We start from the raw sequence: 130,950 nt of genomic DNA on the forward strand, positions 1-130,950 counted from the left end.
ATGCTCTGCACACAGTAAGCACTAAATAAATATGATTGAATGAATGAATGTACTAAGCGCTTGGGAAACAAACACATTCCCTGCCCACAACAAGCTCACAGTCTAGAGGGGGAGATAGACACTAATATAAACAAACAAACAAACAAATAAATAAATACATACATACATACATACATGAATTACAAGTATATAGAGATATATGCATATGTGCCCTGGGGAAGGGAGAGAGGATGAATGAAGGAAGAGGAGACAGACATGAATATAAATAAATAGATAAATAAATAAATTACAGGTATATAGAGCTATATACATATGTGCCATGGGGAAGGGAGAGAGGATGAATGAAGGAGCAAGTATGAGAGGAGAGGAGGGCCCAGTCAGGGACTGCTTCCTGGAGATGAGCTTTAATAAGGCTTTGAAGTGGAGCTCTTATCTGTCTGATATGAGGAGGGAGGGCGTTCCAGGCCAGAGGAAGGATGTGGGCCAGGGGTCGTTGGTGAGATAGAGGAGATCAAGGTACATTGAGAGGTTAGCACAAGGGGAACAAAGTGTTCAGGCTGGGTTGTAGTAGGAGAGCAGCAAGGTGAGATAAGAGGGGACAAGGTGATTAGGTGCTTTAAGGCCAATGGTGAGGAGTTTTTGCTTGATGCGAAAGCGGATGGGCAACCACTGAAGTTTCTTGAGGAGTGGGGAAATATGATCTGAACGTTTTTAAAGGAAAATGATTTGGGCAGCAGAATGGAGAATGGACTGGAGTGGAAAGAGACAGGAGGCAGGGAGGTCAGCAAGGAGGCTGATACAATCATTAAGGCGGGATAAGATAAATGCTTGCATTAATGTGGTAGCAGTTCGGATGGAGAGGAAGGGGCAGATTTTGGTGATGTTGTGAAAGTAGAACTGACAGGATTTAGTGATGACTTGAATAGGTGGGTGGAATGAAAGAGAGGAGTCAAGGATAATGCTGAGGTTACGAGTTTGTGAGACAGAAAGGATGGTGATGTCATCAACAGTGATGGAAACCTGAGCAGGAGGATAGGGTTTGGGTGGGAATATAAGAAGTTCACTTTTAACCGTATTAAATATGAGGTGACAGGAGGACATCTAAGTAGAGATGTCTTGAAGGCAGGAGGAAATGGGAGACTGCAGAGAGGAGAGAGATCAGGGCTGGAGATGTAGATTTGGGGGTCTTCAGCACAGAGGTGATAGCCTAGGTAGTGGGAGGATGATGTAGACATTTTTTGCTGGATAATCACAGAGAGCAGAAATACGGTCTTTTACTGTAAATTAAATTTCCTAATTTTGTCAGAACTTCCTTTAATAAAAGAAAGAAAATATGAAATCCCAGAGATGAGAAGGTGACCTTCTGAAATGTGCCACGTTTCACAACACATCTATAAAGTGACATTTTCTGGAGGGCAGACTAAGACAGGAGCAGAACTTCGAGTCGGGGGCAGGACTTCAGCGAGGGTGGGGCCAGTGTTGCGAGATTAAGGGGAGAAAAGTGTAGGAGAGGGAGGTGAAGGGAGAAAAACCACATGAAGCAGATAATTTTGCAGACAAGACTAGGGAGAATTAAGCAGAGAGACAAATAATCAGTTAATCATATTTACTGAGCAGATATTGGGTGCAGAGAACTGTAGTAAGTACTTGGGAGAGTGTAATTTAACAGAGTTTGTGGACACATTCCCTAACCAAAAGAGTTTATAGTCTAAAGGGGGAGACAGACATTAAAAAAATAAATCAAATACAGATTTTTACATAAGTGCTTTGGGGCCGAGGGAGGGGTGAATAAAGGGGGCAAATCCAAGGGAATGTCCATAAACAGGTTGAAGTGGCAGACTCACACGCACAGATACTGTGAGAGGCCTTACCAGAAATATCTTCTGCTTGGGACAGAAGAGTGAGATGGCAAAATTGGTATTTCCCTTCTCTGCTTCCCTTCAGTTTCCAGAAACCTTGCCCGCTCTTTACTCCAGGAGGCACAGTTTTCGCTGCCCTTGGAGTCTGTTCCCTGTGTGTTTTTGGCAAAAGAAATGGTCTGAATATAATCAATTAATGAATTATTTGTATTTATTGAGCACTTACTGCGTGCAGAGCAGTGTACTAAGCATTCGGAAGAGTATAATACAGAAGAGTTGGTGGACTTGATCCCTGCCCTCAAGGAGTTTACAGTCTAGTGGTGAGAAATTCTAACAGCAGTAGTAACAGTAGTAATCCACTAGTAACCCAGCAGCAGCAGTTCTCGGAAGGCCAGGGCTTCTACCAGAGGCAGGGAAACCACAGTGGCAAGGGATAGTCTCTCTGCCTTGTTCCCTCTCTCCTCTATTTCAGCTGTCTGCCATAAGGGCTGTGGCAACCTCAAAAGGGGAAGCCACAGACATGAAGTAATCTCCTCCACTTCTTCCTCTATCATTATCACACCACTTAAGCTGACCTTGACTTCTGGGGTCATTCCTGCTGGCAACCATGGAGTGCTCATGAATGTCACAGGGGAAAGTACTTTTTTTTTAAATGGCATTTGTTAAATGCTTACTACGTTGCAGGCACTGTTCTAAGCTCTGGGGTAGATACAAGATGATTAGGTTAGACATAGTCCCTGTCCCACATAGGGCCCACAGTCTTAAACTCCATCTTACAGATGAAGTAACTGAGGCCCAGAGATGTTAAATGGCTTGCTCAAGGTCACTCAGAACACAAGTGGCAGAGTGGAATTAGAATTCAGGGCTTCTGATTCCTGGGCCCATGTTCTTGTCACCAGGCCACACTGCTTCCTTCCTAACTTGGGAAATCGAAGTCAGCCGCAGGGAATATTTAAAAATAAATTAATGTCTGATACTCCTATTAGAGTGGAAGTACTTGGAGGGCAGGGCATTTGCTGCTTCCTTTTGCAATACTTTTACAAAAGGAATATAGTATGTTAAACCCAATGCACACTCAGGACCCACCACCACCATTACTATTATTATTATTACTACATCTACTATTACATTAATACTACTACTACCATTAAAGATCATGGTTGCAGGAAAGGCTGCTCTGTGGCTGCACTTTCCCTTGCTGCTGTCGTCACCACTCACAACAACATGCTGCTCGTTGCAACAGCCACAGGACTTGTGCCTCAGCTTCACCCATTACCACCATTATCACTCCACCATAGAGGAGGCTCTTAACGGGTCCGCAAGACCCTAATCCAAGCAGCAGGAGACCAGCCCACATTTCTTGTGTTCCTTCACAGTTGGGACATTTACATGCCTCGTGTCAAGCCAGGAAAAGTCTGTGTGGGTCCCACCTCCTTTTGGTCCACTAATGCGGATTCATTACCTGATCTCCCACCCCTTTAAACTACCAGCCCCATCTGGGACAGGGACCGTATCTGACTTGATTAGCTTGTACCTACCCCAGTGTTTAGTACAGTGCGTGGCACAAAGGAATCCTTTAACAGATACCACAATTATTATTATTATTATTTTAAACCATGATTGTGTGGTTCCATTGTGAATCACGTGAAATCGTTTCACACTGAGAGTGTGTGTGTGTGTGTGTGTGTGTGTGACTGTCACATAAACAATCGGTCATTTTCCATGTTTGCATCAACTATTCAGCCAAAGCCCTGATCAGGTCTGACAATCAGGACCTCATTTCCAATAACTCGATTTTAACATGTCACGCAGCACTCAGGAATTTAAAATAGAAACGGGTGATTCAAAGTGGCTGAATCTCTACCAGCTGTTGTTTCCTGTTGGAAGTAAACAGTGTTTAGATGAAGGCGCCCGGATCCTGTGGCTTGTGATCCTCTCGTGACTCCAGAATGCCACTTTCCCTACACTTTGTGCACCTCCCCCAGACTCAACTATGAAACTAGGAGAGGTTGTTGCTCAATTCTACTTTCTGAAACCGAAGGCACTGGATGCTTTTTCTGAATCCTCTTCCTGCACCAGAAAAACTGATTTCACACTAAGAAGTCCAGAGTTGGATTAGTTGCCTCATCCCAGGGGAATTTATGTAATTCCCTAACACATATAATCACTACTAGTGACACCTCTGGCATAACCACGTGTCCCCAGCCCAGCAGAGACCAGGGCATTCCCCAGCTGCTCCATAAGAGCTGGCTTATATCTATTTTATGAGTGTCCAGAGATGTAATTAGACAGTTCTAGAGTCAGGTGCAGCTAAGGTGACCTGATTTTCTCAAGCTGAAGGTGAGACAGGCGATCATGTCCTCTGGAAAAAGCAACATCCAAATACAACCAACACCATGTCGTGAGAATTAATGATTAATAAGTACATGATGTAATAATAACGATAGAAGCATCACCTAATAATTAAATGAACTCTTGTACGAAAGATACGATCCCCTAAGTGTCAGGCAGGATGAAATCAGGACAAGCATCAGTGAACGCTCTCTCTCCCGGATATAAACTCCCTCTCTCCATCATTCCTCACTTGATTAGGAATCATTCCTCACTTGATGAGAAGCAGCGTTGCTCAGTGGAAAGAGCACGGGCTTGGGAGTCAGAGGTCATGAGTTCGAATCCCGGCTCTGCCACTTGTCAGCTATGTGACTGTGGGCAAGTCACTTAACTTCTCTGTGCCTCAGTTACCTCATCTGTAAAATGGGGATTAACTGTGAGCCTCACGTGGGACATCCTGATTACCCTGTATCTACCCCAGCGCTTAGAACAGTGCTCGGCACATAGTAAGCGCTTAACAAATACCAACATTATTATTATTATTAGGCTCCATGAGGCAGAGTTATAAAAATAATTTATTATAAACAAATGCAAAAAACAGTTTGCAAGTAGAAGACAAAACTCTACTGTGAATCTATGTTGTAAATGTCTTCTTTGTAAACAAATGCCCAGAACAATCAAGTACAGTAGAGCATGCCTTGAACAGTATTCCAAGGATCAAGAAATACAGTGTTTAAATCTTGCTCAAAAGGGAGTCAATACCTTAATAAGTTTCTTCTTTTGGAGAATTTCTTGGAATCCAGACCATGCTTGGTGCTGGAGGATATTTTCATGGGAATCTCATTTTGTGCCACTCTACAGGTCATATGTGATGTCATTTTCTTTATCACACTAGGAATGGAGTTGAAGGAATTGTGAATTTTGAGACTACTGTACTTTAAAGGCATTCTTTATTTGATTCTATTTATCTTGAATCTATTTATCATGAATATGTTGTCTTGTGTTTGTCAGTCTGTCTCCCCCGATTAGACTGTAAACTCGTCACTGGGCAGGGATTGTCTCTATCTGTTGCCAAATTGTACATTCCTAGCACTTAGTACAGTGCTCTGCACATAGTAAGCGCTCAATAAATACTACTGAATGAATTCCTTTGCTAAGACCAATCAATCCATCCACTGTATTTATTGAGCGCATACTGTGTGCAGAGCACTATACTAAGCACTTGGAAGAGTACAACATAATAGAGTTGGTAGACACATTCCTGCCTGCAACAAGAATACAGTCTAGAGGACTGTAAATTTAAGATTTATTAAAGACTTACTACTCTTAAGTGTAAATATGTGGAGCTATTCCTTTTTTAATACCCATAATCTCTTCACTGAAGAAAAAAACCTCATTCAATTGAACTGCTAGTACCAAAAAGGCAGAATAAAAACTGAACTCTTTTGGACATTTGGATATAGTTGATATGTTCTTCGAGATGGTAGAAGATCTTTACCCAGCACCAGTCTCCAGAGAGTTTATTGTCATTCCACTCAGAAACTTCGATTTCTTAGAAGACTGTGAGCTTCTTGAGGGCCAGGGACCCTGTCCAATTCCTACTTCTGCATTCTTTCTCATTACTGTAGTACAGAAATGCAGCATAGGGAAGCAGTGTGGACTAGTAGAAAGAATACCAGCCTGGGAGTCAGAGGACCTAGGTTTTAATAATACCAGCTTCGCCACTTGCCTACTGTGTGACTTTGGGCAAGTCACAACTTCTCGGGGCCTCAGTTTCCTCCACTGTAAAATAAGGGTTCAATATCTGCTCTCTCTCCTACTTAGATTATGGGCCCCATGTGGGAGAGGGATTGTGTCTGACATGATTAACTTGTATCTACCCCAGCACTCAGAACAACACTTGACCCATAGGAAGAGTGTAACAAATAGCATAATGATACAGTGGGAAACATACAGTAAACACTTAATAAATACTATTATTATTACTACATTTTCTCCTCACTAATGTATGTAACAAACATCCCATAGGACACTACTTCAATTTGTTTTGGAGAAATATTTTCAAGCTACAAAAATCTATCATTTCCTTAATCTCTGGGCCCACTAGAGTTGATTAGAATGATGTCCACTTAAAAACCTCCAGTTTTTCAAAGTGTCTACTTCATCACTCAGAACTAGGTCATAAAAGACTTTCACAGTGCTCATTGTTATGTTCTCATCAACTAATCTAGTCTCTTAGATAATTGATTTTCTGTTAGATATACTACCTTTTAACTCTTTGAGCACTCCAAAAACTCTTCAAGGGAAATGTTTTGTCTCAATTTTTAAAAATGATTTGTTGAATGGTAATCACTTAATAATAAAGATAATAATAACAATAATGATAGTAGTAGTAATAGAGATATTTATTAGGTTATTTAAAAGCACCAAACTTTTAAATACTCTGCAAAGCACTGTGCTAAACACTAGGATAAATAGAAGATAATCATGGTTGGACACAGTCCCTGTCCCACATGGGGCTCACAGGACTTTCATCCCTATTTTACAGATGAGGAAACTGAGTCACCGAGAAGTTATGTGACTTACTTAACATCACACAGCAGGCACGTGGCAAAGGAACCCAGGTTCTCTGACTCCCAGGCCCACGCTCTTTCCACTAGGCTATTCTGTTTCTCACTTGTAGCGGGCCAAGCTAAAACCACCTCTGGATCTTCACAAATTATCCTTTTTGCCACTGGACAGATGCCCATTGACAAAAGCAAGACCAGGAGACAGTCTTACGATCCTCTCAACAGCCTGCATTTGTGGGAAACATTGAATTGTCCTAGAGCTTTCTTGAATTCAGGATCAACAAATTCAGACAGCTCACTTCCTCTCCTTGAACAGGATAGCAAAACATGAGTGAATTCTCTCTAGAGAACTGTCCTTATCAGTGCGCACGGAGCCTCAGTAGGGGCAGGAAGTAGGCAGCCCCTTTAACATCCATCAGATATCTGACCAAGGACAAATTTAATTCTTGGAAGTAATAATAATAATTTTGATAATAATAGCATTTGTTAAGCACTTGCTATGTTCCATAATCAAAGTATTACTAAGAACCTACCATGAGATGCCTGCTATCTTTCTGCTCATGCAGTCACAGAAGAAAGGTTAGTGCTTGGTGCTTTGGGTCACTTTTTGCCTGAAGTCAGTCAAATATTTCATAATTATGTCTGAAGTTTCATCTGTACCATCTGAAAATTGACCATTTTTGCCTGAACACCATCATAAAGATGAAAATTATGCACCACAGCTGGAAACAGTCATTCATAATCAAGGTTGAATATGTAGTAACAATAATAATAATAATAATAATTGTTAATTAATTGTATTCATTGACTGCTTTCTGTGTACAGAACACTGTACTAAGCACTTGGAAGAGTATAGTATTACAGAGGTGGGAGATATGTTCCCTGCCCACAAGGAGCTTACCGCCTAGAGTGCTTAGCACAGTACCTGGGCTCTTTCCACTACGCTTCTGGGCTGCTGAAGTGGGAGTTCCTCCATGGTGTGATAGACCCACACAGCTTTAGTAGGGGCAATATCCAAATCTTCAGGCCAAAGCACCTAACTTCTAAATAATCTACTACGGTTCTGCTAGGGCACACTCGGGACTCAGCAGATATGTGCTTTATCTTAACTGCACCATTATGTCATTAGTCTCTTCATGAACAACACCTCCCTCAGCTCTGCCCTTGTCACACCGAACATGGCTGTCACATGTCATTTTTTTAAATGGAAGAAAATGGATCCTGTAGCTAATGTGCTTTTTCTTTCCGATTCCCAATAGAGAACTAAAATGGGTAAGATTAATAACATTTATTTTCAGATTCCACCCTGCTTTCTTACTGTGGCCAACACCACCTCTCTTACTCCCCAAATTCCCTCTGCCCCATCTGGATCCCTTAACTTCCCAGTACCTCCAAATCACCTCTATCTATTCCAAACTCAACACAGTTCCCTCATTTACTGCTCAGCTCTGCTACTTCATCTTGCTGTTCAATCAATTAATGGTATTTTTTGAGCACTTACTGTGGGCAGAACACTGTACTAAGCACTTGGGAGCATGTGATACAGTATAAGTGTAGAGATGGGCCCGACCTCAAGGAGCTTACCATCTCTCCTCTCCCATTTCCTCTACTTTTTTTTCTTGGAAAACTGCAATGGGGCTCCAGGCGGGGACACAAAGAAATGATGCTGGTGTGAGTGAGGCCTGGGGGCCTGGCTGCTCCTGAGAGAAATGTCCTCAGGTTCTCAGAATTGGGAGGAGGGGACAAGGGACCCCATAGGGGATGAACACCAGCTAGAAAATTGGGGGTTGGAGTGGAAGAGCTGCTGGCTGTCCAATGTGGAGACCTGGATGAGGGAGGGAAGGAGTCTCATAGCTGTTAACTGCTCTCTTCCCCATCCCCACCTCCAACAGGACCCCAGATAATAAAAATGATGGCATTTGTTAAGCGCTTACTATGTGTAAAGCACTGTTCTAAGCGCTGGGGAGGAAACAAGGTGATCAGTTTGTCCCACGTGGGGCTCACAGTCTTAATGCCCATTTTAAAGATGAGGGAACTGAGGCACAGAGAATTTAAGTGACTTGCCCAAAGCCACACAGCTGACAAGCGGCGGAGTTGGGAAAAAAAAAAGCTCATGAGCAAAGCCAACAGGAAGTGAGAGCACAGAAAAGGGAGAGAGTGCAATGGGAAGAGCAATTTAGAATCCACCGACTTGGAACTCTATGAATGCTTCACCAGTCGCAGTTCATTGAGGACAAGCTTAATCCCTGATTCACTGAGGGCAAAAGTAAGTACAAGTTCCTAACGGCCCTTTGGCAAAAAATACTTCCCAAAACACTGTGTTTTGACCAGTTATTATCATTATTATTATAAGTTTTTCCTGAGCTCATTTTCCTTTTCAGTGATGTTATTTCAGATGGTCTCAGTTTTGCTTCTTGTGGTTGTTAAGAAAGCTGTTCTTCTGAGACCGAATGCTAAGGCGTTAACGCATTTGAAAGACTTCTTGTTCCTGGGCCAGCAAGCTGCAGAAAGGGCTTGTGTGTGAGGGTCAATCAGCTCCCTCTGCTGCCTCATTTTAAGTACCACCTCCTTGAGGATGATTTCCAATTCCACCTCCCTTGCCCTACCACCCTCTCCTTCTCTGCAATCGCGCATTTCCTCCTGCCTCCAGCACATGTCTACCTAGTTATGCTGCCTTCACTTCAAGCTCAACAATTAAGCAGTGTGGTATGGTGGAAGGACCACGGGTCTAATCCTGGCTCCGGCTTTATGACCTTGGGCAAATCACTCGCCTCCTCTGCATCTTGGCTATCTCATCTGTAAAAAGACTGTGAGCTCCATATGGGACATGGACTGTGTCTAACCTGATTAGCTTGTATCTATCCCAATTAGTACAGGGCCTGGTATATAGTTAGTACTTAATAAATACCATTTAAAAAAATTGACCAGCTTCTCCACCTCTCAAGCCCTTAACTTTGGTATTAGCCTTAACTCCTCCCTCTTTCAATCCACACAGTCTTTCATCAATTCTTGCTGGCTTTTCCTCCACAACATCTCTAGTATCTGTTGTTTCCTTTCCATCCAAATGGCCCCCACACTGGTTCAGGAACTTTTCCTAGTGACTACAACATCAGCCTCCTTGATTACCTTCCTGTTCCAGTCTCTACCCTCTCCATTCCATACTCAGCTGCATGGATCATTTTTCTAAATCGTTAGCCTACACATGTCTCCCCACTCTTCAAAAGCCTCCCGTGATTATCTTGCAATAAGCAGAAACTCCTGCCATTGACTATAAGGCCTTCCTTCAGTCAGTTCTCTCTATCTAAATTATCCATTCTTTTCTCCCACTACACCCCAGCTCCAACATTTCATTCCTTACAAGTCATCTTCAGTACTTCCTCCCCACCAAAACATGTAGGTATTTGTTTCCTCTCCCCTACCTTCTCCCTGTAGTTTATTTTAGGGTTTATCTCTCCTTTTAAATTGCAAAATCCTTGCGTGCAGGGATTTTGGCCACTAAGTCTGTTGGACCCTCCCAAGTGCTCAGTGCAATGCTCTGCACACAGTAGGTGTTCAATAAATACTGTTGATTTATTTCAGGTAGGAGACCAGTAACCATCTGAGCGTGCGCTAAACTATTTTAATGCAGCTTTGTAATAGAGTTTGTCCTAGGGGTAAAAGTAGTCCATTTGTGCTTTGGCAATCATTCGTTTCCGTCCTGCAGCTGCTCGGTCAGGAAGGGAGACTCTGATTTAAGTTTTAGAGGAATGGTGGAGAGGCTGTAGATCAGAGCCTCACTGCTCTCTTTCTTCTAGCACACAGCTCCCTCCTTGCCTGCAGGGAGAATGGAGGGGATAAGAGGAGATGAGAGAGAAAGGTAACGGCAGTGACCAGCAACCCCAGAACTGGTCCTGAGGGAAATGTACTTGGCTAGACCTCATTTTTTTGTGTTTTTATTTTTATTTTTTCTGGTATTTGTTCAGCGATTACTATATGTCATGGGCTGTTCTAAGTCCTGGGGTAGACAAATGTTAATCAGGTTGGATACCGTCCCTGTCCCACATGGGACTCACAGTGGGAAAGAGAACAGTAATTGAATCTCGATTTTGCAGTTGAGAAAACTGAGGCACGGAGAAGTTAAGTGACTTGTCCAAGGTCACACAGCAGGGAAGTGGCAGAGTTGGGATTAGAACCCAGGTCCTCTGGCTCCCAGGACTGTGCTTTATCCACTAAGCCACTCAGCCTCCCTTGTGTCCTACAGAATACTGGGTGAGAGGGGCAGATGTCATAGCAAGAGTGAAGGAACAGGTAAATCATGGCCCCTTGCTGACCTTCTCATCTTTCCATTTGCTCCCTCGCTCTCTCTCTCCACCCTCTCTCTTTTCTTCTTTTTCTCCCTTCCTACCTACCATCATATCTAGAGACACTCGTGGCCTCTTAGTCCTCATAATACTAGGACTTTTGGGGTCACCATCATTTAGCATGATGCTTGGGACAAAGTAAGCACTTAATTAATGGCTTTTTCACTTAGATTGCTGCAAATCAGAGGAAAATGACTGGTCAAAGTCTGTTACTGTCTTCCCACTTGCTGCAGCCTGAGTCAGATAGGGAACTGACCCAAAGATCCAGTGAGGGGAGAAGTTATGGGTCAGAGTTCTCCTTCCAGTTTGCTGAACAGCGATTCTGAGCCTCAGCCCCTGAGAGACCTACCCACAGGCCCACTGCCTGACATGGCTGCCACAGTAAACAATAGTAAAGGTATCTATTGAGTGCTTACTTACTAGGTGCCAAGCTCTGTACCTAATGCTAGGGTAGATTCAAAATTATTAGGTTGGTCACAGTTCCTATCCCACATGGGGCTCACAGTCTAAGTAGGAGGGAGAACAGGACTCGAATCCCCATTTTATAGATGAGAAAACTGAGGCACAGAGAAGTTCAGTGATTGCCCAGGGTCACAGCTCAGGCAAGAAAGTGGCGGAGCTGGGATTGGAATCCAGGTCCCTTGATTTCCAGGCCCGTGCTTTTCCCACCGGACCTTGATGCTTCTCTCAGGCCATGCTGATTCTGCTTTGCCACTTGTCAGTTGTGTGACTGTGGGCAAGTCACTTAACTTCTCTGTGCCTCAGTTACCTCATCTGTAAAATGGGATTATCTGTGAGCCTCAGGTGGGACATCCTAATTACCCTGTATTTACCCCAGCGCTTAGAACAGTGCTCTGCACATAGTAAGCGCTTAACAAATACCAACATTATTATTATTTTACTTCTGTTTCTCACCATCTCTAAGTGGGGATATTCTGTGGGAAAGGTCATTTTTAGGTGGATTTTTTTCTAGCCTGTAATAGAAAGATATTTTAAAATAAAGTACTCCTTTGATAGGTTTTTGAGTTAATTTTTCATGTAACTTTTTTTAATTAGCAGAATTTTTGAAATCTTCATTGGGATAATCTAGTAGAAATTCCCCAACTGATGATAGGGCATTTTTAATCAATTTTTCAGTGTGACTATCATTCGGTGGCTTACATGAAATTTCTCTTTCCTTTAAGGCTACTCTTAAAGTAGCCACTTCAGTTTTTACCTGCTGTTGTGGTCTTTGTTTTCTCCACCTTTGATTTCCTTAGAATATTTTTGAAAAGTGCTTGAGTGAGACAACAAAGTGGAGGCTACTGCCAATGTTTTCCTACTTTCCCTCTCCTTTCTCTGGCAGGAATTAATATCCCACCCTTCTTATTCCTGACAAATAACATAGGAAAAATATGCACTTTTTTCAAAGCTACACAAATAATAGTGCTTCGCAATTGCAGAGTGGCATTTCTGTTCTTTTCTGTGGAACTTGAGGAATGTTTGAAAAATAGATCAAATTCCTCAATTATATTTCGTGGAGTGGAGGTTTTCTTAGATCTTTTAATTTAGTAATAAGAAGCTTATTACCTCATTTATTAAAGTTCTATAAAGAAATAACAGCATTAAAGTTTTCCAAGAGTACTTTGTCAGTATTCATTATCTATTTTCTTCATCTCTTTTCATTTGATCTCACTTATACTCTGTCTTTAATTTTTGGTAAGCATTTGGACATTTGGTATGGCTCTCTACAGCTCCAAGAGCACTGAAACATGTTTAGTACTCCCTTCCTCTAAACATGGTTTAGGTTAAGGAAATTTCTGAGAGCAAACTTTTTTATTAAATCAAGTGCCTTTCTGCAAACACAAAACAGCATTTCTTTGACAGGGATTTTTCGTTTCAAATATAATAGTCACAGAAAATTGCCTAAAGAGAATTTTTAAAGATTGATTAAGAAAGTAATATCAGTCAATCAATCAATCTTATTTCTTGAGCACTTACTATGTGCAGAGCACTGTTTTAATCATTTGGGAGAGTATGATACGACAGAGTTGGTAGACATGTTCTCCGCCCACAACAAACTAAAAGTCTCTTTGAGAAGAATTTATTCACACTTCTTTTTTTCAGCTAACCTTATTATTTCCTCAGCAAGTCACGTGTGATTCCGCTGAAGTGAAATCTCACTCCAGCGCTCACCACAACGGCGTCCGCTCTCCCTATGCTAAATCTCTTACGGGTGGTTTTTGGGTTTTTTTTTGGAAGGAGCTTGAGTGAACAAACAGGGTGACGCCATCTCCTTGGATTTCTCTGAATTTTTTTAAATCTAACTAGAATTATTATGTTTTTTATCATATTTTACAGAAAATAATGTGGATTACTATTTTTCCCAGCTGTTACACAGATATTACTGTTTGGATGGTGTAATGGCTGTACACAAGGGATTGCCCTACTTACTAGTAAGGGATCTGCCATCAGTGATGTGGGTTTTTGACCCAGGAGGGGAGATGGAATTCTTCCTTGGTGGACAGTCTCAGCGGAAAACCAGAAAACAGCTGGCAAATGTGGGAAGTGCAGCTCGCAGTCTTTTTGGTCCTAAAATGCTTCTGCATGTGAAATTCAGGCTTGGCCTAATGGATAGAGAACAGGCTTGGGAGTCAGAGGACCTGGGTTTGTTCATTCCATCATATTTACTGAGTGCTTACTGTGTGCAGAGCACTGTACTAAGCGCTTGGAAAAATAGAATACAACAGTAAATGAACACATTCCCTGCCCACAACGAGCTTATGCTCTAGAGGGGTTCTAATCCCTGCGCTGCCACTTATCTCTTGTGTGACCTTGAGCAAGTTGCTTACTTCTCTGTGCCTCATTTCCCTCATCTGCAAAATGGGGATTAGGATTTTGAGCCCCATGTGGGACAGGGACTTTGTCCAACCTGATTAACTTGGTATCTACCCCAACACTTAGAACAGTACCTGGCACATAGTAAGTGCTTAACAAATACCATTTTTTTTTAAAACAGCATGCACATCACAGTGTGGCCCAGGCCCATCAGTTTATTCGCTTGCTGCTCCCCTCACCCCAGCAAAATTACATCCAACAGTGCTGAGAGAGTGTGTGTGGTGCTGTGAAATCTCACTCAGCCCAACACATTCTTTCGTGGAATTCCTCGGTCCGGAAATCTGCAGGTTGGGAGCGAGGTTTAGCCATCGATGATGGGAAGTTCCAGCCTTACTGGAAGAGCCTCCACCTCCGTGTCAAACAGAAATTCCTTACCAGCAGCTTTAAAGCACTCAATCACCTTGCCCCTTCCTGCCTAATCTCCCTGATTTCCTACTTCAATCCATCCACACGTTTCGTTCCTCTAATGCCAATCAACTCTCTGTACCTTGAACTCGTCTATCTCACTGCCAACTCTTCACCCACATCCTGCCTCTGGCCTGGAACGCCCTCCCTCTTCCATCATTCTCCCCACCTTCAAAGCCTCATTAAAAACACATGTCCTCCAAGAGTCCTTCCCCGACTAAGCCCTCATTTCCTTTTCTTCCACTCACTTCTGTATCGTCCTTACATTTGGATTTGCATCTTTATTCACCTCTTCCTCAGCCCCACAGCAGTTATGCAAAAATCCGTAATTTATTTATATTTATGTCTGTCTCCCGCTCTAGACTGCAGGCTTGTGGTGGTCAGAGAACGTGTCTACTAACTCTGTTATATTATACTCTCCCCAGCGCCTAGTACAGTGCTCTACACACAGTAAGCTCCCAATAAATATGATTGATTGCAAAATGTTTTCATTATGTGGAATGGGAAGCAACATGGCCTAGTGGAAAGAGCATGGGCCTGGGAATCAGGGGACCTGATTCTAATTCGCCTACTGGGTGACTTTGGGAAAATCATTTAACTTCTCTCTTCCTCAGTTTCCTCAATAATTACTTAGAATGGTGATCAAACGGTGGCTTAACGATCTTGAACTCGTTCACAATGGATTACTTTTCGTGTTGTACCAGTAGGTGGTAGCAGAGGAAATCCATTTTTATAATCTTACTCCTTTGCGAGTCTGGGACTGCGTATTTAGGAATCAGTGTCAGGAAGGCCTGCCTCAATTTGACTCTTTTTCGGGCTGCAAATGAAAGCCTAAGCCTCAACCTGGAGCAAGGCCACCTTCTAGTAAATTCGGCAACTTATGTTATCAACCTAGCCTTTCGCTTTGACCTGAGTCATGGTCGATACGTTTCTTGTACATCTTCCTTAGAAGGCGGCACGGTAATTCTTCTACCATGAAATGCAGATTCTCATTCTCCCTCATCTATCCCTATTTCTAGTCCTACCGCTGACGGGAAGGATGATAAATACAGTTGTCCATCATCCAGGTAGGAGCTGGCCTGAGCCCAAACCCTATTTCTTTTCTAGGAGGAGGTAATTGTGTCTGTGATTTCATCGATTGGTGTCCGTGATGTCGTTTATTGCATGCTGCCCAGACAGCTGTGAACCGCAGCATATAGGCGAACATCAAATAGGTGAGTAAAGAGAGAACCAACAAACTGAAGAGCAGCAACTCTAGGAAAGGAAATAGGATCTTTGCAATATGAGTGGGGGGAGGAAAGTAAGAGTATCCATGAGTATCCATCAAGTGTCATGATTTTAGGATGTCCCTCAGTAGGGTGTCTCTGTGAGTCATCATTTTCTTCTGTGTCTCGTCACGTAGCGCTTGAGGAGAAGAGGAACTGATCCAAGAAGGACCGGGGAGAGGATAGAGTATCTTTGGGCTATTGGTAATAATAACAATAATAATGATAATATTTGTGAGCATTTACTATTTATTAATTTAATCACATTTGAGTGCTTACTGTGTGCAGAGCACTCTACTAAGTGCTTGGAAATACAATTCAATATGTGTCAAGCAATCAGGTCAGGTACAGTTCCTGTCCCACATGGGGTTCACAGTCTAAGTAGGAAGGAGACTCCACATTTTACAAATGAAGAAACTGAGGCCCAGAAAAATTATGTCACTTACCCAAGGTCACATATGGGGCAAAAGGTGGAGTTGGGTTAAAAGCATAGGGCCTCCGAATCCCAGACATTTGCTCTTTCATTTGCTCCTCCGCAGATTTCATTCACTTTCCATTGCCATTCCAGCCATGAAAATAACACGTAAAAGAGAATGAAGTGGGGGATAGTTATGGGAGGCTACTGTCAACTGAACATGTGTGAATGGAAAGCAGAAGAGCCCCAAAATGGCCCAGTGGAAAGACCATGGGCCTGTGAGTCAGAAGACCTGAATTCTAATCCTGGCCCTGCCACTCGTTTACTGTGTGGCCTTGGTAAGTCATTTACCATCTCTGTGCCTCTATTTCCTCATGGCAAAATGGTCATTCACTCTCTGTTCTCGTGACCTCTTAGACTTGTTAGCCTCATGAGGGACAGAGACTGTCTCCAAACTGATTATCTACCCTAGTGTTTGGGACCTAGTAAGGCCTTAAATACCACAATTTTAATCATCAGCATATGGCGAGCAGTGCCAGCATTTGCAAAAGAAGGGCTTTAGGCGAGAGGGTGGTGGTCGGGGAGGGCTCAGGGAGCTCAAGAAAGTCAACAATTTCCATTCTACTGGATTTAAAATAGCTAAGAAATGAGGTTCAGAGTCTCCTTTCGATCATATAGGGACTCTGTTCATCCTCTTTGACCTGCCTGCCTTTGACACTGTGAACTACCTCCTTCTCCTTGGAAATACTATCTAACTTTGGCTTTTCTGACCCAGTTCTCTCCTGGTTTTCCTCCTGCTTCTCTGGCTGATCCTTCTCATTTTACTTTTCTGGCTCTTCCTCTCCCTTTCACTCTGGATCTGTGGGTTTGAGGGCCTTCCAAGCTTAGTTCTGAGTTTCCTTCTACTCTAAATCTACATTCATTCCCTTGGGGAGCTCATCTGCACAGAGACAATCAATTAATGCTATTTATTGAGTGCAGAGCAATGGTTTGGCAGAGTACAGTAGATTTGATTGACAGAATCCCTGCCCTCAAGGAACTTGCAATCTAGTTCCCACGGTTTCAACTTTCGCCTCTATGGATGACCACCAAATCTACCCCCTTTCCATTGTAAGGTTATTTTTGTCAAAAACCAAGATGCATTTTGCATTTGGAAGAAGTGTCTCTTTTTTGGGAAGCCTTTCTTGTCTTCTTATATCTGAAACCATCCCTTGTAACCTTAAGGGTATTTAAAGCAGAGTTGTTTTCTCAAACACCTGAAAAATTAACAAGTAGCTTGTATTTTTAACTTATAATCAGTGGCCATTTTTTTCTCAAATAAAATCTCAAACTGTTTTTAATTTTTCATTATTTTTAATTATTCAGCCTCCTCTAATTACAGTGGTGAATTTTCTTCAGTTGATATTTTGCATGGAAGTTTAAATGTCTCCAACCTAGATAATTATAAGCAAAGCAGCATGGCTTAGTGGATAGAGCATGGGCCTCGGAATCAGAAGGACCTGGGTTCTAATCTCACCTCCTCCAAGTGTCTGCTGTGTCCTTGGGAAAGTCACTTCACTTCTCTCTGCTTCAGTTACCTCATCTGTAAAATGCAGATTAAGATTGCGAGCCCTACGTGGAACAGGGCCTCTCTCGTAAAACCCAATTTGCGTATATCCACCCTAGCACTTAGTACAGTACCTGGCATATAGTAAGTGCTTTACAAATATTACTATTATTATTATTATTAGCTCAAGATTTTCCAGTCCCTTTAAATTAACCAGTCCAGTTTAAATTCCAGGCCAGTTAACACTTGAAACCAACTCCAGCTTCTCAGAATTTCTTGCACCTCTGTCTTTTACCACAGTAGATTATATTAAACAGGAGAAGAGAAAGCCCTTGGTAAGGTAATAGTCACTCAGATCAAATGAGTGGCGGTGGTGAGCACGTGTAAATTTGTCTTTCTTTTAGGCCCTTTGAACAGAAGACAGCTCAGCTGAGAAGATGTAGACCCAAACTCTCTCCTCCACTTACCCATTTCCTCCTCCCTCTGGGTCATCTTTATATGGATGTCACCAGCACCTCAAGCTCAACATGTGCAAAACTCAATCTCTCAATTTCTTCCAAAATCCCCTTCTCCACCTATCTTTTCCACCACAGTTGGCAACTCTCCTATCCTCCCCAACTTTCAAGCCCATATAACCTTGGCTTATCTTTCTCTTACAAATCCCATATTCGATCTGCCGTCAAATCCCATTAGTTCTTCCTCAGCGTTTCCTGAAAATGTCACTTCTACCCCATCTAAACTGCCCTCATTCTGGTCCAAACGCTTGTCGTACCCAGACTTGATTCCTGCAGCAGCCTCTTAATGACCCCCCTTCTTCCCTCTCCAGTCCAGACTTCACTCTGCCACCTCGACAATTTTTCTAAAACATTATTTTATGCACATCTCCCCACTCCTCAGAAGCCAATAGCAGCACATTCCTCGGCACCCAGCAGAAAAACCTGACCATAGGCACTCAATTAACTCCCTTCTTATCTATTACCTACTTATCTATTCTCTCATCCCACCACACCCCAGCTCATGTAATTTCTCCCTATAAAGTAACCTACTCCCTGTGTCTCGCTGGTATTCCTCCCTCTGTCAACCTTTGGGTAACGACCTCCCGCCTGTCTGGAATTTCTTCCGTTAGCTAGTGGCCAACCCCGCTGCCCCTAAAGTGCCCGGACACAGAGGGGTATTGTAAACATTCACATACTGCATTTCTCCCATATGAAAATAAGTCTTCTGGCAGTCATATTTAAAGCACTGTCCTAGATGATAGGCAGTCATCACTCTATAAGCTGGATTTTTTTAAATTGCTGGGTGGGAAAGGAGAATTCAGCCCAGCAACGCTGTCTCTAAGTTTATACCTTAATCTAGACTCATCACCTTAGGCTGGGTTGGGGAGGTGCTGGTGATGTAGCTCGGACTGGACTTAGTCACTTATGTTGTAGCAGAGCTTGTTCTGTCACGAGGAAGGCAGGGAACGGGACGTGTCATCAAGAAGGTTTCTCCGTTTTTCTCCAGGTCAGAATAGTGCAGAATTTCCACCCTGAGAACAGGACCTGCTTGTACCTCAACTTGCACCATCCTGCAATTCATTCTTCCCCAGTGAGGTGGCTAAGAACTCAGTAGGAGGTATCTGCCAGGAAAACGGCTAGTTCTAACTCCAGGACCTTACTGGGTGGACGGGGGCAATAGTAGAAAGAGGAACTTAGTTACAATTCATTCAGTCGTATTTACTGAGCATTTATTTTGTGCAGAGCATTGTACTAAATGCTTGGGAGAGCACAACAACAATAATAATAATGTTGGTATTTGTTAAGCGCTTACTATGTGCAGAGCACTGTTCTAAGCACTGGGGTAGATACAGGGTAATCAGGTTGTCCCACGTGAGGCTCACAGTTAACCCCCATTTTACAGACGAGGTCACTGAGGCACAGAGAAGTTAAGTGACTTGCCCACAGTCACACAGCTAAGAGGCAGAGCTGGGATTCGAGCCCATGACCTCTGACTCCCAAGCCCGGCCTCTTTCCACTGAGCCATGCTGCTTCTCTAACAGACACATTCTCTACCCACAGTGAGCTAATGTCTATTAAAACTTTACTATGTGTCAGACACTGTCCTAAATACTGGGGCAGACACGTGCTACCAGCCTCCCTGTCTCCTGTCTCTTCCCTCTCTAGGCCACACTTCACTCTGCTGCCTGGATCATTTTTCTACAAAAAGCATTCAGGCAACGTTTTCCCCACTCCTCAAGAACCTCCTGTGACTGGCCGTCCACTTTCATTCACATCAAACAGAAACTCCTTACCATCAGCTTTAAAACACTCAATCACCTTGCCCCCTCCGACCTTGCTATTCTACTGCAACCCAGCCCGTACATTTCTCTCCTCTAATGCCAACCTTCTTATGGTCCCTTGATCTCGTCTATCTCACCGACCAACCACTTGACCACATCCTGCCTCTGGCCTGGATCACCTTCCATAGCCGACAGATAGTTAAGACAAGCAGCATGGCTCAGTGGAAAGAGCCCGGGCTTGGGAGTCAGAGGTCATGGGTTCGAATACCAGATCTGCCACTTGTCAGCTGTGTGACTGTGGGCAAGTCACGTCACTTCTCTGTGCCTCAGTTACCTCATCTGTAAAATGGAGATTAACTGTGAGCCTCACATAGGACAACCTCATGACCCTGTATCTACCCCAGCACTTAGAACAGTGCTGTGCACATAGTAAGCACTTAACAAATAACAACAATACTAGGAGAAGCAATGTGGCTCAGTGGCAAGAGCCCGGGCTTGGGAGTCAGAGATCATGAGTTCGAATCCTGATCTGGCCACTTGCCAGCTTTGTGACCGTGGGCAAGTCACTTCACTTCTCTGGGCCTCAGTGACCTCATCTGGAAAATGGGGATGAAGACTGTGCACAACCTGATGACCCTGTGTCTACCCCAGCGCTTAGAACAGCACTCGGCACATAGTAAGTGCTTAACAAAGACCACCATTATGAATGGATCAGAGAGGCAAGGTTGAGGACCTTGAATCCAGAAGGACTAAGTTGAAGGCCCCGGGACTTGGTCACATTTCCAACTAAACCAGGCAGCACCACCCACCCAGACCCCTTTAGGGCTGAAGTGGAGACTCCCTGGAAAGCTCCTCTCTAGTCTCTAAGCTTGTTGTCATCGAGACTCCCTGGAAAGCTCCTCTCTAGTCTCTAAGCTTGTTGTCGTCTCCCAATTGTTCAGTCCAGCGCTCTGCAAACAATAAGCACTCAATATAGACTGGGAGCCCCATGTTGTATAGGGATGGTCTCTGCTGTCGAATCGTACTTTCCAAGCGCTTAGTCCAGTGCTCTGCACACAGGAAGTGCTCAATAAATACGACTGAATGCATATATAACAGAATGAATTCTCCACTGAATCACCAAGGACATCAGGGGGTTCCAATCCCGGCTCCGCCACCTGTCATTCATTCATTCAATCGTATTTATTGAGCGCTTACTATGTGCAGAGCACTGGACTAAGCTCTTGGAATGGACAGTTCGGCCACAGATAGAGACAATCCCTGCCCATTGATGGGCTCACAGTCTGTCAGCTGTGTGACTCTGGGCAACTCACTTCACTTTTCGGTGCCTCAGTTCCCTCATCTGGAAAATGGGGATTCAGACAGTTCAGGGTCAACCTGATTACCCTCTATCTGCCCCAGTGCTTAGAACAGTGCTTGGCACATAGTCGGCGCTTAACAAACACCAACATTATTATCATTATCAGTGCCTAGAGCTGCTATGGCTCTCTCCTCCCTAGACCAGAGGCACTATCCTAGAATTATCACATGAAGGAGGCTCCCATCATCTATTAAGGCTTTAAACAAGGAGACTCCTTTGTATCCTCACAATAATCAATGTGAACACACCTATTCCCCTGTAGTGTCTTGCTTCTGTGGTCTCTTAAATGAAATTCCGTTTACTCCTGAAGGATTAAATTTTAGGGCAATCTCAGAGCCAATATAGAAATTTAATAGAATAGAGTGGCAGGTGTGTATAGGTGCATGTATGCGCATATGTGTGTGTTTGCATGTATGTATATGTATGTGCTTGGAGGGAGATAGAAGAATAAAGTGATGCTGCAGGTGAGGAGGATAAATGGGATGAGGGACCTGCTTGAGAGTTTGGATGGTGGGACCCTAAAAATCTCAGATCGGCCCAGTATGACTCATAATAATAATAATAATACCAGTAAGTATTGCTATTATTATTATTATATTTGTCAAGCACTGTGCTAAGTGCTGGGTTAGGTACAAGTTAATTAGGCTAATTAGCCACATGGGGCTCACAGTATAAGAAGGAGGGAGAACAGGTGGTCTAAGGGAAAGAGACCAGGCTTGTGAGTCAGGAGACTTGAATTCTAATCCAATCCTGCTGTGTGACCTTAGGCAAGTCACTTTACTACTCTGTGGTTCAGTTTCCTCAGTTATAAAAATGGGGATAAAATACCTGTTCTTCTTCCCCAAGAGACTACAGCCTCAGGTGGAACAGGGGCTGTGTTTAATCTGCACATATTGCATCTACCCCAGTGCTTAGTGCAGTGTCTGGAACGTAACACGCACTTTATAAATACCACACTTTGGCCACGGAGAAACCACCATCATCGGGGAACGTTTGCGAAGCTCCACTGTGCGGGATTCTAGGTGTGGGTCGCTTCCCCGAGCCTCCTTCTTCCAAAATCTTCATCTCAATAAGTGCTCAATAAATTCATTTCATTCACTAGTATTTATTGAGCACTTCCTGTGTGCAGAGCACTTAGAGAAGCAGCGTGGCTTGGTGGAAAGAGCCCGGGCTCAGGAGTCAGAAGTCATGGGTTCTCATCCCGGCTCTGTGCGACCTTGAGCAAGTCACTTCACTTCTCTGTGCCTCAGTTTCCTCATCTGGAAAATGGGGAAGAAGACCGGGATCCCTACGTGGGACAACCTGATTATCTTGTATCCACCCCAGTGCAACACATAGTAAGGTAACACATAGTAAGCTTGGCACATAGTAAGCACTTAACAAATACCAAAATTATGATTATTATTAAGTGCTTGGAATGTACAGTAAGTAAATAGCATTGATTGGCTGACTGAGTGATGGATTGATTTTTCCTCTCCCTTTCTCCCTACTCATTTTGGCAACAGAATGGTGACAAATTTGGGCTGTATTAGCGTTTAGCTTCCAGCAGATGACAGTGGAGAATCAGGCCAGGACCAAATATAGGTCTGCCTTCACCAGATGGCGACAGAATACAGGCTTCCCTCATTGCCCACCAGCAAATAATGGGCGCCACCAACCTTTTGATCAGAGGCTCTCCCTCGGGCCCAGGGGCTCCGAAACGACAGTACATTATTCCTGCAAAGTCTTTCCATATGACCGTGGGCAGGATCTAATACATGGATTTCGGGGCGAGGCAGGAAGGGGGTCAGGACAGGCAGTTTATAGCCTGACAAAGGTCACTACATCTGTGAAGCAGAGAAGACGACGCCGTGCAAAGAGAAAGGGGTTTTCTCTTCTTCCATCCCCTCCTACAGAGTACGGTTACGACGATTTCAGTTTGAAGAATGCAGAACGCATCTGCAAGGACAGAAGGAGTGAGGAAGGCTTATGTCACTCAAAGGTGGGCCAATTAGACGATGTGTCCGCTCTGACAAAATTGGAGAATCGGGGCAAGGCAGTGAAATAAGAAACAATCTTGGCTACACCCGATGGTGCGGAAACCTACCCAAGGAGATAGGAGCAGTTTCCAGTTGAACTCTTTTTGGATTGGAAATTAGCTAAAATCCCTCCACCCACCAGGTCCAAACTGACCGGCCCCGCTAGTCCACTCGATTTTAGGTTCCTTGCAGGAGCAGGAATCGTGAACTTCTTTTGTACATTCCCCAAGAGACCAGAGTTCTGCATACTATATGCTCAGAAAATACTGTTGACACTAGCCCTGCTGGAATCCATGCCTCCCCTTGTCCCCATGCCAAAATCCAAGACCCCGACAAATAACCCTAACAAGAAGCAGCATGGCATACTGGTTAGAGCACAGGTCTGGGAGTTGAAAAGTCATGGGTTCTAATCCTGGCTCTGCTCCTTATCTGCTGTGTGATGTTGGGCAAGTTACTTCACTTTTCTGTGCCTCAATTACCTTACGTAAAATGGGGATTGAGACTGTGAGCCCCATATGGGACAGGGACTGTGTCCGACCTAATTTGCTTGAATCCGCCCCAGCTCTTAGAACAGTGCCTGCCACCTTGTAAATGCTTAACAAATTCCGTAATTAACCCTCCCCTGTTCCAGGTGCAGACCTGAACCCTTCTAGGCTCCACCCCTCCACATCCCAGAACCCCACCCTGCTCCCACCAGCTTGATCTGGGCGCCACCCCAAGCCACGATCTTCTCAGGGCTCCCTATGGCTGGGCTCCACTTCTGTTGTTTATGAACCCCTAAGGAGGAAAGCTCGATCTGATCCATCAACCACCCAAGGGGCCAAGAGTCAGATGTTACCAGAGCCAGAACTGCACCATCCAGGCCCTGTCCAACCTTACATAAGGCTGGGACGTGCTTAGTACAGTGCTCTGCACATAGTAAACACTCAATAAATACTATTGAATGAATGAATCTCTGAAAGCTTGTGAGATTCTGGGGCACCTGGGGTTGGCGGCCCCCAGGTTGGAAGGTGTCCATGGACCTGAGAATCTGGGTGGCCTGATAATAATAATAGTTATGATGGTATTTGTTAAGCACTTACTACGTGCAAAGTACTGTTCTAAGCGCTGGGGGGGATACAAGGTGATCAGGTTGTCCCACGTGTGGCTCACAGGCTTAATCCCCATTTTACAGATGAGGGAACTGAGGCACAGAGAAGTGAAGTGACTTGCCCACAGTTACACAGCTGACAAGCAGCAGAGCTGGGGTTAGAATCCATGACCTCTGACTCCCAAGCCCCGGCTCTTTCCACTGAGCTATGCTGCTTCTAATGGAAACAGCATAGGCCTGGAAGTTAGAGAATTTAGATTCTAATCTCGGCTCTGCCACATGCCTGCTGTGTGACCTGGAGCAAGTCACTTAACTTCCCTGTGCCTCAGTTTCCTCAACTGTAAAATGGAGATTCAGTACCTATCTCCCTCCCTCATAGACCGTGAGCCCAGTGTGGGGCAGGAAGGGTATCTGACTTGATTAACTTGTATCTATGCCAGCACTTAAAACTGTACTTAATGAATAGTAAGTGCTTAATGAATACCATTTAAAAAAAAGTGGAGAATTCACCTCTCTGGCAGTTAGAAATTCAGCCAGCACACAGCCGGGAGGGGAAAACAAAAAGACACAATATGGGGTGATGGGGTTGTGGGCCTGGGCTCCTTTTCGTCTTGGGGGTGGGACAATTCAAAGTCCCTCATATAAATTACCCTCGCCACGCCATGACCGAACAGCCAGGCGGGTGGAGGAGAGGAGGAAAAGAGGAGGAGGAGCACAGATCTTGTTCCCCTCGGGGCTGTCTCCTTCTCTCTGGAGGCCTAGTACCACTCCCAAGTCTAAGCATTAATTCAGAAGTTGTGTGCACGTGACCAGGCAGTGAGACTGAGGACTTCAGCTTCAGGATTTCACCAGTATTTAGCAGCAGGTAAACTCAAGGGTTAACATGCATTAACGAGGAAGGCACGGCTATTATGGACATTTGTTTTCAGTTCGATTCATAACAAAGACGGAGATACTTTAATATCCCGCATCCTTAGCTCTAAATGGTAAAGAGTCCCCCGCCCTGCCCCCCGCCCCCCGCCGCCCCCTACTTAAGGATCATTGTAACGAGAAGAATGTGATGCAAAGTTTTCCAGATGTTACTTGGCAAATGTGCCTCAGCATGTTTCCCAAAACCATCTGGTAGCAGCACAATTGGATTAGATCCAAATGCTTCATGCAGGTAAAAGGGCTATTAATAGAAAGGATGAACCATTCAGTTATTGTCAATTAAAATTTACAATATTATTAACCAGGCCTATGAAATGATCTCAGCTACAGAGATCTGTCCATTCTGCTCGCTGCCTGATGAAACTGTAAAAAATTACCAGTGCAATGCAAATCTCCAAGGACAACAACCGCCAACGCTCCTTGTGGGCAGGGAACATGTCAGTCCGTTAGTCAGTGGTATTTGTTGAGCCCTTACTGTGTACAGAACACTGTAATAAGCACTTGGGAGAGTACAATAAACAATAAACAGACACATTCCCTGCCCAACGAGCTTACATCTAGAAGGGGAGACAGACATTAATCCAAATAAGTGAATTACAGACATATACATATGTGGTGTGGGACTGGGTGGGGGGGGGGGATGAATAAAGGGAGCAAGTCAGGGCAATACAGAAGGGAGTAGGAGAAGAGGAAAAGAGGGTTTAGGCAGGAGAGCCTCTTGGAGGAGATGTGCCTTCAATAAGGCTTTGAAGATGAAAAGGATAATTGTCTGTTGACTATGAGGAGAAAGGGCATTCCAGGCCAGAGGCACGGATGAGATATGGGTGAGAGATCGGTGGCGAGATAGAGGAGACTGCGGTACAGTGAGAAAATTAGCATTAGAGGAGTGAAGTGTGCGGCCTGGGTTGTAGTAGGAAACTAGTGAGGTGAGGTAAAAGTGGGCAAGGTGACTGAGCGTTTTAAAGCCAATGGTGAGGAGTTTTTGTTTGATGTGGAGGTAACAAATCTGTTACATTGTACTCTCCCAAGTTCTTAGAAGGGTGCTCTGCACACGGTAAGTGCTCAATAAATACATTTGATTGACTGAAAAATCTCCTGAGCCCGAATCCAGGAGCAGACAGGATGACTGAGTCTCACCTTTCAGGTTCCTCCCCCTCGTTTGAAGGGTTTCATGAAGGGGAGCCCTTCCCCTCCATCTTAATATCACCCAGGCTGCAGGCTAGCTAGAAAAAGCCCTTTTATGTCAAGGACTGGCACCCAGAAATTACTGTAGGTCAGAAACAGTGGGGCCGCTTCTTCTTCCCAGGGCTCCCTTACCTCCTTTCCCCCTCTTCTCCTCTTCCCCCCACATCCTCAAGGTCCCCCAGATCCCCTCTCCACCACCTTTCCCCCACCACTCCACCCCCAGGGGGACCAGCCCATTGCTTAAAACTGAACCTGTCAGCACAGTCTCTTTTTTTTTTCAAATTTAGTCTCACCATTGCTGTCTTCCCGGCTTGCAGCCCACCGGTCCCCCAGGCCTCCCAGAACTTGAGAGAAGCATTTTCCACAGTATGGACATCAAGAAAAATTGACCATACTGGGAGTAATCACTGTATTGATCCCCCTGTTTTAATTTCCATGGCAAAATATCCCCATGGACCAGGTCCTTTTCCTGCCTGGAGGAAATATGGATCCATTTGAACAGTTTTATAATTGTCTTTTGCATATGAAGAAGACACTGCTGATGGTGTAATTTGTGTATGAGTGCAGGTGTGGCTGTAAAGACCCGTGAGGACCCCAGAGTCCTGGCCACACGGTGTACACATCAAGTCTGCCCCTCATTGTTTTTGCAACAAAGAAACCAATACCCTTGCCATATCAGTTCTGCAAGGCATCCTGCTTTCCTTACTATGAACTCCAGCTAGTATCATCCCTCTGTTAATTCCTGTAGACGGCAAGCTGGTCCTCTAGATTATAAGCGTATTTTAGGCAGGGAACGTGTCTGCCAACCTTTTTGTACTGCACTGTCCCAAGCAGTTAGTACAGTGCTCGGTGTAGAGTAAGCACCCAACAAATACCTTTGATTTGACTAATTGATTAATATGATGATGGAGACTTCTCTTGTAAATAATAATAATAGTAACTGTAGTATTTGTTAAGCACTTGCTATGTGCCAGACACTGTACTAAGCGCTATGGTGGATACAAGCAAATCTGGTTAGACACAGTCCCTGTCCCCATGGGGCTCACAGTCTCAATCCCCATTTCACAGATTAAATAACTGAGGCCCAGAGAAGCAAAGGGACTTGCCCCAGGTCACACAGCAAAGAAGTGGAGGAGCCAGGATTAGAACCCATGACCTTCTGAATCCCAGCCCCACTCCGCCGTAAGCCTCAGTTTAGGCACAGAGACTTTGGTCCCGAGGACCCGAGCAAAGGAATGGATCATGGAGCTAGTGGCTTGCACAGTGCCACTCACATGATTTTGTCCCTGTCAGTCATGCAACAAGCAAGTAGGTGGGCAAGGGTGGACACAAATATTTTACATCCAAAACCCACATATGGCCAAAGTGACCGCAGCATAGTGTTGCTAATCTGCCAGAGCACCGTAAACCAGCAGGCGGTTGCCAGGGTAACTGCCTCGGCAGTTGCTGCGGTCTCCATCACCCACATTAGCCAGCTGTTTTTTAGAATTCCTGCTCAGCCTGTCCACTCTGTGAGATGCCCTGAGTGGTTCTTTGGTCACAAACCTTCACCACTGATGGCTAAGCCCCAGCAGGGCTTCTCCCGGACTTGTGTTTAAGTCACCCACCAGAGTGAGGTGTGGGCCAGACTCAGTGGGGGTTGTCTGTACTAATACTCATGTGTCATTCATTGAGCCCGCCACGATTTTGGAAAACATTTAAAAAATACATTTGGAAGCAGGTCTGGCAAAAGCGGTTGTTAGGAATCAGAAGAGACAGCCATCTCCACTAAGGAGAAAGCAGACTCTTAGGCAGACAGGAAGCCAAGATTGGGAACCATTAAAGATCAACCGACCACACTGCAGGGCATGCCGAGTTTCCAGGCCTCGAAGCAAGTATGAAGGAGGCTGGATGATGAACAGAAGCAAGTTGACAGGGAAGAGGTGTCCTGATTTATGAACATCTGGGGATGCTTAGTCTGGAAGGAAATATGGTCCTACCGCATGGGGGCACTTTTATGGGCTCTGTTTACATGCTAAGGCTCAGATGATCTAAAAAAAAATACCGAGAGATAAAAAGGTCTTTTCTCACCTCCATTAAGACTTGGCCTGCCTCACAGTGGCCCTTGGGGTAGACTTGATTTAAAATGTGATGATATGACAGCAGACTGAGGGTCACCTAGGGCCATCCAGGAGCAAACAGGTGGCACCGTCATCGCCTCCAGGGGCTCCTCGGAAACAAGAAAGAACAGGAGTCACATGGCCCTCTTTTCAGTAGGGAAAATGGAGGAAGAAAGCAAAGAAGTGTCTGACTAGGGCAAGTCCTGCCCACGGTTTGCTTGACCAGAGAAGCAGACTTGCTAATTACCAGGAGTGCTAATTGACTTCCGCTTCTGGCCTAGTGTTTGGCTTCCTCCCACGCCCCTTTCTTTTTGTCCAGGGCACCAAAATAATAATCATAATGTTGGTATTTGTTAACTGCTTACTATGTGCAGAGCACTGTTCTAAGCTCTGGGGTAGATACAGGGGAATGAGGTTGTCCCATGTGAGGCTCACAGTCTTCATCCCCATTTTACAGATGAGGGAACTGAGGCCCAGAGAAGTGAAGTAACTTGCCCACAGTCACACAGCTGACAAGGGGCAGAGTCGGGATTTGAACCCTTGACCTCTGACTCCCAAGCCCGGGCTCTTTCCACTGAGCCATGCTGCTTATCAGCCCTGGTCCTGCCAGATCACGTGAACCAGAAACTGGACTTTTGAGGGGTCACACCAGGATAAGGTGATTTCATGATTCCATGGTCAGTACTGAAATTTGGGGGTCTGGTCCATGGCTGCTTTAGATTTTTGAGGATATAATCTCAGCTAATGGGAGATACAGGGAGGGTTTTGTGTCCATGTTGGGAGGAAAGGAATGTGATGACACAGAAGCAGGGAAAATTGGGGAGGAAGTGAAAAGTGTCTTGTCCATGAGGTCTGACTTGGGCACTCCCACAGCAACAGATCTGCAAACCAGAGCCTGTGGGCACCATTTCCAGATCCCGAGGTTCCTGGCTGGGAGCTGGTTGGAAACATATTGCCTGAAGGATCTTCATTACTTTATTAGGAGATCTGATCACAGACGGTATTTGTAAGCATGGGTGCCACTGATCCTTCTCCCCCCACCGGTTTTTGCCTTGAAAAAATGCATAAAACAGTATACACACACACACATACAAGATAAAATGCCTAAGCATTGGTTTCAAACCTCTAAAACAGCTGCTTCCCTCTTACCTAGCCACACTCTTCTCTCCTCACTCCTCCCAAGATCACCTCCTACCTGTACCTCACTCACAACTCTCCCTTTGTTCACCCATCATTTACTTCTCTGTGTCCTTCGGATCACCCTCCTTACCTCAGTCCCACCAAACCACTTCCCATTTCACCTATAGAACCTCCTTACAAACCACCTCCTCCAAAAGGTATTCCCTGATTAATCAACCCCCCTATCTTCCTGGTAATGGCATCCCATTAGTCACCTTAGCATCCTGGTATATATCTCTGGTTCATTCATGTTAGATCCTGTGGGTATATTTATTTGTTACTCAATTGCTCTTGTGCTTTTTGAGCATTCTTTTCCTCTTTGACCTATAGTATAGTGGGTACTTTGTGAGTACTTGTCTTTCCCCCAGGATCCATATGTTCATCAAAAGTAGAGACGGCATTTTTGATTTTTGTTAAAGTATTTAATAATGATGGCCTCTGTTAAGCGCTTACTATGTGCCGAGCACTCTTCTAAGCACTGGGGTAGATGCAAGCTAATCAGGTTGTCCCACTTGGGGCTCAAGGTCTTAATCCCCATTTTACAGATGAGGTAACTGAGGCACAGAGAAAGTCAAGTGACTTGCCCAAAGTCACAAAGCTGATCGGTGGTGGTCAGGATTAGAACCCATGACCTCTGACTCCCAAGCCCGTGCTCTTTCCACTATGTCACGCTGCTTCTCTATGCTTGTTACCGCCCCCCTACAATCCCCAACCCCTACCCCCCATCAAATTCAGTGCTCTCCATCCTTTCAGAGATCAGCAAATGCATTGTTGATGATAATGATATTGTAATTGAGATTACATGGTCCCATCCTCAGGTAGCGAGCCCTGCTGATATTGAGGGATGAGAACTCAAGCTGCTGATTAAGCTTCCCTCTTTGCTGCTGGGAGATAGGAATAAAGTCTATTTGGGTACATTTTAGGAGGACAAAATAAACCGTTTTAAAATATTTGCAAAATCTGACAAATATCCTGTAATCTGTTTATGCCACTAAAAGCCACAAAAACACAAAATTTCTGAAAACTCCAGGTCTGGTTATAAATGTTTAAAAACTAGAAGTAGTTGTTCTGCTAGTCTTCTAAGTTATCTTGTAATACCACTATATTTTAAGTTATATGTTATAAATTACTTATTTATATTAATTTCAGTGTCCCCCTCTAGACTATAAACTCACTGTGGACAGAGAACATGTGTGTTGGCTCAGTGTATTGTACTCTCCCAAGCACCTAGTACAGACCTCGGCACATAGTAAGCACTCAATAAATACCACTGATTGATTGATTGATTATTTTATCTGCTAACTTCAAGAAGCAGTATGGCCTAGTGGAATGAGTGCAGGTCTGGGAGTCAGAAGACCTGGGTTCTAATTCTTCCTCCTCTGGGTTACATTAGGTAAGTCCCTTAAATCCTCCAGGCCTCAGTTTCCTCATCAGTAAAATGGAGATTCAAAACCTGTTCTCCCACTCCCTTAGATGAGCCCCATATGAGATAGGGACTGTAGACAAACTGATTATCTTGTTTCTACCATAGTGTTTGGTACAAACGAAGTGCTTAACAGGTACCATAATTATTATTAAATCCAATCCAATTAACTGGAGATCTGTCTTGGTCCCTCAGCGTATCAATTATACCATGTTATGATAACTGTTTCTCTTTCACCAAAATCAAGAAACTCACAATAGCTCCTATAGCGACACTGACAGTTGGATACAAAGCGGAATTTAATCTGACTGTGTTAACTTTCTAAGGTTAAGAGAGTGCTCAAAGTGTCTGATTTATTGCCTTTGGAAACCATCACGTTGAGTTGTCTGACTTGGGTGTTTGTGATGTCTTGGCAACAGTGACTCCCCAGGCACCAGGACCTTGCCATCCTGGTTCATATTGCATGGCTTAGTAACATGAAATTCTAGACTTTCACACAAGTCAAATAGGAATCAAGCCAGGACAGTGCACATCCAGTTTGACATATGTAGCACTTTGTACTTGAAAGGAAAGGGGAAACATCCAGGTCTTTAAGATGATTTTCTTTTGCAGTGGGCTGACCAGAAAACCAGACCTCAGAGGGTTTGTATGATCTTAGCTGGGTCTTTAGCTTGGTGGTCAGGTGCAGTGCTCTAAGTAGGACAGGAAAATGAGTCCGTCTTGCCTCAAACATGTTTCAGGAACAATAGCCAGGAGTAGCTTACAAGTTAGTTAAATGTTGGTGGTAACTTCAACAGAGCCAAAGGACTGAGATGGAACATTCTCAGTTGGGGCTTGGAGAGAGAGAGAGAGAGGGATTGCCAGAAAACCTTGTCAGGTCCAAGAATCAGATACCAGGTATCATTTGAGAACAACCTGAGGGAACTTTCTGAAGAAGGAACTTCCCAAACAGTCCATGTTTCATCAGTCCCCAAGAACCTCCAGTGGTTGTCCGTCCACCTCCTCTACATCAAACAGAAACTCCTTACTATGATCTGTAACTAACTCAATCACCTTGACCCCTCTTACCTTACCTCGTTACTCTCCTATGACAACCCAGCCCCCAAACTTCATTCCTCTAATGCCAACCTACTCACTCTACCTCAATCTCATCTATCTCGCCACTGATCAATCAATCAATCAGTGGTACTTACTGAGCTCTCACTGTGTGCAGAGCACTGTCCTAAGCGCTCGGGAGAGTACACCACAGCATTATAACAGACACATTCCCCACCCTATAAATCCTCTCTTGCCCACCCTCCCAAAATCTTCCACTCTTTACATTTGAATTTCCCCCATTTGTAACCCAAAAGGGAAAACTGCAGGCTCTAATAAAGGGTCACTCTTGGTTCCTTCTGGAATGATGCTAAAGATACTGGGATTCTCCACCCTTTAAAGATAATATGAACAGTCTTTATCAGTATTTACGAACCTCAGAGATAAAGCTCACCTGTTAAGCCATTTGCTCACCATTCCCACCAGGTTTAGCTAGTTCTGCCTGGTTTTGTGGTGTCAAGCTTCATGTTTGCTAAGCTTTTTCTGTTTCTTAACTCCATTCTGTGCAACCCAACAACATAGGGTGATGCAATACAATGAAAATGGGGATAAATTCCAGAAAGATTTCATAAAGTTGAGCTGCTAAAAAATGATGGATGAGTTAATACATGGTGTTACACCCTGGAAAAAAAAAATAATCCAAATGACAATTGCATGATGAAGAGTTCAAAACTATCAGTCATGTCTCAACTGACTGTTCATTCCAGTTATTGGTCCAATGGATAGCAGCAGCCAAAAATAGTAACTCAATACTGGGAAAAGAAAACAAAACTAAAGACCTAATTACCAATCAATCAGTTGTTTTATTGAGCTCTCACTTTATGCAGAACACTGTACACTTTTGGAAGAGTACAATAGATCGGTAGACATCACCCTGTCTTCAAAGACTTGCAGTTTTGCAGGGAAAACAGACACTAAAATAAATTGCAGGTAGAGAGAAGCAATAAAGTATAAAGGTTAAAACACAAGTGCCAACAGGGGGAGGGAAAGGGGGAGTGCAAGCAACTGAGGGTGGAGGTGTCCCAGGAGTGGGGAGAAATAAGGTGGGGTGAGGAGAGATTTAATTAGGGAAAGCTTCCTGGAGGAGATGTGATTTCAGGAGGACTTTCAAGAAAGGGAGAACAGTAATCAACCAGATGAATAGGGAAAGGGAGTTCCATTAGGAAGGGAGGGAATGAGCAAGAGGACAAGACACAGTGAGTAGTTGGCTTCAGAGGAACAAAGCGAATGAGCTAAAGCCTTTGCACACCCAGAACAGGAATACTGTTGCAGTTTTGGCCACTGCATCTTAGGAAAAACATAACAGAACTGGAGATGGTCAAACAAAAGGATCAGGGAAATGGAATGCTTCTTTGAAGGATAGACTGAAAGAGTTTCATAGTCTTCAGTCTGGAGAGTTGTGGGATGACCGTAGACACGACTGAAGCAGTGTTGCCTAGTGGAAAGGGCACAGGTCTCGGAATCAGAGGACCTTGGTTTCTAATCCCGGCTCTGCCAGTTGCTTACTGTGTGGTCTTGGGCAAGTTACTTCACTTCTCTCTGCCTCAGTGTCCTCTATTGTAAAATAGGGGTTAAATACTTGGACTGTGAGCCCCATGGGACTGTATCCAACCTAATTAACTTCTAATTAACTTGTTTTAATTAACTTGTTCCCCAGCACTTACAACAGTGTTTGACACATACTAAATGCTTAACAAATACCATAAAAATAGTTTATGAAATCATGATGGGTGTGAACAGGGCGAGCACAGAATTGTTCATGAACTCGTACAACTCCAGAGTGAGGGCATCACCTAATTCTTGAGGTTCAAAACAATGTTCAAAGCCAAAAATAAAAAAAAGAAAAGGAAACACTTTTTTACACAGAGGGAGGAAAATGTGAAATTCGTTCCCTCACAACTTTGCGTGGGCTGAAAAGCCAGCAAGTTCAAGAGGGGTTTGATTAGATTCCTACATAAGGAATCCACAGTAAGTTACTAGAAGGAGAGTTAGAGATATAGTTAGGAAAAGTTAGAACTGTTCAAAGTCCCTCCCTAATTGTGAGGATCATCAACAGTATTTATTAAGCATTTACTGTGTGCAGAGCACTATTAAGCACTTGGGAGAGTACAATACAACAGAGATGGTAGATTCATTCATTCATTCATTCATTCAATAAATAGTATTTATTGGGTGCTTACTATGTGCAGAGCACTGTACTAAATGCTTGGAATGTACAAATTGGTAACAGATAGAGAGAGTCCCTGCCCTTTGAAGGACTTACAGTCTAATTCGGTGAGACGGACAGACAAAAACAACATTCCCTGACCACAGTAAACTCACATTCTAGAAGATGGTTGTGAATGAGAGAACTTCAACACAATGCTTCCTATTATCCTATTATCCCTGGAGGAACCAAACTCCTGGGTTGGATGAACTGCTGGTTTCACCCAATAAAGTCATCCCAGTTTCTGGTACTGGGACTTCTCCAATCCCCCACCCCCATGACCCAGACCCCTGATTTACTTCTCTTCTCATAATGAATCCCATCAGATCTATCCCCTCCCACTTTTACAGGTCAATTCCCTCTTCGGAAATCACCGAGGAATGGCGATCCGGCTTCTCAAACAAAAACCCTGCAGTGTGGGCGTTTCGTCATCCAAGAGCAGAGCCCCGAGATACAGGCTACTCCCGCAGAGGTCATAACTGTGGATCTCCTATCTCTTTCTCTGTTACACGGGGCACAGAAAGCTTCTCTGACTCTGTAGACTCTGCTTTATTTTTGCAGCTGTCAAGACATCTTGCCAATAAGGTTCCCAAGAAACAGGGTTATTTCCTGAGCTTGTGTTTATTGAAGAAGGAAAAGGATAATGAATGAAGAAGAGAAAAAGTATCTGAAAGGTAAAGCCTCTTTGCCCCTCTCAGGTTGGCACCTGGAGAGTTTCAAGTTCTCTACCAGTCTTGGCTACAGGAGGGAGAGTCAAGCAGAGGCCTACCCATACCATTCCTAGCTTGGACAGTGGCCAGCAAATGGAAAGCAATCTGCTACAAGTCACAACTCACCTGTGCTGGGCAGCAGTGACATGGGAGAGGGTCGAGGGTGGAGACTCAAGTTTACTGTGCAGAAGAAGGTAATGGTAAAGCACTTCCGTATTTTTACCAAGAAAACTCTGTGTATGCACGACCAGAACGATTGCAGATGGAGGTGGGGCGTTCGGAGAAAGATGTGTTCATGGAGTCCCTGTGGGTCAGATACGACTCGACAGCATAAGGCAAGACAAGACAAAGCCTTTTTGAGAGAGGTTGAAATCTTTCCCCAGCAGCCTGGCCCTCTGTGCATCTCCTGGTCCCAAGTCTATGTAGTCACAGCCGCCAGACAGATCTAAGGATTTGGCAGCCAGGGCTGTCTGCCTACGATGGGGAGGGGAGAGTGAGGAGACAAAGCCATGAAACTCTGAGATCTATAGGTCCCCGTGGATGAGGTGGGGAAAAGGCCACCTCTAACTGACCCCACTCTGAGCCCCATAACATACGCCTTCTGTTTTGCTTTTCTCGTAGTGTCAAACAAGATAATTTTAAATTGCATTTTCACACTTGTTTCCCAAGTCTCTGTGTACAGTGGCCTAACTCTTACTGAAGATTTTGTAGCACTTTTTTTCTGTCACCTGCATCAACCTGAAAACCAAAAGGCCCATCAGACCACCCTAAGGTTGGGAGAAAAATGGAAACTTTCTGAAATAAAAAAAATCTGTTAAAATATGCTGCCAGCTTTATCAGCTCCCCTAGCAGTCTATTCTACCCAGAGGATGATCTATACCAGCTTCTTCACTAGTTGTCTCAAGTTTAAGAACCATTTCTAGGGTTTTTAGCATTTGGGGAGGTATAGGGGCTGGCTGAAGGGATGGTGGACAGAACTTGCCTGGGCAGTGATGGGATGATTCTCTCCCCTGCCCTTCCAATCAGGAGTAGACAGCTCTCGAAGGCAATGTGCCCAGGGCATGCTGAGAGTGGACAGAGCTGGGCACTGTCTCAGCTGGCATATGCCCTGAATGCATTACATGAACAGCAGCCTAATGATTGGATGGAAGAAGTCTGAAGGAAGAGGGTCTGTCCTGTTCAGTAGCACTAAGGATGTAATTCATTCCAGCAACAGAAAAGAATCCAGGATGGGCAAAATAAGCATCTTGTCCTCTGTATTTCCAGGTGGGTATATGGAGCCAACATCGTGATGACACCCAGGGGACAGGTGACTAACTTCACTGGCCAAGATGGGAAAACCTCTGATGGAAAACAAAGTAGCTTCCCTCTTTCACATGCCGAGCTGGGCAAGCCAAGTCTTAAGTATCCCACATGGATGAGGGTTAGTTTTTTGATCCCTGGAGATAGATTCCAGTTAAGAGCAGTGGAGTTATTTCCACCACATTTCAGGACTGTGCACTGTTTTTCACATGTACAGACAGAGCAAGATGATAGCCACCTCTTCCAGGTATGTGAGGTTCAACGACCCAATTTGGGGCCGTTCTAATACAACGCCTCTAATTGATCTGAGTGGTTTTAAACCTCCAAACATCCCTGTGAGAGCCCTGGGGGTTACATGCATGCAAAACTTCATACAAGCCATAATTCCATATGGCTCACAATTATTTTCAAGTTACAACAAAGGCAAACATGGACTCACCCATCACAGCACAATGTTAAAGTAAATAGGGAAAGAGGAGTTTGGCCCCCTGCACAAAGTCCTTATTCAGTTTTCCGATCACACATGTTGAAATCTCCATTCTCTGAAAACACACACATTACAGGCATTATGAGGCCTCTCCCTCTGGAGATTTAAGCCAAAGTCCAAACAGCTGCCAAGATTCTTAGGAGAGTTCACCTCATTTCTTCCTACCAGATGGCCCTTCCTGCTAGGTCAGGCTGCCTCCGGACTCCCCAACTCCAGCCAAAAGTGAACCTCTTTTCCTGCCATTTTAACCTCTTCCCTACTAGTCTTATTCCCCATCATCACCTTTAATTTCACATCTAGAGCCTAACTGCAAATTGGAGAAGATCAGAGACAAAGGAGCCCCGCCTGAAGATGAAAAAAGGTAAGGAAAGGCAACACCAGATGTTGATAGTAGAATCTCTGTCATTCAGTTCTCCCCACTGCCTTTTACATCTCCAGCGGATGTTCTCTGCTCGTGTGGGCTGCTTTTCAGTCTCGTTTTCCTTCTGCCTGTCAATTATTTTGTTTCTGTATCCCCTGTTAGATTAAAAAGTCCTTGAGGGCTAGGCTTCCTTCTTCCAATTCTATTGTACTCTTCCAAGTGCTTGGTACAATTCTCTGCATTCAGTAAGGTCTCAATAAATAACACTGATTGATTACCTGGAGCTCTCAGAAGATGCTCTGCATCTTTTTACATTTCCAAAGCAAAAGTCCAGGAATAAGTCTCTCATTCCATAGCCAGAGGAGAACCTGTGGCCACCTAATAATAATGATGATGATGATGATGATGATGTTCAGAACTTAGAAAATGCTTCCCACAAGATATTTTCCAGGCTTTGAGAGAATTCCCGGTCATAAAGATCTATTTTTAATTCAGACATTTCCCCCTTGATAACACCCTGGGTTTCAGTGGGTGGGGAGTGAAGAGGAGAGAGAGAGAGAGACAGGGAAAGAGAGAGAGATTGCATAACCAGATTTCCCATTAAGCAAAGTTTGTCAACACTAATTAGTGGTTTAATGTCAAAGACAAAGTTGAAGGGGAAAAGTCAATCCATTTAAGAGGAATCATAATTTAGGATGAATTTTTAGGTGGAAATCAACCTTAGGAACTCAGAGTGGAAGGCTTTTCAGTTTGGTTGCTTTTAATAGTATTTGTTAAATGCTTACCATGTGCCAAGCACTGTAAAAGCTCTGGGGTAGGGACAAAGCTAATCGGGTTAGACACAATCCATTTCTCACATGGGGCTCAAAATCTTAATTCCCATTTTACGGTTGAGGTGACTGAGGCCCAAAGAAGTTAAGTGATTTGCCCAAGGTCACACAGCATACAAGCAGCAGAGCTGGGATTAGATTTCAGTTTGTCACAGCCTGGGATGATGTTTTATAAATAACAATCCCAGAAGCTATTCCTAGTCACTCACCATTTGTTTATTTGCCAAGATGTGGTTATGTAAAGTCTTTCTAAGCAAAAATGCCCATAAACTGCAGTGAAGCTTCAGTGTATGGTGTACCTTTTCACACAAACAAGAGCTAAGTGTCTATTCAAATGGGGTCCAGGTATTGTAGTTGCAAGGAGTGATCCAGGCAGAGGGACAAATAGGGAGCTAACAGATACAGAAATGAAAACTCTCAGGAGATAATGAGCATAATGAGACACAGTGGATTCAGAAATATCCAGTTATTTTCTAGAGGACCTTTCTGAATAATTGCTCCCTCATCTTATGAAGCTGACCACAAGTTTTAATAAGCTAGACTCAACAAGACATTGTCTTCAGTCTGAAGGTCAATATGGGCATTCTTTGAATGTTGTTGAAGCCAATAGGTTACAAGTTTAAAGGGAACTGGGCATACGATGCATGATGAATCAATCAAATAATTTAGTCCCAACAGTCAGTACATAATGGGCAACAATTTGAGCACATGCCTGATGGTGGAAGAATACTTCTTTCTTCTTTTACCATTGGTGGATTCTTTCAATTAAATCGTACTTATTGAACATTTACTGTATGCAGAGCATTATATTAAGCATTTGGGAGAGTACAATGCTCTGCATACAGTAAGCACTCAATAAATACGATTGAATGAATGTATATAACAGTAAGCAGACACATTCCCGAGGGTCACTCTAAATGGCAAGGGGTAAAATAATATTTATCATCACTGCCTTTTATGTCTCCAGAGGATATTCTCTGCTCAGGTGGGCTTCTTTTCAGTCTCATCTTCCTTCTGCCTATTATTTTGTTTCTGTGACCCCTGCTATATTATAAAGTCCTTGAGGGCTAGGCTTGTTTCTTCCAATTCTACTGTACTCTTCCAAGTGCATCGGGAAAAGAAGGGTTCGTCAGGGCAGGCCTCTTGGAGGAGGGATGATTTTAGGAGAGCTTTGAAGATGGGGAGACTTGTGATCTGTCTGATATGAACGGGGAGGGGATTCCCTTTCCCAACCCCTCTTTCTGGTCTGAAGCTTCCTCACCCTCCATAAAGACTAGACCACCACTCTTTCCATTTTCAAAGCCTCTCCTCCAAGAGGTCTTTCTGGATTAAGTCCTCTTTTCCCTGGCTCCCTCTCCTTTTCTCTGTCTCCTATGCAATTGGTTCTCTGTCACAGATCCAATTGCATAGATGACACTCCATATTCATACCACCTCAACCCCACAACACTTATGCACATATCTATAAATTATATATAACTTATTTATATTAATATTTGTCTCTCCCTCCAGTCTGTAAGCTCATGAACAGGGAATGTGTCTACCAACTCTGTTGTATTATACTCTCCCAAGCACTTATTACAGTGTCCTGAACAAAGTAAATGCTCACTAAATATCACTGATGATGATGATATGCCAAGCACTGTACTAACTTCTCTATCCCAGACTTCTCTATCACCGTGGATGGCACGACCATCCTTCCCGTCTCTCAGGCCCGCAATCTCGGTGTCATCCTTGACTCGTCCCTCTCGTTCACCCCACACATCCTATCCGTTACCAAGACCTGCCGGTTTCACCTCTACGATATCGCCAAGATCCGCCCTTTCCTCTCCACCCAAACGGCTACCTTACTGTTACGGGCTCTGGTTATATCCCGGCTAGACTACTGTGTCAGCCTTCTCTCTGACCTCCCTTCCTCCTCTCTCGCCCCGCTCCGGTCTATTCTTCACTCCGCTGCCCGGCTCATCTTCCTGCAGAAACGATCTGGTCATGTCACTCCCCTTCTTAAACAACTCCAGTGGTTGCCTATCGACCTCCGCTCCAAACAAAAACTCCTCACTCTAGGCTTCAAGGCTCTCCATCACCTTGCCCCTTCCTACCTCTCCTCCCTTCTCTCTTTCTACCGCCCACCCCACACGCTCCGCTCCTCTGCCGCCCACCTCCTCACCGTCCCTCGATCTCGCCTATCCCGCCGTCGACCCCCGGGTCACGTCCTCCCGCGGTCCTGGAACGCCCTCCCTCCTCACCTCCGCCAAACTGATTCTCTTTCCCTCTTCAAAACCCTACTTAAAAATCACCTCCTCCAAGAGGCGTTCCCAGACTGAGCTCCTCTTCCCCCTCTACTCCCTCTGCCATCCCCCTTTACCTCTCCGCAGCTAAAGCCTCATTTTCCCCTTTTCCCTCTGCTCCTCCACCTCTCCCTTCCCATCCCCACAGCACTGTACTCGTCCGCTCAACTGTATATATTTCGTTACCCTATTTATTTTGTTAATGAATTGTACATCGCCTCGATTCTATTTAGTTGCCATTGTTTTTACGAGATGTTCTTCCCCTTGACGCTGTTTATTGCCATTGTTCTTGTCTGTCCATCTCCCCCGATTAGACTGTAAGCCCGTCAAACGGCAGGGACTGTCTCTATCTGTTGCTGACTTGTTCATCCCAAGCGCTTAGTACAGTGCTCTGCACATAGTAAGCGCTCAATAAATACTATTGAATGAATAAATGCTGGGGTAGATACAGTATAATTAGATTACATACAGTCCCTGAATTAAGTAGGGCTAACTGTCTTAGGAGGAGGGAGAACAGATGAGAAAACTAATGCAAAGTTAAATGGTTTGCCCAAGGACACCCAGCAGGCAAGTGGGAGAGCCATGATTAGAAACGAGGTCTCCTGAGTTGCTCTTTCCAGTCGGCTACACCAGCTCTCACAAGTGTGCAAGAGAGTGTCAACAACATTCATATTCAGGGATTAAGTCTCATCCTCAGCAGTATTCCCTTCAATCTGAAGGATAACTCTGAAAGCTCTTCTAAGGGATTGCAAATTGTTTGCTTATCCCACCCCCTAACTGAAATTCCCTCAAGCCTCAGTTCTGGATCCCATCTCTTCTCCATCTACATTCATTGCCCTAGAGAATTCATTCACTCCAAGGCGTCAATTACCATTGCTATGCAGGTGATTCCCAAATCTACCTCTCCAACTCAGATCTCTCTCCTTTTCTGCCATCTCACATTTCCCCCTGCTTTGGGGACATCTCTACATATATGTCCCACCGACACCTTAAACTTAACATGTCCAGAACAGAACTTCTTATCTTCCCACCCAAATCCTGTCCTCCCTCAGACTTCCCCATCACTTTAGATAATACCACCATGCTATCAACATCTCTAGAATCTCTCCCTTCCTCTCCATACAAATTGGTAACATGCTGATCCGAGAAATTATCATCGTAATAATTATAATATTATGATATCATAATAATAAATTATTTGTTTATATTAATGTCTGTCTCCCCCTCTAGACTGTAAGCTCATTTTGGGCAGAGAACAAGTCTATCAACTCTACTGTTACTCTCCCAAACACTCATTATGATTCTCTTCATATTATAAGTGCTCAATAAATACCATTGATGATGATAATGATGACAATAATGACAGCGATAGCACCTTGACTACTGCATCAGCCTTCTTGCTGACCTCCCTGTCTCCAGGCAATATTCCACTTCAATGCTTGGATCATTTTTCTAAAAAAAGACACTTGCCCTCTATGTCTCCATGCTCCTCTAAAACTTTCAGTGGTTGTCTATCTACCTCTACATCAAACGGAAACTCCCTAACATAGGCTTTAAGGTATTCCAATCACCTCCTACCGTACCTCACTAATCTCCTCCCACAGCTCAGCCCACAAGCTTTGCTTTTCTCAAGCCAACCTACTCACTCTACCTCAATCTCATCTGTCTCGCTGCCACTCCCTTGCCCACGTCTTCCCACTGGCCTGGAATCCCTTCCCCCTTCATATCTGACAGATCACAACTCTCCCCATTTTCCAAGCTCTCCTAAAATCATCCCTCCTTGAAGAGGCCTTTCCTGACTAACCCCATCTTTTCCCGATGCTATTTGCCCTCCCCTCTTGGGTCTGTACTACTTAAGCACTTCGATAATCAATCGATCATCGGTATTTATTGAACACTTACTATGTGCAGAGCAATGTTCTAAGTGCTTGGGAGAGTACAATACAAGAGAATAAGTAGATACCCCACCCCCAGCCCCTAGAACCTATGTATGTTTATCAATCAATCATATTTATTGAGCACCTGCTGTGTGAAGAGCACTGTACTTAGCACTTGGAAGAGTACAACACAACAATATAACAGACACATTCCGTACCATACTCTGCTTTTTTCCCCTATCCGTAATTCATTTGAATGTCTGTCACCCGCTCTACAAGGAAGGTTCTTGTGGGGTGGGATCTTGTCTACCAACTCCATTACACTGTACTCTCCCCAGCTCGTAGTGCAGTGTTCTGCACCCAGTAAGCACTCAATATACCATAATTCATAGCCCGTGGAGGACAGGTTAAAAATCCAGCAGTAGCAGCAGCAGAAGCAATTACCATGGCACCTCCAGGCCTTGCTGACATCTTTTTTTAAGTTCTCTTGGAGTCTTGCCAGCTCCATCTGTTTCACACTTTCAGATTCTAGCATATCAGATTCAAGGGAAGCAGAGGAATCCAAACGATCACCTGCATGCAATGTTCACAGACTTGGCCAAGGCCCCTGACTTTGCCAGGATCTGACAGTCACCATCTAAATTGGGCTTTGGAGCATTTACCCAAATCTTTAGAACATTTCAAGGAGGAGAGTTAGGCTACGCCCGTGCAGATGTCAGCAAGTCCCCAGAAAACCCCGCCAGCCAACTCAATTCCCCATATTCACCCATATATGAAACTCTGTAGCAAAAACCTCCAAATGTGCAAGTGGTTACACTCTGTCATCATGATAAATGATCCTCATTATCATGTTAAAATATTTCTTTTGAGCGTTCATAGCACCCTCGTGTCAGACAAACCTGATGCCATTTCAAGAACATGTTGAGATTTGAAGCAAATCTTAGTTCTTCAGGAGAATGATGGAGATTTAAGAAGGTGAGGATAGACTGCTGAACAGAGTCCAGACTTTCTTTACAAATAGAGCTAAAAGCAAATCCTTTGATTTGGTCTGGTTTTATCAAGACCTCTCATAGAAGGAATGAAACTTGGCTAGTCTGACAACCCAAGAGTCTTGGCCAAAATGTCTTTGGCTTATGAATGTTGTTCATTCAGAGTTCTTTCTTTCATAAAAGTGGGCCAATGTTCTACATCAGTGTCCCTTTCCTTGAAGTTCTTGTCATGAGAATTGGTTCCAATCCTTCTTCGGACTTTGGGCCTTAGAGCCTGGAGGACAGTCCACTGTTGATCAATAATAATTGTGGTATTTATTAGGTGCTTACAGTAATAATAATAATTATGCTATTTGTTAAGTGTTTACTATGTTCCAGGCACTGTACTCAGCACTGGGGTAAATACTAGCAAATTGGGTTGGACACAGGTCCCTGTCTCATGTGGGACTCACAGTCTCAATCCCCATCTCAATCTTCATCCCTCAGGTAACTGAAGCCCAAAGAAGTTAAGTGACTTGCCCAAGGTCACACAGCAGACAAGTGGAGGAGCCAGAATTAGAGCCCAAGACCTACTGACTCCCAAGCCCATACTCTATCCACTATGCCTATGCATCAAGGATTGTACTAAGAAGAAGCAGTGTATCCTAGAGGAAAGAGCAAGGGCTTGGAGGTCAGAGGACCTGTGTTCTAATCCCATCTCTGCCACATGTCTGCTTAACTTGGTCAAGTCATTTAACTTCTCTGTGCCTCAGTTACCTCATCTGAAAAATGGGGATTAAGACTGTGAGCCCCACGTGAGATACGGACTGTGTCTGACCTGATTAGCTTATATCTACCCCAGCTATTAGTACAGTCCCTGACACGGAGTAAATGCTTAACAAATACCACTAAAAAAATAAATGCTAAGTGCTGGGGTGGGTACAAGATCATCCAATCGGACATAATCCCTGTCCAACACAGGGCTCCCACTCTGGTTTTGGTTAACTACACCACCTGAGCATTGTGCTAGTCTGGGAACGCTCCAAAGAAAGATAAATATAGTTTCCATCCTTTAGGAGCCAAAGTAAGGTGAGCCAGAGATTTATTGAAAATTTCCATTCAGCTTCATATGGGAATATTCCTGCCCTCCTACTTCAAAACTAACAAAGAATCAGGACACTTCAAACACTATCTTGCTCCTTGCTGAATTTTCCATTGTCCATTGTTAGGAACCCTCCCCTCCTCCTCTGTTCATTCCTTCACTTCTTTTTGTGTATCTTTGTGCAAATTGTGGAATTGTGCTAATCTGCCTGAGAAAACCCACAAAACATCAACAAATCCATTCTGCTTGGCATCTTAGAGCATTTCTGAACTCCAAGTACCTTTGTGGAGTAACTCGGCTGCTTTTTTTTTTTATTAAGAAAAGCTTAAGAGAAGCAGTGTGGCCTAGTGGAAAGAACCCAGGCCAGGGAGTCAGAGGACTCGGATTCTAATCCCGGTTCCACTACTGACCTGCAATGTGACCTTGGGCAAATCGACTTCTCTGTGCCTCGGTTCCCTTATCTGCAGGGTGGGGACTCAATACCTCTTCTCCCTCTTTCTTAGACTGAGCCCCATGTGGGACCTAATGATCTCGTATCTACCCAAGCACTTAATACAGCTTGACATTTAATAAGCACTTAACATATATCGCTGTTAGTGTTATTATTATTCCTATTAATAATAAAATAGTGTGTTTTTGAAAGCACTCAATCACCTTGCCCCTTCCTATTTTAACCTCACTGTTTTCCTTTCCCTACTACAACCTAGAATGTTCACTTGGCTCCTTTAATGCCAACTCACTGTCCCTTGATCTCATCTATCTCGCCACTGACCCCTTGCCCATATCCTGCCTCTGGCCTGGAACTCCCTCCCCCTTAATATCAACAGACTATCACTCTGCCCATCTTCAAAGCCTTATTAAAATCGCAACGTCTCCAAGAAGGCTTCCCCGACTAAGTCCTCATTTTCCCCTACTGGCTCTCCCTTCTGCTTCACTCTTGCACTTGGATTTGCACCCTTTATTCACCCCTCCTTACCCCCCCTCCCCTGCCCAGCACTTATGTATGTATCTGTAAATTATTTTAATGCCTGTCTCCCCCTTTAGAATGTAAGCTCCTTGTGGGCAGGGAAGGTGCCTACCAACTCTATTTGGACTCTCCCTATTGCTTAGTACTGTGCTTTGCACATGGTAAGTCCTCAATAGATAGACTGATTGATTATTAACTAAATAGGTATCTAAATAAAAGAAGTTACCAATAGACTCCTTGAGTCCTTGTTGGGGGGGATTGTGTCTACCAACTCCTTTGTATCATACTCTCCAAATTGCTTAGTACACAGTAAGTGCGCAATAAACACCATTGATGGACTGATTGGTCGTTTGCTGTCCTAAAAGAAAGGGCCAGCACTCTTTGTCTCTGAATACATTGTTCTAGGCAATGTGTCCAGGCCAACAGGTACCAGCATTTCCCTTGATTCCCAAAGGAAACTCCAGGAAATGGATAATCCTGTTTCTCCATAAATTTCTGATTTGTCCTCAGGGGAAATTCATCTGGTATCTGCATTTCCACAACCACCCCACCTCTAGTTTAAACATTTGAAGTCCTCTTCCTCCAATTCCCTATTTGCTATGAATTCAACATCAGACACAAACTGAGACTTCTAAATTTCTGTATTTTTTTTTCTATGCTCCATTTAGAACATTATCAGGCATGCATATATTTGATCCCTTCACACATCCTGTTTTCCAAGTTATTCTGCGCCTCTTAAGGAAGGAAGCTCATCTCATTGTTCCTTTACATGAGGCATGGTCCTGTTCTTTCCCCATTTACTTATTTTACTTTCCTATGTGTGTACACATGCATGTGCATGCACATCAGACTTTTTTTTTACTGGCATTTGTTTAGTGCTTAATGTGTGCCAAATAGTGTACTAAGTAGTGAGGTAGATAAAAGATAATCAGACTGGACACAGTCCCTGTCCAAAACGAGGGCTCCCAGCCTTAATCCCCATTTTACAAATGAGGTTACTGAGACACAGAGAAGGGAAGTGAATTGCCCAAGATCACACAGCAGACAGTGGCAGAGTTGGAATTAGTACACAGGTCCTCTGTGACTCCTAGGACCGTGCTCTATCCACTAGACCACACCGCTTCTCAGTCCAAGTTGGCATGGCATTCGACAGTAACAGCGTAGAGACACTGATGAATAGCTTGACAAGCAGCCAACCAGATATCAGATACCAACCCAGAGACACTCATTAACAAGCACACAGAGTCAGAGGAGAACACACACACACACACACAAACACACCCAACACACATGGAGTTACAGAAACAAAGATATAAACAAAATTGATGAAGAAATAGTTACACAGAGACATTCAGAGCCAAGACATGCAAAATAAAATCACAATAAAGTCCAGAAATTCAAATGCATGCAGAGAAACACAAGGCACTGACAGGCAACATAAACACTGTAGTTATATCTTTAAAGACCACATAATACCAACTTATCGATTAGATAAACATTTTGAGGGCAAGGACTGCTTTATTGCCATTAACCAAGTGAATGACTAAACTATCCCTAACAGAAGGAAATTCCACAACTTTCCAAGATATCCCATTCAGTTATTTTACATTCTATTTTTAGTCAATCAGTAGTATTTATTGAATGTATATCTTTGTATACTACATATTATAATCGATTCATTTATATTAGTGTCTGTTTCCCCCTTTAGACGGCATACTCGTCTTGAGCAGGGAGCGTGTCTACCAACTCTGTTTCTATTCTATTCTTGATTCTGTTTATTGATCTATTTATTTATTGATAATTTATTGACCTATTTGATAATCTAAATTGATCATTTATTGATCTATTTATTGATTCTATTTATTCTATTCTTGATTCTATTTATTGCTATTGTTTTTGTCTGTCTGTCTCCCCCGATTAGACTGTAAGCCCATCAAAGGGCAGGGACTGTCTCTATCTGTTACTGATTTGTACATTCCAAGCGCTTAGTACAGTGGTCTGCACATAATAAGCGCTCAATAAATATGATTGAATGAATGAATGAACTCTGTTGCACTGCAGTCTTCCAAGTGCTTAGGACAGTGCTCTGCCCACAGTAAGCACTCAGTAAATATCATTCAATGATTGATTGAATACCTATGCAAGATGCACTGTATTAAACGTTTGGAAGAATCCATTAGAGTTACTAGACACGATCCCTGCTCTCAAGGATCTTATAATCTAGTGAGGGGAGACAGATGCTAAAATAATTTACAAATAGGTGGAAGGAAAGTGGATTTATAGGTGATTGAGTGGTTAAGCAATAGGGTCTGGACAAAATTGCTATAGGAGGGTGTGAGTACACAGGCACTCTGTTGAGAGAGAAGTGATGAGGGGAGTTAAGGTAAGAAGTACAAGTGGGGCTTGATGGCCTGGGTTAAGTGCCCAAGGATCAGAGTTTTTTGGGGGGGAGAGAATTATTTTGAAGGGAGAGGGTGTGTGACTGAGATGGCAGGTTTGGATTCTGTGGTTGCGGACTGGCATTTCAGAGTTGGTGAGGTTAGAAGTGCTACAGTGACTAGTGATGAGCTCTTCCTCGTTCCTTGTCAAACCTGAATTTAAACCCATTCTTTCTTGTTCAGTTCCCAGGGAACACGGAGAACTTCTGCCTCAGAAAACATGGAAAGAGCTTGGGACTGGGAGTCAGGAGACCAAGGTTCTAGTCCCAGCTGTGTGAATTTGGACAAGTCACTTAGCCTCCCTGGGCTTCAGTTTCCCCATCTCTGGAAAGACTGTGTCCCTCATGTGTGGCAGGAACTGTGTCTGACCTGATAACCTTTAACTCAATGTTTAGTACGTTGTATGCCATTAATAAATGCCACAGTTATTCATTATTAAAGACTACTCACCCATCTGAAGATACAAAGTACCCTTAGCTTCCTCTTCTCTGGGGAAACAATACCAATTCCTTTAACCACACCTCATAGAAGCACTTTCTATTCCTTTAATGATTGCAGTTTTTCTTTAGAAAGGGATTTTCTTTTCTCCAGTTACTGCCTTGCAGCTTCTCTGCCCTTGTCAGCCCTCAGGTTGTCTAGTGCCTAGGGAAGTGTGGGGATATTCATTCCTTAGAGAAGCAGTGTGGCTCAGTGGAAAGAGCCCGGGCTTGGGAGTCAGAGGTCATGGGTTTGAATCCCGGCTCTGCCACTTATCAGCTGTGTGACTGTGGGTAAGTCACTTCACTTCTCTGTGCCTCAGTGACCTCATCTGTAAAATGGGGATTAAGACTGTGAGCCTCACGTGGGACAACCTGATTACCCTGTATCTCCCCCAGCGCTTAGAACAGTGTTCTGCACGTAGTAAGCGCTTAACAGATGCCAACATTATTATTATTATAGTCAAGTGTCAAGTGTCATTCATTATTGAGAGCACCGACAGGTTCACTTCAGTCCTAGAGAACATTGCTACTGCAGTGGGCTGAGCAGTTGAGTTTCCCAGTTGGTGAACTAAGAGGCAGTCAATCAATCAGTGGTATTTACTGAGCATTTACTTTGTGCAGAACACTGCACTAAGCACTTGGAAGAGTGAAATAGATAGACACGATCCCTACCCTCAAAGAACTTACAGTCTAGAGGACAATTAAAGCTATCACAGAAATATTCATAAAAAATGTGATGAAGGCATTTATACAAAAGTCCCAAAGAAAAAAAGGGGCAGCATGGCCTAGTAGTTAGAGTCCAATCCCAGCTCTGGCACTTGGCTGTTGTGTGTGACCTTGGGTAAGTCACTTAGCTGCCCTGTGCTTCAGTTTTCTCATCTGTGAAATGAGGATTAAATGACCTGTTCTGCCTCCCATTTAGACCATGAACCTTATGCGGGATAAGGACCGAGTCTGATCTACTTACATTGTATCTACTCCAGAGCTTAGTACGGTGTTTGGCACATAGTAGGCGCTTAATAAATACCACAATTATGATAATTATTATTATTGTTATCATTGCAGTTTCAGACTCGCTTCTGATGCAACAAGGGTTGGCCTCAGCCCTTTGGAAGTGGAAGGAGAGAGGGAGAAAATTAGGGAGGATAGACGTGCTAGCGGACAGGAAATTCTGGGTCTTGGATATCTAGGAGGATCATGATTCATTTTCTATAACTGGGAAAAGTTTCTAGACTTCCAGCTAATTTTGGGGGGTTTTTTAGATCCTCGCTGTTGTTCTGCAGTTCTTACTTTGCGGCAAGTGCCCCCAGTTCCTACAGCAATCCAGTTCTGCTCTGGATTATTTATTTAAAACGACCGTATTTATTTAAAACCTCTTAGAATATCGGATGCAGTTCTGTTGGCTTCATAATAATAATAATGTTGGTATTTGTTAAGCACTTACTATGTGCAGAGCACTGTTCTAAGCGCTGGGGTAGAAACAGGGTAATCAGGTTGTCCCACGTGAGGGTCACAGTCTTAATCCCCATTTTCCAGATGAGGTAACTGAGGCACAGAGAAGTAAAGTGACTTGTCCAAGCTGACAAGTGGCAGAGCCGGGATTCGAACCCATGACCTCTGACTCCCAAGCCCAGGCTCTTTCCACTGAGCCACGCTGCTTCATCTTAGAAAGAGACCAAAAGAGCAACTAAATTAATCATGGCCATGGAGAGTTCTGCACAGGGACAATCTGAAAAGATTAGGATTCTGGTTTAGAAAGACTGAGACTGGGAAAGAGACATGAACAAAACCTCCAAAATCACAGAGGGATGGATAGGGAAAATTGGGGTTGTAGCTCACCAAAACCCACTTCACCAGGATTAAGGCACATCTGTTGAAGCTTGAAGCGAGTAAGCTCAAGGCAAACAAAAGGAATCGTTTCTTCACACTGAGAGGGTGATGCATATGGCATTCATTACCTCAGGAAGTTGTGTAGGCAGGAACCATTAACAGATTCAAGAAGAGTTTGGATAAATTTATGGATGCTTTAAATTTAATTTTATAATTTATAAATTTATGGCTATCTGTAAATTTATACCCATGGCAATTACAGTGCTTGGCACGTAGTAAGCACTTAAAAAATACCATTATCATTATTATTATTATTACCCTCACCAAAAATTACCAGAAGTTTAACTCCCTTCTCACATCCCCTGTCTCCCAACCTTCCCCATCTTTTGCCCCTCATGACCTGGCTAACTATTTTATTGAAAAAAACTAAACTATCAGGCATGATCTCCCTAAAATCTCTCCTGCTCCTCTCCAGTCCTTCCTTCCTCCTGCCCCTTATTCAACTCTCCCATCTTTGCCAGCAGCATCTCAAGAGGAGATCTCCTGCCTTCTCAAAATCCACCCCCTTCACCTGCATATTCATCCTCATCCCTTCACACCTTAACAGAACACTTACCCTCTCTCTTCTTCCTTCCCTGACCACCATCTTCAACTGTTCACTCTCTAATGGCTTCTTCTTCACTGTCTTCAAACATATCTCTCCTATCCTAAAAAAAACCCTCCCTTGATCCCAAGCCTCCCCTCCAGTTATCGCCCCACCTCCCTCCTGCCATTCCTCTCCAAACTCCTTGATCGACTTGTCTACATCCATTGTCTCGAATTCCTCTCCTCCATTTCCCGCCTTGACCCCCTACAATCTGACTTCTGTCTCTTTCACTCCACAGAAACTCCCCTCTCAAAGGTCAAAAATAATCTCCTTGCTAATTCCAATGGTCTCTACTCCATCCTAATTCTCTTCGATCTCTCAGCTGCCTTTAACACTGTCAACCACCCTCTTCTCCTGAAACCTTATCCAACCTCAGCTTCGCTGACACTATCCTCTCCTGGTTCTCCTCCTATCTCTCTGGCTGCTCATTCTAAGTGCTTTTTGCGGGTTGCTCTTCTGCCTCCAACCACCTAACTGTGGGTGTTCCTCAAAATTCAGTTCTGGGTTTCCTTCTATTCTCCATCTACTCCCCCGGAGAACTCATTTGCTTCCAGGGCTTCAACTACCACCTCTATTTGAATGATTCCCAAATCGACTTCTCCAACCCTCTCCACCTCTGCAGTCTCACATTTCCTCCTGCTTTCGAGACATGTCTACTTGGATGTCCTTCTGTCACGTCAAACTTAACATGTCCAAAAAAGAACTCCTTATCTTCCCACCCAAACCCTATCCTCCCTGCTGACATTTACATCACTGTAGAGAGCACCACCAGCTTTCCTATCTCACAAGCCTATTAACGTTGGGGTCATCCTTGATTCCTCCCTTTCATTCAACCCACATATTCAATCTTTCTCTAAATTCTGTCAGTTCAATCTTTACAACATCACTAAAGTCTGTCCTTTCCTTCCCATCCAGTGGATACCACGTTATTCCAAACACTTATCCTATCCTGCTTTTGATTACTTGATCAGCCTCCTTGCTGACCTACTTGCCTCCTGTTTCTCCCCACTACAGTCCGTATTTCACTCTGCTGTCTGGATCATTTTTCTACAAAAACTTTCAGTCCATTCATTCAATAGTATTTATTGAGCGCTTACTATGTGCAGAGCACTGTACTAAGCGCTTGGAATGTACAAATCGGTAACAGAGACCGTCCCTGCCCTTTGACGGGCTTATCAATCCAAAAACTATTCAGTAATAAAAATTCCAGCTTACACCATGATTTTCAAAGGTATAAATTCTTCACTCTGCTAAAAGCTCAGAGTCCATGTTTCCCAACTCCTCAAGAACCTCCAGTGGTAACCCATCCACCTCTGTGTCCAATAGAAACTTCTTACCATCAGCATTAAATCACTCAATCACCTTGCCCCCTCCTACCTCACCTCACTACTCTCTTAATAATAATAATAATAATAATAATGTTGGTATTTGTTAAGCGCTTACTATGTGCAGAGCACTGTTCTAAGCGCTGGGGTAGACAGGGGAATCAGGTTGTCCCACGTGGGGCTCACAGTCTTCATCCTCATTTTACAGATGAGGGAACTGAGGCACAGAGAAATGAAGTGACTTGCCCACAGTCACACAGCTGAGAAGTGGCAGAGCTGGGATACGAACCCATGACCTCTGGCTCCAAAGCCCGTGTTCTTTCCACTGAGCCGCTCTTACTACAACCCTGCTCATACTCTTCTCTCCTCTAATGCCAAACCACTAACTGTACCTCCGTCTCATCTATCTTGCCACCAGCCTCTCTTCCATATCCTGTCTCTGGCCTGGAACATTCTCCCTTTTCATATCCTACAGAGAATTACTCTCCCCACCTTAAAGTCTTATTGAAGGGACAGTTCCTTCAAGTGGCCTTTTTGTCTAAGTCCTCTTTTCCCACGTCCTTCTTTGTTGCCCTGACTTGCTCCCTTTATTCACCACCCCTACCCCAGAGCTCAGAAAGTACCACTGATTGATTGATAAGGGTCTATTGACATATTAGAGGGAGAAATTAAGGCTTTTAGAAGATTCGTACATCATCCATTCATTCAATCATATTTATTGAGGACTTATTTTATGCATAGAACTGTACTAAGCGCTTGGGGGAGTATAAGATAATGATAAAAAGACACATTCCCTTCCCATAATGAGCTTACAGTCTACAGGGTAACTATGAGGGTCGGCACCATATTTCTCCAAGTGACCTTTGGTACTTCTACTAGGAGCAGAATATGGGCAGGGAATGGAATGTGCCTGCTAGTTCTGTTTTATTGTATTTTCCCAAGCCCTTAGTATACAGCTCTGCACATAGTAAGCACTCAGTAAATATCATTGATTGATTAATTGGGCTGAGAAATCATTCGTCTGACCAGCAATAGTATTTTCTGTATTTTTTTTTGGTGGCGTTGTTCTTATACTTCCTCCTCAGCTCCCTATCTCTGGTTCTCAGTTTCTTCTATCAGCTGATAAGACAGATTCAAATGGGGACTCTCAATTCCTCTTTCCAGGGAAGTAGGGTCAAATCTCATCCAATATTTCTCCTCTATTTTAAAGTCACCCAGGGACTCTTTGTACAGTAGATGATGAACTCGTTTGTTGACTCTCAAGTCCTCTATTCTATTACGCAGCACTTGGACTGTTCTCTAACTGCTCTTATTGGGACAGGTGTCCTGGGATGGAAGTCACAAGACATAGCCCAACTAAGGTAGTCATACTCCAGTTTTTCTATCTGCAAAGTAAATCAATTATTTTTATTTAGTACCTACTATGTACCGAGCCCTATACTACGTTCTTGGGAGAGTATGATATAATAAATTTGGTAGACAGGTTCTCTGTCCAGAGGAGCTTACAGTTTAGACAGTTGGTCTCCCTTATTCAAAGCCTTATTGAAGGGACATCTCCTCTCAGAGGCCTTCCCCGACTAAGACCTCTTCTCCTTTTCTTCCACTCCCTTCTATGTCACCCTGACTTGCTCCCTTTATTCATCCCCCCTCCCATTCATTCATTCATTCATTCATTCAATAAATCATATTTATTGATTTCTTATTGTGTGTAGACCACTGCACTAAGCGCTTGGGAGAGTACAATACAACAACAAACACACACATTCCCTGCCCACAATGACCTTACAGTCTAGAGCACTTATCTGTAATTTATTTATATTAATGTCTGACTCCCCCTGTAGACTGTAAGCTCACTGTTGGCAGGGAATGTGTCTGTTATATTGTTCTATTGTACTCTCCCAAGCCATCAGGACAGTGTACTGCACACAGTAAGCACTCAATAAATAACTGACTGACTAGAGGGATTTGAGAATAATAGTTGTTCCTAACCTCCCAGGATGAACAGCATATACATGAGGGTGCTAGTAGTTTTGAAGGAAAACTTCTAGAGAAATCCCAGGCATTGTTTTCACTGTAATGGTTCCAATTTTAACTGCAGAGCACACTCTTAGCATCTGTTAGAATTTCCCCAACTTTTCCACAAACATTTCTGTACCTTTGCCCATCTTATCCAACGTTTAGGGATAGAGACAAGATGGTCTCAGAGATGGTCTCAGAGGCCCTGGATCCCTGTTGGAATAGGCTGCACCCAGTAAAAGAGAGGAGAGGCCTTTTAGCACTCTGGGGAAGAAGGAGAGCAAATTAATAAGGCTGTATACTAGTACGGTCTTCGTCTAAACTGCACACCGGCACCGCCCAAACCTCTAGATGGTGCTGTGTAATCGCCAAGTTTTTTTTAAAAACCGGCGACTCCAATTATTTGCCTTGATCCCCAGCGTAGTCGAATTTCCTGCTCAGAACCCTTCTATTAGCTGGGTCCCCATGCCTTTCATTCTCTTATTTTCACATTTTCCCTTTCCATTTGCCCGCAACCGTTTTCTTTCCTGTCGTACATCCCTAAGTCTTTCTCCCATCCTCCCCACAAAAATGCTTCCAACCATTATCCTTTCACATCCAGTTCCTTCTTCTGTTCCCCAATTTTCCAGTCCCTATTCCTCCCCTTTCCAGAGGATCTTTCTCTGAAGGCTCCAGCGATCAAATCCAGGTGAATCATGTTCATGTAATTCTGTGTGGTGCACTATCCTTGTTTTTAATTCAACTTTTTATCCTTTTAACCTTAAGTATCTCTCTATCGCATCAATAAGAATACACCTTTCTGCCAGGAGCGTATATACTAACAGGTTTCCCCACAAAACCAAACTAAAAGGTAATGGAAAAAGACAGAGTGTACTAAATTCCTTTCAGACCTGTTATTGCCAAAGTCACATTTTTCTCCATATTAACGAAGTTACTTTAATAGCCTCAAGGGATTCAAGTCCTTGTTTCCCAGAGAATAAAAGGCAGGTGTCACATTCACCGCTTAGGAGAGTAAAGTGTGGAGAAATTTGAAGTAATACCTATGATAGCTGCTGGAGCATGGGATTTCATAATTCTGTTGGCATATTTTATTATTATTATTAATAATAACTATGGTACTTGCTAAGTACTTCGAAGTGCCAAGAAACTTATTATGTGCTGGGGGAGATATAAATTAATTAGGTTAGACAGTCCCTGTCTCACATGGTGCTCACAGTCTAACTATATTATCAGTTGCATTTATTGAGCTCTTTCTGATTGCAGATCACTATATTAAGTGCTTGGAAGGGTATTCATTCATTCAGTAGTATTTATTGAGCGCTTACTATGTGCAGAGCACTGCACTAAGTGCTTGGAATGTACAAATCGGCAACAGATAGAGAGAATCCCTGCCCATTGATGGGTTTACGGTCTAATCGGGGGAGACAGACAAAAACAATAGCAATAAATAGAATAAAGGGGATGTACATCTCATTAACAAAATAAATAGGGTAATAAAAATATATACAAATGAGTGGATGAGCAGAGTGCTGAGGGGAGGGGAAAGGGGGGAAAAGACGGCTTAGTTGAGGGGAGGTGAAGCGGGAGGTAGAGGGGCAGCAGAGGGAGCAGAGGGAAAAGGGGAAGCTCAGTCTGGGAAGGCCTCTTGGAGGAGGTGAGCTCTCAGAAGGGCTTTGAAAAGGGGAAGAGAATTAGTTTGGCGGAGGGGAGGAGGGAGGGCATTCCAGGACAGCAGGAGGACGTGGGCGAGCGGTCGACGGTGGGATAGGCGAGAACGGGGGATGGTGAGGAGGTGGGCGGCAGAGGAGCAGAGCGTGCGGGGTGGGCAGTAGAAAGAGAGAAGGGAGGAGAGGTAAGAAGGGGCAAGGTGATGGAGAGCCTCGAAGCCTAGAGTGAGAAGTTTTTGTTTTGTGCGGAGGTTGATAGGCAACCACTGGAGGTTTTTAAGAAGGGGAGTGACATGCCCTGTGAGTTTCTGCAGGATGATGAGCTGGGCAGCGGAATGAAGAATAGACTGGAGCGGGGAGAGACAGGAGGAAGGGAGATCAGAGAGAAGGCTGACACAATAATCCAGCCGGGATATTTTGAGAGCCTGTACCAGTAAGATAGCCGTTTGGGTGGAGAGGAAAGGGTGCATCTTGGCGATATTATAAAGGTGAGACCGGCAGGTCTTGGTGACGGATTGGATATGTGGGGTGAATGAGAGGGTATAAAATAACAGAGTTGGTAGACACATTCCCTGCCCACGAGGAGCTCACAGCCTAGAGAGGAAGACAGATAGTAATATAAATACATCAGTTACTAATATGTATGTAAATTCTGCATGGCTGAGGGAGCAAATCAAGATGAGGAAGAAGGGAGTGGGAAAAGAGGAAATGAGGGCTTAGATAGGGAAGGCTTCTTGGAAGAGATGCACCATCAGTAAGACTTTGAAGGTGGAGAGAGTAATTGACTGTTGGATATAAAGAGCCAAGGTGTTCCAGGCCAGAGGTGGGACGTGGATGGGAGGTCAGAGGTGAAAGATGGGATTGAAGCATCGTGAGTACACTGGGATTAGAGGAGTGAAGTGTGTGGGCTGGGTTGTAATAGGAGAGCAACAAGGTGAGGTAGGAGGGGGCAAGGTGATTGGATGCTTTAAAGCTGATCGTAAGGAGTTTCTGTCTCATGTAATGGATAGCAACTACTGGAAGTTCTTGAGGAGGGGGGAAACATGGAGTGAACATTTTTTGTAGAAAAATGATCTGGGCAGCAGAGTGAAGCATGGACTGGAATGGGAGAGACAGGGAGCAGAGATGTCAGCAAGGAGGCTGAAAGAGTAATCAAGAAAGGCTAGGATAAGGTTTGGATTAATACTGTAACAATTTAGATGGAGATAAAAGGGTGGATTTTAGCAACGGTGTGAAGGTTGAACGATAGGATTTAGTTATAGTCTGAATATGTGGGTTGAATGAGAGGGATGAGTCGGGGATAATGCCAAGGTTGTACTGGTGAGATAAGAAGGATGGTGGTGCTGTCTACAGTGACAAAAATCAAGGCGAGGCCAGGATTTGGGTGGGAAGATAAGGAGTTCTGTTTTAGACATGTTACATTGTAGTGTCAGCAGGACATCCAAATAAATGTGTCTTGAAGGCAGGAGGAAATGTGAGACTGTAGAGAGGGAGAGAGCAGGGCTAAGATGTTGACTTAGGAATCACCTGCCTAGAGGTGGTAATTAAAGCTTTCGGAGTGAATGAGTTCTCCAAGGGAGTGGATAAAGATGGAGACTAGAAGGGGATTCAGAACTGAGCCATGAGGGACATCCACAGTTACAGGGTGGGAGGCAGAGGAGGAGCCTGCAAAAGAGACTGAGAATGAGCAGCCAGGGGGATTGGAGGAGAACCAGGAGAGGACAGTGTCAGTAAAGCCTAGATTGGATAATGTTTCCAGGAGAAGGGGGTGGTAATAATAATAATAATAATGTTGGTATTTGTTAAGTGCTTACTATGTGCCGAGCACTGTTCTAAGCGCTGGGGTAGACACAAGGGAATCAGGTTGTCCCACGTGGGGCTCACAGTCTTAATCCCCATTTTACAGATGAGGTAACTGAGGCACCGAGAAGTGACTTGCCCAAAGTTACACAGCTGACAAGTGGCCGAGCCTGGATTCGAACCCATGACCTCTGACTCCAAAGCCCGTGCTCTTTCCACTGAGCCACGCTGCTAAGGCAGCTGACAGGTCAAGGAGGATTAGGATGGAGTAGAGGCCATTGGATTTGTCATGAAGGAGATCATTTGTGACCTTTAAGAGGGTGGTTTCTATGGAGTGAAGGGGAGGAAAGTCAGACTGGAGGAGATCAAGAAGAGAATTGGAAGAGAGGAATTTGAGACAGTGGGTGTGAACAACTCACTCAAGGCATTTGGAGAGGAATGGTAGGAGGGAGATGGGGAGATAACTGGAGGGAGCCATGTGACCAAGGGAGGACTTTGTTAAGATAGAAGAGACATGGATGTGTTTGAAAGCAGTGGGGAAGAAGCCACTGGAGAATAAACATGTGAAGGTAATAATAATAATAATGATGGTATTCGTTAAACGCTTACTATGTTCCAAGCACTGTTCTAAGCGCTGGTCAGGGAAGAATTTAACCCCCATTTTACAGATTAGAGAACCAAGACAATGAAAAGTTAAGTGAGTTGCCTAAGGTCTCACAGCGGACCTTAGATTAAATCCCAGGCCCTCTGATTCCCAGGTCAGTGCTCATTCTACTAGGTCATGCTGCTTCCACATTTTCACCAAAGCAGCAAAACAAGTTCATGGGCTAATACTTCTAACAAGGAGGCTGCTTGGTTTTTCCATTCCAGAAGTGTTCTGCTCTGGGTACTGACAGAGAAATCGAGAAATCAATGTTTAAAGGCTGGTTAAATTGGGGAAATTGCTAATTAGAAGCTAAAGAAGGGATCTGCATATTGTCATATGGCTAATCTGGTAACACATTTATAGAAAAATTAACCTTTGAATTACATTTTCTTAGCGGGGGAAAAAGGATGGCATTTGTAATATCCATTTTATGGCACAGAATTGAATTCTTCTGAACTCTCTCAGTGGGCCCCCTCATCTTGCGTGAGAAAAACATGAGGAACCTTAGTTACATCTGGTAACTTAATTTGTTGCTAAAGGTGGTAAGCAGAACTGGCCAGAGAAATGACCCTCTCTCGCCCCATCTGTAAAGAGTCTGGATTTTGTCAATAGATTTTACTTTACAAAGAGAAAAAGCATGAGGAGAAAGGATCCAAATGAGTTACTTCTCATCTATGGGACACAGATGGACCAAGTGCTCTAAGACAAACACTGTGATCAGTGGACATCTTGTCAGTAAAATTATTTTTGGTCAACATCAGGCAAGAAAAAATAGTTAAATTTCAATGTCAGCACTGCTGTGACCCCTTGCCAGCTTTTGGCTATCAGGAATTGAAGACTGAGGAAGACAAGAATTTATTGTCATGCAGAGGAAGTATTTATACATTTGGCAGTTCCAGGTTGACTTTATGAATACAACCAAGGAAGCCAAATGAATTAATACATTGAGAAAGATGAACTAAAATATTTGCTAGAAATACCAGAAGAACATTCACTCGTGTTTATGAAAATAGTATGTTTACCTGCATATGTGCTTTGCATACACACAGAGGATGAACAAAAATGCTCTTGGGGGAAGAAAGGAAACATGTTGACATTAGAATTTATATTTTAGAATACTATATTTATTTATAAATAATGCACTGATATATTAAATATATTTATGCATTATAATGTATATATTCTATATATACACTTACACACCTTTAACTAAAAAGTGATCAAACCACCTAATGCAGTGCACAAGCAGCATGGCTCAGTGGAAACAGCAAGGGCTCGGGAGTCAGAGGTCATGGGTTCTCTGCCACTTGTCAGCTGTGTGACTGTGGTCAGGTCACTTGGCTTCTCTGTGCCTCAGTTACCTCATCTGTAAAATGGGGATTAAGACAGTGAGCCTCACATGGGACAACCTGATTACCCTGTATTTACCCCAGTGCTTAGAACAGTGCTCTGCACATAGTAAGCACTTAACAAATACCAACATTATTATTGTCATTATTATTATCAAGCAATCAATTGTACTGATTGTCTATTGAGTATAAAAACACTATTCTAACCACTTGAGAGAGAAAATAGAATTAGTACACCTGGTTCCTGCCTTCCGGGACCACACTATCTGTCAATCAGACTTTTTTTGAGCACTTACACTGTCCTAAGCACCTGGGAGAGTACAATATAACAGAGTTAGCAGACACAATCCCTGCCCACAGTGATCTTACAGTCTATTGATCAATCAGCAGTATTTACTGAGTGTTTACTTTGTGTCGGACACTAACTGGGAAGACATACTAAAATAAATTTCATATAGGAGGGAGTAATAAAGAGTATAAAGTTATCTACAGAAAGAGGTACTTAAATGCTTAGGTAGAGCTGAAGTGCTGAAATGGCAGTTGGGGGGATATAAAGTGGGGAGATTAGAAACTGTCTGAGGAAGTCCTCCTGGAAGAGATGTGAGTGTTTAGAACAGTGCTCAGCACTTAGAACAATGCTCCAGCACGTAGAACAGTGCTTGGCACATAGTAAGTGCTTAAAAGATACCATCGTTATTATTTCAGAAGGGCTTTTTCATAGGAAGGTTTGACTGGCTGATTACTGGCTCTTGCTCCTGACTATTCCAAAACTTTGTCCTCGCTTTTGGCTCCCATCCTACTCCAATCCCACCAGGCACTTCACAGAACCAACCCAATACAGAAAATCCACAGTTATTTCAGCTGCCTCAAATCAACCTACCTCCTCTGTTGCCTGCACCACATTACAGAGAGGAATCTATTAGAGCACTAGATTCAAGATGTTGCATGTACTATTTCCCCTCAGTTCCACTTCTGATCCCTGGATTAATCTAAAGGCTTTAGAACCTGTGTAAAAAAAGTGCAAAGATATCCAAGCCTTACAGCCACAGGAGAAGCTTGAGATTTGCCTGTAGCTTCCACACCCACTTACGGGTAGTTTTTTTAATGCACAGATGCAAAAAATAACTTTAAATTTGGAATATTTAAACCAACAATCAATCAGTGATATTTACTGAGTGTTTGTTGTGTCAGAGTAATCAATTTGGCACTTGGGAACCATAAAGGAAGGAAAATCACAATCCCTGACCTTAAAGAGGTTCCAATATCAAGAGGAATACAAATAAATCGGAAATGTACTCTGGTTAGAAGTGAGAGAGATAGAAATAGAATGAGCAACAAAGAAAAAACCAGGAGTCCCGAAGAGACTAGAGTAGCAGGCCTTTTGGAGGAGCTGGGCCTTTTGAAGGGCCCTGGAGGAAAGGAGGATTTTAAAGGGGGTGTTTTAAAGTACTTGAGATGTATTCATCTGTCACATAATCTCCAATGGTTCTTGATTCTTTTTTATCCCCAGATCCCCTCCCTCCTTTCATTCCCCTATCCCTCCCCTCTCCCCTACCCAGCCCAGGTTCACACACTCAAGGAAATTTCCAAGTTATGAGTCATTATGGTGCCTTTCATGCTATTCATCTGCAGCCCCTTCTCACCTAGGAAGCCAAAAGTCACTCTGACCATTCTGAACGTGGTCCCCCACTGGCTCCCTACCCTGAAAACAATGACGATGGCACAAGATGAAGCTTCTGCTGAGGTCATTGCTGCGATTTGGCCCCAGTCAACTCTGCTGTTCACAAATGCAGTTTTGCTGCTGTGAGTCACTGAAAGCCACAAGCTTCTCACCACCGAACCTTCACTTAGGAAATCACTTCAGAGAGCTTTCCCTTTTGCTCCAGGGGAATCTTCCTACCTTGTTAAAACCATATCCTTCCTTATGTAATGCAGCATGGCTTTGGGCTCTAACAAACAGGAAATCAGGCAGGGCGTAAGATGAATAACTTGACTTCTGGTTTAATATCTAAATCTAAGAACTCATCTTCAAATGGCTCCAAAAAGGGGCAGGTCTGGTAATGTGGCTAAGAAGGAAATAAAGGCCCATTGACACTCCCTGAGTCTCTCACATTCCCTCCCCTTGTTCACTCTGCCTCTCTCCTTCACCTCTGGGAAGAGGCTAATCCAGGCACGGATGGAAAAAGAACCTTCTCCAGCCGGAACCTAGCTGATTTCTGAGGCGGAGGAAAGTCGCTTCCTGGAGCCAGTGGCCTCAGCAACTATTTCCACTTTACTAACCACACGGGAAGCTGCTGTTGTTGGGGCAGGGTGACAACAACTTCCCTACAAGAATTCCTAGCCCCACAAGCTGCTAACTCCACTCCCCATTCACCCCCACTCCCCATTCACCCTCAGCCCTGGCTGCACGGGAGGGCCTTCAGCCTGAGCGACACTGGAACAAAAGGCCCGAAACATTAGCTCATGGGCAGAGTCTCATAGTTATACTATAAGAGAGGCTAATATCCTAAATATCTCTCAAAAAAATAATGAAGATGAACTTGGGGAGCATGGGGGTCCCCACAAAGGAAAGGATCAGACATTTGAAGTGAGGGGTGGGAAGTAATGTTCAAATGCAGGGTCTGTTTGAGGCTGGTGTTCATGCTGTTTCACTCTCTTTTTTCACGGACTCATTGCCAGTGGAAACCAGGTCAGAATTCTAAACTCCGTACAAAGGAATGAGCAAACTGGGTGACTGTCTGCAGATACCACATGTGCTCACGGCTGACCACCTGCCCTGACTAGGTCATTCACCCCTAACTCAGGGTACCCCCCATGAAGAGACAAACTACTGACCCACATCAGCCAGGAAGTTGATAACAGCTCCCTGGCAGCCTTCCAGATTACACCCTGTGCTTACGGCTAGGCCACAAACCAGATCTCTCAATCTGTTTCTGGGCCTTCCCTCAAGCCAAAGGCAGGAGCAGGGTGAAGCTAGCTCCCCATGGTCCAAAGCCTCTGCTGGGCTAGAATAGAGAGCTGAATTTCCTCCAGAACTGACAAAAAAAATGCATTCTGTTGGGAGCGACAAATGTAGTCAGCAGACAGGAGAAGTTCTCCTTGCAATGGCCAACCTCAGGGTTCAATCAGGTTGAAATGTACCTCTTAATGGGATCCACATGGGATTTCAAGTAACTCAGCTGCCCTCCATAGATGTGAAATCATGGTTTGCAGATGTTGAAAATTGGATTTTCTTTCCCCACTGGTAGCCCACCTCTGAGACTTGATTAGTCCATCAAGACAAAAATCTCTGTTAGCTTGGGAAGCAGCATGGGCTAGTGGAATGAGCATTGGCCCTGGAGTTAGAGGATGAGGGTTCTATTCCCAGCTCTGTCACATGTCTGCTGTGTGACCTTGAGCAAGCTACTTAACTTTTCCATGCTTCAGTTACCACATCTGAAAAGTAGGGATGACCGAGAGCCCCTTATGAGACAAAGAAATGTGTCCATACCGATTATATTGTATCTACACTAGTGTTTTGTACAATTTTGGCAAGGTGCTTAATAAATGCCAGGAAAAAAAGACAAACTTTTCAGTTTTGGGGTGAGAGAGACTTTCCTTGGTTCACCATGGCTGCTGATTTTACATCTCCAAATGTAAAAATTCCAACATTCCTGTTCCACGTGGCCAGAATTGCTAACAATGAGCAAATCATTTCCCCAAGAAAGAGTTTCCGGAGCAGAGAGCCAGCATTCCTAGGTGATAGAAGGGCCAGGGGCTCTAGTTCAAAGATACCTCCCTTTGTGGAATCTTCCCACAACCCCCAAACTCACACCTCCAGACTGTAAGCCCATCGTGGGCAGGGAATGTATTTGTGGTTATAGTGTATTCTCCCAAGAGCATAGTACAGCATTCTGCTCACAGTAAGTGCTCAGTAAATACAACTGAATGAACACCTCCCCAAACATAGACTGCCCAGTGGCCAGTGACCTGCAGTTCTGGCTGATGTGTGATCCATGCCAGGCTTCCTTAAGGAGGAAGCAAACAATTCAACAATTCTCCAGGCTTTCCCAAAGCCCAGGAGTCAATCAGTCAGTAAATCAATCATATTTATTGAATGAAAACTGCATGCAGAGTACTGTATTAAGCACTTGGGAGAGTATAATAGACCAACAAAGACACATTCCCTGCCCACTCAGAGCTTACAATCTAAAGAGGGAGACAGACATTAATGTAAATAAATAAAATTACAGATAGGTATATAGGCAGGACAAACCTTTGGTGATGGTGGATTGATCGCTTTTGGAGAGCACATCTCGAAGGGAGAGATGTGGCTTTCATAATAGCAAAGAAGCTGGTTCTTGGACCTTTTCATTTTCACAAGCAGAATGAATTCCAGGCTGGGGTGCCCTTCCTCTTCATTACATACATACAAGAGAAGGACTGACCACTAGGTGATCCTGGTATGTGGGATGAAAGGATTAGTTTAAGACTCTGACCAACTGCACCCCAGCAGAGTGGAGTTAACAAGGTGGTGGAAACCAGCACAAGGCTCTCTGACAAAAGAAATCGACTGTCCATTTCTCCATTTCTCCATTTCTGAGGAATCCATAGAATTCTGTGGGAAGAAAATTCTTTTAAATCCTGGTTTGTCCTCAAAATCCCTCAGAGGTTGTCATGTATACTTTGCTTATCTTTGGTAAATAAATTATCGGAGCAGGAAAAGGAGCTCTGGTGGAGGAAAGTGGTCATCGTGTTTTGGATTAAGATCTGAAGTTGCTTTCAAGTGGAACAAACCACTAGCATGAGAAATGAGAAAACTCTTTTCAATGTTTCTAAACTGTTCTTATTTAACTCACGGGAACCATCCACTTGCCCTGCTGTTACACCATTTAGTTTACATGGTGTCGGTTTAAAGATCTACATCAATCAATCAGTGATACTTATTGAATGCTTTCTATGTGCAGAGCACTGTACTAAGCACTTGGGAGAGTACTTGATGAGTATGAACTGTAGCAGAAATCTCTGCTGCCTTGGAGAAGCAGTGTGGCTCAGTGGAAAGAGCCTGGTCTTGGGAGTCAGAGGTCACGGGTTCTAATGCCGGATCTGTCAGTTGTGTGACTTTGAGCAAGTCACTTAACTTCTCTGTGCCTCAGTTCCTGTAAAATGGAGATTAAGACTGTTAGTTGCGCTTAACAAATACCATCATCGTTATTATTATTGAAGGGCAAAATCTGCAGTTAGGCATTTTTCCAGGTGACTAACATTAATCAAATGAAAACACATTCAGTACTTCTGGACCTTTTTAATTTTAACTTTTCATAAGTTTTGGTTTGCCTTGTGTTGTACTTGGGTATTTTGGACAACTGGGAATTTTAGCCTGCCATTCATTGCTTTAACCCTTATTCACGGAAATCTTCACAATTAAAACACCCTCCCTCCAAGCAAACCCTGAGAAATGGAATTGGGATCAGCCAACTGGTTGAAGAAAAGTGAAGAGCCCATTAGTTCTTGGGTGTGTTTTTTTGGAAACTTGATACCAGGTATTCAGGTTGTATTTAGAAAATGTCAAGTCCCTTAGGAAGCAGATTTTGGCATTACATATGTCCCTGAGAAACAAGTCCCAGAAGCTCATCTTTGCTCCTGCAGATGTATACCAGACTCTAGTGACCACTCTGGGACACCCTGTTATTACTTCAGTAAGTTAGAATTTCATCCTCAGATGCATTTCATCAATGCATATTTCAACAGTAAAATCACAACAAATGATTCCAATAAGAAATATAAAAAGACCCGTTGAAAGGTGCCAAACTGGGCTTCATAATCACAAAGTCACAGTCTCCATCTTCAGGTGGTTGACTCCTACCCCATGGGCCCTGGAGTGGTAAAGATCAATGTTCACAGGAAAGATGAGGAATTTTGAAAACCAGCTTGAGGTCTTAGCAAGGGGAAGATGGTACAAACAAGTTCAGATCAGCTGGTGAAAAGATTTGGCTATAGAGATTTATGTTGCTGAGGTTTTCAATTTTGAAGACCTTCAGGGACATAATAACAAAGTACTTTGATTTAATTATGTACCACAGATTTTTTGACTTCTTTAGGGGACCAATTTCATTCCGACTAAACCCCAAAGCAAAGATAAACTAGCTATCATCTTGGTAAAGTGTTTTTGCTGCTGCCTTTTCTAAAATCTGGGTCTTGTAAGGATTGGCCATAGGTGATTTTTCAGGTTACTTTTTATACTGCTGCCTTGGTGACATTTGTGAAAAAAATGCCATCTAAAATCAGGATTTTTTTCATAAAAATTTATGATTTTAAAAGTCTCAGTTTGTGCCAACTATAACTGGTGTCAAATCCCATCTGAAATTATTTTTAGTTTAGTTTATCAGTTGATGGAAAACCATGTAGTGTTCTGTCATAAAATGTTTTATGAAAAATTCTTCCTAGTATGTAATTACTAGATTTTTGTGGAACTGACCAAAATTTTATATCTTTCTCAGCTCTATTTGCAATCAAGATCCTAAAATTCAGATTTAGGATTAGGAATTGTCTGCAATAGATGTAATGGATTTTCTTTCCAAGTGAAGGCAGATGTTTGCTTCCTGGCCACTAAATGGACAGTTAGTGACATGGAAATAATTTTACTTTCAAGAAGTGGATGATTTACCTCTCACTGGAAGAACTGAGTATGAGAAATATAACTCAAACACATGATTTATTTCACCATTGGATTTGACAGGTCCTTTGTATTCTGAAATCTTTGCAAATAGAAACCCTGAAGAAACTTAAACCTGGACAAAAAGCGGGCACTTAGGCCATTTTCCAGATTTTCAATTAATGACACATGTCATTAATTGAATGCATTGTGGCCAAGTGGCTAGAGTACAAGCCCGGGAGTCAGAAGGACCTGAGTTTTGATTCCAGTTCTGCCACTAGTGTGATCTTAGAAAAGTCACTTTACTTTTCTGTGCCTCAATTACTTCATCTGTAAAATGAAGATTAAGATTTTGAGCCCTATGAGGGATAATGGCGGCATCCATAATGATTATCTTGTATCTACACTAGCATCTAGTATATGCCTGGCACATAGTAAGCACTTAACAGATGCCATTAAAAAAAGTCTCAGGGATGAAATATTCCTAGGGTCATGAGGAAGTGCCCCACAAAGATATTTTGAGTACAATTTGAAATGGAGCCTGACAGCAACTTAGCAAGGGCAGTTTATGAGTGCACCAGAAGATCATCGATCCCCAGGCTCCACCCCTTCTGGATCCCTTCTGGACCATCTAGGGACTCAGTGCTTGAAAGAGCAGTCTGAGCCAGAAAGAGCATGGGCCTGAGAGTCCAAAGACCTAGGTTCGAATCCTAGCTCTGCCAGTTGCCAGCTGTGTGACCTTGGGCCTGTCACTTAATTTCTCTGTGCCCCAGGTTTCTCATCTGAAAAATGGGGATTCAATGTCTGTTCTTCCCCCTACTTAGATTGTGAACCTCACATGGGCCAAGGACTATAACTGATCTGATTAGCTTGTCTCTACCGCAAGCTTGACACAAGTAGCCAACAAAGTACAGTAGCCATCACCGGTTATTATCATTTTCATTATTATTATTATTATCATATGGATTAAGTGCTTACTATTTGTCAAGCCCTGTTCTAAAAGCTGGGGTAGATACAAGTTTTTCAGGTGGGACAAGACCCTGTCCCACATGGAACTCCCAGTCTAAGTATGACGGGAAACAAGCATGGAATCCCCATTTACAGTTGAGGAAACTGAGGCATAGAGAAGTTAAGTGACTTACCCAAAGTCACACAGCAACCAGTTGGCAGAGCTGGGATTAGAACCCAGGTCCTCTGAATTCCAGCCCTATGCTCTTTCCACTGGACCATGCTGCGGAGCATGCCACTTGTGTTGACCGTTCTTAGGTTGAGGGACTTTTTCTGCTGCTTGACAAATATTCAGTATAAGTTGGGAGTTAAAAATTGGAACAATCAAAAATCACCTTCCCAGAACCAGCAAACCCCAAATCCCATACCATGATTCCATGATGGATAAACCTGACTGAGTAAGACTTGACAGGGTCTTATTTGACTTACTTGAGGAACTTTAAACCTGTCCACTGTCAAAGGAGCATCTACAAAGATGAAAAGAGGAACCTTGGTGTTACACTTTTGTTGTAATTCATTAGGAGAGTTGTCCGAACCAGCAGGCTTCACTGAAAAATCTTTGAATTGATCATACAGTGGCTGCCATTACTGAAGGTGACTCTAGAAGCTTCCACATAAGAAGACATGCGCATGATTATGAAGTCCTTTTCAGATTCTGTAAAGTGCTTTAGATTTTTCCCTCTAGACTGTAAATTATTATAGGCAGGGGGTATGTTTACCAACTCTGTTGGATTCTCCTAAGTGCTTAGTACAGTGCTCTGGACACAGTAAGCACTCAATAAGTATGATTGATTGATTGATTGATTCACAATAAACTTGAAGAAGACCGTGATTATATACCTATGCACTGGAAAACTCTAAACACAACTAGGGTCCCTGTCAATGATGCGAAAACCACTGAACTCTGTTACTTTGACAATAGATTGTTCAGTGATGCAAGAATGAAGAAGTAGAAAATTGAATCAACCAGTAAGATCTTGGAGCTTTAGCAGAATGAATGTGACATGATTGGGCATCAAACTGAAGAAATTGAAGTTCCCATGAGCAAGTGTAATAATAAGCCCAGCTCCGCCACCTGTGTGCCATGTGACCTTGGGCAAGTCACTTCACGTCTCTGGGCCTCAGTTACCTCATCGGTAAAATGAGGATTGAGACTGTGAGCCCCACATGGGTCAGAGACTGCTTGTATCCACCCCAGCGCTTAGTACAGTGCCTGGCACATAGTACGTGCTTAACAAATACCGTAATTATCAATTATTATTAATAGTAATAATTATGGTATTTTTAAAGAGATTATTCTGTGTCAAGCACTGTACTCAACTCTGAGGTAGGTACAAGATAACTGTGGAGAGAGACCAGGCCTGGGAGCCAGAAGGACGTGGCCTCTAATCCCAGCTTTGCCAATGTCTGCTGTGAGACCGTGGGCAAATCGTTTAACTTCTCTGGTCTTCAGTTACCTCATTTGTAAAATGTGGATTAAGACTGTGTGAGCCCCATGTGGGACAGGGACTGTGTCCAACCTAATTACCTAGCATCTACCCCAGCGTTTAAAACAGTGATCGGTACATAGTAAGCACTTAACAAGTACCATAATAATAATAATAATTATTAGGTAGGACACAGTCTCTGTCCTACATGGGGCTCCCAGTCTTAGTAGGAAGGAGAATGGGAATTGAATCCTTATTTTACAGATGAGGAGACAGGTAGAGAGAAGTGAAGAGATTTGCCCAAGGTTTTACAGCAGGCAAGTGGCAGAGCCGGGATTAGAAATCAGGTTCTCTGACTCCCAGATCTATATTCTTTCTACTAAGCCATGTCAACCTTCCAGTGGCTAAGATATAAGTTCACAAACATCTAGGTTCTGGAACAAGTCAGTTCCACCAAAATGAAGGAAATGCTCCATGCATCACCGGATGGGACATGTGAGGAGAATGAACAGCAGAGGTTACCCAAATAGCTGAGTTTATCTGAATGGGGGAAGGAGGGAAGAGGCAGCTGAAAAAGAGATGACAGAGGTAACATTTTAAATATAATAATATAAATACAATGAAGCAAAATCTCCAATGATATGGCTTGGCTGAAGACAGCTGAGAGACAGCAGATAGAACAACTTGGAATGTTAGAAATGGGTTGGCTCTCTTAAAGCAGAGGTTTTGAGAATATTGTGACCCCATGAGGCAGAATCAAAAGTCATGCCAAGCATTGCAGGAACAGTGAAGGACACACTAGGTGGAAGGAATGGTCAATGTGGATTAGTCATTTTTAACTACATGCATATTCATGGTAAAAAAAGAAACACATTTCATCGACAGTAGCCTCACTTACCCAATAACCATATCCTAACAATATTTACTAAGTGCCTTCTTTGTTCAGAACACTGAACCAGGGGATTGAAAATACAAAAAAAAGCAAAACTTGCAATCCCTACCCTCAGGGAGTTTTTGGTTTGCATTGGCCATTCTATGTGCTTAGTACAGGGCCATTCAATCAGTCGATCATAGTTATTGAGAACTTTCTGCTTGCAGAAAGTATATAAGTGCTTGGGAGAGTACATTACAACAATTATTCATCCCCTGCCCACAATGAGCTTACAGTGTAGAGTGGGAGACAGGCATTAATATAAATAAATTACAAGTACGCACATAAATTCTGTGGGGCTGGGATGTGGGATGAATAATGGGAGCAAGTCAGGGCGACGCAGAAGAAAAATAGTAAATATTTAATAAATACCACATTTTTTATTATTATTATTATTATTATTTACATTTACAGTAAGCACTCAATAAATACGATTTAATGAATTTATTATAAACTTGCTTTCAGAGCTTGAGAATGTGTAAATGTCCAAACAATTTTCACCTCATGCTCACTAACAAAGACCTGGTCCTCATAATGAGGGTCATTACAAAAGGCACAGGCAAGAAAACTCAAAGTCTTTGGGGAGCTGGGAACTAAAAAACTAGCTGCCCCAAATTAGGATCAAAATTATTTTTGTAGGGTGATATAGAAGCTTCTCACTGTGGGACCTGAGGTGGAGGGTTCATCAGCAGGAGACAGTAGGACACCCCAGTGGTCATCAACTAGTTGTAGGGAGGACTAGGAGAGAGCAAGAGAGACAGGACAGAATTTCAGCAAGAGTGTTCACTTTCAAGGGTGTGGGGTGCTTGCTGCACAAGAACCTAACCCCACTGGCCTCCATCCAAGACTCCATCCATTCCTGTGCCATTTAAATACCCCCAAATTGCTTACATGGTACCGAGAGAGCAAAATGGCTCTGAATATGCCGAAATGGGTCCAACTTTTTGTGTTTTTGGAGAGCCATGCAAAGCTCTGTCCCCAGTTATCCCGATGACAAGATCCAATAATTCAAAGGGTCAGCTTCTTGCCAGATGACATTCAATCTATACTGTGACATTAACAAACTGAACTTGGCTTTTCTATGAGTAATTGGTGACTAAATATAGTCAAAGAAAGAAATACGCTTTTGGCTTCCCTACCCATTTTAAAAATTATGGCATACCATTTAACCTTTCCACTGCCCCAAAATGACAGTGGAAAAAGATATACCATGGTGACTATAGGACCAAATAAAGGATAAGGATAGATTGCTTAGCTGCAAAACGCATTAAGTGTCGGTTGATCTACTTCAGGAAAATATAAGAGATGCCTTTATGAGGTCACACCAGGGGTCAATATGGCCCAAATTTTCGTCTCCCACCACAGTAAGAGGCAATTTGGCAGAACTCTCTGATGGCCCCTTTTCTTCACATAAACCCTAATGTTTAGGAGATATTCACTCACATTTATTGATCATTTACTGTGAACATAGCACTGTACTATATGCTTGGGAGAGTATAATATAACTATAAACAGACATATTATCTGCCCACAAAAAGCTTACAGTCTAGAGGACATCATCTCACACTCCTGAATTCTTTCCCTCTGACATCCCTGACTTCATAATAATAACCGTGGCATTTTCTCAGCACTTACTGTGTGCCAAGCACTATACTAAACTCTGAGGTAGATACGGGATAATCGAGTCGGAAACAGTCCCTGTCCCACATGGAAGTCACAGTCTAAGGAGGGGGCAGAGCAGGTTTTGAATCTCCATTTCACAGATGAGGAAACTGAGGCACTGACTAGTTAAGAGATTTGCCCAAGGTCCCACAGCAGGCTAGTGGCAAAGACGGAAGTAAGAGGACGCCCAAGGCTCGTGCAATTTCCAGTAGGCCAAGCTGCTTCCCCATAGCAACTCATTTTGGACTGCTCCACCATGTATTTATCCAAACCCCTCTAACCTGTTGACATTTGCAGCCTGTCCAACTTACCTGTGCCTACCAGCCATTCATGGCTCTTTCTTGTTTGTTTTGGACCTTCCACTTTCCAGCTTCAGTAGGTGTCCCCTTGTCTTCTCACAAAATCATTTCTGATCGTCTTTCCCTTCTTTCAGTCAAGGAAAAACATTTTCTCGGGTCCTCCTCATTTGTCTAATCTAACTGAAAACAACTTTTGTTATCCTTTAGGATGCTCGTTGTTATATTGTCATATGGTACTCTCCCAAGCACTTAGTATAGTGTTCTGTGCTTAATAAGTGCTCAAAAATATGATTGATTGTCTATTTGTATCAATGTCTGTCTCACCCCCTTGTAGACTGTGTGCTTGTTGTGGGCAGGGATAGTCACTCTTTATTGTTGTCTTTACTTTTCCAAGCGCTTAGTTCAGTGATGTGCACACAGTAAGCCCTTAGTAAATATGACTGAATGAATGAATTGATTGATGAATTGTCTTTCCAACTTTAATTTTTCTCCTGTTGCCCCTACTCAAGCTATTTCCTTTATTCTCCTCTTTAGTAATCTGGCCTAATTTCTCATTCAGCAGTTTTCCCAGTTGCCCTTCAGGCCCCTGTAGAGATGTGGATTTAGGTGACTTGGCATTTTCTAACTTTATTGACCTTCTCCTGCACTGGTCTTTTCTGTGCCTAAAGATCTGCCTTTTGGAAGATCAGCTGGTTTTGGGGGATTCCTTGACCTCCTAGACTTCCTTTCCATTTGTTTCTTCTTAGTGGGGACATGAACCTACTAAAGGGTTGGTGTCCTAAAGTTTATTTTCTTATCTGCTTGCTAACCTCTCCCCTCTCTTCCCCTTGGATCCTGAATATCATCACTGTGTGCTCATTTCCATTCAAGTATCCCTCTTCCTTTAGCTCTTTGACTAAATCTGACATCTGATCGCATGAGGTGTCTTCTCTCCTCAATGAAGACATCGATAACTTGGATTTTTATCTTAAAATAGAACTGACCATTTGAAATGCTGCATTTTTGGATTTTTATTAAGATTCTGGAAAGAGTATTTCTTTGGGAGCCTTCATTCAAAGATCAATTAATTTTGCAATAAATCAATCAGTGGTATTTACTGAGTGTTTACTGTGTGCAGGCCACTGTACTAAGTACTTGGTAGAGTACAATATAATATAGTTTGAGAAGCAGCATGGCCTAGTGGAAGCAGCCTGGGCCTGGGAGTCAGAGGCCCTGGGTTCTAATCCCAGCTCTGCCATGTGTCTGCTGTGTGACCTTGGACAAGTCACTTAACTGCTCTGTGCCTCAGTTCCCTCATCTGTAAAATGGGATTCCCTACCTGTTCTCCCTCCTGCTTAGACTGTGAGTCCCATCTGGGACCTGATGATCTCATATCTACCCCAGCGCTTAGTACAGGCTTGACACATAATAAGTGCTTAACAAATATCACAATTATTCTTCTTATTATTAGAGTTGATAGACAAGTTCCCTGCCCCACAAGGAGCACACAGTCAAAAGAGACATGCTTACTCAGCTCCAAGAAGTGTGGTGCTCTTCTTCATGTCTCCCCACTAGCCCAAACAATCTGAAAAGAGGAAAATTATAAATATCTGAAGTAGAGGAATTCCTCCACCGCCTGACACCACATTTGAACAGCTGGATCAGGGACAAAATTCCTCATGCTCACCTATGATGTGGAGTATGGAGATTCATCTCTGTATGATCTCAAGTTAAATCGTACCTGTCATCAGTAATGGAAGATGGCAAGGATGAAGAGAAATCCAAAAGGTAACTCTTTTTATTCATTTTTTAAATCTTACTCTTCCGTAAGACCTTTAGTAGTACTGTGAGCAATAAGTAAAAGTGACTCATTTGTGATGCATCTTCCATATTTTCCTTGCTCATCTCATCATGATCATATCATTGCTATCATCATCATCATCATCATCAGTACTTATCAAGCATCTACTAAATGCAGAACTCTGTCTTAGGGACCTGGAATGGTACACTAGGAGTAAAAGGTATGGTTACTGTTCTTACAAAACTACTCATCTTACAAAACTACTCATCTATCTGTGGATAAAAACAGATTCAAGAGTAAACTTACCACAGGGACAAGAATAAAAGCAATAGGGTAAGATCTTGGGCCTAAAGAGAGGAATTGGGCTTCAAAGGTGCCATGCCCAGTCCTCAGATGATAGGGCTCTTTGCTCTCCCAAAGCCTCTGAAATCTGCTGTGCCAGAGGAAGGGGCCTGTATTCACCAGAAATTTTAGCAAATAATTAACTTTGTCGTGCCTATCTGGGCACTGGGGCTGTCCACAGACAAGCAAGTACAGAACCAAACATGTGGAAACAATGGTCTTTGTGGCTTTCTTTCCATGGGGCACACACGAGATTCCTCTGACTCTTAATACCAAAGGGAATTTTTCTGGCACTCATTGTCAGGCACATTGTGACTGAAAACTAAACACGTTTTACCTAAGTCCAAAATCTGGATAATTCTTTATAATATTCTTAGGAAAACAAATGATTCAGGTATAAGAGGGTTTCTACAAAACCCCACTGATTATTTTTGAGTAACTCTCCATCATTAATCTCAGCTTAGTAGGGGCTTAACCGGCAATGTCACAAAACGTTAAATGAAACTAGTCAAGGATCCAATTCCAGTGTCAATACTTGAACATCGACAGTCAGTGAGAAGAGCAATCATTTATAGGGAAACCTTTTTCTATCTTTCTCAGACGACACTAGTTATTTGGAGGCATAGAAAAAATCCCAAGAAATCAACCACTGTAAGCACTTGAAGGAATTTTTCTTGACAGATAGTGGGGTTCTAAAAAAGGACCACTTCTCATTGGATGAAGATGAATGGCATTTTCTGCATTTGTGAAAGTACAGATCAGCCTTTAAAAGGATCTTGCATGCATCTAACCCTCATCCAATTAGTCATGGTAGTTTAAATCTGATAGAAAAACAAGAATCCTTTGTGAATTTTTACATTATAACTCTTTCTATTAGACTTGAGTACAGCTCTACAAGCTTTGAAATACACAAACCCAATTAAAGTGTGTAAGCTGAGAAAATAGGCCTCTGAGATCAGCTCTTCTCATTTCATATTCTTTGCGTAAGTCATTTGACTTTTTACCTCCCTGCTGTGAAGGGTCTATCTCACTATCTCACAACCAGGCACTAAGGAATTAGATCTGAAAGTCAGGAAGGCTAGAGATCTTAGTTTGAGTTCACAAAGAACTGAAGGATTATTCAAACAGACTTATACACACAATTTGGTCCTAAGGCACTTAGGGCAGTGCTCTGCACACAATAAGCTTCTTTGAATAAATACCATTATTTGATTGATAGTCATCTCCTAGGGTTTAACTAGAATATTTTTCAGAGAGAAGCCTTTGCACATTTCCTATAATACTTCATTCGTATATTTTGAATATTTCATTTTCTGTCAGCCAAGCTATCAAAAGTGCACCCATATGAGGCAGAAACTACATTAACAAGCTGTCTCAATAGCAATCTGCTTAGCCAAAGATCACCATAAAATATTGAAAGTTTTACAAATGGGCACAGATAGAACCCCAGTTAAGCAGGTCCACAAGCCCAGCTGAGTACTGTGAGGAGAGGGGCAGGTCCTGAAGGAAGTTGAAGCATCAGTCGGGAGAATATTTAATCAGCCTGGTTAGGGCCTAGAGGGAAGGGGCTTGTAGAGCAGACCAGCCTAGCAGGTGGCAGGACCTTTCCTGAGCATTCATTCAGTAGCATTTATTGAGCGCTTACTATGTGCAGAGCACTGTACTAAGCGCTTGGAATGTACAAATTGGTAACAGATAGAGACAGTCCCTGCCCTCTGACGGGCTTACAGCATCCATGGACCTCTCAGGGCAGCTTGGCTGGTGCATTCATTCTGAGGGAATATGTGCATTCAGCGTTCTGTGTTCTCCTGCCCCCTTGCTGAATTTCATTCAGGCCCAGAAAGTTACAGACTGACGCAGCCCTTGGTTTTTATTTGTTTTTAATGTTTCGTTTCTTTCTTTTTAGGATCTGTGCCCTAGTTGTTCTGGGAAACTTGTGACCTCTCTGTGTTTTTAATTAGATGTCATTTTTTCCATGGCAACCTTTTTCGATGTCACAAATAGGGAATCTGTAAAATCACAGTTTCCCCATGAAGGATGGAAGGCTTGGAAAAAGGAAGTCCATCCCAATGGATACAAATGCCCAGCCCTAGGAAACCCAGCCACTTGTGGAGACGTAGTTGCCCGCATAACAGGGCAAGAGCAGGCTATTATGGGCAAATGACTAAAAATAGACCCTCAGTCGATTAGCTAGGAATGAGGAGTCTGGTGAAGGATGTTTCCTCACCCTACCTCTTGACCGTTCCATTGGCTGGAAATTTATTGTATGGCCCAGATGACCCATGCCTGCAAATATAGACAGGTAATAATTTGTGCGAACGATAAATTACAAATGACTTCTTCCCACTGCTTTCAAATATGCTCATACCTTCCTTATCCTAAAAAAAACTCTCCCTTGAATGCTCAGCTCCCTTCAGTTACTGCACCATCTTCCTCCTACCATTCCTCTCCGAACTCCTGCAGTGAATTCTCTACACCGATTGCCAACACTTCTGCTCCTCCAATTTTCTCCTTGACCCCCTCCAATTTGGCTACTTCCCCCATCACTGTTCAGAAACTGCCCTCTCAGAAGTCACCAATGTTGTTCTTCTTAACAAATTGAACAGCCAATGCTCCACCAGTCAATCAATAACATTTATTGAGCATTTACTGTGTGCAGAGCACTGTACTAAGCGCTTGGGAGATTACAATATAACAGAGTTGGTAGACACGTTCCCTGTCCACCATGAGTTTACAGTTTAGAGTTCATCCTAATCCTCCTTGATCTCTCAGTTGCCTTCAATATTGTGGACCACTCTCTTCTCTGGGGAACATTATCCAACCTTGGCTTTACTGACACTTCCCTTTCCTCATTCCCCTCCTATCTCTCTGGCAGGTTATTCTCAGTCTCTTCTGCATGCTTTTCCCCTGCCTCCCATTCCACTCAAGGCTCAGTTTTGGGTCCCTTTCTATTCTTCACCTATACCCACTCCCTTGGAGAACTCATTCACTTCCACTGCTTCAACTACCATCTCTATGAGGATGATTCCCAAATCTACATCTCCAGCTCTGATCTTTCTCCTTCTCAGTTGTCTTGCATTTCCTCCTGCCTTTAGGACATTCTACTTGGATATCCTGCCAACACCACAAATTTAACATGACTAATTGAGAATTCCTCATCTTTTGACCTCTTCTTATTTTCCCATCACTGTAGACAGCACCACCATCCTCCCTGTCTCACAGGCCCATAATCTTGACATTAGCCTCCACTCATCTTTCTCATTCAACCCACATCAATTCAATCTGTCACCAAAGCCTGTTGGTTTTATCTACACAATGCTGCCAAAATGTGCCCTTTCCTCTCCATCCAAACTGCTTTTACATTGCTCTAAGCATTTAATCTATCCTGTCTTTAATAATAATGTTGGTATTTGTTAAGCGCTTACTACATGCAGAGCACTGTTCTAAGCGCTGGGGTAGATACAGGGTCATCAGGTTGTCCCACATGAGGCTCACAGTCTTCATCCCCATTTTACAGATGAGGGAACTGAGGCACAGAGAAGTGAAGTGACTTGCCCACATTCACACAGCTGACAAGTGGCAGATCCGGGATTTGAAACCATGACCTATGAATACCAAGCCCGGGCTCTTTCCACTGAGCCACGCTGCTTTTCCAGCTGCTTTAATACTGCATCAGCCTCCTTACTGACCTCCTTGCCTCTTGTCTCTCCCCACTCCAGTCCATACTTCACTCTGCTGCCCAAATCATTTTTCAAAAAAATTTCATTCCATGTTTCCCCATGCCTCAAGAATCTCCAGTGACTGTCCATCGACATCTGCATCAAACAGAAATTCCTTACCATCAGCTTTAAAGCACTTCATCACCTTGCCCCTCCTATCACTCTCACACTCTCATCACTCCTCTGATGCCAATCTGCATCTAGATCTCATTTATTTTGCCACTGACCACCTGCCTACATCCTGCCTTTGGCCTGGAACTTCCTTCCCCTGCATGTCCCACAGACCTTCACTCTCCTCTCCTTCCAAAGCCCTACTAAAAAAAAATTGTATCTCCTTCAAAAGGCCATCTATGACTAATTCCTCATTTCTCCTACTCATTGTCCTTTCTGCATTACCCTTATACTTGGATTTATACTCTTCATTCACCCCACTGTCAGCCCCACATCACCTATGTGAATATCCATAGTGCATTATAATCTCTACCTCCTCTAGACTGTGTACTCCTTGTGGTCAGGGAACATTAGACTGTGAGCCCATTGTTGGGCAGAGATTGTCTCTATCTGTTGCTGAATTGTACATTCCAAGGGCTTAGTACAGTGCTCTGCACATAGTAAGTGCTCAATAAATATGAATGAATGAATGAATGTCTACCAACTCCATCGTATTTTACTCTCCCAAGTACCTAGTACAGTGCTCTCCGCACAGTAAGCTCTCAATTCATAAACTCTCAATTTGGGAAGCAGCGTGGCTCAGTGGTAAGAGCCCGGGCTTGGGAGACAGAGGTCATGGGTTCAAATCCCGGCTCTGCCACTTGTCGGCTGTGTGACCGTGGGCAAGTCACTTCACTTCTCTGTGCCTCAGTTCCCTCATCTGTAAAATGGGGATGAAGATTGTGAGCCCCACGTGGGACAATTTGATGACCCTGTATCTCCCCCAGCGCTTAGAACAGTGCTCTGCACATAGTAAGCACTTAACAAATACCAACATCATCATCGATTCATATGAGTGACTAATGAGAAATTGATCAAATCATCAATAACCAAATTCAAGAATGATTGAGCATTCATCACTATTTTTTGAGCTCTTGCTACATGCAGGGAGAGCTATGTGCAGCCCTTGGAAGAGTATAGTAGAATAGGGTTGGTAGACACTACCTCTGTCCCCAAGGAGCTTGCAGTCTAGATGGATGAATGAACTTAGGATCCTTGGAGAAGAAATAGTTACAGACTGCAACTGAAAAGCAGTGTGGTCTAGTGCATAGAACACAGGCCTGCGAGTCAGAAGGATATAATTTTTAATCCCAGCTCCGCCTCTTGTCATCTGTGTAACTTTGGGCAAGACACTTCACTTCCCTGTGCTTCATTTACCTCATCTGTAAAATGGGGAATAATGCCATGAGCCCCATTTGGGTCATGAACTGTGTCCAACAGCACTTAGGACAGTGCCTGGCACATAGAAAGCACTTAACAAATACCATCATCATCAATTGGAGGGGAGTTAAGTGGCCCATCTACTTTCTTTTTTTCCCTTTATGGTATTTGTTAAGCAATTACTCTATGCCAGACACTTTACTAAGTGCTGGGGTGGTTACAAGCTAATCAGGTTGAACACAATCTCATGTTCCACATGGGGCTCCCAATCAATCCCCATTTTACAGATGAGGTAACCAAAGCATAGAGGAGTTAAGTGATTTGCCCAAGGTCACACGGCAGACACGTGGTAGAACCAGGATTAGAACTCTCCCTCTGTAACTCTTTCATTGTTTACTATAAAACCTTTCAAGGAGGGACATCACTAAAATGGATCTATTTGTAGTTCCATCTACCCCTCCAATTTAGCTGAAAGAAGCATAAGCCTCTAAGCAGATTTCGATGTTGGTAGCCTCATTAGAGATAAAGGATTTGGATTGTAACAGGAAGAGGAAAAGTCTAGACCCAAAAGAGATTAAACTGGCAGAAAATAGAAATATTTTGACCTCCCAAAAAACGAACAAAAAACATCCTGTTGGAAAGGAGTATGTACAATCCAATTAGCGGGTAGTGGAAATGGGGAAGGAGTGACTGGAGTAAGAACATCAATGGGACCAACCTAGAATAATTGGATCTGCGATTTTATTTGCTCCATTTAGAGAATCCTGGAGCAAGGGAAGAGTCTGTAGAATGAATAGGGTGTTAGTTGTCCAACAATAAGAGAAAGCAACAGATCTTTCTTCCTGCTTAGCCTGAGTCAAAATACGTACGCTATAAAAAGGGGGAGAACAGGATACCTAAGAATGTTAGATGAGACATCGGCAGTCTCAAATCAAGGTTACAGAGGAAGATAGAGAAAACCAAATTTACTGCATTCTCCTCAGAGGTGAACCTGTTGGAACCCCTCTCTTCTGCCTTATAAACAGTCTGTGCAGAACTTTCCCCAGAGCTTAGCAGTGCTGAAAACTTTAGCTTCTTTTTAATTCAATAGAGTAGAATTTACAAAGTTCCCTCTCTTCTACCATTAGGATGACCAGCCTCCCTCACCACTTTAGACTGAAGAGAGGGTGGTCACAGGTGGCTCTAACAGACACTTGATGACCTTTGCTGACCCAGAAATAGCAGATATGTCACCTGCATTTTGCAGGTTATACAAGGTGATTAATGATTTCATGCAGAACCTTTAAAAGACATCCAAAGGACCTAGAGCCTTTGGCTTGGTGGACCCTGGCTTCCTCTCTAAAGCTGTGCATTCGCCTCCTGAGTCCCTTTACACAGAATCAAGAAGTCAATTATTCATTCAGTTCATCAAGAGCATTTACTGGGGTCCTAGTATGTGGAGAACATTGTTCTAAATCCACAGGAGAATATATAGAATTGGGAGCAGCATGATGTAGTGGATAGAGCATGGGCCTGGGAGTCAGAAGGTCATGGGTTCTAATCCCAGCTCTGCCACTTGTCTGCTGTGTGACCTTGGGCAAATCACTTAACTTCTCTGGGCCTCGGTTACCTCATCTGTAAAATGGGGATTGACAATGTGAACCCCACATGGGACAGGGACTGTGTCCAACTCAATTTGCCTGTATCCACCCCAGCGCTTAGTACAGCACCTGGCACATAGTAAGTGCTCAACAAATACCAATATAATTATTATTATCAGAATTAGTAGATGTGATCTCTGCCCCTCAAGGAGCTTACAATGTAGTGGGGGAGACAGAGAATAAAATCAATTAAAGGAGGATGTAATACAGGTTAAAGATATGGGCAAAAGTGCTATGGAGGGTTGAATGTTTAAGTGCCTAGGTGGTGTGGAGATGCTGAAATGGCAGCTGGGGATATAAGGTGGGCAATTAGATTTTGGCAAAAATGGCAAAAATCTCCCAAATATCATCTTATACTGCATATCAACATAACTTATGCCTGTATATCTTAGGTTGTGTTTGTTTAGTGTGATCGATAAGCCTGGCCAGAAAATTAACCAAGAGTTGTTGACCAGGTGGTTTGGTAACCACTACAGAACATTAAACCCATTCTCAACCCATTCTCCCTCTGTTCATTGATGAAATTCTCTAAGGCCAGTGTGGTCAAGAGATGAGACGAGAGGCTTTCAGACTTTGGCACAGTTCAGTGTGTGCTTGGCATAAGACAGAGCATTTTGAAAATTTCTGATAAATTACTTTCACCGTAGGGGCATTTTAATGATCAGCTTTACATTCTTTTAAAGCATCTCTGACAAAGCTAAATATCTCTTCCTAGTGTGCAAAAAATTTTTCTGTGGATGTATTTCCTGTGGAAACTGACAGGAGGAATAAATGTTTGTCCCACCTAGGATTGAGACCAGAGATTTTCAGCAAGTGGATCTAATTCCAAAGAGGTACTTCCCAGGCCACTGGGTGAAAATCAGTTTCCTCATCTGTAAAATAGGGATTAAAATCCCTGTCGTCCCTCCATCCTTAGACTGGGAGCCTCTTGTGGGACAGGGATTGTGTCTGATCTGATTATCTTATAATTTCCTCAAGGCTTAGCACAATGTTCTGCACATAGTAAGTGTTTATTAAACTCCATAACTAATAAATCAATTAATGGTATTTATTGAGTGCTTGAGCACTGTACTGAACACTTAAGAAAGTACAATACAACAGAGTTGGAAGACACATTTGCTGCACAGTGATCTTAGAGTCTAAAGGGCTAAAATGGCAGAATAAATGATTCTTGCAGTCCATGATATTCATACTTCCCACAGTTCAGACCCAAGTACCTGCTTGGAAGCCAGGTGAAAAAGAAAAAGACTGCTGAGAACATGAATTGCAGAGATTGGGATCTCAAAGAATGGAAGAGGTAATCTGCAGTTTCAGATCTCCTGAATAGTACCTGAACATTACCCCAGCACATTTCACAAGCAGAATCTCCAAGTAGATTCATTCTCCCTCACGCCCCTCTTCTGTTGCATCTCCCCTCCCCAGCCTAAGTTAATTGTGGTATTTGTTAAACCCTTACTATATGTCAAGCACTAAATAATAATAATAATAATAATGATAATAATGGTATTTGTTAAGGGCTTATTATGTGCCAAGCACTGTTCTAGGACAGTAAAAAGAGAGAGCACAATCCCTCCACCACTACGGATGTGATATTCCAAAGGCTTCCACGGAAGAAAGTACTGTAATCACTACCTTTTAATCATCCATGCGTAAAAATAACTTTCAGACTGTAAACAAAAGATTACCTGATACAAGCTAATCAGGTTGTACCATGAGGTGCTCCCAGTCTTAATTCCCATTTTACAAATGAGGTAACTGAGGCCCAGAGAAGTTAAGTGACTTGCCCAAGGTCACACAGCAGACAAGTCGCAGAGCCGGGATTAGACCCCACATCCTCTGACTTCCAAGCCCGTGCACTTTCCACTAAGCCTTGCTGCTTCTCTTAAACCATGCTGTTTCTCTAATTGCTGGGGACGATACACAATAATCAGGTCAGACATAGTTCCTGTCCCACACAGGGTTCACAGTCTAAGTAAAAGGGAGAACAGGTATTGAATCCCCAAGTGACAGATGAGGTAACTGAGACAGAGAAGCTAAGTGACTTGCCCAAGGTCACACAGCAGGCAAATAGCAGAGCCAGGATTAGAATCTAAGCCCTCTAATTCCCAGGCCCATGCTCATTCCACTAGGCCACGCTGCTCCTCAGTAATGTTGACTGGGGTCTTTTCTGTTCCGAGCAATCCCTCGGGACAGGGATTCCACAGCCTCCTCTGGCCACCATTCAGATTCCTCCCAGCTAAGGAAATCTCTCCAAATGTCCTATTTGACATTCCTCCATCTTTTTCCTCTATTTCATCATCATATTCATTCATTTTATCATATTTATTGAGCACTTACCGTGTGCAGAGCACTGTACTAAGCGCTTGGAATGTACAATTTGGCTACAGATAATGACAATCCCTGCCCACAACGGGTTCACCAAGCAATCACACAGCAAATTGCCCTGTAAGGGTGCTATGGAGTTTACAGGCTTTAGTTTAGAGAGTGCCTCATCACAAGGCATTTACCATCTTGGGTGCCCTCAGTGGAGTTTCAGGATAGCTATTGGCTTTCTCTTTCATAGTAGCCCTTCAGAAATCATTGCTTGGAAATCTCTCCAAGGAATAATAATCCCAGGTGCCTTCATCTTTCTTTCAGTCCAATTTTCCAAAACTATTTTTGCTATTCTCCTCAAGATCCCTTCTAAATTCTCCCCTCTTTGCTTAAGTTACAGAGTCCTATTTTGGACACAGTGTTGTCAGAAGGACCTGTACAGTGCTGTATAAAAGTACCTTGCAAGTTCTAGGTATTATTTTCCTGTTGGTATAGCCCAGTAAGAAGCAGCGTGACTTAGTGGAAAGAGCACGGGCTTGGCAGTCAGAGGTCGTGGGTTCTAATCCTGCCTCCACCACTTGTCAGCTGTTTGACTTTGGGCAAGTCATTTAACTACTCTGTGCCTCAGTTGCCTCATCTGTAAAATGGGGATTAAGACTGTGAGCCCCACCTGGGCCAACCTGATCACCTTGGCACATCGTAAACGTTTAGCAAATACCATCATTATCAGTGCTCAGAACAGTGCTTGGCATAGTAAGTGCTTAACAAATATTATTATTATTATTATTAAGCCTGTTTTTTCACAGCAGCATTTCATTGTTGACTAACCATGACTACTCAGCAAGTGTTACTTAGAAATGAATTAATGCTCTTACATGTATATAATGCAGAAAGATACAAAGCTGCTGATAAGGAGTATCTTCCTCTAATATAACAGTGTTTTCAACAGGCACTTAGTTCGTATGGGCTAGAAACTCCCTATCAGAAGTAATGGGGCCTGACAGTAAAAAGAAAGAGCACAATCCCTCCACCACTGCGGATCTGGTATTCCAAAGGCTTCCAGGGAAGAAAGTACTGTAATCACTAGCTTTTAATCATCCATGCGTAAAAATATCTTTCAGACTCTAAAATACTTTATTGCATCATGGATTCCAGGCAGCTTGCAATTTTGCCCAAACTTTAAGATTATATACAGATGGAATAGAATACAAAATAGGCAGATTTCTCAGAAAAATGATTATATGATTTTAAGTTACCTGTTGGACTATTTTGCAGTGGATAATGAGAGGTTTACTAATCCAACAGGACTTTTTCTTTTGTTCAGAGACACCATGCAGAACTTTCAGTCTAGAAGAATTCCCACAGCATACCTGAAAATTCAGTAATCCCAATTCAAGCACTTCAACAGAGTCTGAATTTGGAAGATGGGGAATCCATTTTTCTTCTCTGATTCTTTTAATTCCCACCTTCCAGCTTTGAAAATGATCTGAAAAATCCCTGTGGCAATTTCCGACAACTTCCTTCAAAGGGTGAAAAGATTTTACACCCTACAATCAGCATGGAAATGGTCCAGAAACTTTTAGTTTTGTATCTCTCTAACTCATCCTCACACATGATCAACCGTAGTAAGAGAAACCGAGGATTAATAATAATAATAATAATGTTGGTATTTGTTAAGCGCTTACTATGTGCAGAGCACTGTTCTAAGCGCTGGGGTAGACACAGGGGAATCAGGTTGTCCCACGTGGGGCTCACAGTCTTCATCCCCATTTTACAGATGAGGGAACTGAGGCACAGAGAAGTTAAGTGACTTGCCCACAGTCACACAGCTGACAAGTGGCAGAGCTGGGATTCGAACTCATGAGCCCTGACTCCAAAGCCCGTGCTCTTTCCACTGCGCCACGCTGATTATAGACCATAGCTCTCTAAAGCTGGATCTGGGGACCAGTATTTGATCTAAAGTACTTTTCTTCTCCAGAAAATCAACTAAGCAGTTTTTCTCACTCCAAGATAGCTCCACAAAAGTTTCCTCATATCTCCCTGATCATCCCAACCAGCCATGGCCAACTTGTCAGAAGTTACTGGCGATACCTTGGCAGTGGGACATGCTAGTGGCTCTAAAAAGCAATCCTGTTACAACCAGGGAAGCAGCATGACCTAGTGGAAAGACCAAGGACCTGGGAGTCAGAGGACCCAGGTTCTAATCCTGGCTCTACCACTTGTCTGTTGTGTGACTTGCCAAGTCACTTAACTTCTTTGTGCCTCAGTTACCTCTTCTGTAAAGTGGGCTTATATCCAACTCTTTTCTATTCAGACTTTGAGGCCCATGTGGGACAGGGGCTTTGTCCAACTCGATTACCTTCTATCTATCCCAGCATTTAGTACAGTGCTTGGCACATAGTAAGGGCTTAACAAGTACCATTAAAACAAACAAACAAAAACCCATGTGACTTTATGGACAACCATAGAGGATTAGACAGCATCGGGCAATACTGTGGCAAACCAAGGTGACTTATTCTCAGAAGTGATGTCATAAGTACAAGTAAGAATGGACCCTGGAGACATGGGGATTACTTCAAAGCCTCTGGACAGCACTTTCATTTTAGAAAGTTGACGTCTGAAATGTTTTTGTCTGCCAGGCTGGCTGGCATGTTTCCTGTGACTATTATGTGTGGGCTTAAAGAAAGCTCCTTTGTTAAGAAATCTGTGTGTTTGGTGGCTGTTACTAGCAGAGGCATAAAGTACCATGATGCCTCATTTTTACAGTATCTGTTAAGCACTTATTTTGAGAAGGAGCATGGCATAGTGGATAGAGCACGGGCCTGGGAGTCAGAAGGTCATGGGTTCTAATCCTGACTTCGCCGCTAATCTAGGGGAGATACAAGCTAATCGGGTTGGACACAGTCTATGTCCCACAAGGGGCTCACAGTCAATTCCATTTTACAGATGAGGTAACTGAGACACCGAGAAGTTACGGGACTCACCCAAGGTCATGTAGCAGGCAAGTGGCGGAGCCAGGATTAGAACCCAGGTCCTTCTGACTCCCAGGCCCATGCTGTATCCACTAGGTCACGCTGCTTCTCACAATGTCTTTCTACTATTCTTTATCTGTGCTAAATTCTCCCCAGGGTTCACTCCATTCTGACTTCAGAGACTGGGGGTCAGGTGGCCATGGACACTGACAAGCATGAGGTAACTTCTCCCTGCTCCATTAAGAACTCTTGTATCTCCTGGCAAAGCATCTTCTCCAAAGCTTATCACATAGACCAAAGGCTAAAAAGCCCTGGATAAAAGTTGCTCAAACCTTAACTTTCCCCACTACCTCCTGTCACATTGGCGTGACGCAGCAGGAAGTGAAGTAGCTCCCGAGAACCCATGTCGCTCAGAGGAAAGGGTTCTAAGAGGTTTCAGGCATGCATGACAGATCAAATGAATGTTTAGATTCGAGTGGTTTTCATGACACACACAGTGTCAGTTTGCAGGGAGTGCTGTGGGTTCCCTGGCAAGACTTCAGAGTTCCTTGTTGACCATGGAGGTTTGTTACTTGAAGTGGTGTCCCACATAAACTAAATTCTAGGCTTACTTACCCTCAGGAGAACCTCAAATCATTTAACCCAAGATATGGTGCAAAATAACTTCTTTGAAATGTCTTCGTCTGAAAGTCATCAGTCAAAAGAGAATATGTCCACTTCATTTCTTGAGATGTCCTCAGGGTCATGTCTATAGACATTTTTAATGTATTTACCAACTTACCAATTCTTTCCTTGAAAATACATTAAAGAATTTAACAGAAAGTAAAATTTCTTCAATCCTCAGGTCATTTAATGGAACTTTATGCTTTAAGGAGGATATTTCATAAAGAGTTTGTCCTTCTAGCATGGAACTCACTCTAGGATTCCTTATTACAACTTACCAAAAAAATAAACCCTCCAAAGTTACCCGTTCCAATTTAAGTGATGAGAGTGTCCTTCAATCTGTTACTTAAGAAGAACACCAGAAAACCAAACGATTGTGAAAGCAAGACTTAGAAAGCTTTGGGCCTCTCCTTCTCATTTTGAAAATATGGCTTTAAAACCATTTTGAAAAAAATTGTATTCTGAGGCAGCAGAAAGGTAGAGGTTTGAGGGGAGGGAATAGATGCTCCATGCATTTGCTGTACTTAATGGCTCCTTCTACTTTGTTACTGATGCTGAGGAAAGTCTAACACGTTATCTATACTGTTACATGGGAAATTATCTTGGTCTCCAAGTTTCAGATGCCAAGGTCTGGAAGTCTTCAGTGGGAGGCATCTACCCTAGCAGCAACAAGGTCTGATCTTTCCCTGATGGTGCCTGGCAAAGGGCAGGACCTCTGGAGTGGAGAGGCTGAAGACCAGCACGAACGTTACATCCATTGCCCAAGATGATGAGTTGTGTAGATTCCTCCTTAGTAAATGTGCTCCTTGGCAAGAATGAGGGAAAAATCAGTTTAAGAGGGATTTTATTGCTATTGACAAACTCCCAGTGCACACATAAAATTTTTTACAAACTTGACAAACGTTATAAATGCAATCCGGCATCTGCCCTCTTTCTTCCTTCACTCCCTCCCTTCCTCCTCTCCCACGCATACTCATAGGAGGTTTGCCAGGCTAACTAAATATCTCCCAAAGGAAAAAAAATCAGAACTCTTAGACCAAGACATTCTTACTTGAATTCAGCCAGTAGTTGTCACAGATAAGGTTCAGTGAAGTTTACTTGCTATCTAATTGGAACCCATATTTTAGAGACCTGCAGGTTAGTAACTGTCACTCCCCCCTCTCCTCCCATCCCTTGAAGCTCCACTCCCTCAAACTCCCCAGAGTTATACTAGTGATAATAACGGTGGATTTTGTTAAGGGTACACTATGTGCCAAGCATTGTACTAAGCTCTGGGATAAATACAAGGTAATTAAGTCAGGTACAGTTCTCGATCCACTTAAGGCTCACAGTCTATTTAGGAGGGAGAACAAGTGTTGAATTCTCATTTTGCAGATGAGAAAACTGAGATACAGAGAGTTAAGTGACTTGCCCAAGGTCACACAGCAGGTAAGTGGCAGAGGCAGGATTAAAAACTGGCTCATCTGACTCACTGGCCGTGCTCTTTCCCACTAGGCCATTCTGTTTCTCAGCTATTTGATCTGTTTCTCATGCCTCAGGGTAATCTTATCTGGGCTGGATTGGTCTAGGCTGTTACCTCTGACCAGGACAGGCTTTTCTTATGTCCTAACTGTAGTGTTTTGAGTGCATTTTATTATTTTTCCAAAGCCTTTAGAGGGCAAAGGTGAAACTTCTTGACATCCTTCTCTTTAGTGTCCTCTGAAACAAAAGGCAGTCTGCCTCTCCCAGACCCACATAGAGATCTCTAAGTAAAAATAAAAATTACCTCTCTATCCTCACTCTGAGTACAAATTGGGGTTTTCCATGGTGAGCTGGACGGTCAGTTTTACCTTCCTGTATTCTAGGTAATTTGTCAAACTTCCTTCGCCAGACACAGATGTTTTTTACTTCACCAATTAACAAGCCTGTTAATTCTCACTCCAGCCCCACAAGAGTTTTCACACAATTTCCATTATTCTCAATGATATCACTCATTGCTGCCACTCTCTAATTAAACCCAAAGCACTTGGCATGTTCATGTTTCCTTCATGTTCCTCTGAGGCCAATAGCATAGGAACCCCCAACCCTACTCCTCTCTCATCAGGGGTGGAGCTGAGCTCTGGTGGAGAGAGAAAGGAGGAGCTTGGTTCTCTTTGGAGGGATCTGGGTCTCAGATGGAGGGTTGGAGTATTGAAGGCCAAGACCTGATCATTGCATCTGGGAAGTTATTTCTCACTCTCATCTGCATCTGGGATAAAAAATAAGGCCATAAGCATCGTTGGTGGGTAATTTCAGCTCAAACTCAGGTTTTCAAGGGCTGTGTCCACCTGGTTGGAACCCGATTGCTCATTCTGCTAAAAGCCTACAGTAATGGTGGTTCCGGTGCAATCCTCTCCTTCACTATCTTGAGTTTGTTTCTTTTTCTTGGTATGTGTTAAGCTTTGACTATGTAATGAACACTGTTCTAAACTCTGGGGTAGGTACAAGTTAATTGTTTGGACTCAATCCCTGTCCCTGTCCTTGTCTCTGCCCTTTATGGGACAGTCTGAGTAAGAATGAGAACAGGTACTGAATCACCATTTTACAGTTGAGGAAACTGAGGAACAGAGTCAGTCAATCATGTTTATTGAGTGCTTACTGTGTACAAAGTACTGTTCTAAGAATTTGGGAGATTATGATAAAACAAACAGATATATTCCCTGCCCACAAATTTATAATCTAGGAGGGGGGTAGAGGGGAGTTAAGTGATTTGCCCAAGGTCACACAGCAAGCAATTGGCAGAGCAGGGATTAGAACCCAGTTCCTCTGACTCCCAGGTCCACGCTCTTTCCACTAAGCCATGCTGTCACTCTGATTTTGTTTCAAATTAAACCTATTATTTCTCTTGCCTGTTTGCGGTGTTGCTCAGCCTTGGGGTCTGGAGTTTAGAGAGCCTGATTCAGGAATAGGTGGTGGGAGGCCTGAATTCCATATCTGCTTTGAATGATGTCAAGGTTGGGGCAATCAATCCTGTTAGACCAAGCACCATGGTGCACAGCGACGCAGCAAGAATTCAGTCAAGGAAGAAAAGTATTTCTCCTTCAGATGCTAACAGAGGCTGGGTGTCCTTTTCTGCCAGTTAGTCCTGCACTGCTAACATGGAGCCTTCACTCTGGAAATAAGTGACTAAATTAAAAATTCCAAATGAAAATGTATTTTCCAAATCAGTAAGTAAATATAACTGTATACAAGGGTTGCTTTATTACAAGATGTTCCTTTCCCATTTCAACTTTGGACGGGAATCTCCAAAGTTGGTCTTAGATTGCCATGGAATTTTTAGTTTGAGGACTTTTTCTTAGGAGTTCTTCTGGGTATTTTAATAAGTATATTTTATTTCTTTTTTTGTCTTTAATAATACTCCATCTTCTCCATCCAAACTTCTATCATGCTGAGCCAAGTACTTATCATATCTCGCCTTGACTGTGACATTAAACCTCCTTGCTGATCTCCCTTCCTTTTCTCCAGTTGATTCTTCATTCTGTTCCCCAAATTGTTTTCTCAAAAAAAATTCAGCCCATATCTCTCCACTGGTTGCTGTTCCGGATACTCTTTGCCACAGCTTTGCGGTTCACAGTAATCTCAACCCCTCAGAGCACCTACTACAATCCAGCCTGCACACTTTACTTCTCTAACACCAACCTATTCATGGTACCTCGATCTTGTCTATCTTAACACGGACCCACTGGCCACATCCTCCCCACCAGCCCCACAGCACTTTTGTGCATACTCTTATTCCCTGTCATTTCCCTAATTTGTAAATCATTTCAATGCCCTGTCTCCCCCTCTAGACTATCTCACCCCTGCCCTCACACTCCCTCTTGCCTAGAACTCCCTCCCCTTTTATATCCAACAGCCCACCACTCTCCTCTCCTTCAAAAGTCCTCCTAAAATCACACCTCCTCCAAGATACCTTCCTGGACTAATCCCTCATTTCCCTTATTCCTTTTCCCTTATGTCATGTATGGACTTGGATCTGTCCTGCTTAAGAGCTTGATATTCAGCCATGTAGCCTAGTGAATAGAGCACACGCCTGGGAGTCAGAAGGACCTAGGTTCTAATCTTGGCTTTGCCACTTTGCTGGGTGACCTGGGCAAATTACTTAACTTCTCTGTGCCTCAGTTACCTCATCTATAAAGTGGGGATTTAGACTGTGAGTCCCATGTGAGCCATGGACTGTGTCCCAGCCTGATTAGCGTGTATCTGCCCCAGTTCTTAGTACAGCACTTAGTGCATAGTAAGGGCTTAACAAATACCATAAAAAAACCCTCAGCCCCAAAGCAGTTATGTAAAATATCCATAAATTATTTTAATGTCTGTCTCCCCATCTAGACTGTAAGTTGTTTGTGGGCAAGGAATGTGTCTCCCAACTCTATTGTATTGGACTCTCAAACACTTCATACAGTGTTCTGCACACAGTGAGCAACCAATAAATTCCACTGATTGATTGATTGATTATAAGCTCCTTGTGGGCAGGCATTTGGTCTACCAGTTCTATTGTATTGATCCAAGATCTTAATGCAATGCTCTGCACACAGTTGTATAGTTGCACACAGTAAGTACAGTTGATTGACTGGTTGACAGTGGCAGTCCAGAACAAAGTTAATAGAGATAAATTACTTTACCTACAAAACCCATGGCACAGGGATCCTACAGCTACAAATCAAGGCAACTGACAAATAAGAGTAGAGATATAAACACAAGGATACTGCCTAGGGGACATTTGTCTACCAATTCTGCCATATTATTCTTTCCCAAGCACTTAGAACAGTGCTCTGCACACAGTAAATACCGAAAATACCAGAAATACCTTTGATATTGATTGATCGACTGATGTAATGAACCAGATCTCTAAGGGGTGGATAAGCAAGATTTAAGGAGCATCTAAGGTATCTGAAATCAAATATCCTTTTGTTTCACTTTCTCATGATACTTTCCCCAGTATCTAAATAAAAATAATAATAACGATATAATAATTATTATAATTATGATATTTGTTTAAGTGCTTACTATGTGTCAAGAATTGTTTTAAGTAATGAGGCAGATATAGGTTACTCTATTAGAGCACGCTGCTTCTCCGGGTTATAGAATAATTTACCCAATAAAGTTAACAGGAAGCAAAATAAAATAGCCACTGTAATGTAATGCGTACTTCACACTTTTTACTTAAAATACCTCCTAACCACCTAAACATAGCAATTTTTTTTCACTTTGAGTTTATAATTTATAGCCCTGGAATTCAAATGTGTGTGAGTTGGGTTTTTTTGTTTTGTTTGTTTATTTGTTTCTGCATTCTTCTATTTTTTATGGTACTTTTAAGGGCTTGTTACATATTAAGCACTGTTCTAAGTGCTGGGGTAGATACAATTCATCATGCCAGACACCATCCCAGTCCCACATGGAACTCACAACCTAAGTAGGAGGGAGAACAGGTATTAATTGACTCCCCATTTTGAGAAAGAGGGAACTGAAGCACAGAGAAGTTAAGTGCCTTGCCCAGGGTCACACAGCAAGCAAATCCAAGATTGAAACCCTGGTCCTCTGAGACCCAGACCCATGCTCTTTCCACTAGGGTCTGCTCTTTCTATTGTATTCTGCTATAGCACTTTGCATTATCATTGTAACTTTATCTGTAGTATTTCACATCATGGGTGGTGTAACTAAGGCAGTCTCCATTAAAATTCTAAACTGACACTAGCATTGCTTCAGATTTCCAGCCCAATTTCCAGATTTTTATGTAGGAACCTCAACTAAGTGGTAAAGGGTGTTTTTTCTGGGATTTGGTATCAACTTCCAGTTCCCGTCCTATGGATTAAGATAATATTTTCATGCGGGATAGAATCATATCCGGGCAACTCTCCTGAGGTTCACTGGTTGAAACTTGACATTTGTGCTATCACCCAATTAGGGCCTGACTCTCAAAAGGGTTCTCTGTGGCTTTCCCCATCCTCCACTAGCCTCCTTCCAAGAAGCTAAAGGCAAAACGAAGAAAACACACACACACACATACACACAAATGCATATACACGCACGCACACACACAAACACAGCTTGAAATCTTCCAGGAATCTTTTTGGGAACCACAGGCTTGTGAAGTTTTGGCTCCTGATTGTCTCTCTAAATAGACGAATCAGGAGCATAAGAGTTGTATCCCTTCCCATTGCCAGTCCAGTCTGAAAAAAGTTTTTACCATGATGATGTGCTAGCCAGCATTTTTTTCTCCAAATCCGCAGCTCTCTTTCATTAACAGGTGAGAATTTTCACCTCTTGATATCAAGACAAAAACAACCAACTGGATCTGAAACAGATGTTGTTTTTATCTGACTTGAAAATTAAAAAAAACCCAACTGATATGTAGACACTGTGGCTGGTGTTATTTAGCAGAAAATAACTGTGTGCCCGAGCACACGTGTAAGTAATGTCTTCTGTGTACTGAGGTCCTGTGACTGGCTTTGAGCTTGGGGTCCAACTTTCATTTTATAATCCACCATCTTCATTTTATAATCTACCTAATAAACCATCATTTGATTGGAAAGCCCACTGCTCTAGTTTGTATCTGTTTCCACCTTAAGATACCAAGCTCTGTATTTGAGATAAAATCTTGCCCCAACGTGAAAATGATTCTCATTTCACTATACTGCACTGACTACGTAGTGCCAGTGTTGCCGCCCCACATGGCCCCAGGAATGGTTTGCTTCTCCACTTATACAAATATTTTGTGGTTATTGAAAAAAGAAACTCAAGGTTAGCATCACGATATCCTCAAGAGGAAGACAGATTCCGTACTAAACTAGACTGGTTCCTGAATTTAAAAAGACTAGCCCAAAGAGAAAGTAGTAGATGTTAAACTTATTTCATTCATTCATTCATTCATCCATTCATTCAATAGTATTTATTGAGCACTTACTATATGCAGAGCACTGTACTAATTGGAAGTACAATTCAGCAACGGATAGAGACAATTCCTGCCCAGTGATGTGCTCACAGTCTAAACGCGGGAGACAGACAGCAAAGCAAAACAGAACAAAACAAAACAAGACAACATCATCAAGATAAATAGAATCAAGGAGATATACACCTCATTAGCAAAATAAATAGGGTAATAATATATACAAATGAGCACAGTGCTGAGGGGAAGGGGGAAGAGCGGGGGGGAGGGGAGGAGAGCAGAGGGAAAGGGGGGCTCAGTCTGGGAAGGCCTCCTGGAGGAGGTGAGCTCTCAGTAGGGCTTTGAAGAGGGGAAGAGAGCGGATGTGAGGAGGGAGGACATTCCAGGATAGCGGTAGGACGTGGACCAGTGGTCAATTGCAGATAAGGCGCAAACGGGGGACCGTGAGGAGGTGAGTGGCAGAGGAGCGGAGTGTATGGGGTGGGCAGTAGAAAGAGAGAAGGGAGGTGAGGTAGGAGGGGGCAGGGTGATGGAGAGCTTTGAAGCCAAGAGTGAGGAGTTTTTGTTTCGTGCAAAGGTCAATAGGCAACCAGGGGAGGTTTCTGAGGAGGGGAGTGACATGCCCAGAGCATTTCTGTAGGAAGATGATCCGGGCAGCAGAATGAAGAATAGACTGGAATGGGGAGAGATGGGAGGAAGGGAGATCAGAGACGAGGCTGACACAATAATCCAGTTGGGATATTATGAGAACAGTACTAGCACGCTAGCAGTCTGGATGGAGAGGGATGGCTGGATCTTGGAGATATTGTGAAGGTGAGACCGGCAGGTGTTGGTGAAGGATTGGATGTGTAGGGTGAATGAGAGAGCTGAGTTAAGGACACCACCAAGGTTGCGGGCCTGTGAGACAGGAAGGATGGTCGTGCCATCCACAGTGACAGGGAAGTCAGGGAGAGGACAGGGTTTGGAAGGGAAGATAAGGAGCTCAGTCTTGGACATGTTGAGTTTTAGTTGGCGGGCAGACATCCAGGTGGAGATGTCCTGGAGGCAGGAGGAGATATGAGCCTGGAGGGAGGGGAAGAGAACAGGGGAGGAGATGTAGATTTGGGTGTCATCTGCATAGAGATGATAGTTGAAGCTGTGGGAGTGAATGAGTTCATCAAGGGAGTGAGTATAGATGGAGAACAGAAAAGGGCCAAGAACTGACCCTTGAGGAACTGTTAGTGGATGGAAGGGGGAGGAGGAGCCCGCAAAGGAGACTGAGAATGAACGGCCAGAAAGGTAAGAGGAGAACCAGGAGAGGATGGAGTCCGTGAAGCCAAGGTGAGATAAAGTGTGGAGGAGAAAGGGATGGTCGACAGTGTCAAAGGCAGCTGAAAGGTCAAGGAGGATTAGGATAGAGTAGGAGCCAATAGATTTGGCAAGGAGGAGGTCATAGGTGACCTTTGAGAAAGCAGTTTCGGTGGAGTGGAGGGGACGGAAGCCAGATTGGAGGGGGTCCAGGAGAGAGTTGGAGTTGAGAAATTCAAGGCAGCGAGTGTAGATGACTCGCTCTAGGAGTTTGGAAAGGAAAGGTAGGAGGGAGATAGGACGATAACTGGAAGGCGAAGTGGGGTCGAGAAAGGGATTTTTTAGGATGGGGGAGACATGGGCATATTTGAAGGCAGAGGGGAAGAAACCATTGGAGAGTAAGTGGCTAAAAATAGAAATTAAGGAGGGGAGGAGGGAAGGGGCGATAGTTTTTATAAGATGAGTGGGAATGGGGTCCGAAGGACAGGTGGAGGGGGTGGCACTGCGAGGTTGTGCAGCCCAGACATGATGATTGTGGGCAACATCTTTAGAAGGTCTTCTTCAATCAGGGCAGTAATTCTCACATTTTTTCCTTGCCACAGAACTGTTAAAGGGTTTGAATAAACTCCACTAACCTTCTTTCAGTTACTATTTGCTTTACCATAATAACAAACAAAAGAAGATTAGTGGAATTTCTATATAATTCAGGGATTTGCCATCTTCTTAAATCCAGTGGTCATTTCCCCCTCAATAATCAATAAACACTCTTCAGTATTCAACAAAGCACTGTACTAAGCAGCGGGAAGAATATCATGAATAAATCAGATTCAGTCCTGGTCCCACACCAGGCTCACAATCTAAAGATAGGGAGGACAGACACTCAGGAACAAAAAACAGACTAAAATATTAAACAAAATCAGAAACAACCATCAGATAAAAACAGCAAATTATTCCTTCACTCACATTTTATCCAGAATTGTGTGTACCCAAGTAAGCCAGTCCTTTTTCTGGGCTTTACTGTCATCCTTTCCTCTACCATCAGGTAGTTCCTGACCTTCCATCCTCAATGCTATGTAGTGTTTCTTGGCCTACAGGCATCTACTGTAGCCATAGAAAATTCTCCAGAATTCTCCTCCCTGACCTACCGAGAAAATCCAGTGTACATATATTTTCTAGAAGCTAATCTTCCTCAGCAGAAAAAACCTGGAAATCTGATTTGAAAAAGGAGCACAGAACACGGCTGGACTGTGACGAGCTCTCCAAGCTGAGCTGCTTAGGGAACTAATAAATCCACCAGGCCTTGGGAAGAGTCTCCTATCCACAGCTTCCTATTGGCCAAGTCATCTTCACCCCCAAACTCACAGTTACCTCTTTATCATATGGCTCTTCCAGATGCTGTCCATAAATCAACACATACTTCCTTGGTTTGTATGCCATATCTCAGGTCTTGGTCAAGCCCATTCATGCAAAGCAGCAAGGCAAAAAGGCGCTCCATCTAGACAGCTAATCTGGAGATATTGTTTGAAGCAATCTTCCCTCAGAGTTGAAATTTGTTGAAAAACTTAATCTGCTGGAGAATTTATTTGTACCAGCAACATATAACAATAATTTTAGAAAAACCACACAACCAACCCTATCCAGTCAAGAAAAACTAAAACTAAAAATTAGCTGCTAAAGGTCATGGTGTGATTTGAGCCTATATCAAAATGGATGGCTAGTAGAGGGTAAAAAGGATGTCTTAATGCGGTCCAAAATAATACCTAGAAACTTCTAGAAATATTGCAGTTTTAAAATGCTGATTCCACTGATGAAATTACATCTCTCGACTGTAAACTCGTTGATGATGATGATGGTATTTGTTAAGCGCTTACTATGTGCCAAGCACTGTTTCTAAGTGCTGGGGGTGATGCAAGGTAATCAGGTTGTCCCACGTGGGGCTCACAGTCTTAATCCCCATTTTACAGATGAGGAATCTGAGGCACAGAGAAAGTCAAGTGACTTGTCCAAAGTCACAAGGCTGACAAGCGACGGAGTTGGGATTAGAACCCATGACCTCTGACTCCCAAGCCCCTGCTCTTTCCATTGAGCCATGCTGCTTGCAGGCTGCTTGTTGTCGGTAGGGAATTTGTCTATGAACTCCATTATATTGTGTTTTCCCAAGCACTTAGTACAGTACTCTGCACACAGAAGGTGCTCAATAAATACCATTGATTGATTGATTGATTGATCCCTGCTTCGGAGCCTGCATTTGCGTTCTACTTGATTCCAAGATTTCTATTTGATTTTTACTCATTATATGTTATTATATCAAATATATGTTATAGTGTGGAACTGATTTCCATATAGACATAGCTCCAATCACATGTGGGATCATGATGCTGTAGACAGCATCCTCCCACTCCTACTTCCCAGAGTTATTTTTCAGGGAAACTGAGGCAGGAAGAGATTTCCCATTAGGAACCCATTTCCCTAATCCTCTCTGAGTTTGACTCAACCTTATTTCAATAAATCCCCCTCGTTTCCTCCTCTCTACATGGATTTAAAGCTTTCATGTTATAGAGTTTCTTTCATTTAATATTGCTTTTCTATCTGTACTCATACTCCAAGGAAACTGGGTAACAGGCACATTTGAAATTAACTGAACAAACAAGGACAGGCAACCTGTCTTTGACATGCAAAAAAGCTGAAGAAAATGTTTTGAAAGCTTTTTCTAAATGTTTAACTGTGGGAAAAATGCTAATTTCTGCATAGGAAACTTCAATAATCTACTTTAAAAAAGAGTAAAAATAGATTCATGGTGGGAATGCACTTAGAAAATAAAAGCTGATTGGCAGCATCAAATATCAACTGAGAATATAGTTTATGCAGAATGGAAATGGAAAACTTCCAGTAACAGTCAAAAACAAGCACTTGGGAAACATTTTATTACTAGAGTCATCGTTTTACTCAATGGTACAAGTGACCAACTTAATCAACAGCACGACAGGATAAAGATGAGATTTGTATATGCCTTCTACTGCTCTCAACACAACTGCATTATAAAATATTATTTTCCCTTTGGGTGCCATTTACAGTTTCTTGGGAAATCATTCTTAGTGATCAGTAGTTATTCAAATTAAATATTTCTTCACAGAGAAATGAAATTTGTGGCACTTTAGGAAAATACTGTGAAGGTTATTACACTCAGTGAAGAATTTTTTAAATTTCCATTTAAGGAGTTACGGGCAGGAGACATTTTCTCTGGAATCCCAGGCTCTCTGCTGAAACTCACTTCAAAGGCAGGGTCAACTAAGCCATTCAAAGTTCAGTCACTTGCTCAGTCAGGCTTGGGAAATTAATCAATGATAGTTCAATCAATCAGTGGTAATTTTTGAGCATTTGTTATGTGCAGAACACTGTATTAAGTGCTTGAGCACTGTATTTAGTACATCACGGATATGTACTATTCATTCATTCTATGAATATGAATTCATATGAATGAATTCTATGAATATGTACTATTCATTCATTCATCATATAGCATTGAGGAATAGATTTTATTTACATTCAGTCAGCACAAAATCACAAGTAGTTCATTGTTTCCTCCAACAGCCTCAGGGCCCCCACAATAGAGTAAATGATTGTAGGAAACACAGTCAATCAATAGTATTTGCTGAACACTTACTTTGTGCAAAACACTGTACTAAGTGATTGAGAGAGAACAATGCAGTTGCTAACCAAGGAGCTTACAGTATAACAAGGAGTTTGCAGTCAACCAAAGTCTTTTTCAATCACCTCCACAATGGAGTTACTATAAGTTCAAATCATTTCTCAACTTCTCCTCTCCTTGTACTAATTCTCTGAGCCTTAAAATGAGCCAAACCTTTTTCCTGATGCCAGGTTAGAAAAGATAGCCACCAAATTAATCAGTCAGTCTGCCCAAGCATGTAGTTAGTTGGACTGTTTTCAGTGAGCATTCAAATCAATAAATGTCACTACTATTATGTATCAAGCACCTTCTAGTTGATTCACTGATTATGAGTGCAGAGTAATTAGGAGAGTACAAGAGAGGGAGAGCATAAATTCCCCACCTTCAAAGGGTTTCAGTCTAAAGGAGGAAGCAGGTGGACAGAAGAGTATTTGTAAATGGTGGGTGCAGGAAGGACATGAATATAATTATGTTGGGATGAAAGAGCTAAAAATCAAGCCATCAATGGTATTTATTGTTTACCATATGCAGAGCACTGGACTAAATGTTTAGGAGAGTACAATAAAATAGAATTGGTAGACAAGTTCTCTTCCCACCAAGCTTCCTGGAGCTTTCAGTCAAGGTGGGGAGCTTAAATAGTAGAATTTACACTTCCATTCAATTGTACATTCTTGTACTTATTTAGATCTAAATTTATTAATATATCTGTGCCTCAGTTACCTCATCTGCAAAATGGGGATTAAGATTGTGAGCCCCTTGTGGGACAGGGAATGTGTCCGACTGATTAGCTTGTATCCACCCCCTCCCCACCCACCCCAGCACTTACTATAGTGCCTAGCACATAGTAAGAGCTTAACAAATACCATAAATAAAAATTACTGGCATGCAAAGTGAAATAATCTTGTAAATATATATGTGTACATTTTATATATACAATTTTATACATGTATGTATATGAATATATACCTTCAGTGAGTATACATTAATAAATGCTAAAGGGATTATATTGATGTAGCATGGAGCATTGGGAATTAATAAGGAAAGGCTTCCAGGAAAAGGTGGAATCTTAGGGGGGCTTTGAAAATTGGACAGGCTATGTCCTGCAGGATTTGGGACTTCCAGGCTATGGGGACAGCATGAGTAAGGAGCTGGGGGTAGAAAAGTCAAAAGCAGTGTTCAGTAAGAAGATGTGCTTGAAGCAAAGTGAAGTGAAGATTACAAGCTGGGAAGTAGCAGGTAGAGACAATATATAAGGGAGAGTAGCTGGAAGATGCTTGTAAGCAGTGGTAAGGAGTTTGGTTTGATGTGGAAATATGAGAACTAGTCCATTCCCCATTTGGAACTTAGGCTGTAGACTGAGAAATATTTCTAGGGATTCTAAAGAGGTAGGAACTGTTCTTCCATTCATCTCTAGATAATCTTCTTCCTAAAAAAGATGGTCTGAGATAGGGAAGTCAGTGGAATAAAGGGAAGGACTCGAGCTAGGGCCTGAAAATATCTTCATGGGCAAGAAATACTGTCTAATACTCCCCTAATGAAAGCACCTCTGCCAACATTCAAAGGATGACTAAAATCATGGGAGGGCCAGGGTTTGTGTTTCTTCACTCATCCCTAGCCTCCCTCCCTTATCCCAAACATCTCACTAATTAAATTAATGACAACTTGTCTTCCCTGCTGCTCTCTCCTGAGTAAGTGTCCTCTTCCCACATTCTGAGAAAAGGAAAGAGTCGTCCAGCTCTTCACCCCCCAACATTGCTTTGCACCATTCCCCTGCCCCCTATATTTATCCTCAGGGATTTCAATGTCCCTATGGACTCCCCCAGCCAAAATCTTTCTCTACTCCTGAACTCTGCCAATCTCCTGTTCCACTCCATCTCATCAGCTTGGGAACACTCTGGATCTCATCATCACCAGTCATTGCTCCATTTCAAACCTCACTAACAGTAAAATTCTAATCTCTGACCACAGCTTTCTCTCCCCAACAAATGCCCCCACACAAAACAGTCCTCTCCCTGCACAGAAAACCCCATTTCCTCGACCCCCTCCAGTATTATTGTGCCTGGTACATAGAAAACACTTAACCAATGCCATAATTAATATTATAATTATTACTGATCCCAGGCCATCAATCAATCAAAGGTATTTATTGAGGGCTTACTGTTTGGGAGAGAATGATATAGTTGGTAGACAAGAACCCTGCCTGCAAGGAACTAGTAAGGGGAGATTATCCCATTAGAGAAGGAGTTTTGCCTAATTGATAGAGAATGGGCCTGGAGGTCAAAAGGATTTGGGTTCTAATTCTGGCTCCACCACTTGACTGCTGTGTGACCTTGGACAAGTCAATTCACTTTTCTTTTCCTCAGTTACCTCATCTGGAAAATGGAGATTAAGACTGCGAGCCCCCATGTGGGACAGCGACTGAGTCCAGCCCAATTATTGTTTATCTGCCCCAGCACTTAGTACTGTGCCTAGCACTTAGTAAGCACTTAACAAATACCATTTTAAAAAAAATTAGGACTCCCTACCTACTGAGCCTCCCCTCTCCTGATGCTCAAATCAACATCTTAAATACTGCCCACTCCACCATTATCTCATTTCCTCGCCCTCCCATGCCCCTATCCTTCTGTCAGTCTCACATTTCTGACCCCCAGCTTTGGATCATTTCCTTAATCTACTTCCTCCTCTCTTGTGCTCATGCTTTGGAGTATTGTCCATGCTTGGGAAGGAAGGACTAGAAGTGAGAGACCGAGCAAGGAAGGGCAAGACTGAAAAGGTCACTGCTCTGTGTCTTAGAAATGTTCATGCAAGAATACACACAGTTCTTCTATAACATGGGTATAGCACGCTGTGGTACTTTCTAAATGTCCGCTGTTGTGTGTACATCTAACGTGCACAAACACAGATGTCCAAACTGTTTCTCTGACACTGTAACAACCCCCCATCCTAACAAGCTTGTGTAACTGCTTAATCGCTCCCTAATTTCCTAATAAACTTCTAGCCCAAATGTTCAGTGGAAACATGCCTAGAGAAAGAATTGAGTGTATTCGAAGCTCTTTAAAATTACCAGGATAAATTTCTCTCGTTTTAACTTGTTGTTGAGGTTCTGTACTAACTATGCTTGATTCCAGTTACCCACAGATTCCATTCTGAGAAACAGAGATATGGAGTGACACAAAATGATCATAAGCTGAGTGTAAAATGGCAAAAGGACCAGATTTCACATTTGGCTCCATTTTCCTTTAAAGAGGGAAGGAAGAACTGAAAGCGTTTATTAGAAACACCAATTAATGCCTCAATCTTCCAGTTAAACAGGAGAGACATCCAGAAGTATACTGCCTCCTGATTCAAAAACCAAATCTTCACAGGACAAGCCCAGTGGTTACAACCAAATCCTGACTGATTCTTATCGATTTTGGCAGTGTTTGCTGTTTTTCAATCCCTTTAGATGAAGCAGGACACTTTGGTGCTATTAAAAAAGCACCAAGACATGAGATTTTTCAAAAACTTTTGTTGGTTTTACCTCATGCAGGCATGGCCCGTGGGTGTTATGTCTGTCCATCTGCATTTGTTTTCAATGTCCTAGGAGTTCAGCTCTAAGTTTACTTTGCATGTTGTGCTTGGCAGGAGGATATATTTTAATATCATTGGTTGACTGCTGCTATCTTAGTGCCAGTCAGCTCTGATGTTTTGAATGGGATAAAGTATTGCCTCAGGTTTCTGCAAGCATTTCTGTATGGAGCATCAGAAAGGAACAAGGTATGGAGAGCTGTTTGGCTAAAATTTCCATTAGATGGGGTGGTCTTACATCTGAAAGGAGAAAGCCAATGGCTAGGGCCACTTCCTGCCTGCTCCCTGCAGTCAAGCCTGAATTCCCAACATCTAGAGCATTAGAGAGACTGCAGAGGTTTTAATGGCAAGCAGTGTTGGTGTCATACAGCACAAATCTCCTCCCTGCCTCCAATTTCTCCCCTCTTCATCCAAACTTCACTCTTCTTTTTGGATCATTTTTCTAAAACATCATTTTGAGCACACCTCCCAACTCCTCCTCCAATAGTCACCTATTCCTCTTCTCATTAAGCAGATACTTTTGACCACTGGCTTTAAGACACCCAATTAGCTCTCTTCCCCCTACTTATCCTCATTCGTCTCTCACTGCACTCACTTGGCTCCTCACGGAAGCTAACCTACTCACTATGATATCAACTAGTAATAATAATTATGGTATATTTTAAGCACATACTATGTACTAGGCATTGTGCTAAGCACTGGGACAGATACAGTGCAGTATAACACAAGGCCACACAGCTCCTACTTCACATGGGGTTCACAGTCTAAGACAGAGAGAACAGGAATCTCCAATTTACAGATAGGGAAGCTGAGGCACAAAGAAGTGCCTTGTTCTCTTCCCTCTCACTACTTACCTCATACTCATGCTCTCCCTTTGGCCTGGAATTTCCCTCTTCCAATATATCTGGCAGACCACTGCTCTCCCCTTCCAGGCCCTTCTGAAATCATACCTCCTCCAGGAAGCTTTCCCTGATTCATTTATCATCTCTCCCTCTTATAATCACCCTACTGCCACTTCAGTATTTCCACATCACCTAAGCCCTTGAGTGCTCGCTCCTTCGTCCCCACTCTGTAGCACTTAGGTACAAATCCATAAACTCTTTTATTTCCCCCTAACTGTAATTTACTCTAGTGTCTGTTTCTCCTACTAGATTGGAAATTCCTTGAGGGCAGGGATCATGTCTAGTAACCCTATTATACTCTCCAATATCCTTAGTAAAGTCTATTGATTGGCTGATTGATTATAACCTGTAAAGGAGGAGCCTGAGGACTGCCCCCTCTAAGCACAATGCTGTGCACATAGTAAGCACTCAATAAACATGATTGAATGGATTATTTTAGCTACTTACTTTAATGCTGCTTGGATTTGTTTAACCTTTAATCGTACTGTTTGAAGTTTATGATTGCAATTGATTCTTTCTGTTCTGAAGAGAGGGAAGGAAATGTTGGAAAAATTCCAGAAAGTTCTCTCCTGATGGTTTCAATTTTGCCAGCCAAGTATCTGGCAAGATCAATGGGATAAATGATGGAAGGAGTGGAGACAATGGGGTTTCAAGGGAAGTTTGGAAGAGTAAATGGGGGATGTAGGTATAGAATTTGATGAGGGAAGAATCAAAATGTTGTCAGGTATAGTAGAATAGAGTGAGCCTGTAATGACAGATGTGGGGCTGGTTCCTGGATTTTCACTGCTTATTTTCACTGTGTCCCAGGGTTGGGGGGGAACTGTAAGAATGATGATGATGATGATGATGATGGTATTTGTTAAGCATTTACTATGTGCCAAGCATTGTTCTAAGAGCCGAAGGGAGGGATACAAGGTAATCAGGTTGTCCCATGTGGGGCTCACAGTCTTAATTCCCATTTTACAGATGAGGTAACTCAGGCACAGATAAGTTAAGTGACTTGCCCAAGGCACATAGCTGACAAGTGACAGAGTCAGGATTAGAACCCACGACAGTTGACTCCAAGCCCATGCTCTTTCCACTAAGCCATGCTGCTTCTCTCAGAATGACAAAGGGAAAGGAGAACAAGAAAGTGGACATTGGTGGAGAGAGCTGTGTTAAGAATTTGCATTTTCACATCAAGGGAGGGAAGAGTGCACAGGGAATATAGAAGATCTATGAGAGCCTGGTATAAAAGGGAGTGGGTCCAGAGATTGGAGGTTATAGTAGTGGTGAGGGTCACATTTGCAGGGGAAGGGTCGGGTTAAGGAAGCTGGCTAGAAAGCTGTGGTCAGAAAGTGGTAAATCAGAGTTGGTAAATTAGAGATGGTGAGGTATTTTGAGATTATTAGATCCATTGCTTGTCCATACTGATGGATAACTGAGGCAGAGTGAAGTAGGAGGTCAGTACCCAGGAACAGGATATGGTTGGTTAAAATATTGGAGGAATCATCAACTTGGAAGTTGAAATGCCCAAGGATCAGAGTTGAAGAAGAGTAGAAAGGGGATGTGTGTTTATGGTGTGTGTGTGTGTGTGTGTGTGTGTGTGTGTGTGTGTGTGTGCTTGCCAGCTGTTCTCATTATAGCAGTGATATTCCACATACTGACTCTACTTTGTGAGAAGGAAATTCTACATATCTGATAAATAAGGGTGTATTTGCAGCTCCCCCTCTGGACTGTAAGCTCCTTGTGTGCAGGGAACGTGACTATCAATTGTAAACTCCCAAGTGTTTAGTGCAGTGCTTTTCACACAGTAAGCACTCAATCAATAGAATTGATTGATTGCTTGATTTGCACTATACAAGTGAAGTATCAGGTGGCACGCATCCAGGGAAAGTGGAAGTGCCTTAAAGATGAGGTTGGACCATTCAAACAAAGGTTATGACTTTAAGGGCAGTCACCAATCAACCAATCAATCCTCTCCACTCCTACAACCAATTTCCACATGTTACGGCCAAAGCCTCCACCTCCATTTCAGTCTCTTCTCGCTGTTGTCTATTTACCTGTGGGCAGAACAAATAATCTTTAACTGTCCATCTGACCATCTTAACTGCCCTCCTCAAAAGCTTACAGTGGCTTTCTGTTGTCACATGCATCAGATCAAAACTCTTAACCATGACTTTCAGTGGTTCTCCTTCATCTGACTCATTATATTCCCTTAATCTTCTATCACACTCCAGCTCATGCTCTCTACTCTGTTTAGGCAAACCTGCCAACCATTCCCTTTCACAATTTTATTGCCACTGAGCCACTGCATGCTCAAATGCTCCTCCTCAGATCAGTAAATCAATTAATCAATCAATGGTATTCAGTTAGCACGCACTTATTGTGTGTGCAAAGCACTGTTCTAAGCTCTTGCAAGAGCACAGTGCAACAGAATTGGTAGACATATTACCTGTCCACAAGTCTAGAGGGAGGAGCTTCGAATAATAATAATAATAATAATAATTGTGGTATTTGTTAAGTGTTTACTATGTGCCAAACATTGTTCTAAGCGCTGGGGTGGATACAAGGTAATCAGATTGTCCCATGTGAGGCTCACAGTCTTCATCTCCATTTTACAGATGAGGTCACTGAGGTACAGAGAAGTTAAGTGACTTGCTCAAAGTCACACAGCTGACAAGTTGCAGAGCTGGGATTAGAACCCATGACCTCTGATTCCCAAGCCCGTGCTCTTTCTGCTAACTCACGCTGCTTCTCTATGCCCCTTCCACCTCTTTTTTACCAATTGGAGTTCTTCTTCTCCTTCAGAGCTCTCTCAGAGACCCAAATTAAGCTTCCAGCTCTCCCAGGATTTATGTATTGCTTTGAAATCTTGTTTCTATTTCTATCAGTATCCTTAAGTTTCATCAATCAATTGTATTTTTAATGCCTACTGAGTGCAGAAGAAGGCAGTGGTAAACTATTTCCATATTTTTACCAAGAAAACTCTATGGATAAAGTACCTAAACAATTGCAGATGGACGTGGTGCATTCTGGGGGACATGTCCACTTAGAACAGTGCTTGGCACACAGTAAGCTCTTAACAAATACCATCATTATTATTATGGGTCCATAGAGTCTCTGTGGGTCGGAAACAACTTAAAAGCATAAGACAAGTTTGAGTGCAGAGCACTAAACTTCTTGAGAAAAAGTGGAAAAGCAAGAGACAGATGAGAAAGGGAGAATAGAGTTTGGCATAAGACAAGACTGAGGGCAGAGCGCTATGCTAAGTGCTTGGAGAAGAACAAGTCCCCTTCCCACAAGGAGTTTACATTCAAAACTAGTTGGGGGAGGAGTTTGTGATATCAATTAACCCTTGCATTTTTAATCTAAATAAATCTTTTCTTTCTGTGTTTTGTGATTTCTTTTTTAGATTCATCCTTCTTCTTCTGTTATTCCCCTCAGTGCCCAGTATGATCTGCTCAAAGGAAGTGCTCAATGAATACTGTTCTATTTGTTGTTGATGATGATGATGATGATTATGATACTGATGATCATCCACTGCAACAGCACCATCATTGTCATCATCATCATCATCATCATCATCATCATCATCGTCATTGCCATCATCAACTTTTTGTAAAGGTTTTTACATTTCCAAGCAATCACCATGGCTGCTGGCCTGAAATATCTGCTTTCTTGGATTGATCTGATCATAGCAGTCTGTCACCACACCAAGAGGTGATTCCCCATTTATTCTCAGGGGTTTTCCCTGCTGAGGAAAAAGTGAGTGCTTCTTTGTGCTCAAAGATGATTTCAATGTAAAACTCCCACTCCCCAAGCCTCACTCACTGGCTAGCTCAGGCCTGTGAGAGAAACTGAATGAGTCAGCTTCCTAAAGCCTGGAGCCTATCAACCCTGCCAAGCTCTGGTGGGAAGTGAGGATGGGGCCAGCCTCTCTTCTAGTGTCTTTGGACAGTCCACCATAGCTGGGATGTCCTGAGTTGGAATGACAGGATGCTCCAGATGGGAGTCAATCACTGACTGGGACCTGTCCAAGAGCTCTTTGGCCACAGGAAGAATTTGGATACTTTGGAGCCAAATGATCAAAAATGAAAATGGGAAATCTAAAGAAGAAAGGGAGTGCCTTCTCTGAATGCCCTCCAAGGGATGATACACACCTCAGTGCCCATGTTCTCTCAGTCAATCAATCAATATCAATCAATGGTCTCTATTGAGCACCTACTGAGTGCTAAGCACTGTACTAAGTGACTCGGCTAGTACAGGAGTATCAAAGAGACAGGTCCCACCCAAAGCAGCAGCAGATCTCTGGGGAGGTCACTCTCCACTTCCAAGCCCAAGGACGTGAGAATCAGGGTGCAATCAGAGGGCATGAATTCAGATTTTGTGTATTAAATGGGTTCCTATTTCATTTCCCTTTTAGTCTTTTCAAAACTGACTTGTCTCTAGGCAGCAGCCTAACCAAAACCAAGTGAGGACCCTGAGCAAATCCAGATAAAGTCCTGGTCATGGATCTTTTGCCCAAAGTGAAGTCCTCAAGGAGAGCAGACCTCTCCCACATCCCCACTATCCCCACCACCATTACCCTTCCCCTAGAGGACACAACTCTGTGAGTCCCCAGAAATCCTTTCTATTATTAGATCAGCAATCCTTTCTATTTTAAAGACCAAGCTCACTGGTGCTCATACAAGATGATGAAGTGTTGGTTTAATTAGTTTCAAAAAACCCCATTGATCTTACAAGTCCATTAACATTGGGAACAATAAATAACAAAACTGGACTTCTAAAATTTGGGCTTCACTTAGCGATGCTTCACTTGAGTTTTTGCTCTTCCTCTTGTCTCCATTTCTCTACACACACAGGTCTTGAAGCTATCTGTATCCAGCCTGGGATATCCTGCACCTAGTTGATAAGACGAAGACCATGACGGTAATTGTTAAGTGCTCACTATGTGCCAGACGCTGTACCAAACTCTGGGGTGGGTACAAGAAAATCAGATTGGACACAGTCCTGGTCCAGCTCCCAGTCTCAATCTCCATTTTGCAGATGAAGTAACTGAGGCTTAAAGAAGTGACTTGTCCAAGGCCACATAGCGGACAAGTGGCGAAGCAGGGATTAGAATTTATGTCCTTTGCCGGCTCAGAAAAACTGAAACGATGCAGAGCCATCTCCAAGGTAGAGGGCCCAAGGGGCTTCCACCCTTCCCGGTGAGCCCAATTCCTAACACTCCGAGCCGTCGCCGAAGTAGGCTAGGAGCAGTGATGTGTCTGAGTCACTGGAGTTTCAGCCAACCACTCCCAGTCTCCTTGCCGCCTCACGTTGTGGCAGCTGCTCAGGTCTTGCTCTCTAGGAAGGGTGGAGGCCTCAAGGGCTGCTGGGGGCCCTGACAGGAAAAGCCAGGCAAGGAGGTGGCAGAGGAGTTTGGTTGAGAGAGAGATTTAAGGGTTGAACTTTCACTCTTTAAACTCCTCCCCTGCCCCCCAACTCCTCCACCTCACTCTCTACCCTCAAATGAGGCCCCTAACAAGTTGGTTACCCTGAGTCCCGCACCTCACAAGAGACTCTCCTGAGTCCATGTAAATCGAACGCTATCCATCAATCAGTGGTATTTATGAAGTGCTTGCTATATACAGAGCATAGTATTAAGCAGTTGGTAGACTATAATAGAGTAAAATGACCTAAACCCTGACAGTTTCTTGTCATTTAAACCAGATTCACTTTAATTCTGCATCCACAGTGAAAAGCTTAACCATATTTCAGAAACCAAAATGGTAACCTGAGAAGATACAGGACATCTGGGCAAAAGTTTGAGCTTCAAACCTTCAATCACCTCTCCATTTTCCTTCTCAAGAAACTCTCATGAGGACACAATGCTTGTAAACTACTCCTGAACTCAGAGGATTAAAGATATTGAAACCAAAATTATGTGGTAGAGTTTTTTCGGGTAGTTTGCTGACACAAAATAAAACCTTCAAGAGTGAATCAGAGGGGCAAAAAGCACCTAGCAACTTTGGTCGATTCCTGGATCTGAGCTGCGTGATTGAGAAGGCCGCTGCAAGATGGCAGAGCAGTAGCTTCTGCTGCAGCTAAAGTGAGTACCTGTGGGAGTTTCACTCTGCAGATTCTGTGAGAGGAGGCAACAGGAAGAGAAACAAAAGAAGAGGAAGCCTGGGGAGAGAATAACCCTTATTTACCATATTTATCGCTCCCACACCCTGGCATAGTACACAGATATGACAGGTGCCCATCTCTGGGGAGAGACAGCACAGTATTCTGGGAATGGCCTTCTTTGCAGAGAATGACGAGGGGAAAGAACATCATAGCTCCGCTAGGGGATGAGGTCTTAGTGTTTAGTGCTTTCCACCTCTATAGACAGAGTCTCCTCTCTCCCATCGATCAGTCAATCATTTTTATTGAGTGCTTCCTGGGTATAGAACACTGTTATAAGCCCTCGGGAGAGTACAATATAACAGAATTCATAGACATCTTCCCTGCCCACAGTGAGCTTACATTCTAGGGGCAGTGTGTGTGTGTGTGTGTGTGTGTGTGTTCTTCATATCTGAAGATAACACAAGTAGTAATATTTATGAGAGCATTATCCATGCATGCAAATATGACCACCTGTGACTATCACTTTCTTCTACATTGTTTGCAAATGAAGATCAAGATCTTGGCTGCACCAGTAGTTTTGTCCCAGACTAGGACCTGTCTTTATGTTTTTTGCCCATCTCTTGGTATCCTGAACTTTCCAGGTCCCAGACAGCCTGTACAAGATCAATCAGTTGCATTTATCGGGGTACTTACTGTGTGCAGAGACTGTTCTAAGCCCTTGGGAGAGTACAGTATAACAAAGTTGATAACCAGATCTTCCTAATAATAGTCATGGTTATGATAATTGCCCTAGGTAATAATAATAATTATAATTATGATATTTGTTAAGTGCTTACTATTCATTCAATAGTATTTATTGAGCACTTACTATGTGCAGAGCACTGTACTAAGCACTTGGACAAGTCGGCAACAGATAGAAACAGTCCCTGCCGTTTGACGGGCTTACAGTCTAATCATATGTGCCAAGCACTGTTCTGAGCACTGGGGTAGATACAGTGTAATCAGGTTGTCCCTTGTGAGGCTCCCTTTCTTAATCCCCATTTTACAGATGAGGTAACTGAGACACAGAGAAATTAGATGGCTTGCCCAAGGTCACACAGCAGTCAAGTGGCGGAGCCAGAATTAGAACCCACGTCCTCTGACTCCCAAGCCCATGCTCTTTCCACTAAGGCACGCTGCTAATAATGTTGGTATTTGTTAAGCGCTTACTATGTGCAGAGCACTGTTCTAAGCGCTGGGGTAGACACAGGGGAATCAGGTTGTCCCACGTGGGGCTCACAGTCTTAATCCCCATTTTACAGATGAGGGAACTGAGGCACAGAGAAGTTAAGTGACTTGCCCACAGTCACACAGCTGACAAGTGGCAGAGCTGGGATTCGAACTCATGAGCCCTGACTCCAAAGCCCGTGCTCTTTCCACTGCGCCACGCTGCTTCTCGCGTGCTTCTGCTACTCATAGCTGCTACCAGTATTCTTTGACTATAGACATTATCCCTCTTGAAACTGTACCCCTTATACTCAGCCCAGCTCCACAGTATTTATGTAAATATCCTTATTCTCTCCTATTCCTCCTTTCCTTAATTTATCTTACTGTCTGTTTCCCCACCATAGACTATAGGCTCCTTCAGAGATCACGTCTACCAAGTCTTTTATATCACACTTTCCCAGTGCTCAGCACACAGTAAGCACTCGATAATTATCACTGATTGGTTGATAGAAAGCCGAACTGAAATGTCCTTCACGATCTAAGATGCTGCTCCTAACTGTGAATTCCATGGGTATGAAAGTGAACAGAAACACCTGTCCTGGACCCCATGTTCCTTGCCCCCTGGTTTCACTGAGGACCCGGCCTGCCTTGGGACAAAGCCTGACCCATCACGTTGTTCCCATTTGGGCTTCAGTCATCTTGAGTTTTGTCCTCATGCCAGGTGTGCTGGGTCTGCCTTCGGGCCCCCTTTCATCACCTATTGGGACTTGGAAATGGAAGCTGCTGGTGGCAGGGGTTTCCAGGAGGCCCCAGCCATGTCAAGATCAATGAATAGGGAATGATTTAATCAGCAGCAGGTGGCAGTCCAAATCCAGAAAGGCCGTGACAAATCTGGCAAAGAACGGATGAGCAGAGAATTGCAGAGGTCATCACCTCGCTCACAGCTTCCTTTGGTTGTTAAGTTAGTAAAAGGGACAGTTTTATCTTCCTGCTCCTGAATGTCTTTGTTTCCTCTTACTGTTTCCACAGCCCATCTGTACAGCCTATTTCTACAAGATTGGGTGCAATAATTATGGACTTATTTTGACACAATCACAGGGAAATCAACAGGGATTCTAGCGGATTCACTTACGAAATCAATCTCTACAAAGCTTGATGCTAAATGAGTCTTTTAATTTACATATTGCAAGTAAACGGAGAACCAGCAAATATTTTCTAAACTAGTTAAATGTTTTTAAGAAACTCTGCTGATTCAATCTTTAATCCTTTCTAACAGAAAAAGGAGAGACGACCCTTCCCACTTCCCTTAGGTAAATATAATTTCAAACGCTGTGCCTATATAATGTTCCTGCTGTCGTTACAGCTGTCATTGTGACTACTGCAGCTGAAATGAAGAATGGAGTGTTGTACCTCATCTTTGAATTTCCTGCCTTTTGTTGGTGTGTGTGAGTGTGTGTGAGTGTGTGTGTGTGTGTGTGTGATAGCCTTGATGTTGTTCGAGCATCTCTGTGTATATTTAATTTCCTCTTTTTCTTTCCAAAGAGCAAACAACAAAAAAGCAACTCATCCTTCACAGCTAGTTATAAAAGTATAGTCTTAAACTGGAACTTCATAGGGTCTTTTACTAAACCATGTAAATATGTGGTTAGGCAATTAATTGGATATTGTTTGCTTAGTCAAGCAAGTACTTGGTCAGAGATGTCATATATACTTAAAAGCATGGGTCATTTGCCTGCGAAGCGTACCAGAAACTCAGAGATCAGACTCCCTCTCAAAGGCCCAATCAGGCAGGGGAAAACCCTAGAATGGTGAACAAGGAGATAGTCTCATTTATCACCTCTCACCTTTCAGTGAGGAGCAGCATGGCCAAGTGGAAAGAGCCCAACACCTGCGAGTCAGATAACCTGGGTTCTAATCCCAGCTTCACTACTTGCCTGCTGTGTAATCTTGGTCAAGTCACTTAACTTAGTTTCCTCATCTATAAAATGGGGAACTGTTCTCCCTTCTACTTAGACTGTGAGCTCCATGTGGGGCAGGGATTATTTCTGACCTGATTAACTTGTCTCTACCCCAGTGCTTAGAACAGTGCTTAGGATGTAGGGCTTAACAGAAACCAAATACAAATACAAATAATTATAATAAGGACTTTGCTGTTGCCGGTGTGATCAACAACCCTAGAACTGCAGGAAATGATAAAGTAATAGGGTGAGGAGGGAGAAGGGAAGGAGAGACAGAAACAGAGACCCAGAGGTAGAGAGTGTGAGAGAGAGAGAGAGGAAGACAAAAGTGAGAGAGAAAGAAATCGAGGTTGGGGGTGGTGAGCAAGAACAGAGAGGAAGACATTACCCTGACCTCATTTAGCTTAATTCTTAAGCCTAAAAATAACAAAAGATTCTGAGAAACATGTGGAGGGGTTTCAATGTGTATAGATTTCCTGTATCTAGTTACTTCTTTTAAATCAGTTTCATTGCATCCTTTAGGATGGAAACCAGAACAGAACACAAGCAACGTACATCCAGTAATTTTCCTCCTCTGCACCATCTCTGAGTAAATTTTGTACTCATTCTTTCTGGGCATTTTTTCTTTAGAAGCAATAGCATGGATTTTAATGGGAGAGGTGTTAAACACAAAATGGCTGCCCAATGAACAGTCAACTGTCAAAGAGAGAGAGGAAGCACCTAGTTGGGAAAGATGAAGAAAAGGAAAGAGGTTTGTCTAAAGTGTCACCACAAAAACCCCCTTCAAAAATCTCCCAGCTGGGATTCCCAGCACTGATCTTATTACAGAATTTTATACTGGTCCATACTCTCCTCCAGAGATACCAACTTTTCATTTTTAACCCAGGGATGAAAAAGAGCCAGGGATTTTAGTGGTGGTGACAATTGGGAGGGAATAACAAGCCTCAGAGAGTTAATAGGTCAGAAAAACACCAGTTTGGGTCTTCTCAGCTCTGACCAAAAACTCTCAGGTCTGGTCAAGGCCCTGAGATGAGCAAGTCTGAGAATCCAGTCAGAAAACTGTGGGAATGTTCATCCCCGGCTGTTCCTATGGAGTGGTCACCTCCACCCTCCCCCGAAATGACTCAGTGGCTTGGCCCAGGATGTCAACAATCCCAGGGCATATTTTTGTGGTACAAGAAAAGACTCAAAGACACATCTCCTCCAAGAGGCCTTCCAAACTAAACTGCTTCCCTGAGAAGCAGCGTGGCTCAGTGGAAAGAGCACGGGCTTTGGAGTCAGGGCTCATGAGTTCGAATCCCAGCTCTGCCACTTGTTGGCTGTGTGACTGTGGGCAAGTCACTTCACTTCTCTGTGCCTCAGTTCCCTCATCTGTAAAATGGGGATTAAGACTGGGAGCCGCACGTGGGACAACCTGATTCTCCTATGTCTACCCCAGCGCTTAGAACAGTAGTCGGCACATAGTAAGCACTTAACAAATACCAACATTATTATTACATTATTATTGCTAAACCCTTTATTTTTCCTTCTCATCCTCCCCTCTATATTGACTACGAACTTGGCTTTTTACCCCTTAAGCACTATCAACTCACTCCAGCCCTACAGTGTCTATGTAAATATTCCTACACTCTACTAAAAAATGGTGGTATTTGCTAAGTGCTTACTATGTGCAAAGCACTGTTCTAAGCGCTGGGGGTTATAAGGTGATCAGGTTGTCCCACGTGGGGCTCACAGTTTTAATCCCCATTTTATAGATAACTGAGGCATAGAGAAGTTAAGTAACTTGCCCAGTCACACAGCTGGTAAGCGGCAGAGCCAGGATTAGAACCCTACACCTCTGACTCCCAAGCCCGGTCTCTTTCCACCGAGCCATGCTGCTTCTCTACTATTTCCCCTATCCTTAATCCACTTTACTATCTCTCTCTCCCACCTCCCTGGGCTATAAGCTTCTTGCGGGAAGAGATCATGACTTGTATTGTATTGTACTTTCCCAAGCTCTATGTACAGTGTTCTGCACATAGTAAGTGCTCAAAAAATACCACTGATTAAGTGATTAATTGACCTAGCAAAACTAGAGGCCATCAAGCAGAGGCATTCAGATGCAGAGAAAGGCAAGATTCACATAAACAAAGCAGTTGTTTTTTCACCTATAACTGACGCATAAAGACCATAACCTCCCCAACTCTCCCCAAAGCCAAAATCTTTCTGCTAAATTGGACAAACCATCTGACGGGACCCCGTTAGTTCTGTTCTTGGTCCTTATCTGTGCAGCTCCAGTCCAAGGCTGAGTTCGTCTGTTTTTCATCTCTCTAACCACAAGAAGGTCACAATAGCACGGACAGAAATTTGGACTTCACAGTCTGGGAAAACTTCCCTCATAAACCTGACTTGATACATCTGTCTCACTGGCCTCCAGAATCGGAACAAGGCTTCCAGTTGGCCTCTGGCCACTTGCTTGTGGTTCAGTCAGATAATGAGCTGGTGGAACTTCCTTGTCCCCATCAAAATCAACACTCCAGTGGCCTAAGGGAGATGGGCCCTTAACCCTGCCTGCTGCCAAGATCAGAGTCTGGGTTATACTCAGAGGTGTGCCAGGGATACACTTAGTCAGCAGAGGGAAATGGGGGCATGGCCCAGCCCTGTTGAACACCTGACACAGAGTTAAGGCCAATTAGAGCAAACCCGCAGGCCTCCAGTCACTTCAGAAATGCTCGAAGAATTTGTAAGGAACCTAAGATCTTAGATTTCTCTCCCTCTCTTTACCAGTCAGTGGGAATTATTCAGTCCCTACTCTGGGCAGAGCCTTGTATTAAATAACTGTGAGAGTACAATGGGAGCAAAAGATATGCTTCCTGCCTTCTAGGAATGTACAATCCAATAGGGAGTCAGGGAGAGGTGGAAGGCAGATTCAAATGACAAAGAGTAAGAGAAGGAGAACAAGAAGGATGCAACTGTTAGTAGCGAGAGTACGATGGGATGAAATAGAGAAGCAGCATGACCTAGAGGCAAGAGCACGGGCTTGGGAGTCAGAGGACGTGGTTTCTAATCTCGTCTCCACCACTTGTCTGATATGTGACCTTGGGCAAGTCACTTCACTTCTCTGAAGTGGGAGTCTGAAGGTCAAGGGTTCTAATCCCGGCTCCCCCACACATCTGCTGTAGTACCTTGGGCAAATCACTTAGGTTATCTGGGCTTCAATTACCTCATCTGTAAAATGGGGAATGAGACTGTTAGCCCCATGTGAGACTGTGTCTAACCTAATTTGCTTATATCCACTCCAATGCTTAGTACAGTGCCTGGCACATAGTAAGGGCTTAACAAATACCAGAATTATTGTTACTGGAATTAGCACCCGGCACATAGTAAGCACTTAACAAATACCATAAAAAAACAGAGTGGTTAAGAGACTTGCCCAAGATTTCACAGCAGGACAGAGGCAGAGCTGGGACTAGAACCCAGGTCTGCCAACTCCTGGTCTTATGCTCTTTACATTAGGCAAAGCTGTCTTCCTCCAGAAGTCTCTCATTCATCATCATCATCATCATCATCTTCAACATCATCATCAACATGGCATTTGTTAAGTGCTTTCTATGTGACAGGCATTGTACTAAGTGGTGGAGTGGATACAAGGAAATTGGGTTGGATACCCAATTGTCAACTCGCCCTTCTGTGCCATCTAAGTCCTTGAACTACCACAGCAACCTTAAGACTTTTGTTCTCATATGTCCCCAGTCTCATCTATTTTGCCACCGACCCCCTTTCCCACATCCTCCCTCTGACCTGGAACTCCCTCCCCCTCCAAATATGTCAGAACACTAGTCTCCCCACCTTCAAAGCCTTATTAAAATCACATCTCCTTCTCTTCCCCAGTTAAATATTCTTTTGCTCTGCTCCCTCTCCCTTTTGTGGCATCTATGAGCTTGAATCTGAATTCTTTAGGCACTTAGTTTTCAGCCCCTCCTCAGCCCTACAACGCTTTTGTACATGCCTGTAAATAATAATAATAATAATACTGATGATGATGGCATTTGTTAAGCGCTTACTATGTGCCAAGCACTGTTCTAAGTACTGGGGTAGATACAAGGTAATCATGTTGTCCCACGTGGGGCTCACAGTCTTAACCCCCCATTTTACAGATGAGGTAACTGAGGCACAGGGATGTTAAGTGACTTGCCCAAAGTCACAGAGCTGACAAGTGGAGGAGTCAGGATTAGAACCCATGACCTCTGACTCCCAAGTCTGGGCTCTTTCCACTAAGCCACGCTGCTTCTCTAATATTAATATCTGTCTGCCCCTCTAGATCACAAGCTCATGGGCAAGGAAATGTATCTACCAACTCTGTTGTATTGCCCTCTTCCAAGTGCTTAGTACAGTGCTCTGCACACAGTAATTGCTCAATAAATCATTGATTCAATTGACTGAATATCCATTCCTCCCTCTACCTGTTAATTTAGGTATCTGTCCTACTAGATTGCCAAGTTGCTTGAAGACAGGGATCATGTTTTCTAATCCTTTTGTTCTGTTCTAAGGGCTTGATATAATGTACTGCACTCAGAAGGCATTCAGTAAACTCTAATCAATCAATCCATGGCATTTACTGAATGATTACTGTGGGAAAAGGACTGTACTAAGCACTCAAGAGAGTACAATACAATAGAGTTGGTAGAGACATTCCCTGCCTGCCGGTACCTTACAGTCTGGAGGAGGAGCCTATAATCTGGAGGGGAGCTTGTGATGATATTAGAGAATCAGCGTGGCTCAGTGGAAAGAGCCTGGGCTTTGGAGTCAGAGGTCATGAGTTCGAATCCCAGCTATGCCACTTGTCAGCTGTGTGACTGTGGGCAAGTCACTTAACTTCTCTGTGCCTCAGTTGCCTCATCTGTAAAATGGGGATTAAGACTGTGAGCCCCACGTGGGACATCCTGATTCCCCTGTGTCTACCCCAGTGCTTAGAACAGTGCTGGGCACATAGTAAGTGCTTAACAAATACCAACATTATCATTATTATTAATCAATCAATCCATGGCATTTACTGAATGATTACTGTGGGAAAAGGACTGTACTAAGCACTCAAGAGAGTACAATACAATAGAGTTGGTAGAGACATTCCCTGCCTGCCGGTACCTTACAGTCTGGAGGAGGAGCCTATAATCTGGAGGGGAGCTTGTGATGATATTAGAGAAGCAGCGTGGCTCAGTGGAAAGACCCCGGGCTTGGGAGTCAGAGGTCATGGTTTCTAATCCCAGCTCTGCCACTTGGCAGCTGTGTGACTGTGGACAAGTCACGTCACTTCTCTGTGCCTCAGTTGCCTCATCTGGAAAATGGGGATGAAGACTGTGAGCCTCACGTGGGTCAACCTCAGCACTTAGAACAGTGCTCTGCACATAGTAAGCACTTAACAAATACCAACATTATTATATTATATGATTGGGAGGCCTGTGTGGAACAGGGACAATGTCTGGCCTGATTATCTTGCAGCTACCCGAGCTATTTGCACAGTGTTTGGCATATAATAAGTACTTAATAAACTTATTACTATAATTCTTTGATCAACTGCAATTCTACTGGCCCAGAATTTGATCAATCAATAGTATTTCTTGAGCGCTTACAATGTGCAAAGCACTGTTCTAAGCACTTGGTATTTGGAGAACTAGCTTTCTCCAATGAGAGATCTCTGAACTCATCTTTCTGATACATTCTGGAGGGCTGAAGAGGAAGGTTATTGAGAATCACAGGGAGCCAGTTTCCCTGTACGAGAGAGGTCAGACTCCAGGGGTCCTGTCTTAGTGATCGGGGGAATTGTAGTTAATATGCTCATCTCTCTCCGCTCCACAGCTGCCCAATGTATCTAAGGCACTCCACTGATCCAAGCTAGACCTGGCACCCCACTCTGGAGGTGAGGGAGCAATCTGTGGAACTGGGTGACATTTGCTTTCTGTTAATTCTTTATGTTTCAGTTGGATTCTGTGGTCCAGACTTGGTTTTCTACTCTGTGAACTCAGAGTCAGCTAAAGTACAAAGGGGAAAAAAAGAGAAAGTAGTGGGAAAAATCAGATTCTTGATTTGTGTCCAGATGGTACTGGACAAAAATAGATTCAGAGATTCTCATTGCAAACTTGCCTCTGGTATGAAGATTTTTTTCCCCCCTTCATTTAAGGTTCTCTTGGTAGGAGGGGGAATGTAAAAGAGAAAATACTGGGAAAGAGAATTTTTCTTTTTCCCAGCCCCTTGGTAAAGTGCAGACACAGGTTTAAGTTTCGGGCTTTTGCGTAGCTCCAGAAGCCACGTCACACTTGACAAGCAGTCCAGCGGAGAGGGACAAATGTGCTTTTAACCAACTTGGAACAAACTCTAGCCCCGCTGGCCTACCATCAAGACAGAGCATGTGCGCTCTGCCGGGGAAGTGCTCAACAAGTGTTAAATATGACGAGAGAGTACTGGCCCTAGGGCATTGCCGAACACAAATCACCGGCTCTGACAGGATAAAGTGTCTCTCTGTCCCTGTGTTCATTGTGTGACACGGTTCAAAGAACCAGAATCCAAAGATAATGAGGCAACTGGAGACAGCTAGGAAAGAGGACGATGGGGCTCTGCTCACACTGCCTGCAGGGAGCAGCAATTTTTCAGATATGTGTAGCTTGAGCACTATGCCCTCAGGGAGAAGCATAAACACTTCCTCGGCCCTGATGAAAATGCCCTTTATTTATAATCCCTGCTTTTAAAATGCTGGAATACAAGGCTGATAGTATCACAGCTGGAATGCAAGCAGCAGTATGTTTTGAAAGGGGGACTGGGAAAGGGGAATGGAAAGACATTGGGTTTGAAGAGATAAAATTGGGCTCAACCTCTGTAATGTTTTTCACTGTCCACTACCACAACAAGCAACTGCATAATTCTTTCCAACAGGTAATATGCCACACTTCACATTTCCTGGCAGTGAAGATCAATTTCAATTTGTTGACCAGCAGAGCCCACTCTAACCTTGAAGCTGGGCCTGGAGCTCTGGTGCTCTTAACCGCCAAAGGAACACTATACTTGCCCTGGACACTCTGGGGATCTGGGGAGCAGGAAGGGCCCAGGATGGATGGGAATTTGGGGGGCCTCTGCTAAGAAAAATTGCTCTCCTTCATTCCCCCTAGAATATAAATTGTTCCCCGGAGACTGAATCATCCTTGAAGATTATGGCTTAGTGGAAAGAAGACTGGGAGCCTAGAGATCTGGGTTCAAGCCCCACCTCCAGCAATGACCTACAGGGTGGCCTTGGGCAACTCACAGCTTCTTTGGGCTTTGGTTTCCTCATCTGAAAAACGGACATAGGACAGATTGTAAGCCCCGTGGGGACGGTACCTGCTGTACCCTTGCATTGTTCCCAGTACTTAGCATAAAATACATAAAAAATTCCATAATTAATGAATAAATTAAATGCAATGAAGCTTGGCCTCATGACTATTCAGCCCAAAAGGGGAATTGCTACAGGATTTCTTTTTACTCACTGCTGCTTGCTATGTCAGGCTTCTTCAGGCTGTATTCCACCCAAATCTTCCAGGCAGATTGTTTCATAATCTATTAGCCCAATAATAGGGCTGGCTTCAGTCATTTGAGAACTTCCTCTACCCCCAAATCCTGCAGCCTTGGGAGCTGCTCTTCTATTGAATACTTTAGGCGGCTCAGCTCCCCGATTTATGCCTCATTATCATTTCAGGTCTGAAGTGGAAGCCATCTTTGAGAAGTCTGGAAGTGGCAGCTGTCTTTGGGAGGTCAGTCATTCAATCGTATTTACTGAGCGCTTACTGTGTACAGAGCACTCTACTAGGCGCTTGGAAAGTACAATTCAACAAAAAATGGAGACAATTCCTGCCCACAATGGGCTCACAGTCTAAAAGCGGGTGGGGGGGAGGACAGGTATCAAAACAAGTAAACAGGCATCAATAGCATCAATATAAATAAATAGAATTATAGATATATACACATTAATATAAATAAATAAAATTATAAATATGTATATATATATATATATACACAAGTGCTGTGGGGCGAGGAGGGGGGTAGAGCAAAGGGAGTTAGTCGGGGCGATGTGTGGGGGGGGCAGAGGAAAAAGGAGGGCTTAGCTTAAGAAGGCCTCCTGGAGGAGGTGAGGCTTCAGTAGGGCTTTGAAGAGGGGAAGTGTCCTAATTTGGCAGATTTGAGGAGGAAGGACATTCCTGGCCAGAGGTAGGACGTGGAGCAGGAGTCAACGGCGGGACAGATGAGAATGAGGCACAGTGAGAAGGTTAGCACTACAGGAACGGAGTGTGCAGGCTGGGATGTAGAAAGAGAGAAGGGAGGTGAAGTAGGAGGGGGCAAGGTGATGGAGAGCTCTGAAACCAATAGTGAGGAGGTTTTGCTTGATTCAGAGGTCTGGAAGTGGCAGCCATTTTGAGGAGGTCCTGCTAAAGACGTTACTGTTACTGTTTCCTGGTTTCTGTTCCATTGGTCCTACAGAGAAGTGTGAAAGCTTCTGATAACAATTCTGTATATTTTTAAGGTTACGACATTACATGACATCGTTCTTTCTGCATGCTATACTTGGAAATCCAATACGTGACTCTGCCACCAGCCGTATACCAAACAAATAGCAACTGTAATGAGATTGGGTCTTTGGAACCACTTATGCCACCCAAAATACCACAAAATAAGAGAGTATTTACTGTGGAATACTTATACAGTGTTCTCAAAGAAGACTCCACTGGCAGTCAAATTCATGGATTTGTGACTTGGTAGCTGAAGAGGCCAAGGTGGGATCCCTAGTCCTGACACTACCATGAGCTCACGAAGTGTCCTCCGTTGTATTGTTATGTTTTTCTGTTGTTGTTTTGTAGTGTAATGCTTGCTGCTGCTGCTGCTGCTGCTGCTTTTTCTCATGATTCATACAAAACTTTGGCTGAAAAAGAGCCATTCCTTTCTTGATTGCTGTGTACCCTGCAATTGCTACAATTGCTCCCACTTTTTAGCTGAGATGCAGTATTTTCTGTAGCATCGTGACTTAGCAGATAAGTGCACAGGCCTGGGAGTCAGGGGACCTGGATTCTAATCCTGGCTCTGCCACTTGTCTGCTGTGTGACCTTGGGTAAGTCACTTCACTTCTCTGTGCCTCAGTTACCGCATCTGTAAATAGGAGATTAAGACTACGAGCCAGCCCCATGTGGGGACATGGACTGTGTCCAATCTGATTAGCTTGCATCTACCCTAGTGCTTAGTACAATGCCTGGCACATAGTAAGAGCTTGACAATACTTTCTTATGAAAGGGCTTACAGCATTTCTTCTGTACTCCTCAATTTCAATGTTCGAATTTTAAGTCCCTTTATAGGAGCTGTTTGGGTATCCTACTTTCACCCATTCTCCTAAAATCTCACGCTCATCATGGTTATGTTGAGGTCAGTATTTTTATTTGCATTTTTATTTATTCATTTGTATTAATGCTTGTCTCCCCCTCTAGACTCTAAGCTCATTGTGGGAAGGGAATGTGTCTACACACAGGAAGTGCTCAATAAGTAAAATTGATTGATTGACTACTGGGATGACTTCCTCGACAGTTAGGTAAATGTTGTATTAGGTAGCTCTCTATGTTTTGGGGGGGGGTGCCTTGAGAATACTGAAATGTTATCTCTTCAGGATTCTTTTCTCATCTGTGATGAAGTTTGAATCATCTTTACCCTGCAGAGGTGCTGTGATAGCATGTATAGGACCATACAACGTCTTTAATGATATGGAGATGTTGGGGTGCATAACCTTGGAGCTCTTCCACTTTGGCATCCTATTACTTATTGCACATGTTCCCTAATTTTATATTTGACATTTGAGAAGCAGTGTGGTGGAGTGGAAAGAGCCCGGGCTTGGGAGTCAGAGGTTGTGAGTTCTAATCCCGCCTCCACCACTTAGCAGTGTGACTTTGGGCAAGTCACTTCACTTCTCTGTGCCTCAGTTACCTCATCTGTAAAATGGGGATTATGACTGTGAGCCCCACGTGGGACAACCTGATTACCTTATATCTACCCCAGTGCTTAGAATAGTGCTTGGCACATAGTAAGCGCTTAACAAATACCATTATTTTTAGTTTGATATGCATTTTGTGATGTAGGTTTCTGTAAGCCTCTCTTTTTTTCTGAGTCATGAGATGTTGCAAGGCCTTGTTGTCTCAGTAATTATTTTGCTACAGGTTGACTTTTCAACACAAGTCATTTGCCTAGAACCAATTTTGGTGACTTGCCCTGGCTATGCCCAATATCTTGACATCCACTCGGTATACCGCAACACAGATAAATACCTATGCTTCTTTTTAATATTAGAAATTAGTTCTCTCTTCCAAAAGAGATGTTGCAAAATGGCTGCAGAGCTTCGTACAAGGGTCTCCATTCTCCAGGAGCTTAACGTTTAACTGTGTTGAGAGTTTGGAGACTACTTTTCCATGCAGGGGTTGTAGAGCTTGGAGCCTATGTGGTGATAATCCTTCCAGCACTCTGCTCCATACACAGCAGCTGTGATTCACACATCCTTGAGGTTCCTTTGCCACATTACAATATAACCATATAATATAGCTGATTTAAAATATTACAACCAATTAGAAGCCACTCTTCATTCACATATGTATCTGCATCGCCAAAATACCTAAATCCTTGCAACCCCCATCACATGTATGTACATTTCTCATATGTTCTTTTACTTCCTCCTCTCTGTTACTTATTTTAAAGTCTTTCTCCCCTGCTAAATGATAAACCCCTTAAGAGCAGAGATCATGCCTACTAATTCTATAGTACTCTCCTAAATTCTGCAGCGAAGAGGCACACAATAGATTGTTTGATTCATTCAATCATATTTACTGAGCTCTTACTGCATGCAGAGCACTATACTAAATGCTTAGCACTGTACTAAGTGCTTGGGAGAATATAACATAAACACAGAAATACATTTTCTGCCTTCAAGAAACTTACAATCAAGTGGGAGAGACAGCTGGGCCATACTTCTACATTCTCCTCATACTGGTTGGGAATACAATACAGGAAAACTGAAGCTCCCAGAATACAGAAACTGTAGATATGTTTATGGTTGTATCACTTGATAGTGTGTAAGCTCTTGTGGAGAGAGAATCCATCTCTTAATAATAATGATCATAGGATCTGTTAAGCACATACTATGTGCCAAGCACTGTGATAGACATAAGGTCATCAGTTCAGACACAGTCCCTATACTGCATGGGGGCTCACAGTATAGGAGAGAGAAAGGGGATTTAACTCCCGTTATCCAGATACGGAAGTTGTGGCACAAAGAAGGTAAATGACTTGCCCAAGTTCACATAGCAGGTGTCAGAACTGGGATTAGAACCCAGATCTTCTGACCCCCCCAAGCCTTTGCTCTTTCCACTAGGCCACGTGGCTTTTAGAACTTAGGAGAACACATTGCCCCATGACTGCTATTATTATTGTTTGGAAAACATAAGCTAATGTTCATGATGCCGAGATTGTACTTAGCACATTGACCCTGCCAAAGTTGATTTTGCTATTGATTTTACCAATCCCATGTGACTCACTGACTTTCTTCCATTTTGTGGGCATACAAAATCATCCACTGAAATTCCCCATTAGACTTAGTTTTTCCAATGTTGGTCCTCCTGAGATGAGTTTGTCCAGATCTTTATAGAAATATTTTTTGCTTGTTTGTTTCATCCTGGGTTGTCGTTACGGAGGCATAGGCTCTGATGATTTTCTGTTAGGGGTAGGCACACCATCATCAGAGAGTTACTTATGTATCTAGCCTGATTTAGGAGAGGCAAATGAAGGAAATGTATTTTGAAGCCTGTTCAGAGCATTTTCTCTGGGCCCACTTCTGACAAAGAGCTTTAAAAAAGCAGAATTACTTGTCAGTACAGAAGTCTTGGTTCTTAATCCCTCTGACTCTTCACCTAGTCCCACTGGGTCCTCTGACTTCTGGCAACTTCAGATAGACAAGGGAGAGACCACCCCACTATAAAGCCTGAGGCACTTGACCTGCCTGGGTCCCCATAATACCAGTCCTGATTTATTTATGGCTTTTACTACAGTAACTGCTGTGTTACCTTCTGAGCTAGTAGTTTACTATACATATATATATATTTATATTTATTTATGGTATTTGTTAACTGCTTACTATGTGCCAGGCACTTTACTAAGTGCTGGGTTAGATAAAAGTTGGTTGGAAACAATTCAGGTTGGAACCAGTCCATATGCCCGATGGAGCTCACAGACTTAATCCCCATTTTACAGATGAAGCAACTGAGGCCCAGAGAAGTTAAGTGACTAGCCCAAGATCACACAGCAGACAAGTGGTGGAGCCAGGATTAGAACTCAGGTCCTCTGACTCCTATGCACGTGCTCTATCCACTAGGCCACAATGCTTCCTCTCTCTCACTCTTTCCCTCTCTCTCTCTCTATATATATATATACATATTTAAATATGTAAGACAATTTATTATATCTTCTTTATATATAGAAGAAAATTTATAACATCAAACGTGCAGTTCAAAATTCTCAAATATTGTGTTCAGTTGTGGCAGGATGAGTGAAGGGAAGGGATCTTTATTACCAGAAATAAGTGTAAAATAAAAATTCTGATGGACAAGCCAATCATCAGTTTCCACTGAAAGGAAGTAAAGAAAGATTTCACTCCCACACACAGAAGTGACATTTCCATAATCAAATTACCTTACCTGTCTGATTTCCTACTACAGTCCAACGCACTCACTTTCCTTCTCTAATGCCAACCTTTTCACTGCGCTTCCATCTCATCTATCTCACTACTGACTCCATGCCAACAACCTGCCTCTGGCCTGGAACCCTCTCCTCCTTCATATCGAAGAGACAATCGCTCTCCCCAATTTCAAAGCCTTATTAAAAGCACATCTCCTCTAAGAGGCCTTCCTTGACTAAGCCCTATTTCTTCTTCTCCCACTCCCTTCTGTGTCACCCTTGAACTTGGATTTGCACCCTTTATTCAACCCACCCTCAATCCCACAGTATTTATGTTACATATGTGTAATTTCTTTATATTAATGTCGGTCTCCCCCTCTAGACTGTAAGCTCATTGTGGACAGGGAAAATGTCTATCATCTATGTTGTACTTTCCCAACTGCTTAGTTCAGTGTTTGCACATAGTAAGCTCTTAAAAAATCCAATCAATGGATTAATTGATAACCAAGTAAGTTATGGGAGAACAAATGAATGAACTAACGACAAAAATATTAATGGCAAGTTGTTGTCTAAAGCATTATTAAAGATTACAAAGAGAATGCCCATTTCATCCTCAAATTATAGATTGCTTCTTGAAACTTTAAGTCCAGTTCTCAGGCTCCCCTATTCATTATGATCTGCAAAGGGATAGATTGACCAAAAAGGATTACATCAAGTGAAATGCATTACATTTTCCACCAAAAGGAAAAATCAAGTTCACCTCTATGTTTTCATTAATATTTGGCTCTGTCTGTGGAACCTAATCCAAAATTTTGTTCCATATGAAGACAAACTTTTTTGGAACTAAATTTGTTTTTCAATTTAATCTCCAAAGACTGCTTTCCTCATAAGACAACAAATTCCATAAACAAATGTCCTTTCACTGAACTGACAGCAAAAATGACTCCAGGAATCAGATCTCTTCAAGCCAACAAGCAAAATTTCCTTTCAATAATGTCCGTTTCCATCAGGACAAAGTTCAGACTTGTACATTTCTGTTGGAAACCAGATCATGGTCCATTTCAGCTTTGTTAAAAGATTCAATTGCAGAAATCGGACCAATGCTGGTGATGCCAAAGCAAAGGGAGCCAAACTATGCATATATTTTGGGACTGTTCTGATTATGCTGTTTTGGAAATATGTTTCTAAAATTATAAATAAAAGCCAATATTTAATTCATGCTGGAACCATGGTTATGCTTGCTAGGAATTTCTCTGCTGATATTAGAACTCAGTTCTATTACAAATATTATCATGTATATTAAACTCCTCAAAGGAAGATTGTTAGAAAGTGGGCAGGCACAATGCAGAACATGCTCAGAACATAATTACATGAAGTAAACATGAAATGAAAAAGGTCCCAGTGGTCCTGATGGAGAAGGAATCTCATTGCAAAGTGAGTGTGCTGGGTTGCAGTAGGAAATCAGCCGGGTAAGGTAAGTAGAAGTGTACAGTTATGCAGTCTTTCTCCACTTCTTTTTGGTGGAAATTGATGAATGACTTGTCCAACAGAATTTTGATTTTACTTTTACTTCTTGTAATAAAGACCTCTTCTGTGTTCCTTTCTTTTCTTTTGTCATCTCACCTTGCTGCTTTTTCTAAATTATTATCCATCATTAATAGTTATAGACAATACTTAGTTATCTACAGGCACTCTTTCCACAACCCTTGTAAGAGCCGGATTCACATAGTCTATTAAGATAATAATAATAATAATGATGGTATTTTTTAAGAGCTTTCTATATGCAAAGCACTGATCAGATTGTCCCAAGTGGAGCTCACAATCTTAATCCTCATTTTACAGATTATTATAAAATCATTACTATTTCCTTAGCGCCTGGTCAGAGGTTTGCATATAATAATGAGTAATTAATGATGGCAATAATAATAATAATGGTATTTGTTAAGCACTTACTCTAGGTCAAGCACTGTACTTAGCACTGGGGCAGGTGCAATCAAGTTAGGTTGGACACAGTTCATGTCCCACATGAGGCTCACAGTTTTAATCCCCATTTTACAGATGAGGGAATAGAGGCACATAGCAGTGAAGGGACTTGCCCAATGTCACACAGCAGAAAAATGGCAGAGCTGGGATTACAACCCAGGTCCTTCTGACTTACAGGCCTGGAGCTCTATCTGCTAGGCCATGCTGCTTCCCTCAGTGATGATGATGACATGACGATGAATTAATCACTAGCATTTAGTGAGCACTTACTCTGTGCCTAGCACTGTTCAGAACACTTGGGAGAGTGTAATAGAGCCAGTAGATGAATGTGATGATGATAAAGAAGAAGGAGGAATGGAGTATAAGGAAGAGGAGGAGAAGTAGAAGACAGAGGAAGCAAAGAAGAAAAAGCAGCATTGCCAAGTGGATAGAGCACAAGCTTAGAAATCAGAAGGACCTGGGTTGTAATCCCAGGTCTGCCATTTGTCTGTTGTGTGACCTTTGGCAAGTAACTTAACATCTCTGTGCCTTAGCTACCTCGCCTGTAAAATGGGAATTAAGACCATCAGCCCTATGTGGGACATAGTGGCCAGTCTTGTATCTACCCCAGTGCTTAGTACAGTGCCTAATCCAGTGCTTAACAAATATGGTAAAAAAGGAGAATTGATGAATTAACATGCCAGTGAGGGAATTGAATGGCAAAAGTTTAGTGACCCTATAAATGATGAATTAGCCAATCTCTTTCAGAAGCATTCTACAAAGCAGTGTAGGAGAAGATGTTGTAGAAGAAGACTTAAATAAATCTTCTAATTCCCAGTCACTGATATCCATTCTTGTTTTTCACCTATGCAGTGTCAGGTAAAAAAGCTTGAAAACAAAAATGAAATGTGTAATGAAGAAATGGTGAATAGCATTCATTGGGCTGTTAGGAATTATTATCCCCATTTTACAGATGGGAAAATAATAATGATAATATTAATAATAATAATGGTATTTGTTAAACACTTATTATGTGCCAGACAATATACTAAGTGCTGGGGTAGGTCCAAGGTAATCAGGTTGGACACAGTTCCTGTCCCCCCATGGGCTTCACAGTCCTAAGCCTCATTTTACAGATAAGGAACCTGAGGCACATAGAACTTAAGTAGGTTCTCCAAGGTCACACAGTAGACAAGTGGTGGAACAGGATTAGAACACAGATCCTCTAAATCCTATGCCCATTCTCTCTCCATTAGGCCATGTTCCACTGTGATACGGAGAAGTTAAATGACTTGTGGGTTGTCCAAGATCATACTGAAGACCAATAGGGCTAGAATCCAGTTCTTCTGACTTCCCCATAGACTATAAGCTCCTTGTGGGCGGTGACCACCTCTACTAACTCTGTTATATTGTACTTTCCCAAGTGCTTAGTACAGTGCTCTGTACATAGTAAATGGTCGAAACATACCACTTATGGATGGATTGATTGATTCTAAATCCATGCTGTAGCCACTAAATCACACCACCCCAAGGTCACCAGCCCACTAAGAATGAAAAGTTATATCTGAAAGGTAAAACTCCATTTATTTTAAGACCTATATTGTTCAAATCCCTTTACTAGGGGTTGAAAACTTCTTTCTCTCTCTCAGGTTGTAAACTCAGCGTGGGACAGACTGTGTTTGATTATCTGGCATTTGCTCCAGTGCTTATCACATAATAAGCACCTAAAGAAAACCATCTCTAATTAATTCACTATGCCTGTGACTGTTTTAAGAGTGGAATGAGAAGGATGTCCAACATATTGTATTTTTTCATTTGTTTTGAGGCTCATATATATAGAAGCAAAATAAATGAATGAAGAATCTTTTTCCCTGTTACCACTGTGCCATCATTCATATTCATTCTGAATTTTCCCAAGCAGCTAGTACAGTGCTCTGTCCACTATAGGCATTCATTTTATTCCGATTATCCTATTTGTAAATATGAATATGTCTCTCTCTCCCATTAGAGGCACGGCTCCTTCTGAGCAGAGACTGTTTTGTTCTTCTGTTTTATTTTCCCAAGTGCTCACTACAGTACATTGCATCCAGTGAGAACTCAACGAACACCTTCACTGCCATTACTACTCAACAAAAAATAGTTGGTAAGGAACAAGATCAATGCTTAAGAGAGACTAGTGATTTTTGCAGCTGTGAGGTACTGATGGGAGTGAGGAGAGGCTGGACCCAAGGAGGCGACCAAAGTAATCGTTGGAGACAGAACTGCTAGGGAGTTGTCTCAGTTATGGCTTCTGCAATGGATGAAATGCCCTCAGAAATCGTCAATGAACACCTTCCTCCCTCTTCTGGGAAACGAGAGGAGTGCTAATGCTCTGGAGATTAATAATAATAATAATAATAATGTTGGTATTTGTTAAGTGCTTACTATGTGCAGAGCACTGTTCTAAGCGCTGGGGTAGATACAGGGTAATCAGGTTGTCCCACGTGAGGCTCACAGTTAATCCTCATTTTACAGATGAGGTAACTGAGGCACAGAGAAGTGAAGTGACTTGCCCACAGTCACACAGCTGACAAGGGGCAGAGCCGGGAGTGGAACTCATGACCTCTGACTCTGAAGCCCAGGCTCTTTCCACTGAGCCACGTCCAGGGGGGCAGACAGAGAAACAGTGCTCTATAGTGGATAGAGCACAGGCCTGGGATCCAGAAAGACCTGAGTTCTAATCCTAATTCACCACGTCGGCTATGTGACCATAGGCAACTCACTTCATTTCCCTGTGCCTCCGTTACCTCATCTGGAAAATGGGGATTAAAATGGTGAGCCCCAGGTGTGACAGGGACCGTGTCCAACCTGACTAATTTGAATCTACCCCAGCACTTAGAACAGGGCTTGGGACATAGTAAGTACTTAACAAGTATTATTGTTGTTACTAGTAGAAGTAGAGAAGCAGCGTGTCTTAGCGGAAAGAGCCCAGGCTTGGGAGTCAGAGGTCGTGGGTTCAAATTCTGGCTCTGCCACTTGTCAGCTCTGTGACTTTGGGCAAGTCACTTAACTTCTCTGTGCCTCAGTTGCCTCATCTGTAAAATGGGGATTAAGACTGCAAGCCCCTTGTGGACAACCTAATTACCTTGTATCTACCCCAGCGCTCAGAACAGTGCTTGGCACATAGTAAGCACTTAACAAATACCAGCATTATTATGAGTAGTAGTATTTCTCAGCTTTCCATGCTAACAGTATCACTGGGTAGCGGCATCCTAACCGAAAGGCTAGAAAGGTTTCTGTACAGAAGGAAAGGAGTAAATGAAACTACTCACATCTACAAATGCCTGCTAAATCATAGGGATAGGGAAAATATGGTACATAATGAAGGCCCTACCACTGATGAAGAAATATACCCAGCCTTGGTTGCATTTCTCTGGGGATGAGGGGATTTGAACTAGTAACAGAAGTGCCAAATTTGTATTTTTAGTTTGGGAAGAAATGGGGGTGAGGCCTTGTAAGGAGAGGCAGAGGGATGGGCTTGGGAGTGGCCAAAAGGCAGGCTGTGAAGAGCCAGTTACCTTGGAAATATCTAACTGATGACCTTTCAACCCTGCTCAGAAACTCTCTGGTCTTTTAGGAGACTATCACTGGGAGGACTGATAGTTGGGATGCAGTCCAAAAAGCTGAGGATGGGGGGGATGCGATAGCTCGGTCCATAACCAGCTGGCCACCCTTGGGAAAATGGTCTCCATCAACAGAGTTGGCAACTGTGGCAAGAACAGCGTTGAGGTTGCAGGAGAGGAAAGGAAAAGGCAGAGCTGGGATTTTGCTGAAAAGGAGTTGACAGGACTTGGTTGACGATTGTGTCACATACTGCCTCAGCTTTGGAGATGGAGAAGTGATTAGGAGAGAGGAGTCAAAAACTAATTGACTCCAAGTCAACAAATATTGGGGGTGGGAGATTAGTGGTGCTATGATTGGAAAGTTAGCAGGAGATTAAGATTTGGGAGAGAAAATGAGAAACTCAAATTCAAAGCATTGTAAGGCAATTTAAGGCATTTTAAGTTTAAAGTGGTGGCAAGATATTCCAAAGGCAGAAGGAAATAAGAGATTGAAGAGAAGATGAAGGCTAAAGACTGGAGATAAAGATCTCAGAGCCAACTGTATTACAGAGCGAATTGAAATCGGGGAAATAAATCAATCAGTCACTGGTACTTACAGAATGCTTAGAATATGCACCTCACTGTACTAAGCACAGAGTGCTTAGTGTATGCAGCACACTGTACTAAGCACTTGGGAGACAGCAAATATGCACTCCAGGAGTTTACAATATAGCAGAGGACATTACAGTCCAAGGGATACCCTTCCCCAAGAAAATGTGTGTAT

At 43.1% G+C, this 130,950-nt stretch overlaps 1 long non-coding RNA gene across 3 annotated transcripts; it reads left to right on the forward strand.

The window, feature by feature from the left end:
- The first annotated feature begins 37,093 nt into the window (after positions 1–37,093).
- LOC103170765 lies at positions 37,094–108,571 on the forward strand. Of its 3 annotated transcripts, none has more exons than XR_003760826.2 (4): positions 37,094–37,331; positions 106,062–106,414; positions 107,512–107,578; positions 108,387–108,571. It is a non-coding gene; the product is annotated as an uncharacterized LOC103170765 (long non-coding RNA). The 3 variants fall into 3 exon arrangements; XR_003760822.2 differs by having other exon boundaries at positions 106,062–106,369; XR_003760825.2 differs by lacking the exon at positions 106,062–106,414 and having other exon boundaries at positions 37,096–37,331.
- Positions 108,572–130,950: the final 22,379 nt, after the last annotated feature.

This window comes from Ornithorhynchus anatinus, chromosome 7 (genome assembly GCF_004115215.2).
Source record: "Ornithorhynchus anatinus isolate Pmale09 chromosome 7, mOrnAna1.pri.v4, whole genome shotgun sequence".
Taxonomy (NCBI): domain Eukaryota; kingdom Metazoa; phylum Chordata; class Mammalia; order Monotremata; family Ornithorhynchidae; genus Ornithorhynchus; species Ornithorhynchus anatinus.